This window comes from Bufo bufo, chromosome 6 (genome assembly GCF_905171765.1).
Source record: "Bufo bufo chromosome 6, aBufBuf1.1, whole genome shotgun sequence".
Classification (NCBI taxonomy): Eukaryota; Metazoa; Chordata; class Amphibia; order Anura; family Bufonidae; genus Bufo; species Bufo bufo.
In genome coordinates this window covers 213,812,268-213,956,446 of record NC_053394.1, presented here as the reverse complement: position 1 = coordinate 213,956,446, position 144,179 = coordinate 213,812,268, and positions in this window count along the sequence as shown.

Genomic DNA, 144,179 nt, shown 5'->3' with positions numbered 1-144,179 from the left:
AAATTGATTGGTCAAATAGTGTCACGAGGGTGTCAAGAGCCACGCCTGACTCCGTTATACCCGGGGTCAGGAAGTCGCAGCGGGTGGCTGCGCGCTCTATGTAGTAAGATTGTGCTGTTTCTTTATGGTAGCTTTCTGGGTTTGCCTTGCAACCCTTTTTGGCTCACTCAGGGATCCATAGCTCCTTCTCCTCAGCTGTTTCTTGTCCAGCACTCCCAACCTCCTTATATTCCCCTCTCACACTTCTCTGGTTGCCAGATATAGAGCTTCCTGCCTGGACTTCTATACTGACCCACTTGAGCTGTGTAACTGTGTTCCCTGGTTGTTGTTCCAGAACGTTACCCTCCGGATCCCTGTTGGGCCTTGGTGGTCTGCTGTTGTCGCCCACCTGGGATTATATGTTTGTCTGTATTGTCTGTCCTCTCCTTGGTGTTTTCCTCTTAGTGTCAGTGGTGCGGACTAGTGATCCCACCGCCCCGTTCACTACATAGGGCTCATCTTAGGGAAAGCCAGGGTTTAGGCACGTGATCGGCGTACGGGTGAGGAACCCGTCTAGGGATGTCAGGGCAGTCAGGTGCCAGCCGCAAGGTGAGTCAGGGGTCACCACCTTTCCCTCTCCCTTGGACAGGGCCTTCCCATTTCCCTCCCTTTGCGTGACGCCGGTCATTACATTATATCTGGCAACCAGAGAAGTGTGAGAGGGGAATATAAGGAGGTTGGGAGTGCTGGACAAGAAACAGCTGAGGAGAAGGAGCTACGGATCCCTGAGTGAGCCAAAAAGGGTTGCAAGGCAAACCCAGAAAGCTACCATAAAGAAACAGCACAATCTTACTACATAGAGCGCGCAGCCACCCGCTGCGACTTCCTGACCCCGGGTATAACAGAGTCAGGCGTGGCTCTTGACACCCTCGTGACAAATAGGCTTCCCAATGTATCCATCCCACTGTTTAGCCAGTTTTTAAGTAGAAGTGTAGGAATATGGTATTCAATGGCCGAGATAGGAAAATGTTTATGGTCTAGGGGGAAGGGTGTTTTAAGTCTGAACAATTGTGCCCAAGCAAAGCTGGTAGCTTGCATTGTACTTAAAGGCAGAGAGAAGGTAAGGGGTTTTAGTAGGTATGCTGCTAATAGTGTTTTTAGAGATCTCCTTTTGACGAAATGTTCTTCGATATGCAGGCACTGATGGGACGTGGATGGGGACCACCATTCCATGGCTTGGTCTAACAAATTGGCTAAGTAATATTTGTTTAGGTCTGGAACCCCCAAACCTCCTTTGCGTAATGGGGGGTATAATGTTTTCTTATTGACTCTAGGTTGGGTGTTGCCCCACATAAAACTTTGCATATCTTCCTGTAATTGCTTGATGAGTTTTTTCGGAATTTTAAGGGGGATACATCTGAACATATACAGGATTTTTGGGAGTATTAACATCTTGACTATGTTAATTTTTGCTATCCATGAAAGCTGTACTTTACTATATTTAGAGTAATCTTTCTGGAGTTCAGACCTTAGACTCTTGAAGTTAAGGGAAACCATTTCAGATATTGAGCCAGTTAAGTCTACCCCTAGATATTTAATTGACTTAGAAGCCCAATTAAAAGGGTGTCGCTCACTGATCTCATGCTTTAAACTATCCGCTACATTAATAGGTAGTACATTAGTTTTGTTAACATTCAGTTTGTAATAAGATACCAAGGAGTATTGGTGAAGTATCTCAGTTGCTGTATCTAGTGAGTTTAGAGGGTCTGATAGTGTTAGGATGACATCATTGGCGTATAATCCAATGCAATGTGAACGCTTTCCCACCAAAATCCCTGAAACCTGGTTACATGTGCGGATCTTTTCCGCCAATGGCTCCATAACCAATGCAAAGATCAAGGGTGATAATGGACACCCCTGTCTAGTGCCATTGGTGATTAAGAAGGATTCTGATAGAAACCTCGATGCCAACACGTTCGCGGATGGGGCTGAGTATAGTCCTAGAATAGCTTGCAAAATGTGTCCATGAAAGCCAAATTTTTTTAGGACCTGGTCCAGGAACCCCCAGTGCACTCTATCAAACACTTTTTCAGCGTCTAGGGAGACAAAGATCGAGGGGGTCCTGGACCATTCAGCAATTTGGATTAAGTTTAACATTTTTATAGTGCCGTCCCTACATTGCCTTCCTGGTACAAAGCCGACCGGATCAGGGCCAATCAGAGCAGGTAACACAGTATTAAGACGAGAGACTAAGATTTTAGCAAATAATTTGAGGTCTGTATTTAACAGGGAAATTGGTCTAAAATTTTCAGGGGCATTAGGTTTCCCAGGTTTGGGTAGAGTGACGACTGTGGCTGCTAACATTTCAGGAGGGATGTTTCCAAAAGTCAAAAAAACATTATACAGCTTAGTTAAGTAAGGGAGTAACATGGGATGAAAGGTTTTATAATATTCTACTGGAAAGCCGTCCAGCCCAGGTGTCTTATTAGATGAGGTGGCTTTGATAATAGTGAGAATTTCTTTAGTGGTAATTGGTCTATTTAGAATGCTTAAATCGTCTGAAGACACTTTGGGGAGGGAAAGGGGATCTAAAAAAGACGAGATGGCCTCTGTAGAGGGTTGAGTGGTGTTACTGTCCAGCCGCAAATTGCACAGGGAGGAGTAAAAAGGGTGTTTTATTAATAGAAGAATATAACCACAGTATCTAAAGGGTGTATCTGATCCAGACTAGGCCGGAATTTACGTTTTTTGCACAAAATGGCTGTTTTGCAAATATCTGAATAGAACCACAGTATCTAAAGGGTGTATCTCACAATGACATATGCAGCAAAGGCTGCAAAATTAAAGGGGTTATCCCACTTTGCGTTTTCATACTTACCTGCTGCCACCGCGCGTTCACTTCCTGGATTCTGGCTGGGGGCGGGCTTCATCTTGATTGAAGTCTTCTCCCGGCCGGGCCGCGCACTGGACTGAACGCGCACGCTGCCGCGCATGCGCAATGTGACTTATTTCTGGCCAGTATAGTACAGAGCCGGCGTGCGCGTTCGCAGCTCTGTACTATTCTGGCCGGGAAGAAGTCACCGTCGCGCATGCGCGGCAGCGTGCGCGTTCAGGACAGCGAGTGGCCCGTCCGGGAGAAAAGAAGAAGTCTTCTGGGCAAGCGCGACCATCGGGATTTTGCGGAAGAGCGGTGGTCGTAACCAGGGGAGACCGAGTCACAACAATAAGGTAAGTGGGGATGAATTTTCTCCTAATCGGTGGGAATTTGTTAATAAAGTATATTTACAAAAATGATCACTGTCAAATCATTAACAGATTTAACAGTGATCATTATGATGGGATAACCCCTTTAAGTTTTTGGCCCAAAATGGGTGTTTGTTTAATAACTGAAAATAAATTATTTTGCAAAAAAAGGGTGTTTTCAAAAACCCAGAAAATTATGGCTGAATTTCTAGCTTAAATTGCACACTGAATAATCCTGCAAAGGCACCAGATGTTGGATATTGCCAAAAATTGGTGTTTTTCCAAAGCCAGAAAATTATTTACATTTTTAAAACTTGTTTTTAACAATCACAGATGCAGCAAGGGCTGCAATATTAAGTATTTTGCAAAAAAAAGGTTGTTTTTTTAATAACAGAATATGAAAGCTGTATATAACGATTTAATTTCACACGTGCAGATGCAGCTAGGGCTGTAAAATAGTGTATTTTGCACAAAAAGGGTGTTTTTAAAAACCCAGAAAATTATGGCTGTATTTCTAGCTTAAATTGCACACTGACTAATCCAGATGTTGGATATTGCCAAAAAAGTGTGCTTTTTTTGTAACAGAATATGAAAGCTGTATATAATGCTTGAATTTCATACGTGCAGATGCATCAAGGGCTGTAAAATAGTGTATTTTGCAAAAAAAAGGGTGTTTGTAAAAACCCAGAAAATTATGGCTGTATTTCTAGCTTAAATTGAACACTGACTATTCCTGCAAATGCACCAGATGTTGTATATTGCCCAAAAAGTTTTTTTTTTTTAAACCAGATTATTAGTGCAGTATTTCAAGCTTGGATTTGAATGTTACAAAAGCTCAGATGCAGTGCTGGTGCACTGAGCTTGCATAAAATGGCTGACGCCCCCGCCCACCTAACTAACAGACGGATAAAAGTTATTTTTTTCTGTCACTGGGCTCAAGGCAGGGTAATTAGATTGTGTGCTGCACCCACGCAACTAAATGTATGCAGATCGCTGAGTTAGATTGGAGTTCTGATCACAGATTCTGTCCTATTCTCTCCCTGAAATTACCAGCAGCATCCTCTCCCTACACTAGTAACAGCAGAGTGACGTGCAGCGCTACGTGACTCCAGCTTATATAGAGGCTGGGTCACATGCTGCACTGGCCAATCACAGCCATGCCATTAGTAGGCAAAGCTGTGATGGCTTCTAAGGTCACACAGTTAAACGATTGTTGATTGGCTGCTCTGCAGCCTTTCAAAAAGCGCCAAGAAATCGCTGAACAATGAACCCAAACTTTTACTGAAATGTTCGGGTTCGGTTCCGGGGTTCAAAAATCATAAAGTTCGGTACGAACCCGAACTTTACAGATTTTTTTTTTCAGCAGTAACCTCCCTTGTGGGCCAATGAGAAGGCTTTGTCTGAGCTTAGCAACATCCCTAGCAACCAATAGAAAAGTTACCTACCCCTTACCGCGGTGATGGACCATGTGATTGGAGCATGTGATCTGACGTCACCAAAGGTCCTTTAGCCCATAGTTCATCTTTTAAAGAACTAAAGACCGGGAGAACTACGCGAACAAGAGGAGAAGGTGAGTTAATTATTATTATTATTTTTAACCCTTAATTGATCACCTACTAAGCATTCTGTTTTCAGAATGCTATTATTTTCCCTTATAACCATGTTATAAGGGAAAATAATATAGTGAATAGACTGTCACCTAGCAACCATGCGTGAAAATCGCACCGCATCCGCACTTGCTTGCGGATGCTTGCGATTTTCACGCAACCCCATTCACTTCTATGGGGCCAGCGTTGCGTGAAAAATGCAGAATATAGAGCATGCTGCGATTTTCACGCAACGCACAAGTGATGCGTGAAAATCACGGCTCATCTGAACAGCCCCATAGAAATGAATGGGTCAGGATTCAGTGCGGGTGCAATACGTTCACCTACCGCATTGCACCCGCGCGGAATACTCGCCCGTGTGAACGCAGCCTAATAGATTGACAAAATATCAAATTGATAAAAATAACATAACATCCGATATTTGTTTTAAAAATACAATTCAACCATACAATGGGCCAGTCTCTGGATAGTAGGTCTTTTCTTGTATCTGACAACTATATCCAAGGTCTGTGTTTAAACAAAAGGAATTCCAACTTTTTGTAAATAGGTGGTGGATTATATCAACTTTCCATGTATTTCTCCCAATGCTTTAGCGTATAGCTAGATTGCAGCGGAAAAAACTTTCGCTAAGGTAACCAGTGCGGTTAGTTTGTGTCACAGCAAAGGTAAGCCCACAACAGTGGGTACAACAATAAGAATTACCTTTTCAAACAACAACTGAATGAACTGTTTCGACTACTGAAGCATTATCCCGCACTGCGGCTACATACTAACACATTACAGGAGTCAGCAGTTGGATGCAATATAGTATCAGCCTGTGGCGGCTGAAGTGCTTTTTCTGATACAGACGCTGTGACACAAACTAACCGCACTGGTTACCTTAGCGAAAGTTTTTCCACTGCAATCTAGCTATACGCTAAAGCATTGGGAGAAATAGTAGATGGAAAGTTGATATAATCCACCACCTATTTACAAAAAGTTGGAATTCCTTTTGTTTAAACACAGACCTTGGATATATTTGTCAGATACAAGAAAAGACCTACTATCCAGAGACTGGCCCATTGTATGGTTGAATTGTATTTTTAAACCAAATATCGGTGGTTATGTTATTTTTATCAATTTGATATTTTGTCAATCTATTAGATGGATACTGTTTGTGCCAATTTGTCTCTCTAATAAAAACTGCCCTTTTTACATCTAAGACTGTATCAGTCTGGGTGGAGGCAGAGAGAGGCATCTGACACTATCAGTACTTATCTTAAAGCTGCTGCCTTTTCTATTTATGATAGTTGGACAGAGAACAGACATATGATATTGTGTTGAATAGTCTATAGAAATTTTTTTATGTATATTTTATTATCTTTTTATTCTTATCCATTTTAATATGTATACTAAATAAAACATCCTATATTTCCATATAAGAGTGACCAATCCATTCTTCTTATACATTTATCCGAAATTTTTGAGGGGGGACTCAAATTCCGGATTGGAGCACCTATCCTGAGGGAAATAGAGGCGAGCGGATCCCTTTTATTTTACAAATCAGCTTATATATATAACTTGTACAAAAAAAGAGCAAGGATTTAACAAGGTAAAAAAATCTCATTTTATTAATTATAAATCACATGAACATTACAGGTGAGACTCAAAAGGGACAGAACATGGAGACTGGGCCACAAAAGGGCTCTGCAATGTGGAGAATCACAATGGGGGATAATGTGACCATATACAGCAGGTAACAGACAATTAACAGAAGCTGAGATTTCGGCGCTCCAGCTCTGTGACGTCAGCCAGCAAGGAGGAGATTCGGAGGACGTGGGGCGGTGCTGGGCTCCTTTCCGCTTGACTCATCTCCGGATACAGGACTCATATCAGGTCATTTGCATATGGATCAAAACAGTTTTTTAACACAATAAAAGCGCAGAGAGCTGTGGGGACCGGGTATTGCAGATGTGCTAGTGGCCATCTAGCAGCCCATGTCCCCAGCTCTATGCACAAAATCCTGGTGACAGGTTCTCTTTAATCATGGTAATGCAAAAATATATATTCTTCTATGAGATGATCCTGTGATTATATTTGTATTCTATAAATTGATCTATGAGCTGATATGAAGATAATTGAGAGGTGTTTTGAGTTATAGATAATTAGCTTTAGCTGTATACAGGACCTGGGAGTATTTTAACTATGGTTGAAGGACCTGGGAGATGGTCACATGTCCATGACATCAGGACCAACGGACCAGGTAGCGATTATGTGATTGGCTGACATATGTGCTGTGTGATTGCCACCCGGAAGTGCTGGAATCAGGTCGCATTTTAATGACCAGGAAGCACTGAAGGAGGCTGTCTCACAACATGAACACCTTTGGTACAGATGATCATGGTTAGTGATAATTAATCCCTCCTCTTTAGCCTTTATTTGCCCAAATTTGTCTTAGTGTGTTTGTACCTCCTGACGAAGCCTACGTGGCGAAACACGTGTTGAGGTCGAAGCAGTGGGGGAACCGTGTCACCATTTTTCAGCAGCAACATGGGTAGGTAACATGGTATCTGGATTAGGGTGGGACTAGTGATTTACAGTTATTGTTATATGCCATCTTTATGAGTAGTATTGCACTGTCCAATTACACCCTACAGCATCCATTGCTTGGACGCTGTGAATAAGAGCTAGGTAATTGTTCAACACTAGGGGACAGCAATTGCACCCGCAACTTCTCCAATATTCATAGCTTCTGTTAATTGTCTGTTACCTGCTGTATATGGTCACATTATCCCCCATTATGATTCTCCACATTGCAGAGCCCTCTTGTGGCCCAGTCTCCATGTTCTGTCCCTTTTGAGTCTCACCTGTAATGTTCATGTGATTTATAATTAATAAAATTAGATTTTTTTTACCTTGTTAAATCCTTGCTCTTTTTTTGTACAAGTTGCAGTAAGTTGGGGAGTGAGGTTCGGTTTTTGGGTTATTGTAGGCTCTAGCTTATATATATAATACAGATAGTTAGTGGGAGATAGTCAGTGTATGTTATATCCTGATATAGTGTAGCTGTTGCAGTGCAGGGTGTTAGGTAGTGTGATAGTGTAACATCCCAGAGTATGTCACTAAAACTCTGTCACCCTGCTGTATGTTGTTAAAGTGTAAATGTGTTAATATCCTGTGTAACCTGACATTTCATTTGTATTTTATATATTTGCTGTAATTCTCAATGTACAGCAGCAGGTGGCAGCAGTATGTAACAGGTTAGAGTTAGCTTCTAGCCTGGAACAGACCATTCCAGGCTAGCTTCCCCCTTTCTGAGGAGGAGTGGAATGTTCCTACTTCCTACTTCAGGAGGAGGAAAGAAAGTTCTAGTGAGTGTATCAGCCACCCCTGTTGGGGTAGGTTGTGTGAGTAGGAACTCCCAGTTACAGGGATGCCAACCCTGGATCTAACCTCGGCTGAGGTTCCAGATCCATCTTCCCAGCCTGAGTCATCTACCTCAGCTGGATGACCAGAGAATCAGCATCCACAGAACAATAGACCTCCAGGAAGAAGACATCATACCCTGCGAGCTGTCCTGTGAGTACAAATCCCAAGTCCAGGAGAAGCCAAATACCTCCTCAGCTAGTCAGGTCCATACCAAGCACAATACAGACAGAGCAGAAGATGGATACCTGCCAGATCTATAGGCGTATGTACCAGATGCAGAATAGATATAAATTCCTGCCACATATTGCCAAAACCTGCTGGGACCCAAGACTAAAGCTGCATTGTAACTTGTATGGATTCAAATCTGCATTAAGTAAAGACGAATTGGATGATATTCCCTGTCTGGATCTTAATTATTCCATCAGAACTCCTATGAACAGCACTCAATTTGTTGCATGTGAGCCAGGATACAGGAGTCCAGCCATACCAAGGTAGGAGACACCGTTGACACTGCATAGAGACATTATTCCCCCTCTGGAATTCCTCACCTGGTATGAGCTATACCATCTTAAAGGGCCCTGCTATAGTACCTGCGCAAGCTGCAACTGGACGTCACAAATTTTTACTCATAAAAACTGACCCACTGCATAGAAGCCCCAACTGACCCAGTGTCCTGCTCATTGCAATAGGTTCTGCTGTCCATACATACATGCAGACCTGCTAAAATGTGAAGTTTCACGTATTGCGCCAAAATATTTGCATCATTAGTGTGTCACGACCATGGTTGTGGTCGTGACTCCTTGGTTCGCATGCAGTTGTCAGCGGTTGGTTTTATGTTGTCAACCACAGGTGTGAGCTCTGTATCTTGCCTCACGTGTGGTTGCCGTTGGCAACATAAGGTTGTTGGCAGTGGAGCGGCCTGAGCGGTTGCTAGGCGCTCGCTGTCACGGCATGCGGTTGCCTCTGGCAACGTGTGGTTTTAGTGTGCACTTTCTATGTTTGGTATGAGGGAGTTTGTGGTGTGTACACTTCCCCTTTAAGTGACACTTACCTTGTTTGGTGATGGAAGGGTTAACCCCTTTCCTAGTGTGTGTGTGTGTGTGTGTGTGTGTGTGGCCGCTTAGGCTATTTAGCTTCCTGCTGGAAGGCAGTTCCTGAGGTGTACTCCAGCCATGCGGTTTGCTGGAGTCATCCTCCTGGTTCATATACCATCTTTCCAGTAAGGGCCACCCTTGCGGTCATAAAAAGAATGTCTGATGTTAAGTTGATGTTTTTATGCTCTTGATATTTATTGCAGCTATGGATGTCCTGGTTACCTGTGTGTTTTGATGTGTGTGCTGTCTCCCTTGTGTTTGTGTGCCCAGCGTATTTGAGCACGCTTCCAGTCAGCAAGGCTGTGGCAGGTTAGTGTGGAACTGCTTGGTTCACCTGTCATATCCATATGTCTGTTTATGTTCCCCTTCTCTTTGCAGCTTGGCCAGTAAGACTCCTGTTCGTCCGTGCCTAGGAGGAACAGGTTGTCTTACCCTGCTCCTAGTTCAGGGCCACCCTGAGGGCTAGCAGGGACCCCAAGGTTCCGGAGTATGAGCCCTCCTACCATCAGGGTCGGCTCATACAGCTAGGAGTCAGGGTCAGAATTAGGGACGTGATAGGAGGTGACCTGCTCCCTAGTTCTGTCGTCCTTGCCGAGCAGCGACTACATCTTCTGGCATCGCACAGCTGAGGGTTTTCCCCATCCTCAGCCGTGACATAGTGCTGATTAGAGCAATCACAAATATATTGGAGCACTCTAACTGCATATAAAGCCATTTTTAATGTTCTGCCGTGACAACCATTTTCTCCAGTCTCAGGAAACTTCTAGCAGTTTTGAAAATGTAGCAAAAGTGACCCACGCCTGTATTTCGCACGCACATTTACGCAAATATTACATTGCCGATTTTTCGCAATCAAGAAAATAATCTCAAATTTGTGAATTCGTGAATATATGCCGAATATTCGGCCAAATATTCGTCAATTATCGCAAATTCGAATATAGCCCCTGACGCTCATCACTACTAGTTAAACCCAGCAGCAGCCTCCTAGAACAATCATCATGGCAATCATGACAATTCACATCTATTGGAGGCTCAATAGAGGCTGCAGAGCGCTGCTGCTTCTATTCTAAACACTGGGGGAGATTTATGAAAAAGACATCAAAAATGGTGTAAAGGAAAATCAATAGCTCATAGCAAGCAATCAGATTGCACCTTTGTTTTTTCAGAGCTACTTTGGAAAATAAAAGGTGGAATCCTTGCTATGGGAAACTAAGCCAGTTTTCCTTGACAACAGTTTTCATAAATCTTCCCCACAGTGCTCAATGAGAACTGCATATGTGAAAATAGTGAAGGAATGTGAAGGAAAGCAGATTCATTAGAGCTGTATGGGGGAGATGTAGATATTTATTTATGCCTGTTGTATGGTGGAAATATTTGTGTTCAGAATGAGCACTTGTTCCACTTCCTGGGCCTGTTCATACAGTGGAATTTGGCACCAAAATTTCAGCGGTGGCCGCCTGGTTTCTCCCTCCAATTGTATTCAATGGGAAGCAGCACTCCAGTTTGTGGGCCAGTGTCTTAAAGGGTTTCTGTCACCCCAATTTTCGCTATTAAACAGGCTGACATTATAGATGTGAAAATGTCACCTGAATTTAACTCGGCATTTCTTTTATTTAAGTATGCCCCCATTTCCGTGTAATTTCTAACTTTTATTATATGCAAATGAGCCTCTAGGAGCAGGGGGGACGTTGCACCTGCTCCTAGAGGCTCCGTTCGCCCACCTTCCACGCCCTTCTGTCTTGATTTACAGGGCAAGGCCAGCGTTGGTTCTCCTGCTGGCCCCGTCTGCCGTGTAACTCTCGCGCCTGCGCCGTCCCGTTCAGTATTCGGCGCAGGCGCAGTGAGAAAGCCGGCAGCGCCCTCCCTGCTCCTAGAGGCTCATTTGCATATAATAAAAGTTCAAATTACACGAAAACGGGGGCATATTTAATTAAAAGAAATGCAGTTAAATTCAGGTGACATTTTCACATCTATAATGTCAGCCTGTTTAATAGCGAAAATTGGGGTTACAGAAACCCTTTAAAGCCATAACTGCAATAAGGAGAAATAATGTACTTTATTGGCGCAGTGTCTGGACAACACCCCCTAAAGGTGTGGCAGGTGTCAACTCACGGTTTAGCTCTATTCAGTGGAGCTAAACTGCAAGTGGGTTCAGAGATTTCAAAGTGAACAACCGCAGCAGAAACAGTGTTTAAATCTGCTGTGTGAACATACCCTTTGAAATTGTATAAAGTAGGTAAGGTCAAGGGAAGCTTTTTTATTGCATTTTTTTAATAAAAATTTATTCTCTTTAATAAAATCCAAAATTAAATTAAGTAAATTTGTCAGAGATCTTGAGTGCTGTGCTTTTGATTCTGCATTGTCTTAGATAGTTTTACGCATGAATACTAGAAAAATGTTATGGGACCTATTTGATTTGTGTACGCCCCCGTGTTGGGGCATAAGAAGGTGCAGTTTAATCCTATATCCACTATGGTAAATCAATTAATTATACGTTATTATTTTAACTTTGTCCATAGAAATAAGCAAAATGGGGTTCAGCAGCAGTGAATTTCCGATTATGGAGCTGTATTTCCCCTTATATAAGCTTTAATATATATCACTATTTCAGCCTCTACTGGGGGAATATCATGACATCCAGCTCCTGGAGAGTACAGTATGCTGCTCACCCTTTTTGTGATAAAAAATGAGTTCTATACATCTCAATGGGGTTGTATGTACAGCCCATTTCAAAAGAATGAGTTACTTGCAGAAATGTCTGTAACAATTCTTGCTCATTTGAACTTACCCTAATAGGAAATTCGCACATAATCTCTATTCCCTAGTTTTGTGTCACTATCTTCACTTGCGTTTTTCAGACTTGTTTTCCGTTACCCTTTTACCCACCTAGGGCCTTGGAAATACACATTGGTGTTCATTATTAACAGACATGTTCCTCATATTGTGGTATATCATTATTTACCCTTTTCTGTTTCCTCTGTTGAGCGCTTTCAGTACAATCTCTCTCCACCTCTTTCTCTCCTCATTACCCCATTTTTCTATCATTCTTTCATTCTGTCTCCCTCCCTCCCTTTTCCTCTGTTGCTCTCTCATACCCAGCTTTGCTCTCATAATATTTACTGAGGCTGTCAGTTCTGGCTCAGCAGGGAATACTTTACATTGCCTAGCTGCCTTTAGGGTAAAGAATTTTTTCCTTGGAGAAGAGAGATGAAACCTATTTTCTGTAGTCTAGTTGCAGCTTCTGATTATAGTATTACCAGCGCCTTACTGCAGGTTTCATAGACCTGCAAAGGCCAAAAAAACAGCTTCTATTTAAAAAAATACCTACTGCTTTATAACACAAAATTGCTGATTACTTTGTCATGATAGGCTGAAAGGTTTCAATTACATAGTATGGAAATATAAATTTATTATGCAATATTAATCCTAAAGGAAATGTTAGGCCTCTTTCACACGAATGTAAGGGCTACATGCCCGTGCTGCGGAACCGCCGTATGCGTTCCGCAATACACGGGTCAAATCACCAAACGGTCTCAATGGAATGGTACACTCCCAATACATAAATGAATAACAACAGAAAGGAGTGCAAAAACACCATAAATGAATGATAAAATGTAATATTTATTAATAACAATGATAAAAATATTATCCACATTACAAACTTGTGAACAAGCAGGGACAATAACACAGTGGCACACGGGTCACCAGCCGTGTAAATTCCGCGTCACGGTTGTGGACCCATTCACGTGAAAGGGTCCCCAAATCTGGAGGTGTGGTGCAGAACGGAACGGAAGCATGGAACAGGACCACACAAAAGCACTAAGGAGTGCTTCTGTGGTGTTCCATTCCATGCTTACGTTCCGAACGGACGGATCGCGGACCCCATTCAAGTGAATGGGTCTGCATTCCGCATGCGGCTGCCCCATGGTCGGTGCCCATGCATTGCGGACCGCAATTTGCAGTTGGCAGCATGGACATGGAGGCCTTAAGTTCATGTGAACGAGCCCTAAAAGTCTGAAAATTAAAGCAGACCTGTCTGCTTATCCATGGATTATATTTTCTAGACTTTTATGTACTGTGCTTTTTGTACTGTAGAGAAAGTATTTAAAATGAGGGGATATATTGTACAAAGGGATTTTAGTCACCCTTTATCCACCCCATTTTCTGCTAATTCCCAGAAAGCTGGCCTTAGCCGATCTGCTATTACAAGATGAACTCAAGTATTCACAGCTACCCCAATCCAGACCAGACTATAGGTTCCTATTCTATGGAGTAGTCCATGCAATAAGACCCCAACTAAAGTAAAGCACTCCTCCACCACATACTGGGGACATTTAGTAGCACTAGTACACTGGCTCAGAGTATATCAGTTGGAATTTGCAATGCAGTATACAATAGATATAACATGTACATACCTACCTGCCTACCCATCCACACTGACCAGTTTGGATGCATTCAATTTCAACCTCCAGAGTAGAAATGAGTCTTGAGAAGATTTAAGGCTTAAAGTGCAGACCACTTGTGAGTGTTTGTCTGTTAGGGTGCAACAACTTCAGAGTAACTTTGTATGAGCTTCTGGAAGTAATTGGAGAAGCCAATCTCTGGAGGACTTTATGTCCAATAGGTTGTGGCAAGTTGCTGAGGATCCATCCTTAACCAACCAGTGGAATTACTTTATACCAAGAATGGCAACTTCTGTCACTCAAATAAGCATTTTTCCAATTTTGCATACAGGTGATTCTCACAGAGTCGAGGTAGAAGTGCATGGGCATGAAGGTGATGAGCGATCAAATCATAGGAATAGATCAGGATATCATCCAGATACATAAGATGGTATTCATTCAATATGTCCTAGAAGATTTTATTCACAAAATGCTGGAATACTGCTGGTACAGTGCATAGGCCAAAAGGTATGACCACATACAGTAGATACTCATAGTAGCCATCCCGCATGTTGAATGAAACCTTCATTTATTCCCCCTCCTTGATAAAATCAAATTGTAGGGCCTGCGCTGATCCAGTGTTGTGAAGACTCGGGCACCCTTTTTCCAGTGAAAGAGTTCCCAAATGAAAGGCAGCGGATAGTGATTTTTTACATTCATCTTGCTTAGACCTGAGTATTCGATGCATGGTCTTAGGGATCAATTCTTTTTTCACAAAGAACCCAGTGGGAGATGTAGACCCTCTCCAGGTTCTCCTTGGTGTAGACTGACATGAGCTCCGTGGTCTCAGGAAAGGAGAGGGAATACACTCTTCCTTGAGTTGGTTTCTTACCCAGAAGGAGATGTATGGCACAATTAAATGAACAATGAGAAGAGGGTGTCTCAGATTTTTGTTTTGAAAAGATGTAAAAGAAGTCCTGGTGGGGTGAAGACAGGGCCGGATTAAGAGCATCATGGGCATGGTGCTGAGGATTTTGCTGGGCCTTTTTATGGAACTGCACTATTTTATCGATACCATTAAAGTATTTTGTTCCTGCAACTACCCCTTCATTTGGCGTCTATCTTGGCAACATGGAGGGGGACCACGGGAGGGGGGCACTATAGTGTCAGGAAAACCGCTTTGTTTTCCTGACACTATAGTGATCATTTAACATGACTATGAAGATTACTGTTTTCTAGCTGCTGTGGACTGTGGACAACAGCAGCTAGAAACAGTAATTTTCATAGAGCTGTGTTATGATTTATGGACACAGCACTCAGCATGCTTAGCCAGTCAGATAGAAGGCTGGCTAAGCATGCTGAGAGCTGTGTCTAAATAACATAACACATTAAAGGGATTCTGTCACCAGGTTTCACCCCTGTCAGCTAAAAATATGCTGATGTTCAGGGCATCTTCACGATTCCTAATGTGGGCTTATAAATGTCATCTGTGGGCTTATTTAGCTAAAAAACAGCTTTTACTAACCTGTCAGTCAAACAAATAAGGTGCCCAAGGGGATGTTAATGGATGCAAGGTGCCGGCCGCACCCGCCGCCGTTCGTGCCCAGCGCCGCCTTTCCAGACTTCTGCGCCGCCTCCTAATCCTCTGTGGCCTCTTGCTCTCCCTCCCCCTCCTCCTGCTGTAAGATCTCGCGCATACAGGGGTTGAGCGAAGTGCCGGCGCATGCGCACTTCGCTGTAAGAAGCCAAATGGAGAAGTCCGCACGGGCGCATCAGGCAGAGCCCTGTGCGCAAGCGCGAGATCTTACAGCAGAAGGAGGGGGGAGGGAGGGAGAGCGAGAGGCGGCACAGAGGATTAGGAGGCGGCGCAGAAGTCCGGAAAGGCGGCGCTGGGCTCGAACGGCGGTGGGTGCAGCCGGCACCTTGCATCCATTAACATCCCCTTGGGCACCTTATTTGTTTGACTGACAGGTTAGTAATAGCTGTTTTTTAGCTAAATAAGCCCACAGATGACATTTATAAGCCCACATTAGGAATCGTGAAGACGCCCTGAACATCAGCATATTTTTAGCTGACAGGGGTGAAACCTGGTGACAGAATCCCTTTAAAGAAATTACTGTTTCTAGCTGCTGTGGACTAGCAGCTAGAAACAGTAATTTCTTTATGTGTTATGTTATTTAGACTGAGCTCTCAGCATGCTTAGCCAGTCAGTAATTTTCATAGTGCTGTTATGATTTATGGACACAGCTCTCAGCATGCTTAGCCAGCCTTCTATCTGGCTGTGCTTCTTGAGAGTCACAGTCCACAGGCTCAGAAACAGCCTGTGGACTGTGACTCTCAAGATGCAAAGCCAGATAGAAGACTGCTGAGAGCTGTGTCCATAAATCATAACAGCACTATGATTGCCCTCCCTTCCAACTGGATGAGTTTATCTGATACCTTCCCTGCTCCAGAAGCTCCTGCTGTCTCGCGGGCTGGTGTGGCTGAGCGCTGTGGGCCGTGTGCTGGTTGAAACTGCTGAGCAGGTTGTACACAGCGCAGCGTGCAGGAGGGATAAATGCGGGCGCACTGAGGTCATATCCGGTGGGCCGGCATTACAGGAACCGCACCAGCTGCTCTGACGTCCTGCCGCCGGATATCCTGTGACGTATATCCGGCGGCAGGACGTCAGAGAAGCTGGTGCTGTTCCTGTAATGCCGCGGCCCGCCGGATATGACCTCAGTAGTGATGGGAAGTTCAGATCTTTCAGATGAATCGGATCTTCGGTTCACTTGCTGAGTCACTGACTGCTGAGCTGACTCGCAAGTGAACCGAAGACTCTAGGTGCCGGTGCGCATGCGCAGATGCTATCCATTCGATTCACTTGCTGCTGCTGACTCAGTCGGCTCTTCAGCTCTCTAATGAGTGAGTCAGGATCAGGAAGAGTGATTGATGATAGTGATAGTGAAGGGAAGCTGAGGCTGACGCCGGACAGGAAGACTCAGGACAGGAGTCAGGAGCTGTCACTGTGGTGTGCATTGTTGTCTGTTGTGCATTGTTACCCACAGTGACAACAGTCTGACACTGACAGTAGTACAACGAACCAAGTGAAGTGAAATGTGAATGCACGTACAGGGAAAACTATGTGCTGAATTACAGTCACTGGCTGATAATAAAATAGTCCCCACAGACCCCACTTAACGGAATCCATAAAGGAGATGTGAACCCACCCTTAGTTATATATCTACTGAACGAGATGCCTTTAACATATATATCTCCTGAGAAGCCAATTTGATCCTAAAGGGTTAATTCAACCTGTAATCTAAACTCTGTGTCATCTGTCACTTCTCTCATCTCTCTGCTCCTGTCCCTTAATCTTATCACTGATGCAACAAAAGCATCAGCCGACAGCCTCAGTGTAACCTGTTCTAGAGTCTGACTCACGGCTCTTTTAACTCAAAGAATCGAATGAGTGTCTAACTAATCGGATCTTTCGATTCTTTTAACCTGAGACTCATTCGATTCATTTCTATTCTAACTCCCTGTACTACTCAGTGACTCAGAGCTGCTAGTGCTTGCCTTGCCTCAGCTCTGATTGGTTGGTGGGTGGGGAGGGGAGGGGCTGGCAGAAGCAGCTTCCACTCTAGGATCATATTACGCTCCTCCCGAGTCCCTCCCTCAGGCTCCCTGCTGCCAGCGTGAGGTGAGCGTCTCTGCATTGTCTGTGTGCTGTGTGACGCTGCGCTGTGTACAACAGAGGACTTTTAGCGCGGGCCGCTCCCGACGGCCTTTTGGCTGGCGGATGGGCCTATTTTATAGTAGGGGCCTGGAGCTGCAGCTCCATCAGCCCCTACGTTATTCCGGCCCTGGGTGAAGAAATGTTGAAGTTAACAGAGTCAAAGTTAAATGACATAGATTTAGCCATAAAATACCAGGAGCACCAAAGTGCTAAAAAGAGGAGTAACTTAAAAAGAAATGTCATCAAAATGAGGAACTCTGACTTTGTCAACAGTGCAATAATGGATAAGGTAATGTGGAATTACGGAGTTATTCACAGAGGTCACTCTTAATAGTCTCTGTAGGGGTAGCACCATAATATTCAGAATCCACAAATGCTTTGAGATGACTTGAAGAATAGAGAAAGCAGTATTAAAGAGGAACTTTCATGGGTCCAGACATTATCAAATAAGTAGGGGGTTGTGTAGGGCATATTGCAGGGATGTAAGATCACTTACTAGCTTATCTGTCCGGCCCTCCGTTCCCCCGCTGTGCCCCCCTTTTACTTTTTCCGTCTGGTATGTAAATTAATATCATCGGTACAGGGAGGAGGAGACTGCCCTGTTTCTCAATGGGCGTCTCCTTCTCCCTGGCTGTAGCGAGGTCAAATCGCAGTGGAGAGCATCACAGCCAGGGAGAAGGTGAGCTTTTTTTACTCCCTGGCTGTGACGCTCTCCGCTGTGATTGGACCTCGCTACAACCAGGGACAAGGAGACACCCATTGAGAAACAGGGCCATCTCCTCCTCCCTGTACCAATGATATTCATTTACATACCAGGCAGGAAAAGTAAAAGGGGTGCACAGCGGGGGAATGGAGCCCCGGACAGATAAACGAGTAAGTGATCTTACATCCCTACAATATGCCCTACACAACCCCCTACTTATTTGATAATGTCTGGACTCATGAAAGTGTAGTGTACGGGAGCTGTAATGCCCGTCACTACAGAAGGGTCACTTGTGTGCTGTCGTTTCCCCTTATTTATGGGGAGGTTGGTACAAGTCATCTTCATAATGTAATGCTATGTATTTCCCTGTTACTGTGAATTGTGCATGTACAGGCCTGCTAGGGGTGTCATTCCAGCTCTGAGTCACTAGAGGGAGCTAGGGAGCCCTAGGTTATATAAGGCCCAGTCAGGGAGAGGTTGTGGAGAATTTAGTCTGTGTTAGAGATCAGACTATGTCTGAGTTAAGTCCAGGCCTGGAGCTTGCAGACCAGGAGAGGGTATTGCAGTCCCTGTAACCGGGTTCCAGATCCAAGGAGAAGGTTCCCCTCCTGAGTTCATATATGCAGAAGCAGGAACACCACAGTTAATCAGCCTGAGGAAACTGGGAGAGACAGAGGCAAGTCCAGAAAAGCAAGAGGTACTAAAGATAACAGAGGAGGTACTTGATCATTATAAAACCAAGGATATAAGCCAGAGCTAGGGCATTGGGCCTTGGAGAAAAGTTTCTATGTTCCAGGATCAGTCAGGAATAGAGTGCAAGCCGCCTGTACTGCAAGTCCTGTGTTTAACACTCTGAAGTCACCTTGCTATATATTGCCTGCATCAAATGTATTGAAACCCACTGTCTTCAAAGGAACTGCGCTTCCATCTGCATCCATGTATGATGACTACTAAAGTTTGAGTTCTGTTTTAACATCACGTGGTTCCTCAGTTATTCCTGCTATCAGCAAACGGCGTGCCACCGTTTAATTGGCACTGGCGTCACGAACATTACCTATCATTACCTGCCCTTGCAGAGAGTCAGCTGTCTCAGGTTAGTGGTCACAATTGCACTACAACACCCAGGAACACTATTACCCTAACTTGAGTACGCTGCATTTCTCTTTTGGCGTCACGAACAGGATACGCACGCTTTCCAGTGCAAGAAGCGTGAACTTTGTGCCTTATACAGTTGCCCTGTGACCAAAGTGACAAATTGCCTGTTTTATTAAAGTGGACTTTGTGGACTGAAAAACATACCAAAAGTGTCCCTAAAACCTCCAAAAAGCACTGTGCAGTGTTGTGCTATCAAGAGGAAGGAAATCGCCACATCGGAGTGTGGTTTTATGGACTTTTTACCATCCTGCTTGCTGTCAGTGAATAGACAGCGTTGCTTGCTAAAAGATGGCCGCTTAGCTTGCTGAATTTACTGCTGCGTCATCTTCATCCCGAAAAGGCGGGAAAAGTTGGCGGCTTTTTACTGAAAAAGCGGGAAAAGGTTCAAGGTCAGGCGCCACCGCCTGTCTGGACATTTGCATGTCTACCAGCATGGACTCCGCCTTCCACATTCTGGAATACCTGGGGGGCGGCCTCCCAGTGCAATGGGAGGATCTGGCTGAACTTATTGGCGCCACCCTGTCGCTCTCCGTAGAAGGATCGAGCATGTTGGAGAGTAAAGACTGCTCTGCTGAGATGTCTGCGCCTGAGCTATTGAAGACGGATGTCGTTGGTGTAGAGCCAGAGGAGGCTCCACCGGCCTACTCTCCGGGACCGGAGAGACCCGCCTGCCCGCCACTGGGGAAAGAACCGGAGCATTGCTATGGCTCTTGGAGAGATTTCTTTCAGCCCTCTTTCAAGTGGTCCGCATTAATGGCAGAGATCCGGGAGGCCGCTATAAAGAGGAATACTAAAACCAAAATATATTATGAAGAACTGACCAAGTCCATTTATGACCGTCATTCCAATACCCAACCCCGCCTGGAAAGGAGAAGGGGGTTGGTACTGTCCTTTGACAAAACCCGTGGCTACGGGTTCATACAGGACTGTGTGACTGGCAGAGACTTATACGTCAACCGGAGGTCTGTCAAGAGAGGTTACCTCCCTGAGCATCTGCATAACCTCCGCGAGGGAGAGGAGGTAGAATTCACCCCTGCCGAGAGCCTGCGAGGCCCATATGCGACTGCCGTGACCCGTCCCAAGAAGGAACCGGAGGACTGGGAGGCAGAAGAGGACTATTCTGGCTGCGAGCGGGAACCTGTACGCTCTCCAGAACCGGTCCATCACGCATTCCAAGAGCGGGGCTCTTTCATTGGTCCTAATGTGTTTTGGCAGCCAACCGTGTTGGAGAAATGGGTGAGTCCCTATCCATCCCCCGAGCTGCCACGCCGGGAGAAGACAATCCAGGACTTGGAGAATCTCAAAGGACTCTGCGTTACCCTGGAGAATATCCGGAAGGGTCGGAGACCCGATGCGCCACCGGAGCCTGCAGCGGCCACGTTCGACGCATCCTACGCTATACCTGCGCCGGCGGCGCCAGCAGAGGACAGCGATTCGGAGACTGAAAGTATAAGTGACCAGATCGTCCGGCTGGAGGAAAAGTTGCGGGAGCTGCGCAAGATTGCCACCGCCAGGATCCAGACGCCGCCTAAGGAGGACGAGTTAAGGGTGCCTGTCACCACCCGTAAACCACCTTCTGCTAACATTGCTCCGTCAAGGCCCCAAAGAAGTCCCGCTAATCCTGTGACTTGCTGCACAGAGCCCACCGGACCGCTTGCGGCGGCGGTATCAAGTCCACCGCAGCCTACAATAATTATGCCTGGACCGGTGCGGTCCACAAGAGTCTATACCCCTAGGCCTATGGGGCCAATACCTATTAGGGGTCCCTTCACTTTGCAGCTGCCCCCTGACACTGTAATGTGGGCACATCCACCTGTAGAGAACTACTACAGCCCTTATTTGCCAGCAGAGCGGGACAAGTATGATGCGCCCTTGTGAATTAGCCTGCTAGGCCTTTGATTTATTTTGCCAAGGGATGATTTTGAAAATTTAACCCTTCCAGGACAGGAGTCCTATGTTTCTGGTCCTTTGTTGCTGCTGCCAGTTTACCCACGGCTCAGCGGTAGTGGTCACCCACTGAAATAATAAAGTCAACAAAGCCAAGTTTGTTTCCAGGACCTCCTGCCTGCTTCTGCTATCACACACCAAGTTGTGCCTGTTCCATTGTTGCACCTTTTACCCTTAACCCCCTTTTCAGGTTGATCAGGGGTATTACAGCACTTGTTTTTAGCTGTCATTGTTATTGTGCAACGGAACTCCAAGGAAATGTGCCCAGTGATAGACTCAAAAGTACCTGAGCCTCTGAGATCTTTGTTTTTAAGAAATGTGCCCAGTGATAGACTCAAAAGTACCTGAGCCTCTGAGATCTTTGTTTTTAAGGAAATGTGCCCAGAGATGGACTCCACCGCACGAGAGCCTCTGTGATTTATAAGAAAGGAACCTGGGTACGGACTCATATTTGTTCTTTGAGCCTCCAAGAACTTTTATATTGTTTTATCTTTTCTGCTGTTCTATTAAGGATAATTTGCACATATTGACTATCCTGGTCATAATGTTACGCTGTGCCAGGTCAGCGCCCCAGTTCCACTCACTATCCTGAGAGAAGAGAACGACGCCCCTTGTCACTACCCTTCACCTTTGCCAGTTGAACCTGATATGAATGTATATGCAGATGAATTATGGATATGTATGCCTGCATGTGTCTTTTTCTATTTCAGGTGAAAATTCCAGTTGGGCGGGCCCTGATGGAGTACGAAAGTCGTACTCAGCTTAAAGCAGCGGGGTATGTAGTGTACGGGAGCTGTAATGCCCGTCACTACAGAAGGGTCACTTGTGTGCTGTCGTTTCCCCTTATTTATGGGGAGGTTGGTACAAGTCATCTTCATAATGTAATGCTATGTATTTCCCTGTTACTGTGAAATGTGCATGTACAGGCCTGCTAGGGATGTCATTCCAGCTCTGAGTCACTAGAGGGAGCTAGGGAGCCCTAGGTTATATAAGGCCCAGTCAGGGAGAGGTTGTGGAGAATTTAGTCTGTGTTAGAGATCAGACTATGTCTGAGTTAAGTCCAGGCCTGGAGCTTGCAGACCAGGAGAGGGTATTGCAGTCCCTGTAACCGGGTTCCAGATCCAAGGAGAAGGTTCCCCTCCTGAGTTCATATATGCAGAAGCAGGAACACCACAGTTAATCAGCCTGAGGAAACTGGGAGAGACAGAGGCAAGTCCAGAAAAGCAAGAGGTACTAAAGATAACAGAGGAGGTACTTGATCATTATAAAACCAAGGATATAAGCCAGAGCTAGGGCCTTGGGCCTTGGAGAAGAGTTTCTATGTTCCAGGATCAGTCAGGAATAGAGTGCAAGCCGCCTGTACTGCAAGTCCTGTGTTTAACACTCTGAAGTCACCTTGCTATATATTGCCTGCATCAAATGTATTGAAACCCACTGTCTTCAAAGGAACTGCGCTTCCATCTGCGTCCATGTATGATGACTACTAAAGTTTGAGTTCTGTTTTAACATCACGTGGTTCCTCAGTTATTCCTGCTATCAGCAAACGGCGTGCCACCGTTTAATTGGCACTGGCGTCACGAACATTACCTATCATTACCTGCCCTTGCAGAGAGTCAGCTGTCTCAGGTTAGTGGTCACAATTGCACTACAACACCCAGGAACACTATTACCCTAACTTGAGTACGCTGCAAAAGGTCCTCTTTAAGAGCCTTTTTTGGGACGCGTTAGACCCAGGGTGATTTGCTTTACCTTCAGTCTGAAACAGTCCATACAGAAGGGACTATCCTTCCCACAATATAGACAGAGCCCTTCAGACACACAGCAAGCCCTTTCTGAGGGAGATAGGGTTGTATGCCCTAGTTGCATGAGTTACACTGCCCTCTCCCTGAGTGATAACTTGGAAGGAGTATGGACTTATGCTACCTGGCAACCCTGAAACACAAATCCACTCTAGCTGCCAGAGAGACCAGTTTACCAACGGATGTAGCTAATGTGTCTTTAATACAGCTCTCTATTCTCTCTAGTCTAGTATAAAAAGTTGCCAGCAGGGCATTGTTGTTCCATGCAAACTCGGATGAACTGGTGCAGAACTGGATGACATGTTGTCCCACTAAATTGGAAAAAAATAATGAAGAAAGAGCACCACCCATCCCAATCCGGAAATAAACGTACCGATCAGTGAAGAGTAGTTTATGGTGCACGCGGGTAGAGATCCAGGCTAGGGGTCCCATTCAAATGCCCAAAGTAAAAGAATCCGCAGAACTCGCCAATGAGGTGAAAAAAATCTGGTTGTTTTATTCAAACAGCAGCATAATCACAGCGACGTTTCGACCATGACTGGACTTTCTCAAGCAGTGCGAACATAGTATAATATTGTGCTTTAAATAGTGTGTGTTGTAGGAATTCCTATCACCCAAAGTGGGAGTATAACATCAAAAGTATCCTATGAAATGGACAGTATTCTCATATAAACAAATCACATAAATTCATACACTTATGTTAAATGTGCAGCATTCCTGTGAGGTCCTGCGCTGTACATGGAGAATGCGGGCGCCAAATCCCGGCGTGTCCCTTCTGCGACAGCGCATGCGCCGTGCGCTCTCATGTGTCGCACATCAGCCACTGAAAAAAAAAGGAGGTCACGAGTATTGCCGTCGTCAGCTGTTGTCAGGGGGAGGAAGCAATCTCCCAGGAAATGGAGACACTCCCCACCCAAGGCATCCAGCCAAGGGGAGCTCCACCCACAGACTTCACATACTATAGAGACATAAATGAACCAGACCGCTCCCTAATTCCAGTGGCTCAATAATATTGGAATATTTATATTAGAATATTTATATTAATGAATACGGCTTACTGGACACCCCATATGGGCAACTACATCGGGAGAGAGAACATTAACTGTTTATGTATAGGTAAATGGCACAAGGTTGCTTGTATACACACAAGGGGAACACAATCGGCTAGTGTTGGCGTTGAGGCGGCTACTAGTCATGTCATGAGTCCCCCCACGGCCTCGGTCTCCACAGGATCATGGTCAGCATTTGGTTGACCATCAGTCCTTTATAGGAGTATCGAGGTGACCATTCACACTTCCCCTTTTCATATAGTGTGGACAGCCCATTGGACTAGGCACGGCCACACTACATCCAAGCACGGGATAAAAAAGGTCACGTGTATATAAACCCCCCAAATGGGTCATAGAAATGACTATTCAGTTCCCAGGGTTAAGAACCATGGACCCCAATCATGTAAACCAGCCCCCTAGGCCAACTTAAAGAAAAGACTTACCCCGAGTGTGTCCTTAACGAGTGCAGGCCATTGAAAATAGGAATAATTGAGGGATCGGTGCATGGTAGTCCTGGTGGGCGCATATTGAGGAGTGGACAAGCCAGGAAGAAAGTTAAAAAATGGGCCTCACAGTGGATGCTGCCTGTGGAAAAAAAGGGGGTGAATCCGTGATGTGCTAAACTTAAAAACAATCAAAACAAACCAGTTGTTGGGCGCTATACTTATGTTATAAAACTATGTAGTTTATCTAAACAATAAGGGTTCAGCAAAAAACAGAGTTGGGGAATAAATCACATTAGATGAAAATGCTCAAATTGAAGTCCCTATTGAGTCCTTTTGGTTCATGGGTGTTCAGTCTATGAATCCATTTCAATTCAAGTTTCTTGAGGAGGGTCTCCCGATCACCTCCTCTCCGGGGTAATGAAACCCCATCAATTACCTGAAATCTTAGTTGAGAAATGTTATGTCCAAATTTGGAAAAATGTTCAGAGACAGGGAGTTCCATAACAGATTTGCGGATCTTCGATTTGTGTTGCGTAAGTCTCTTTTTAATTTCTTGTGTGGTCTCACCCACATATAAGAGTCCACAGGGGCATTGTAGGATGCAAATAACGTATGTTGAAGTACATGTGTAGAAATCTTTGATGTGATACATGGTGCCTGTATGAGGGTGTATGAGGGTACAAATGAGTTGCCCCTAATCATACTGCTACAGTGGCAGCAGCACAAACATGGAAAGCAACACTTTTTTTTAGGGGGCGACCGTAGTCGGGGGGTGGAGTCTGCATGAACCAATTTGTCTCTTATGTTCGCACCCCTCCTATATGAAAGAAGTAGGGGATTTTGAAACTCCGGTATGCCACTAAATTGGAGCCTCATCTTAGTGGAAGGAGGGCATCAGATGAGTAAACATGATACAGTTTTCCAAACACTTTGAAGAAATCTAAAAGGAATGGTGACCGGGAGTACATAATATGATCATCATGGTCCCAAAAAAGGTACATTGACATTGCTTCTCCAGAGAGCAGCAACAATATGTATGTCATCTTAGCTTGATCAAAGTAGAACTGCAAGAAACACAATTTAAAACACACTGGTTTATAGAGCCCTAGTATGTTTTTGGGTTTCTATCAAACCAGGCATATGTTGGTAGATGGGGCAAGGGTCCCAAAAACTTTACTGAGTTGAGTTGCCATTCTACCCAATTCATCAGCCTGGGCTATATCTAGTTGACTCGTGAATCCACCTAATTTATCAAGGTCAAGCAGCAATAGTATAGATGCCACTTCACCTTTGGGATGCATGGCTTGATAAAACTATTATGTTCTCATCTGGTGATGCAGATCATTTAAGCCACTTGTCCTGAAGAGCAGGTCTTAAACCTTACCACTATGCAGCACTGGTACAGCAGAGTGCAGACACAAATGCAGCAGAGCCAGAGAACTGGTGTGGAGGAATGTGAAGCTGATGCAGTGGGATTAAAGTAAAGAGGCACAGTTGCAACTGTAAAGTCCCCAAATTGATGTTGTGAAAAGGCAGTATCGAGGCAGTGATGCACCACAGTTTATGCACGTAGCAAAAGTGATATCATGGTGTAACAGTTGATGTTGAGGCTGTGAAAAGGCAGATTTGTGAGTGTAGTTAAACAACCGAGGTAGCGTTGAAGAGTAGTAAAGTTGAAAATTAGTTGGCAGAGTTGGGGGGTAGTTAACCAAACCATGTAGAAGAGTTGATGGTATAGAGGAACAAACAATGTAGCAGAGTTAAATGTGCTAGACGGATGGTAGCCAAGGAATAAATGTTCAATGGACAAAGGGCAGAGACACTGAGGACTACACTGAATTATCAGATGGTGTTCAAATTATCTGTTGATGCAATAGACAGTCCGCAGCGCTGGCCAGAGAGGAGGAGTGATATAGTGCTCACTGCTGTATCTGGGGCAGGTGAGTAACACGTGTGAGTATCATGTCACCTCACTCTGTTATGTACCTGTAGTGTCCCACTACGTAAAGGTGGGCACTATTAAGGGTTATGTTGCTCCCACCTCCTGTGGGAGAATGGTGTTTTGTATTGCATTGTAATGCCATGTTAATTCCTGTGTACCAGGCCTGTTAGGGGTGTAGTTTCTCCTCCCAAGCTGTAGAGGGAGCTAGGGCACCCCCTAGTATAAATAGTTAGGCCCAGACAGGAAGGAGTTAGTGCAGTATATTCCAGGAGGTTGGTGAGTACATTCTAGCCTGCCTGAGGTTCCTGAGCAAAAGAAGCTCAGAAGTTGCACCAGGAGAAGAGTCTGCCTCCTGAGAAACTAAGTTCATATAAAAGTACAGTGCAGAGCCAATTTTATTCCAGCTAAACAGAGAGCTGAAGGGCAGAAGGATATATTTAAAGCACGGAGTCATATACGAGAGGAAGTTTTCCCTAACCAAGGATAAAGCCAGCAATAGGGCATACGGGCCTTGGAGAAAGACAGACAGGATCCTGAGGAAAAGTGCAGCCTGATCTGTAAGTGTTTAACCCTCTGAGTATCTTGCAAAGAACATTGCCTGCCATTTGATGTAAAGCCTGCCTGTCACCACCTTTTACATGTGGAACTGACCAAAGCTGGAAATAGTTAATCGTTTCAGTAAAAGGAAGTTTTGGTTCACTGCAACGTGTGTTCCTCAATTATTACTTCAACAAATCGGTGTGCCACCATTACCGGCACTGGCGTCACAAACTTTAAGGGATCTTGCCACAGGCACACTAAACCTACAACACCCAGGGCACCTCACCTACCACCTGGCCTGGTCCCTTATACACAGAGAGTGCCCCAGAGGATTCATGTGCCAGCCTCTCCATCACTGCTGTACGCCTGCCCAGGGTATATAAAAACTGTGAGTACCAAGAGCAACCCTCGTTTTGCCTAGTAACCGTGACCTCACATTTGCTCACCCTGCAGGGCTGCGTACTGCATATTTTGGCGTCACGAACAGGATACGGAATATTCCTACGCCATAGTGGAATTTGAACTGTGTGCCATTATTGCCTATAAAGTGATAAATGCCCTATACGTTTATTTGAAAAAGTTGGGCCAAAGTACTGTGAAAAGTTGCGGTGTGAAAACTGTATTTTTGTGGACAGTTTGCCGCTTCCTAAGTCACCGCTTGCTGTCAGTGAATTGACAGGCCTGTGTTTAAAGATGGCCGTATAAGCTGACCGGAATAATTGTTGCGCCATCGCTGTGTCCCTCTGGTGCGAAAAAGAGGGAAAGGAGATACCGCCTACCTTGAATCCCGGAGCTCAGAGAGGCCGCGCCTATCTCCTGACGCTGCGCGTGGGACCTCCACACGACGTAACCACGTACCTCGCGAGACTTGGACTGCGCATCACCGGAGTGAGTAAAAACGTTGGTATTTACCGGCCCCTTTGTATACAAGTACCAGGAAGATTCTGATCCTTACTGGGGGACTGGGGGAGGCCCCTCGTTAGTAACAAAGGAATTAATCCGGGAGAAAGTACATCCGATTCAGATTTGGCCTGCTCCATCGCCACTTAAAGGGTCATACCCACTCCGTGGTCACCCATAGCAACACTTAAGCAAGTGAAGCCCAACGTGAGTCTGCTTCCAGAACTTGCCCCCAGAGACTACGCCATGTCCGCACCTGAAGAAGCGGGGCAGGTGGCCCCCGATGAACCTTCTGTAGTGTACGCAGCTGACAACAGGGCGCCCACCGCTGCGGCAGCATCCAGCCTGATGCCGCTGACCATGCCATATTATTTTGGGGCCCCCTGGTTCCCGCGATACTCCGGGGAAGCCCACAAATTGAAAGACTTTAGAGACCAGATCCTGGCCTTATTCCGGCTCTATCCCATCTCCGCTGAGCAACAAATGGAGATCCTCTTAGCACAGTTAGAAGGGGCCGCCCGCAGGGAAGTCATGTCATGGCCCAGTTCCGAGAAGAGTAGCCTGGAACAGATCTTTGATCGCCTCAGCACCACGTTTGAGGCCAGGACGGTGTCAGAAGTTAAGATGCGATTTTTCAGCAGGAAGCAACAGCCTGGTGAGTCCCTCGGTGATTTTGCTTTGTCCCTGCAAGAGACCCTGAGGGCTGTGGTCTAGGTGGACCCCCGGGAGGCTGAGGACCAGGACCGAACTTTGAGAAAGCAGTTCATTGCGGGTGTAAACACTGAGAACTTAAAGGGCCAGCTGAGGATGCTGTCGGCCCAACACCCCAATTGTGCGTTTTTGGACTTTAACCACTTAAGGACCTCAGGTTTATACCCCCCTAGTTACCAGGCCCTTTTTTACAAATCGGCACTTCACAATTTTAACGGTTTATTGCTCAGTCATGCAACTTGGCACCCAAATGAATTTTACCTCCTTTTCTTCTCACAAATACAGCTTTCTTTTGGTGGTATTTGATTGCTGCTAAGATTTTTTGTTTTTTCGATATTAATCAAAATAGGCCACAAAAAAGTGTATTTTTAACTTTCTCTGGTTAAATAGTTCAAATATAATTACATTTCTATACAAGTTTGTGTCAGAATTTATTGTGCTACATGTCTTTGATAAAAAAAAATCCAATAAGTGTATATTTATTGGTTTGCGCAAAAGTTATAGCGTTTAAAAACTATGGTACAAAAATGGGAATTTCTGCATTTTGAAGCAGCTCTGACTTTCTGAGCACCTGTCATGTTTCTTGAGGTGCTACAATGCCAGGATAGTATAAATACCCCCCAAATGACCCCATTTTAGAAAGAAGACACCCCAAAGTATTCGCGGAGGGGCATGGTGAGTTCATGCATGATTTAATTTTTTTTCACAAGTTAGCGGAAAATGACACTTTCTGAGAAAAAAATAAAATAAATAAAGTTGCCATTTCTGCTAACTTCTGGCAAAAAAATAAAAAATCTCCCACGGACTCACTATGCCCCTCAGTGAATACCTTGGGGTGTCTACTTTCCGAAATGGGTTCATTTGTGGAGTGTGTTTACTGTTCTGGCATTTTGGGCGGGGCTAAATTGTGAGCAACCCTGTAAAGCCTAAAGGTACTCGTTGGACTTTCGACCCCTTTACGCACCTAGGCTGCAAAAAAGTGTCACACATGTGGTATCGCTGTACTCAGGAGAAGTAGGGCAATGTGTTTTGGGGTGTATTTTTACATATACCCATGCTGGGTGAGAGAAATATCTCTGTAAATTGACAACTTTGTATAATGTTTTTTTTTAAAGTTGTCATTTACAGAGATATTTCTCACACACAGTATGGGTATATGTAAAAATACACCCCAAAACACATTGCCCTACTTCTCCTGAGTACGGCGATACCACATGTGTGACACTTTTTTGAAGCCTAGGTGCACAAAGGGGCCCAAATTCCAATGAGTACTTTTAGGATTTTACAGGACATTTTTAACGCATTTGGATTCCAAACTACTTCTCACGCTTTAGGGTCCCTAAAATACCAGGGCAGTATAAATACCCCACAAGTGACCCCATTTTGGAAAGAAGACACCCCAAGGTGTTCCGTGAGGGGCATGGCGAGTTACTAGAATATTTTTTTTTTTTTGGCACAAGTTAGCGAAAAATTATTATTTTAATTTTTTTTCTCTTACAAAGTCTCATATTCCACTAACTTGTGACAAAAAATTAAATTTTACATGAACTCGCCATGCCGCTCACGAAATACCCTGGGGTGTCTTCTTTCCAAAATGGGGTCACTTGTGGGGTATTTATACTGCCTTGGCATTTTAGGGGCCCTAAAGCGTGAGAAGTAGTTTGGAATCCAAATGCGTAAAAAATGCCCTGTGAAATCCTAAAAGTACTCATTGGAATTTGGGCGCCTTTGCGTAACTAGGCTGCAAAAACGTGTCACACATGTGGTATCGCCGTACTCAGAAGAAGTAGGGCAATGTGTTTTGGGGTGTATTTTTACATATACCCATGCTGGGTGAGAGAAATATCTTTGTAAATGACAACTTTTCCCATTTTTTTTATACAAAGTTGTCAATTTACAGAGATATTTCTCTCACCCAGCATGGGTATATGTAAAAAGACACCGCAAAACACATTGCCCTACTTTTCCTGAGTACGGCAATGCCACATGTGTGACACTTTTTTGCAGCCTAGGTGCGCAAAGGGGCCCAAATTCCAATGAGTACCTTTTAGGAGGGCATTTTTAGACATTTGGATTCCAGACTTCTTCTCACACTTTAGGGCCCCTAAAATGCCAGGGCAGTATAAATACCCCACATGTGACCCCATTTTGGAAAGAAGACACCCCAAGGTATTCCGGCACAAGTTAGCGGAAATTGATTCTTTTTTTGTTTTTTCTCACAAAGTCTCCCTTTCCGCTAACTTGGGACAAAAAGTTCAATCTTTCATGGACTCAATATGCCCCTCAGCTAATACCTTGGGGTGTCTTCTTTCCAAAATGGGGTCATTTGTGGGGTGTTTGTACTGCCCTGGCATTTAAGGGTCTCCACAATCATTACATGTATGGCCAGCATTAGGAGTTTCTGCTATTCTCCTTATATTGAGCATAAACGGCACAGATTTCTTCATTCGCATTGATCCATGTGGATGAAAAAATCTCTGCCAAAAAATGTGCAAAAAAAAAAAAGAAGGGGAAAGGCGTCTGCCAGGACATAGGAGCTCCGCCCAACATCCAAACCCACTCAGCTCGTATGCCCTGGCAAACCCGATTTCTCCATTCACATCAATCGATGTGGATGAATAAATAATTGCCAGAATGTATTTTTTATTTTATTTTTTATACAAAGTGTTTGCCAAAGCATATGAACACCGCCCCTCAGCTCATAAGCCTCGGCAAACGTATCTTTTTTACTGCAGAGGAGAAATCTTGTCTTGCAGCGCCGCATACACCGACTTTTGTGTAATCTGACAGCAGAGCAATGCTTCTGTCAGAATGCACATCAGTGCTGCAGCTGGTTGATCGCTTGGTCCACCTAGAAGGTAAAAAAAAAAAAAAACAGGTCGCAACGCAATGAATTTATTAACATTAACTTTATATAAAATTTGAACAGAACATTAACTTATTTTTTTTTACCTTTAGAGGATAAACCTCTCCTTCCCCATGGGACAATGTGCAAAGCGCAAATCGCCCAGAGATGTGGCGAAGTACATTATGCACTTTGTCCCAGGTGAAAGGAGAGGTTTGTGGCAGCTCTGTGTGAAAGGGCCCTAAGACCCCTGTGTGCCTGTCCTGTGTCACGCAATCCCTACACTAATAGTGTACCTGTGTGTGGTACTTGCGGAAACACTCCCCTATGCATAGGGCAGGCTGGTCAGGACAGTCAGGACAAAAACTGTGGTGTCACGCCTTATTCCATCCCTGCTACAGACACGACATCTTTTTCTTGGGGAACGTTGAGTTGGAGTACCAGAATAGACACTCTGGAAGTGTCTGCCATGTAGTCGGCTAACTACATCAGGGACTTGGGGCACGGACCCTCCTGGATACAGGATTTCCGAAATGATCTCTTCCTGGAATTTTAGGAAGGATCCTGTTCTCCCAGCCTTACTGTAGAGAACAAAACTATTATATACAGCCAATTGAATTAAATAAACAGACACCTTCTTATACCAGCGTCTGGTGTGGCAGGACACTAAATAGGGAGCCAACATCTGGTCATTGAAGTCCACCCCTCCCATGTGAAGGTTATAGTCGTGGACAGAGAGGGGTTTCTCAATGACTCCAGTTGCCCTTTCAATTTGCACTGCCGTGGACAGAAGGTAAACGTCCCTCTTGTCCCTCCACTTCACCGCAAGCAGTTCTTGGTCACACAAGGCAGCCCTCTCCCCCCGTGCAAGTCGGGTATTAACGAGCCGTTGGGGGAAGCCCCGGCGACTAGATCGCGAGGTGCCACAGCATTGAATTCCGACTAGATGTAAGTGCCGAAAGAGGGCCACGCTTGAGTAAAAATTGTCCACGCATAAGTGGTACCCCTTGTGGAGTAAGGGTGACACCAAGTCCCAGACAATCTTGCCACTGCTCCCCAGGTAGTCAGGACATCCGACCGGCTCCACTTTTGAGTCTTTTCCCTCATAGACCCTAAGTATAGGCTATGATCCTAAATGAGGCTATGGCCCTTTCACAGAGCTTATACAGTTTGACCCCATACCGGGCGCGCTTGCTGGGGATGTACTGTTTGATGCCAAGGCGCCCGGTAAAATGTACTAGGGACTCGTCTATGCAGATGTTCTGATTGGGGGTATACGCATCTGCAAATCTGGATGACAAATGGTCTATGAGGGGCCGAATTTTGTGGAGCCGGTCATAAGCAAGGTGGCCTCTTGGATGACTGGTTTTATTGTCAGCGAAATGCATAAAGCAAATGATGACCTCAAAACGTGCCCTGGACATTGCAGCACAGAACATGGGCATGTAATGTATTGGGTCTTTAGACCAATAGGACCGCAATACATTTTTTTTTAGTTAGACCCATGCTGAGGAGAAGGCCCAAAAAATTTTTATTTCTGAAACTGTGACTGGTTTCCACCGGTAAGGCTGGGCATAGAAGCTTTCCAGATTGGCGGTTATGTACTGTGTGGCGTAGCGGTTGGTTTCTGCCACAACTAAGTCATAGAGATCCGCGGTGAAGAACAGCTCAAAAAACTCGAGGGCTGATCCTAAATGAGATGTCTCCACGCAAACTCCAGACTGGGCGGTGAAAGGGGGCAATACGGGTGCAGCGGAAGCAGGGGAGTGCCAATTAGGGTTTCCCAAACTAAGGGCTCTACGGGCCTGTGAAAGTGGTGGCTGCGACGGGGGAGTTACTGCACGTGCCACCGTACCAGCTTGAACTACCCTTCTGGTGCTCGCCACTTCACCAGGGAATACGGCAGTGCTGGTAGAAGGTCCAGCATGTGCTGCGCTGCTGGTGTATGTCGCACCATAAAAAAGATCAGCGCTAGCACCACTCTGCTGCAAATGAGGCTCATCATGCAGGGTATGCAGAACACTGACATGGGATCGGGTACGCCTGACCGTGGCAGGGACCTCAACCTCATCATCTTCGCTAGCGGTTAGAGTGCCACTGCTGTCTACAGGTTCATATTCTGAACCACTGGATTCAGCGGGTGAGGCGTCCCCATCGCTTTCATCCATCACAGCCAGAATCCTGTAGGCCTCTTCAGCGGAATACCCCTTGTTTGACATTTTGGGTTCACTAAATTTAGGGGATATTCCTCTGAGACTACCCAGGAAAAAGAGCAAACCTACCTAGTAAAAAGGAGTGCTTGCGAAGTAAAGCTGCGATCACTAATAAAGATCCAAAAAGCTCAAAAGTGATCTTTATATCGGCGCAGCGATTTTACGGTGTTTTTGCAGTAATCAGAAAAAAAAAATTCTGCCACTGCGGTGGGGCAGACTTAACGCAAGTGTACGCACAAGATCAGGCCTGATCGGGCGAACACTGCGTTTTTTGTAGAGCCTAAGGTGACCCTAATGTACTTATATAGATCTGATTGTGATCAGTCTTGATCACTTACAGATTCTATATAGTACTAGTGCTTATTAGCGACAGCGATGACGCTAATCAGCGACTAATCAGTGACTGCGGTGCGGTGGGCTGGGCGCTAACTACCTAGCAAGTAGCTAACTACCTGCCGGTGATGAGGGATTCTTACAGGGGGGTGATCAATGAAAAGGGGGTGACAGGGGGGTAATCAGGGAGTCTAATATGGGTGATCAGGGGTTAATAAGGGGTTAATAAGTGACAGGGGGGGTGTAGTGTATGTGTGGTGATTGGTGCTACTTACAGAGCTGCCTGTGTCCTCTGGTGGTCGATCCAAGCAAAAGGGACCACCAGAGGACCAGGTAGCAGGTATATCAAACGCTATTTACAAAATAGCATCTGACATACCTCTTTGATTGGATCTTTTAAAAATCTACAGCCTGCCAGCCAATGATCGCTGCTGGCAGGCTGTAGATGAACTTCTGAACTGCGCGATCCTGTGAACGCGTGCTCCTGTGAGCGCGCGTTCACAGGAAATCTCGGGTCTCACGAGATGACGCCTTTCGGCATTAGTGTGACCTGAGAGAGCCGCCGCACTCACGCCTTTCGGCGTTAGTGTGACGGCAAGCGGTTAAAGAGCTGGCCATCAGTATCCTGGGTCAAAACCCGCTCTCAGGGCCGGCGAACTCCCTTGAACCTCAAGCCTGCCAGTCAAAAACTAATAATGTGAGACCGTCCGGAGCCAATCAAGCCACCCAGGCTCCAGTAACCGATGTGGTGGTGGCTTTAATGGAACAAGTTAACCATCTCACTAAGAGCCTAGAAAAGGTGTGCAGAAAAATAGAGGAATGGGAAAGACCATTGTTATTGGAAGACAAAAGCCCCCTACCTCAAAGGCTCCTCCCGCCTGCATATAAAGAGGTCTATCCCAAATAACCTGATGGACGACCGAGTTACTGGTCTAAGAATCGTAAGCAGCCTGTCTGCCACAATTGTAAAAAATATGGACATACTGAATCAACGTGTTGGCAGTTAAACGGGCCACCCCCGAGGCCGAGGACCGCCCCTCGGGAGGTAGAACAGTAGGTTCAAAGGATACAAGTTGGATGCCCAGATATGTAGGATCTCGTCCAAAAATTGACATATGCGTCAACAGGATACCTCTTGAAGCCCTGCTGGATACGGGGTCTCAGGTCACCACCATTCAACGACCCACCTTTGACAAATTCTGGGATTCAAGTCTCCTCACCCAGCCACCGGAATCCTGGCTGGATATCATTGTGAGCAACGGCAAGCCGGTGAAAGTCCATGGGTACTGGGAACCTACCCTTCAGGTGGGATAAGCCACCTTACCACAGCAAGGTGTGATTGTGGTGCAAGCCGGAGATAAAGGGGGACACCCCATGATCTTAGGGACTAATGTCTTTAAAAATTGTTACTCAGAGGTGCTTGAGGCATTGAACCAATCCATACCTTCAGCTTCATCTGCTTCTAAAAGAGTCATTCAGAAGACTATCAGTTTGCTGTGTGCTCAGCAAAAATTTGCAACTGGAAAAGAAGAGATCTGTACTGCCCAGATCCGGGAAAACCGGCCGGTAATCCTGCCACCGAATTCCCAGATCATCCTGTGGTGCCGTGCCGTGCTGGGTATCCAGGGCCAAGACTATCCTAGTGGAGCCCATCCAAATTGAGAATCATCCCTTCGTACGAGCAGCCAAGAGCCTGGTGACTGTATCTCAAGGTAAAGTGCCTGTCCGTTTGATTAATTTCGGTGATCACCCTGTTGCTCTCTCTAAGCACTGCCCTATTGCTCAGCTTTTCCAGGTATCCTTCCAGGATGTTATCCGTCTGCCTGCCACGGAGACGTTCCAAACAGCACAGAGCAGCAGCGCTCCTGCCAGCGCCTCTTCAGTATCCTGGTGGGAAGAACTTCATGTGGGGAACAAATCTACCCCAAAGGACCAAATAGAGGGAATCCTGAATTTGGTGAAAGAGCAACACAAGGCTTTTAGCAAGCACTCCACGGACTACGGAGAGGTCAGTGTAATCAAACACACCATACCCACTGGCTCTCATCCTCCTATCAAGGAGAGATACAGACCCATACCACCTACTACCTATCAGTCCGTAAAAGAGATGATACAGGAAATGAAGGACTCTAATATAATCCAGGACAGTCATAGTCCCTGGGCTGCGCCCCTAGTTCTTGTTTGTAAAAAAGATGGCAGCATTAGGTTCTGCGTGGACTATAGAAAAATCTATCAAATCACCCACAAAGACGCTTATCCTTTGCCATGCATTGAAGAGTCCTTGACTGCCCTGGGGTTATTAGCCTACTTCTCCACCCTGGACTTAACCAGTGGATACTGGCAGGTACCTATGGCCCCGGAAGACCGGGAAAAGACCGCTTTCACTATGCCTATGGGCCTGTTTAAATTTAACTACATGCCTTTCGGACTGTGTAATGCTCCAGGGACATTCCAGCGGTTGATGGAGCGTTGTTTAGGCCATAAGAACTTTGAGACTGTCTTGCTATACTTGGATGACGTCATTATCTACTCCAAGACATACGAGGATCATTTAAAACATCTGGCTGAAGTGTTTCAAGTCCTCATTAAATATGGCCTTAAAATCAAGCCGTCCAAGTGCCATCTGCTGAAACCAGCTGTGAAGTACCTGGGCCATGTTATTAGTGCATAAGGAGTCCAGCCTGATCCTGATAAACTTGCTGCTGTCCGTAATTGGCCTACTCCTACCACCGTGAAGGAGGTGAGAAGTTTCCTCAGCTTTGCAGGATATTACAGACGCTTCATCCCGCATTTTGCACAGATTGCGGATCCCATCCAGGAACTCCTAAGGGGGCATCGCAAAAAGAGTCCAAAGACTCCTATGCCTGTTGAATGGAATGAAGAACGGGAGATTGCCTTCCAGCTCCTAAAGAAGAAGCTGACTGAACCCCCTGTCCTGGGTTACCCGGATTATCAGAAGCCGTTTCACCTCTATACGGATGCCAGTAAAAGAGGCCTAAGAGCCGTGTTGGCTCAGGTGCAAGACAACAAAAAGAGGGTGATTGCTTACGCCAGCAGATCCCTGAAGGGAGCTGAGAAAAACGATCAGAATTATAGTTCCTTCAAGCTGGAGTTCCTTGCTTTAGTGTGGGCTGTGACTGAAAAGTTCAAGGACTACCTTGCTGCCACTCTGTTTGTCAATGGACTGATCCCCTGGGTGGGACCAAAGGGAATAAAACGTAACATTTAATTAAAGATGCTTTAGAATAAGTGGCACAAAAAAGGACAATCACAAAATACATAAATAGACAAGCCCGGGTGGGCCAAAAGACAAGAGCACGGAAAAGAAAACCTGTGTAGAAGAGGAATGTTCTCACCCAAGATGAACTTGATGGATGGATGGATGGATGGGTCTTTTCAGACGGTGCCAAGGCAAGAGAACATCATGGGAGTTTTCCAATTCTTGGAGGTGGTGATCACTGGAGACCATGCATAGAAGATGACGTACAATAGATTGCTGGGTAGTAGGCAACGTCAGGAACAGAGTCCCTAGTAAATCCCTGAGGGGAGGGAGGGGGCTAGTAGACCCTGCCTACCTATAAGCAGGGTCGTTAAGGCCAGAGTGGCTCAAGAACGACAAAAAATGGACCAGTGGGACCAGTTAAAGCTCAAGATACGGTGGCCAGGCCAGTGAAACCTGACAACACGCTTGTCTTCACAGAAAGACCTCAGGTGCTGGAATGCCAGTGGGCTGCCGTAGCACAATGGAGCGCTGTACAGAAGCAAAATATAGTCACTGTGGGGCCCTACACGTAGGGTCTGTAGTATGGGGCTGTCGGCAACTGCTTACCTTCTAAGTGCCGCTTTTAAAGGCAAACACAGCGCGCCATCCACCAGGGTAAGCCCTCCAGGGTCACGTGGGGCCAGGTCAGCTTGACCACATGATCGGCGGTCCTGCGTGCCAGGGAGCTGCAGGGATGGAGGTGTGCTAAGCGTCAGGTGCGGAGGGACGTGGAACGCAACGCCCGCCGCCGCCGGAATGACACGCAGGATGGAGGGAGGGGCCAAAAGTGAAACAACCTGGGGGCGGGCTGGTTACCTAGCAACCGGGACGCCGTGAATGGTGTCACGGGAAAACAACGGTTGCATAAGAGACCAGCGTATCAGCAGTCTCCAAAATACAGCAAAACAAGATTTGCTGACCTCAAGAGCTACATATGTGCGGGTAACACAGACATACAGGCCCAGTTACAGAGACAATATGACTGATGGTGGGGCTCAAAAAGGGTAAACAAAAGGTAAACGGTAAATGGGGAGGGGCGAGAGCCATGATCCAGTGAGGGGGGGGGGGGGGCACAGCTGAGATCAGGAGATCACAAGAAACAGCTAAAATTAAGCTGTTCATTGAGGCCCAATGGAGTCATGGATTTTAAGTAATAGATCTAGCGGGTTTCGCGCTGCAGGTTCGCCCCATCCCAGTCTCCCCCCCCCCCCCCCCCGACGTGGAGGGAAGACTCTGTCAATGTCCATGATGGACACATGGGCAATGCCGTTATGATGATTCTGGATGTGGTTGCCTACTGGTGTATCCTTGCCCTTGGATATGTCGTTAAGGTGCTCGCCCACCCGCCTGCGAAACTCGCGGATGGTTTTACCGACATACTCTTTGCCGCATTCACAGGCGAGGCGGTAGATCACCCCACGTGTCCTGCAATTGATGAAGTGGTTAATGGTATAGAGCTTCCCAGTGTTGTTACTGCGGAAATTCTTACCGGTTTGCAGGTGGCTGCAGGCAATGCAGCCACTGCATCTGTAACAGCCTTTGATGTTAGACTGTAACCATGCAGAACCTGAGGGTACTGCGGTATGAACTCACTCGAGACCAATCTATCGTGAAGATTACGTTCTCTGCGATAAGTAATGCTAGGGTATTGCCCCAAAACCTCTCTGAGATCTGGATCTATCAGAAGGACACCCCAGTTGTTGCATATGATGTTGCGAACCTCAGGTGCTGCACGATCAAAAGTGCTGACCAGGCGAATTAGATTCCCTGTCTGTGCCTGGTTAGACTTAGGAATTAAAAGATTTGTGCGGTCTACCTGCAGTGCTGCTCTAAAGGCTTGTCGCAACACCTTGTCAGGGTATCCTCGCTGAATGAATCTCAGTCGCAAGTCAGCGACCTGTTTGATATACTCTTTTTTAGAGGAGCAATTTCTCCTAAGACGGAGGAGATACCTTTCTTAAGTGGGAGAGGATGACTACTCTCCCACTTAAGTAGATTATTTGTCGAGGTAGGTTTCCTGTAAACTGTTGTGGTCAGCTCACCCTCCTCTGTTTTAGAAATTAGACCTCCTGAAGCGGTTGGAGGGGATCTATACTGAGGCAAATAGTTTACTTGCCAGTATAGATGTGGAGGCACTGTACTCGAGTATCCCCCACTCCTTGGGTCTTAAGGCTGTGGAACATTTTCTGAACAGCCGAGGTCGTCAGTATCGCGCCGTGTCCGTCATGGGCATTGACAGAGTCTTCCCTCCACGTTGGGGGGGAGACTGGGATCGGGTGATCCTGCAGCGCGAAACCCGCTAGATCTATTACTTAAAATCCATGACTCCATTGGGCCTCAATGAACAGCTTAATTTTAGCTGTTTCTTGTGATCCCCTGATCTCAGCTGTGCCCCCCCCCCCTCTCTCTGGATCATGGCTCTCGCCACTCCCCATTTACCATTTACCTTTTGTTTACCCTTTTTGAGCCCCACCATCAGTCATATTGTCTCTGTAACTGGGCCTGTATGTCTGTGTTACCAGCACATATGTAGCTCTTGAGCTCAGCAAATCTTGTTTTGCTGTATTTTGGAGACCGCTGATACGCTGGTCTCTTATGCAACCGTTGTTTTCCCGTGACACCATTCACAGCGTCCCGGTTGCTAGGTAACCAGCCCGCCCCCAGGTTGTTTTACTTTTGGCCCCTCCCTCCATCCTGCGTGTCATTCCGGCGGCAGCGGCGGGCGTTGCGATCCACGTCCCTCCGCCTCTGACGCTTAGCACACCTCCATCCCTGCAGCTCCCTGGGCCTGACCTGGAGCGCACACGCTGCCGTGCGCTGCGTTCCATGGCACGCAGGACCGCCGATCACGTGGTCAAGCTGACCTGGCCCCACGTGATCCTGGAGGGCTTAGCCTGGTGGATGGCGCGCTGTGTTTGCCTTTAAAAGCGGCACTTAGAAGGTAAGCAGTTGCCGACAGCCCCATACTACAGACCCTACGTGTAGGGCCCCACAGTGACCATATTGTGCTTCTGTACAGCGCTCCATTGTGCTACGGCAGCCCACTGGCATGCCAGCACCTGAGGTCTTTCTGTGAAGACAAGCATGTTGTCAGGTTCCACTGGCCTGGCCACCGTACCTTGAGCTTTAACTGGTCCCACTGGTCCATTTTTTGTCATTCTTGAGCCACTCTGGCCTTAACGACCCTGCTCATAGCCTGTACCCTGTTTGGCTTTAAATGTAACAATTTGTAGCCCACCTGGCTACCAGTTTTGCTATTTCTACAGGCGCCTCTTTGCCTGTTACCCTGTAATTTTTACTTCCCCTGATGAGTTTTTTCAACTGAAACGTGACACGTCGGGATATCTTTAGGGTACACTAGGGATACCGCCCCCCACCAGGGTATCCGGACGGGGTCGCTCCTTGCGGGGCAAGTACTCCGTATAGGTAGGCAGGGTCTACTAGCCCCCTCCCTCCCCTCAGGGATTTACTAGGGACTCTGTTCCTGACCTTGCCTACTACCCAGCAATCTATTGTGCGTCATCTTCTATGCATGGTCTCCAGTGATCACCACCTCCAAGAATTAGAAAATTCCCATGATGTTCTTTTGCCTTGGCACCGTCTGAAAAGACCCATCCATCCATCCATCCATCCATCAAGTTCATCTTGGGTGAGAACGTTCCTCTTCTACACTGGTTTTCTTTTCCGTGCTCTTGTCTTTTGGCCCACCCCTGCTTGTCTATTTATGTATTTTGTGATTGTCCTTTTTTGTGCCACTTATTCTAAAGCATCTTTGATTAAATGTTACGTTTTATTCCCTTTGGTCCCACCCAGGGGATCAGTCCATTTGCATTTTGAAATTTGGGAGTTTATTGGTCAAGGCTTTAAGCTAGACCTTTGTGCACAATTTTTCTTAGTCCACTCTGTTTGTCGCCTTCACGGACAACAATCCCCTGGCGCACCTGAATACAGCCAAGTTAGGGGCTCTGGAGCAAAGATGAGCCTCTCGTCTTGCCAACTATGACTTCACTGTGAAATACCGGGCAGGCAGCTCAAATGATAATGCTGATGCCCTGTCTCGGCTTCCCACTACAGAAGCACCAGATGAATCAAAGGATGCCTGGGAAGAAGTGGAGATGCCGGCGTTTTACAACAAATTTGCTCAACAAGATAATGTTCGCACTGAAAATCACTCAGCTGCTGATCTCTCTCCACCGAATAATCCTAAGTCTAGGGGCGAACAAGAAAGGTGGATTAAGCTCCAGTCAGAAAGTAGAGTCCTCGGTGAACTGCTTGACTTCCTTACTAGTGGAAGAACTCCTGTAAGAGTCCGCAGGAAGAGCGCAGACCCAGAACTACTGAAATTGTGGAGACATCGCCACCAACTCTTCATTCAAAAAGCCCTGTTGCTAAGAAGGAGCCTGGATCCAGTGTCCTGCGATAGGGTGTACTAGATCCTCATACCACGTCGAGATGCCAGTCTGGTGTTAGGGATGTATCATAATCAGTCCGGACACTTTGGCGTGCAGAAAACTGAGGCCACCATTCGCAGAAGGTTCTATTGGATTGGGATGAGAGAAGACATTGAAAAATGGTGCCGGGAATGTACTGCCTGTACCGTCGGGAGAAGTGAGCGCCATGACCAGAAAGCGCCTCTCCATCCTATTGTGAGTAAAACTCCCTTAGAACTTGTTGCCATTGATCATGTGAAGTTGGAGCCAAGTCGCTCAGGTTATACTTTTGCCATGATCATTATTGATCACTTCACTAAGTTTGTTGTAGCAGTGCTTGTGAAGGACCTGACAGCCAAGACTGCGGTGGAGGCGTTCTGGAAGCATTTCCTCCTACCCTACGGCTGCCCAGAGAGGATCCTCATCGACCAGGGGGTCTGCGTTTGAATCACAGTTGTTCCAGGAGATGTGCCTGCTACATAATTGCCAGAAGGTCCGGACCACAGCCTATCATCCGCAAGGTAACGGACTCTGTGAAAAGATGAACCAAACTCTCATTGAAATGTTGAGAGTAGAGTTGAGCGAACACCTGGATGTTCGGGTTCGAGAAGTTCGGGAAGTTGTTCGGGTTCGGGATCCGAACTTGACCCGAACTTCACCTCCGAACCCCATTGAAGTCAATGGGGACCAGAACTTTCCAGCACTAAAAAGGCTGTAAAATAGCCCAGGAAAGGGCTAGAGGGCTGCAAAAGGCAGCAAAATGTAGGTAAATCCCCTGCAAACAAAGGTGGATAGGGAAATTAATTAAAATAAAATAAATTAAAATTAACCAATATCAATTGGAGAGTGGTCTCATGGCAGAGAATCAGGCTTCATGTCATAGCAGAGAATCAGGCTTCACATCACCCACCACTGGAACAGGTCATTTTCAGATATTTAGGCCCCGGCACCCAGACAGAGGAGAGAGGTCCCATAGCAGAGAATCAGGCTTCATGTCATAGCAGAGAATCAGGCTTCAAGTCATAGCAGAGAATCAGGCTTCATGTCATAGCAGAGAATCAGGCTTCACGTCACCCACCACTGGAACAGGCCATTGTCAGATATTTAGGGCCCGGCACCCAGACAGAGGAGAGAGGTCCCATTGCAGAGAATCAGGCTTCACGTCACCCACCACTGGAACAGGCCATTGTCAGATATTTAGGCCCCGGCACCCAGTCAGAGTAGAGAGGTCCCATTGCAGAGAATCAGGCTTCATGTCATAGCAGAGAATCAGGCTTCATGTCACCCAACACTGGAACAGGCCACTGTCAGATATTTTTAGGCCCCGGCACCCAGACAGAGGAGAGGTTCATTCAACTTTGGGTTGCCCCGCAATATAATGGTAAAATGAAAATAAAAAAAGGATTGAATGAGGAAGTGCCCTGGAGTACAATAATATATGGTTAAGGGGAGGTAGTTATAAATGTCTAATCTGCACAAGGGATGGACAGGTCCTGTGGGATCCATGCTTGGTTCATTTTTATGAACGTCAGCTTGTCCACATTGGCTGTAGACAGGCGGCTGCGTTTGTCTGTAATGATGCCCCCTGCCGTGCTGAATACACGTTCAGACAAAACGCTGGCCGCCGGGTAGGCCAGCACCTCCAAGGCATAAAAGGTGTCAGGATTCGAACCAGCTCTAGCCACTAGACTACCAACCCTTCTGGACATTTCCTTCTACTGAACTCTTTGATCTACCTTGTTCCAGCCTTGCCTTGTTAATCTCTGTGATTCCTTGCACCTGCTACTTCCTCTTTATAAGCCCAGCCTCTTGCACCAGATCCCTGCTGGTTATTGTTCTTCTGGACTTGATCCTGCTGCATCTACCGCTGTTCCTCTGTTGCTACTGCTACCAACTTGACTGCTGCCGACCTCAAAATTGTCCCCGACTACTCTTCTGCTTGTCCCTACCAACTGAACTGCTACCACCGTTCCCGATCCGTATTGTCTGACCACGCTCAATGCCGCCTGCCCTGACCCACCGCCTGCCAAGCGATTACGCCTCTGCCTGACTTCCTGCAACTACAACCTGCCTGCGGTCCTTGCCACTGGGCTCCCACCTCCAGCCAGCTGTCCTCTGACTCAGGTGAGCCTGTAGGATTGCAACAGAATAACCAGCAAAAAAAAGTCCGCGATGGCCACCCTGCGCAAACAAGTCTCCGAACTTCAGGGGTTTGGCGCCTTCCGAACCCGCTACGGTCACTTTGAGTATCTGGTCATGCCTTTCGGCCTCTGCAATGCCCCTGCTACCTTCCAACATTTTATCAACGACGTCCTCAGCAACATGCTTGACCAATTTGTGGTAGCATATCTGGACGATATTTTGATTTTCTCAGAAGACCCTGAACAACATCGTGGGCATGTCCGCAGGGTGCTACAGAAACTCAGTGAACAGTCTCTCTATATTAAACTGGAGAAGTGCGAATTTGAACAGACTTCCACCCAATTCCTCGGCTATATTATTTCCCCGGAGGGCTTAAGTATGGATCCCCGGAAGATCCAGGCCGTGACTGAGTGGCCCGCCCCGAAGAACGAAAAGGAGGTCCAGAGGTTTGTAGGTTTTGCAAACTTTTATCGGAAGTTCATCAGGAACATTTCGAAAATCATCGCCCCAATCACTCAACTAACAAAAAAGACTGTCCCTTTCGTGTGGACTCCGGAGGCACAGGAGGCCTTTGCTAAACTGAAGTCCCTCTTCACCTCTGCCCCGATCCTGGCCCACCCAAACCCTCAATTACCATTTACGGTCGAGGTGGACGCCTCCGACGCTGCGGTTGGCACAATTCGGTCTCAACGTTCAGGGGAAAAGATGCTCCTACACCCTTGCGCTTTCTTCTCCCGCCAGATGTCCCCCGCTGACCGGAATTACGACATCGGGAATAAGGAACTGCTGGCAATCAAGGACGCTTTCACTGAGTGGAGACACTTGCTGGAGGGGGCCCACAATCCCATCTCTGTATACACCGACCACCGGAACCTAGAGTTTATCCGCAGCGCCAAGAGACTCACCGCCAGACAGGCCAGGTGGAGTCTGTTTTTCTTCAGATTCAATTTTGTTATCTCCTATCGCCCTGGGTCGAAGAACGGCAAAGTGGATGCTCTCTCAAGGATGTTCTCTGAACCCTCTCAGATCAATGAGGCTCCGGCCGGTATCCTTCCCGACAGAAGCATCCTAGGAGCCACCTACTTGAGGGAACTCCTGGGTTCCCTCAAGGAAGGGTATGAGAACGATCACCTCCTCACCTACCCACCTGGAGCTTTAAACCTTACTCTCAAGGGTGGCTACTGGTTGTACCGGGATCAGCAGTTGTACGTACCAGAATCTGCACGACTTGACGTACTTAAACTCAACCACGATTCCAAACCGGCCGGCCATCTGGGTATCAGAAGGACCCAGGAGCTCCTCTCCCGTTTCTTCTGGTGGCCAACTTACAGAAAAGATACCGAGAGGTTTGTCTCCTCATGCACGGCGTGCGCCCGCAACAAGACCCCCTCGCTCCTCCCCGTGGGCTTGCTATGTCCACTCCCAGTTCCCTCCCGCCCCTGGGGTTCAATCTCCATGGACTTTATTGTGGACCTTCCTCCCTCCAAGGGCATGAACACCGTTCTGGTCATCGTCGACCGTCTCACCAAAATGGCCCACTTCATCCCCTGCAAGGGCTTACCTACCGCCAAACAGACGGACAATCTCGTACTCCGAGAGGTTTTTAGGCTACATGGGGCCCCGGACGATGTTGTTTCGGATCGGGGAGTACAGTTCACTTCCAGGTTCTGGAGAAACTTCTGTCAAGCCCTTGGGATCAAGGTGAACCTGTCTTCTGCGTTCCACCCCCAATCCAATGGGCAGACCGAGAGAACGAATCAAATCCTCGAGCAGTATTTGCGCTGTTTCGTCACCCATCTGCAGGACGACTGGCTGGACCACCTCTCTACGGCCGAGTTCGCCTATAACAATGCGGAGCACAGTTCTACCCAATACAGCCCGTTCTACGATAACACTGGCCTACACCCAACCTTCATCCCTCACTTGCCCATTTCCACCACAGTCCCAGCTGTGGCCGAACGTCTTGCAAGTCTACAACAGGCACAGGAAAATATTTGGCACAATCTACATCGAGCCCAGAGCCGCTTCAAGCAGGCAGCGGATAAACACCGCAAACCCGCTCCGGAACTCCAGGTAGGAGACAAGGTGTGGCTCTCCACCAGAAACCTAAGCCCAAAGGTTCCCTCCCGGAAGTTGGGCCAAAAATACATGGGTCCTTTCCGGATCACGGCTCGAATCAACGAAGTCATCTTCCGACTCGACCTTCCCGACTCCATCCGAGTGCACCCGGTTTTCCACTGCTCTCTCCTGAAACCTCATGTTGAGAACACTTTCTCAGATTTGGAGACCTAGAAGTTGAATGGGGCCGAACCATCAGTCAGTACGTGGAGGGGTGTGCACACATACTGTTCCACCATGTTAGTGAAATGTTGCCTCCTGCTAACACGTTCCGTATCAGGTGGTGGTGCACTTAGCTGTGGCGCCAGCCCTCAGAGGAGCTGGCCGTGACACAGCTGCGTTGGCGACCTCTTGCTCCTCCTCTGCCTTCGCCTTGGGCTTCCACTTGTTCCCCTGTGACATTTGGGAATTCTCTCAGTAGCGCGTCTACCAATGTGCGCTTGTACTCGCGCATCTTCCTATCACGCTCCAGTGCAGGAAGTAAGGTGGGCACATTGTCTTTGTACCGGGGATCCAGCAGGGTGGCAACCCAGTAGTCCGCACACGTTAAAATGTGGGCAACTCTGCTGTCGTTGCGCAGGCACTGCAGCATGTAGTCGCTCATGTGTGCCAGGCTGCCCAGAGGTAAGGACAAGCTGTCCTCTGTGGGAGGCGTATCGTCATCATCCTGCGTTTCCCCCCAGCCACGCACCAGTGATGGGCTCGAGCTGCGTTGGGTGCCACCCCGCTGTGAACATGCTTCATCCTCATCCTCCTCCACCTCCTCCTCATCCTCGTCCTCCTCGTCCTCCAGTAGTGGGCCCTGTCTGGCCACATTTGTACCTGGCCTCTGCTGTTGCAAAAAAACTCCCTCTGAGTCACTTCGAAGAGACTGGCCTGAAAGTGCTAAAAATGACCCCTCTTCCTCCTCCTCCTCCTGGGCCACCTCCTCTTCCATCATCGTCCTAAGTGTTTTCTCAAGGAGACATAGAAGTGGTATTGTAACGCTGATAACGGCGTCATCGCCACTGGCCATGTTGGTGGAGTACTCGAAACAGCGCAACAGGGCACACAGGTCTCGAATGGAGGCCCAGTCATTGGTGGTGAAGTGGTGCTGTTCCGCAGTGCGACTGACCCGTGCGTGCTGCAGCTGAAACTCCACTATGGCCTGCTGCTGCTCGCACAGTCTGTCCAGCATGTGCAAGGTGGAGTTCCACCTGGTGGGCACGTCACATATGAGGCGGTGAGCGGGAAGGCCGAAGTTACGCTGTAGCGCAGACAGGCGAGCAGCGGCAGGATGTGAACGCCGGAAGCGCGCACAGACGGCCTGCACTTTATGCAGCAGCTCTGACATGTCGGGGTAGTTGTGAATGAACTTCTGCACCACCAAATTCAGCACATGCGCCAGGCAAGGGATGTGCGTCAAACCGGCTAGTCCCAGAGCTGCAACGAGATTTCGCCCATTATCGCACACCACCAGGCTGGGCTTGAGGCTCACCGGCAGCAACCACTGGCCCACGTATCTGTGGTTAGGTGGACCTTGCCACAGATGGCGTTGCGCAGTGCACACTTGATTTTATCGGATACTTGGTTGTGCAGGGAAGGCACGGCTCTCTTGGAGAACTAGTGGCGGCTGGGAAAAACATACTGTGGGCAGCAAGCGACATGAGCTGTTTGAAGCTGTCTGTGTCCACCAGCCTGAATGACAGCATTTCATAGGCCAGTAGTTTAGAAATGCTGGCATTCAGGGCCAGGGATCGAGGGTGGCTAGGTGGGAATTTATGCTTTCTCTCAAATGTTTATGAGATGGAGAGCTGAACGCTGCCGTGTGACATGGTTGAGATGCTTGGTGACGGAGGTGGTGGTGTTGGTGGTACATCCTCTGTTTGCTGGGTGGCAGGTGCCAACGTTCCTCCAGAGGCGGAGGAAGAGGCCGAGGCGGCCGCAGCAGAAGAGGTAGCAGGGGGAGCCTGAGTGAGTTCCTTGTTTTTAAGGTGTTTACTCCACTGCAGTTCATGCTTTGCATGCAGGTGCCTGGTCATGCAGGTTGTGCTAAGGTTCAGAACGTTAATGCCTCGCTTCAGACTCTGATGGCACAGCGTGCAAACCACTCGGGTCTTGTCGTCAGCACATTGTTTGAAGAACTGCCACGCCAGGGAACTCCTTGAAGCTGCCTTTGGGGTGCTCGGTCCCAGGTGGCGGTGGCCAGTAGCAGACGGACTCTCTTGGCGGCGGGTGTTCTGCTTTTGCCCACTGCTCCCTCTTTTGCTACGCTGTTGGCTCGGTCTCACCACTGCCTCTTCCTCCGAATTCTGAAAGTCAGTGGCACGACCTTCATTCCATGTGGGGTCTAGGACCTCATCGTCCCCTGCATCGTCTTCCACCCAGTCTTCCTCCCTGACCTCCTGTTCAGTCTGCACACTGCAGAAAGATGCAGCAGTTGGCACCTGTGTTTCGTCATCATCAGAGACGTGCTGAGGTGGTATTCCCATGTCCTCATCATTTGGAAACATAAGTGGTTGTGCGTCAGTGCTTTCTATGTCTTCCACTGCTGGGGAAGGGCTAGGTGGATGCTCTTGGGAAACCCTGCCAGCAGAGTCTTCAAACAGCATAAGAGACTGCTGCAAAACTTGAGGCTCAGACAGTTTCCCTGATATGAATGGGGGTGATGTGACAGACTGATGGGCTTGGTTTTCAGGCGCCATCTGTGCGCTTTCTGCAGAAGACTGGATGTGAACGTACTGGATCCACTGTCGGCCACCCAATTGACTAATGCCTGTACCTGCTCAGGCCTTACCATCCTTAGAACGGCATTGGGCCCCACCAAATATCGCTGTAAATTCTGGCGGCTACTGGTACCTGAGGTAGTTGGTTCACTAGGACGTGTGGCTGTGGCAGAACGTCCACGTCCTCTCCCAGCACCACTAACACCACCACGACCATGTCCGTGTCCGCGTCCCTTACTAGATGTTTTCCTCATTGTTACCGTTCACCACAATAAGAAAAAAATTATTTGGCCCAATGTATTGAATTTAAATTCAGGCCTTTTTTTTTTACAGGCACCTAACACTATCTGGCTATCTATTTAGGTACCGTATTACACTAATACAGGCACAGAAGTAACGACAGATTTAGCTGAATATAAATTGTAGGCCTAGTATTTAGGCCCTGGATGACAGGTATCCCTTTTACGGACAGAATTAGACTTGGAAATGCACGGTAGCGTGTGAAGTTATTGAGGATGACCCTATCAGCACCTTCAATCTAATATACCCTTTTATGGATAGATTTAAACTTGGCCTGATACAAACAATTATTTAGGGAATTGCTAAGTTGGGAATTGTATTCAACCCAGAACAAAAACTGTGCTTCGACTTCCGGTTCCGGCGCTCGCATGTGAGGCAGCAGGAGAAGAGAGCTCCGTGCCAGTGAACCGATCACAAGACCGCAAGGCTTTGCAAAGGGGTGTAATCCCCGCTCACCTACCGGGTATCTCCTCCGGAGTGGATGGAGAAGTATTTGACCAGGAGCGGCACAAGTGTGGGAAGTCCGGCACTTCGCAGACACGCAAAGACTGCAGCTGAGGGAGACAAGATGGCGGGCGCTGCAGATCGCCTCATGCGCTCAGCCAGATCCTCATCCCAGCCCCCTCCCGCCACCCTGAGGGTCGCCAAATCGGTAACCGATCTGGAAATGCTCGACCAGGAGCCTGAGGTACTACAAGGGTTAGGGGTTGGATGCAAAGCCCTAGCAGTGGAAGTCGCTAAACTTTTGGCCCCAGACATTAAAGCCGCGCTTGAGGCCGCGGTTGAATCCACGCTAACACAGCTACAGGCTGTAGTCTCCAAGCATTCGTCCCAGATTTCTGAACTGGAAGACAAAGTCAGCGCACTGGAAAGTGACCTAAACCAGGCGCAGATGCAACTACAGGCAGTGCTGAGATCCACTACAGGTATCCGAGATAAGCTAGAAGACCTGGAAAACCGATCCCGGCGTAGTAACGTTAGGATTATAGGACTACCAGAATCAGTACCGGCTAGCCAGCTGGCTTCGATCTGTTCGGTGGACATACCTAAAGCCTTAGGGATACGCAGCCCCTGTGTTGTGGAGCGGGCACATCGGGTGGGCCCAGTGAGACCAGATCAAAATGGTGAACACAGCGGTAATGATCAACTTGCAAGGCCCCGTCCCACCATTGTTAAATACCTAAATTACGCTGAAAAAGCAGATATCTTAGGACACTTCAAGAAAAGAGGGAAACCAATTGATGTTAGAGGCTATAAGGTTCTGCTATTTGGAGACTATAGCGCTGAAGTCTCGAGAAGGAGAAGGGCTTTCTCAATAATATGTTCAAATCTTGTGAAAAAGAAACGAAAGTTTGCCCTAATATATCCGGCGGTACTGAAAGTATTTAAAGATGATGGCTCAACGGAGACTTTTGAAACACCAGAGGAGGCAGAGAAAAATATAAATATGTCGACCTTAGAAGGCACAACAGAGCGGTCCCCAGAAAGGATTACTCCATCGTCACAGAGAGACAGGCCAGCCTCACAAAGGCCGCGTTCACCACGCCGGCGAGGAAATGGGAGCCGGAATTATGAGGACCGACGTTCCAGAAGGGACTAAAATGATAAATACCGGTTATGAGGAACTTTCTGATTCTACATGATGTGGTAGATATGTTAAAAAGTTATAATGTATGATGCAACGGGTCTATGTGATGTTTAACAGATTGACTACGTTATCTTAAACTTCCATGTCTCTCATGGGCGTAAACTAGTAAGCTATAAGGCTGAATCGTCTTAAATGACTGACTTGGAACTTTAACCAGAATGTCTGCCTAAGTTATGTGTGAAGGGCTTCTTTATTTTTACTATGCAAAGGTTTTACAGGTTAACGGATTGAGTTAATATATAATCTGTTGGATTGGAATACAGGAGGTGGAGAGATAGCGAAATCTCTAAAAAGGCGAGAAAAAAGCGAAGTCAGAAATTTATAAGTTCGTAATCACCTTTGGTGATAAAGAGGTTATTTTGTTTTTTAGTTGGGAAGGGAGGGAGTTAGGTACTTATAGCACTGCAGACAATCTACCCTCACCTTGTAAGAGGAACGAGTGAGGTATCAAAATGGTCAACTTAGTTACCTGGAATATCAAGGGTCTACGCTCTCCACATAAGAGAATGATGGTTCTACGCCATTTGAAAAGATTACACGCGGATATCGCTTTGTTGCAAGAGACGCATCTAGAGGCAGCAGATTTTAAGAGAATGCAGAAACTATGGGTGGGAGAAGTGATAGGATCCCCATCTGATGGGAAGAAGGCAGGAGTACTTATACTGCTGCATAAAAAACTACAATATAAAATACTGACAACGGAGGCAGATGACAGTGGGAGACTGGCCACCCTAACACTTGAAACCCCTGCAGGGACATTATCAATTTATAATGTTTATGCCCCTAATGCGCAAGCAGGCCCTTTTATTGGGAACTTAGAAAGGAGGATTCTACAAGACCCCAATAACTTGGTATTAATAGGAGGGGATCTCAACATGGTACATTCGACCCTGGAAGATAGGAAGAGAACAAAGATAGGCATAAAAGATAAACAGAACATACTTCCAAATATGTTGAAAGTCACTAAATTAACGGATATCTGGCGGAACTCTAACCCTATGGAACGGGAGTATACCCACTTCTCTCACTCTCAATCTGCTTGGTCCCGGATAGACTATTTCTTAGGATCCAGTTTATTGACCTCCAAAGTGAGTGAGGTGAAGATTGAGGAGATGGTGATTTCTGACCACTCACCAGTATCATTAAGACTGAGAGAAGTCATTCCAAAAGGTCAGGATATTTTATGGAGGTTATCGGGTTACTTGGCCATGGACGAAACTTTTAAGTCCAAACTATTAGGATGGTGGTGGGAATATAAAGACACGAATGGACAACACCAGGATAATCCCCCCCTTTTTTGGGATACGGCTAAGGCTGTATTAAGAGGAAAGATCATTTCTTACACTACAGCCCAAAAGAGGGATATACGCTCTAAATTATTAGAGGCCACAAATAATTTAAGAACTCTCTATACAGATTTTCAACAAAATCCCACAGAAGCAAACAAAACTAAATGGGTTACGGCTAAACATAATTACGACCATTACGCAGAAAGGGTAGAAAGGATCCACGGTGACCACTCTTCGGCTTATTTTTTCAAGTTTGGTAACAAGTCAGGTAGATTACTGGCCAGGCTTGCACAAGGGAGAAGAACACAGATGCCACCTCCCAAACTTCAAACAGAGAAGGGAGATATATCTAGTGACCCAAAAATCACCCTGGAAATTTTTAAAAACTATTATGAGAAGTTATATGCCCAAGATCCATGTGATATTGAGGAAGGTTGTGCCTTCCTAGGCTCTGTCTCTTTGCCGTCTGTTGAGGAGCCGGATCTATTAATGTTGAATGGTCCCATCACGGAACAAGAAATCAGCTTGGTGATAAAATCATTACATAATGGGAAGGCCCCGGGACCCGACGGTTTCCCAGCGGAATTTTATAAATCTATGGGCCCAGAAATAGTTCCTAGCCTGTTAAGATTATTTGAGTCTATTATTCAAACTCACAAGGTGATGCCATCAGGAAACTTGGCACATATTAAATTGATACCCAAACAAGACAAAGACCCAACTCTTCCGGGGTCATATAGACCCATCTCCTTGATAAATCAGGATTTGAAGATCCTAGCAAAAATAATGGCTAACAGACTAGCTAACATTATGCCCAAGCTCATTGGTGCACACCAAGTCGGATTTGTAAAAGGCCGGTCAGCCACAATTAACATACGTACTGTTCTGGTAGTGCAGGACTGGCTCCTCAGGAGGCGGCAGACGGACGAGATGGGAAGAGAGGCTCTCTTGGCTTTAGATGCCGAAAAGGCCTTCGACAATGTAAATTGGCAATGGTTGGATCTAGTTTTAGATAAAATAGGAATTCAGGGCCCTTTCCGGGATTTTATCCATGCAATTTATACCGCACCGGAGGCAAGGATTTGTCTTCCCGGTTGGTTGTCGGATCGGTTTCATCTCTGGAAAGGAACGAGACAGGGATGCCCACTTTCCCCACTTTTGTTCAACATTGCTCTTGAGCCACTTGCTAAATACTTGCTGAGTTCGAGGGTTTATGAAGGAATAAAAGTGGGGAATAGAGAGATTAAACTGACATGCTTTGCGGATGACATGCTATTATTCTTACATGATCCCACTAAAGATCTGCCAAAAGTCCTAGAGACCTTAAATAAAATGCAAACTTTTATGGGATACAAGATCAATGTGGCTAAGTGTCAGCTGCTACATATAGGGAAAGGAATAGGAGTGAGGTATGATGATGGTCTGATTACTGTGGCCCGAGACCATATAAAATATCTGGGTATTAAAATAGGCAAGTCCCCAACTAATATGTACAAATTAAATTATGACCCCTTGATAGCTAAAATTATTCGAGAGCTACAGAAATGGCAGGAACTCCCACTGACATTATTGGGAAGAGCGAGCCTTATTAAAATGACAAGTTTTGCCAGGCTCTTATATCCGTTACAGACGATACCGCTTTTATTGAAACACACAGATGTTAATAAACTACAATCCGCGTTTATAGCTTTCCTATGGAAAGGAAAAAGACCCCGTATTGCATATAAGAAACTTTGCCTTCTAAAATGGGAGGGGGGTTTGCAATTACCTGATATTTGGGGCTATAACTTGGCAGCACTTTGGCGGTATATACGAGATTGGGTGGGAGGAACCTCACATTACACTGATAGGGCTTTAGAACAGGAACTTGTAACGCCACATGAACTACATGCTCTATTGCACACAAAAACTCCACTACTTCCAGAGGGAGCCAAACAGGCTCTGATACTTAGAGATACAATAACGACGTGGAAACATATCAGAAAATTTTATAAATTGCCAATTTATGTCTCATCTTACATGCCGCTGTTGTCCCTTCCAGCATTTCCGCAGGGGGGTTCCAATAGATTGTTCCAGGAGTGGCGTAGGAAAAATGTGAGGAACCTGGGAGATCTTCTGACGGTAAACGGTCTAAAGATGCTTTCATGGGAAGAAGTGCAATCCAAACACTCGATACTCCCAAATCAATATTTACAATATTTACAGATAAAGGCATTCTGCGCAGCCCAATCGAAAACATTAGGTACTGAGACAACCATTATTAGGTTCGCCAGTTTAATGAATCAAGGGAACAATATGGACTCTATTTCTATAATATATAGGAAACTGATGAATATCAAACTCGAAGGGGTTTGCGCAGACAGTCTTCAAGGAATGGGAGAAACAGGTAGCTGATGATAAACTTACCTTTAAGATAAGAGAAGGGATGGATAAAATAAGATATGCTATCAGTAGTGAACACTGGAGAGAAACCCAATTCAGGATAATTCATAGGGCAACATATGCCTATAACTTGTCTTACGATAATGCACCAGCGCATTACTTGAGACACTGCCCCAAATGTGATTTGCATAAAGCTGACCTTCTACATGGAATTTGGGGATGTAGTTCACTTAGACCGTATTGGGAGCAAATTTGTGGATATGTCAGTGACACCTGGAAAGTCGAAGTTAAGGATGTACCCCAACAATGTGTATTCCAATTTATTCCCAGGGACCAGGAAGACGCTGATGCATCCATAGTGAGCACCAGGGGACCTCATGTGATATTACTTGCGGCAAAAAAATGCATATTGAGGAAATGGCTTCAACCCCAGCTGCCCACTCTGGATGAGGTCATCGGCATGGTGAAAGTGCTCATGTATATGGACAGACTAGATGCGGAACGCAACAAGGAACTATCCATACGATCTTTTATTCATAAATGGAGACCGTTCATTGAAAATTCGCTTACAGTGTATGAAAAAAAAGAAGTTATTAAACCATTTATTGATACTACATGGTACATGAAAGCGAAGCTGGCAGGTAGCTTGGGAGACCTCTTGATATAGTTCAGGATGTTTTAGATTGTCTGTGGTGCTATTCTACGCTGTAGAGGATTGTATAGAGAGAAGGGAATGAGGAGGTCGAGACCATTAAATCTAATTCTACTTCTAGTTATAACTGAAACATGTCAGAACGTCATGTAATGAAAATCTAATATCAAAATGATACTTTAGGTCTTGATTGACTTTTTGTGCGGGGGAGGGGAGGGAGGGTTGGGGGGGTTAAAAATAAAAAATGAGATCTAGGCCGACTTTTCTGTGGTATGCTCTGACTATTGTTAAACTTACATCTTGTAGCTTGTAACTGTCATATTTCCTTGTATGGAGTATGCCATTGAATGTACTGTAATACTTTCTGTACAATTTTACCAAGTGCCTGATTGAAATAAAAAATTTTATTACAAAAAAAAAAAAACTGTGCTTCGGCAGACAGCAGACAGTATTACAATTGGCTAGCCACAGCTGAAACACCAGATTTAGGGTACTGCTATTTTGGCAATTGTATTTTACCCCTCAATAAAATAGCAAGCACAGCCAAGCCCCTGATGTAGGATATAGCAAAAAAACAACAACACACTATTGATGGTTAAAAATGGACTTGGTGGCAGCTTGTGCTGGCGCACCACAAGACACAAAATGGACGCCGATCACCCCAGAAAAAAGTGACTGAAAAACGCTCTGGGCAGCCTTAAAACAGTGAGCAATTGAATAGCAGATGTTGTATGATACACAGCTGTATATCGATCACTTCAGTAAATAAATCACTGCCTAATCTCGCCCTAATAGCATCAGCTGCATCCTATCCCTTCACTGATCAGAGCAGAGTGACGTGCGGCGCTACGTGACTCCAGCTTAAATAGAGGCTGGGTCACATGCTTCACTGGCCAATCACAGCCATGCCAATAGTAGGCATGGCTGTGATGTCCTCTTGGGGCAAGTAGTATGACGCTTGTTGATTGGCTGCTTTGCAGCCTTTCAAAAAGCGCCAAGAAAACACCGAACCCGAACCCGGACTTTTGCGAAAATGTTCGGGTCCGTGTCACGGACACCCCAAAATTCGGTACGAACCCGAACTATACAGTTCGGGTTCGCTCATCCCTAGTTGAGAGCAGTACCCCCTGAGACAAGGGGTAATTGGCCTGCTCTGCTGCCACAACTCATGTATACATATAACAATACCATTCACTGTTCCACCGGGTACACGCCCTTCTATTTGATGTTCGGCCGTCAAGGGAGACTGCCTGCCGACCACTCCCTGGATGTACAAGTGCCTGATGTCATCAACCCACTACCAAAGACTGATTGGGTGGTGGAGCATCAAAGACGTCTCCTTAATGCTAAGGAGATTGTTCAGGAACGCATGGAAAGTGCCTGAGAGCGACAGCAGAGAGACTATGACCTGGCTGCTCATGCAGAACCTCTAGCTCTAGGGGACATGGTGTGGATGAAGAATAGCCACCGAACCAGCAAGCTGGACAGTAAGTGGGAGAGGACTCCCTACATCATAACTGATATTCCTAATGCTGAGACCCATGTTTACCAAATTTCCAGGGAAGGTAAAGGCTCCCAAATCGTACACAGGAACCGTTTAAAGCACTGCATAGAAGGAGAAACTGCAACAGAGGACATTGAGCTAGAGTCTCCTGAACCAGAGTCATCAGCCCAACCTGTTGACCCTATGCAGGCTGTTGAGAACCTGATACATGACAAAGAGCCACTTCATTGGTTCCTCACACCCTGGTTGAACTTGGTGGTGCCGGCTCCAGTTCCTGTTAGTCCTCAACCCCAGGATGACCTGTCCCAGGATATACCTGAAAGGGCTCCAGAGCCTGTGGATTCCTCTGGCCCCCTTGAACCAAGACAGGAAGAGCCTCTGCCAGTAAGAAGGTCCACGCGGCCTACTAAGGGGCACCCACCTGTGAGATTTGGAGACTACATTGTTGACCAGAGTAACTCTTCCCGAGAAACCCCTGTTTAACTGTCCACAAGACCCAGGTACGGACTCATTTTGTTCTTTTGAGCCTCCAAGAACTTATGTTATATTTGCATTTTCTATCATTATCATTATGGACTATCCTGGTTGTTCCTGATACGCTGTACCAGGTCAGCGCCCCTGTTCCCTATACTATCCTGCTTGAAGAGAACGACGCCCCTTTTCACCACACTTGTTCCTTTGCCAGCAGAGCTGCCTGATATTTTCATTGCAAATGTAGATGTATGTGCCTGCTTTGCATTTTTGTCTTTCAGGTTACAGTTTCCAGCTGGGCGGGCCCCTTGTGTTGCGCCGAGGACGGGCAACCTCAAAGCAACGGCGTATGTAGTGTCCCACTACGTGAAGGTGGGCACTACTAAGGGTTATGTTGCTCCCACCTCTTGTGGGAGAAATGTGTTTTGTATTGCATTGTAATGCCATGTTAATTACTGTGTACCAGGCCTGTTAGGGGTGTAGTTTCTCCTCCCAAGCTGTAGAGGGAGCTAGGGCACCCCCTAGTATAAATAGGTAGGCCCAGACAGGTAGGAGTTAGTGCAGTATATTCCAGGAGGTTAGTGAGTACAGTCTAGCCTGCCTGGGGTTCCTGAGCAAAAGAAGCTCAGAAGTTGCACCAGGAGAAGAGTCTGCCTCCTGAGAAACTAAGTTCATATAAAAGTACAGTGCAGAGCCAAGTTTATTTCAGCTAAACAGAGAGCTGAAGGGCAGAAGGATATATTTAAAGCAAGGAGACATATACGAGAGGACGTTTTCCCTAACCAAGGATAAAGCCAGCAATAAGGCATACGGGCCTTGGAGAAAGACAGACAGGATCCTGAGGAAAAGTGCAGCCTGATCTGTAAGTGTTTAACCCTCTGAGTATCTTGCAAAAAACATTGCTTGCCATTTGATGTAAAGCCTGCCTGTCACCACCTTTTACATGTGGAACTGACCAAAGACTGTAAATAGTTAATCTGTTCAGTAAAAGGAAGTTTTCACTGCAACGTGTGTTCCTCCATTATTACTTCAACAAATCGGTGTGCCACCGTTACCGGCACTGGCATCACGAACTTTAAGGGATCTTGCCACACTAAACCTACAACACCCAGGGCACCTCACCTACCACCTGGCCTGGTCCCTTATACACAGAGAGTGCCCCAGAGGATTCATGTGCCAGCCTCTCCATCACTGCTGTACGCCTGCCCAGGGTATATTAAAACTGTGAGTACCAAGAGCAACACTAGTTTTGCCTAGTAACAGTGACCTGACATTCGCTCACCCTGCAGGGCTACTTACTGCATACCCTTCCTGATAACAAATTCAAATCAGTTGCAAAATGAGATAAACATTTTATAAAATTTTGCACATGTACGGTATTCCGGAGAAGTTGTGACTTAAAACTCAAATAATTTGCATGGACAACACTTATGTGCCTAATTGTAACAATTAGAAATCTGTTGTCACAGTAACTAACATGATTCTTTTTGACCTGCTGTAATTGTTGTCTAAATGTTGCGTAATGTGCATTTAAGAAAGCAGCAATAAAAGTAGTATATAGTGATGAGCGGTGGATGTTCGTGTTCAAGTGGTTTGGCCGAACTTTGTTTCAAAGTTCGGTTCGTTCCCGAACTTGATCCCAAACACTGAACCCCATTGAAGTCAATGGGGACCTGAACTTTGGGGCTGCAAAATGACTGTAAAAAAGTCATAGAAAGGGCTAGAGGGCTACACAAGGAATCCAATGGGGGTAAGAGCAGTACAAGTGCTCTGAAAACAAATGTGGATAGGGAAATGACTTAAAATAACATAAAATACATAAAAATTAAAAATAACAATCTTGAACCAGGCGGGGGAGGTCCAAGTGGAGTAGTAAATTGAGGAGGCTATGGATGTGGCAGTGTAGGTGAAAGAAGCGGAGGAGGAAGCCAACACTGTTTTTGTGTTTTTGTTTTATTTTTTTGTCTGTTAATTCTGTGCGTGACCTATAGCCATTTTTTGGGGTTTGGCCGGTATACTTCTCTACTCTGACAATATAACAAATAATAATCTTCAGCTAGGAGGTGGAGGTCCGAGTAGAGGAGGAGGAGGTGGATGTGGCGGAGGAGGTAGCCAACATTTTTTACATTTATTTATTTTTTTATTTATTTTTTTGGAAACGGCATTATTAACATTGGGTAATAGCAACGAGAACACACAAACTGCGCTGGAGTGTAACAATGGATTGGTGCGGCCAGTATACTTCTCTACTCTGCCAATATAAGACATAATAATCTTGAGCCAGGAGGCGGAGGTCCGAGTGGAGAAGGAGGCAAACGTGGTGATGCAGGCGAAGGAGGTAGCCAACATATTTTTTTCTCGAAATTTTTTCTCAAATTTTTCTTCCTTTTTTTTCTTTGTGGAGGCCTCAAAACATTGGGAAATAGCAAAGAGAATGCAAAAATTGAGCTGGAGTATTACAATGGCTGGATACAGCCAGTATACTTCTCTACTTTGCCAATATTGCTAATCTTGAGCTAGGAGGTGGAGGTCCAAGTGGAGGAGGAGGCTGACATGGTGGTGCTGGCATAAGAGTCAGAGGAGGTAGCCAAAAATGTATTTATTTTTTATTTTGTTTTTTATTTATTTATTTTTTCTTACATATTTCGTTTTTTTGTTTGTGGAGGCCCCAAAACATTGGGAAATAGCAAAGAGAACACACAAACTGTGCTGGAGTATAACAATGGCTGGGTGCGGCCAGTATACTTCTTTACTCTGTCCAAGGTACAGACATGTCCTGTGGCATATATGCCTAATTCATTTTAATGAATGTGAACTTGTCCACGTTGGCTGTGGGCAGGCGGATGTGTCCGTCCATGATCACTCCCCCTGCTGTGCTAAACACAAGTTCGGACAATACACTTGCCTCAGGGCAGGCTAGCACCTCCAAGATGTAAAGGGCAAGCTCAGGCCATGTGCCCAATTTGAAGACCCAGAAGTTAAATGGGGGGGGGGGCAGACCCATCAGTCAGTACGTGCAGACGTGTGCACATGTACTGTTCCTCCATGTTGCTAAATCGCTGCCTCATGCTAAGACGGTCCGTATCAGATGGTGGTGCTGGATGTTGTGGCATGCTGACAAAGCTTTTCCACATTGCGGCAATGCTAATCCTGCCTTCTGAGGTGCTGGTGGCGACTTCCACCTCCTCCATCGCCTCATCAGGTGGGAATGCCATCAGTAGCGCGTCTACCAGCATGCGCTTGTACTCGCACATCTTCCAATCACGCTTCAGTGAGGGAAGTGAGGACAGCATATTGTCCTTGTAGTGGGGATCCAGCAGGTTGGCCACCCAGTAATTAGACTGGTAAGAATGAGGGCAACTCAGCAGTCATTACGCAGGCATTGCAGCATGTAGTCGCTCATGTGTGCCAGGCTGCCCAGAGGCAACGACAAGCTGTCCTCAGTGGGAGGTGTATTGTCTCTGTCCTCTGTATCTTCCCCAGTCATGCTCCAGTGATGTCCGTGAGATGATTTGAAAGCCACCCTGCTGTGAATGCGGATGTTCCTCAACATCATCCTTCTCATCTTCAAAAACTGTGCCCTGGCTGGACAGTTGTGTATCTGGCCACTGTTGGTTAAGGAACCCACTCGCTGAGTCACCTGTGGACAACTGGCCTGATAACCGTGAGAATGATCCCTGTTCCTCCTCCTCTCCCTCCTGTGCCACATCCTCATCCTTCATCGTCCGAAGCGTTTTGTCAAGGGGACATAGTGTAACGGGGCGTCGAAGGCACACTCGGTCTCCCATCAGCCGCAGACCTGCTGCTTAGCTTCGGGAGCGAGGATCTGTGTTTGGCCTCGTTCCCAGGGCGGCCTTGCTAGCTGGGAGGCTCCCTGCTCCTAGGTCTGCCTTGAGTGCCGAGCTGATCACTCGGTGCTCTACTTGTTTGTCTGTCGGTCATGTGACGCTGGCCACGTCACATGACCCTCACTCCCCACTATAAATACAGGCGGCCTGCTGGCTACAGGTTGCCTGTGATTTTCGTCCTATAGGCTGTGTACTTCATTCTTATTAAGCTACCTCTGGAATTGAACCTCGATCCGCCTCTTGACACCTCTTCTGCCTGCTCCCTGTACCTTGACGCTACCTCTTGGATTTTGACCTCGGCTTGTTTACGGATTTGTCTTTGCCTCTTCCCATGTTCTGACGTGACCTCCTGGTTGACCTCGGCTAGTTGAGCCGCGGCTAGTTGAGCCGCCTCGCCTTCCGTTTCTGTTCTACCTCTTGTCCGGTTATTGTAACTTCTCAGTAACTGTCCTCTTCGCTGCTGTCTCTTTCTCTCTTGCACTTAATAGGTTAGGGACTGTCGCCCAGTTGCACTCCGTCACATAGGGCGGTTGGTGCAAGTAGGCAGGGACAGGGGACCGGGTGGCAGCTCAGGGGGTGCACCTCCGCTCTATCTTGATTCCAGTGACTCTACCCGTGACAGAATCACAGGCCCAAAATCAGCATGGACCCTATACAGAGCCTCACCGAACATGTGCAGGGTCTTGCTCAAATAGTACAGGAACTTGGGGAGAGATTACAAGTTCAGGAGACCTTCCGAACTCCCCCTATTCTTGCTCCCGCCACCGTTCAGGTGGAACCTCACATTAAATTGCCCGATCGGTTTTTGGGTGACCGCCGAAGTTTTTTAGCTTTCAAGGAAAGCTGTAAACTTTATTTTCGACTACGACCCCACTCCTCCGGCCCTGACCCACAGAGGGTTGGTATTATCATTTCCTTGCTTCAAGGGGACCCCCAGGAATGGGCCTTTTCTTTACCACCAGATTCGCCTTGTCTTAGCTCTTTGGACCTCTTTTTCCAGGCGCTAGGGGTTCTTTATGATGAACCTCACCGAGCATCTGTGGCAGAATCCAATCTCAAGGCCCTCACTCAGGGATTTCGCAAGTGGTGCGTTCCTTCGGGCTGGAACGAACCAGCGCTCAAATGTCAATTTAGGGCAGGCTTGACTGAAAAGTTAAAGGATATGTTGGTTTGTTATCCCTGTCCTGACTCTTTAGAGCAGACCATGACGCTAGCTATCAGACTAGATAGACGGATCAGAGAGAGACAGCGGGAGCATTTGTTTTCTCCTCACACCCTTCTTCAACCTGAGACTCCCCCCTTGAACCCAGGATGGAAGCCCACTCGGACGAGCCAATGCAACTCGGGATGACGCTAAGAGAACTAAGTCGTCGTCGCGGCTCTTGTTTTTATTGTGGGGATCCCGAACACTGGATCCGTCAGTGTCCTAAAGCTCCGCCTTCTGCAAAATCATCCAAGTCTGAGGGATTCAAGGACAAGGTACTCCCGGAGGTGGTAAGAAGTAAACTATTGCTGCCGGTTTCTATTGCCTTTGGGGTCTTAAAGGGGTCAGGAAATGCCTTTGTGGATTCAGGGTCAGCTTTTAGTTTTATTGATTGCAAATTCATTGATCAGATGGGAATTCCTATACTAGAATTACCCACCCCGATCCAGGTTCTCGCCATCGATTCTACCCCCCTGCTAGGGGGCACAGTAAAACTCAGTACTCCTGAGGTTACCCTATCTGTAGGGATCTGCCACTCTGAGAAATGTTCATTCTTTGTTTTAGAGAATCTTCCAGTTCAGGTAGTCCTTGGTATGCCCTGGCTTCAGCAACACAATCCAGTTATTAACTGGAGTTCGGGCGAGTTAGAGAGATGGGGGCCTAACTGTAATTCTTGCTTAACCGTAGTTCAAGCTGGGGTCTCATCAGATATTCCTCATTTTATTGCTGATTATTCAGATGTTTTTTCCACCTCTGAGACAGATACTCTCCCTCCCCATAGGTCTTATGACTGTGTTATTGACTTGATACCTGAGTCTAAATTTTCTAAAGGACGGATTTATAATCTGTCTGGTCCTGAGCGCAAGTCCGTGAAAGACTACATCCAGGAGAGTCTCAAGAAGGGACATATTAGGCCCTCCACCTCTCCCCTGGGAGCAGGATTCTTTTTCGTTAAAAAGAAAGACAGTGGTCTCAGGCCCTGCATTGACTACAGAAATTTGAATAAAATTACTATTAGAAATCAGTATTCCATCCTGTTGATTCCTGATTTGTTTAACCAGATTTTGGGTGCTTCTTGGTTTTCTAAATTTGATTTGAGAGGAGCTTATAACCTAGTTCATATTAAGGAGGGAGATGAGTGGAAAACTGCTTTTAATACTCCAGAGGGACACTTTGAGTATCTGGTTATGCCATTCGGTCTTTGCAATGCCCCAGCTGTGTTTCAGAATTTCATGAATGATATTTTTAGAGAACTTATTGGCAAAGTTTTGATTGTTTATCTCGATGATATTCTTGTCTTTTCACCTGACTGGGATTCTCATGTGTCTCACATCAGACTGGTTCTTAAAATCCTCAGGGAGAACCATTTGTCTGTTAAATTAGAGAAATGTGTATTTGGAGTTCAAGAGATCCCCTATCTTGGCTATATTCTTACTCCTCATTCATTTAAAATGGATCCCAGTAAGGTTCAGGCTATCCAAGACTGGGTAAGACCATCCTCCTTAAAGGCACTCCAAAGTTTTTTAGGATTCGCCAATTTTTACCGTAAATTCATAAAGAATTTTTCAGATATTGCCAAACCCCTCACGGATCTAACTAAGAAAGGTTCGGATCTGGTTAACTGGTCGTTGGAGGCCTGTCGAGCCTTTGATACCCTATAAAATTGTTTCCAAATGGCTCCAGTCTTGGTTCAGCCCGATACCGAGGAACCTTTTGTGGTGGAGGTCGATGCCTCAGAGGATGGTGTGGGGGCCGTCCTTTCACAGGGGTCCTCTAACCTCTAAATTTAAGGCCATGCGCCTTCTTCTCTCGCAAGTTCTCTGCTTCGGAGAGAAATTACGATATTGGAAACTGCGAGTTACTGGCCATTAAATGGGCATTTGAGGAGTGGAGGCATTTTTTAGAAGGGGCTAGACACCGTATTACTGTTCTCACTGATCATAAGAACTTAGTGTTTCTTGAGGCGGCCAAACGCCTTAATCCTAGACAAGCCAGATGGGCCCTGTTTTTTACTCGTTTTAACTTTTCTGTTACAGATGTGTCATCGCTACCGTTCCCTTATTTCGCAATTCGTTACTAACTAAACGCGATTTTATCTCCTCCAGTCTAACAATACACACCAATGCCAGTAGATGGCGGTGTTGAGTTAAAGTTAATATCGCTATCCGGCTTCTGATACAGCCCGTAGTCATCCCGACACTATACAGGAGCCGGGCGATGGCACCTCAACATTAAATCATAAAAAAAAAATGGTCCTGTACCGCACTGCAACCGACTGTACTGTCCTGTGCCCCACTGCACCCGACTGTACTGTCCTGTGCCCCACTGCACCAGACTGTAATGTCCTGTACCCCACTGCATCTTCTACAGTGCAGCAACGCTTCAGCCAGTAAGCCAATAAAATAGTAACAGAGGACAGTGGTGCGTTCTCACAAAAACCTTTGTTCAATTCTATTTAATAAATATCAAAAAATCGCAGCATACCGGTATGATAACTCATAAGAAAATTTGCTCCATTCAATGAATATGGAAGATTCAGCCAATGATATGAGAGTTCCCACGGTCATGTGAACCAATTACCGTTAAGTTCCCACGCTATTAAGGTTAATTGGTTATGGCAGGTCGTCAAAATATGCGATTTTTTTATATTTATTAAATAGAACTGAACCAAGGTTTTTGGGAGAACACACTCCGATATCGCCGCTGTTAACAAGCCGGTATCAGAAAAATGTGGGCTGGATCGGGTCACATCTCATGTCCATAGCAAAACCTGTGTCTGTATATACAGTACATGCATTTATGTATATATATGTTTGTGCGTGTATATAAATATATATATATATATATATATATTTATATAAATATATATATATATATATATATACATATTATAATTATATTATTATTTATACTATAATATATCTTGTAATATATTTTTATATTTGCAAAAAATGCATTGCTAGTTATCAATAATATCAGTTTTTACATTTCTATGAAGTCATGCATTGCGATTGGTATATACACAATATACTGCTGCACTGGATATAAATATAACATAAAACACTTCTGAGGACTTAAGCTTATATTAGCAAATCGAATGTTAGTCAGTTCCTGTAAAGAGCCTTTGTTCTGCTAAAGAAAGTACTGTATGCACTACTCCCTTTTTTTTCTTGGAGAGCAATAGAAACCTGAATATATACATGTAATTACAAACATATTATATATATATATGTATATATATATATAGATACATGTATACACAGACACACACACATATATACACATATATGCATACATGTATATCAAATGAACTTTACTGGGGCTCTGAATAGTGATGCATCCTCCTCCCCCCTACAGGGATCTTGCTGTCTGTGAATTAGATCGCACACTATCTCTCTACACACTGATGCCCTGCCCTCCAATTCACTGAAAGCCCGGAGACAAAAGGAACTCCCTGTTTGGGGGAAGGGGGGGGGTATTGTCTGCAGATGGCTGAAAGTGCAGGTTATTTTCCTGCTGGAGACCCTTTCACTGCTGGTGCCTTTCACTGAGCTTCTGGTTGTTTTAATTATTTATAAATGAATCCTTAAAATGGGGCAAATTTGGACTGGTGATCAGTTTACAGTACTATAGAGCATCTGCAGTATAGTACAGGTGCCGACATTTCCTTTAAATTATTTATTTTCCCAATGAATTAGATGTACAGTATTTTTATGAATAAAAATGAATAATTAGATTTTTAATTATGAACTAGAATGTAATTGGCTGAATATTCTGTATTGAGCGCTCCAGCTATAAAAAGACCTGGCAGTGAAGAAAATGGCAGATTACTGTTATTAGGATACAGAGATGCTGCCATTTTTTTTTATATTAATTAAATACAATGACATTAGTTGTTGAGTAGCGCCCCACTGGCCTCCTGTCGATTAACCTTTTAATCCCCTTTCTACTAGCATTCAATTATTTGCTCAGGGGATGAAGTGGTGAGATCGGTTATTTACAGTTTATTTCAGAGCCCCAGTAAAGTAAATTTTTCAGTAGTAAAATTTAATATATATATGTGTATATACATGTACAGACCAACAGTTTGGCCACACCTTCTCATTCAAAGAGTTTTCATTATTTTCATGACTATGAAGGCATCAAAACTATGAATTAACACATGTGGAATTATATACATTACAAACAAGTGTGAAACAACTGAAAATATGTCATATTCTAGGTTCTTCAAAGTAGCCACCTTTTGCTTTGATTACTGCTTTGCACACTCTTGGCATTCTCTTGATGCACTTCAAGAGGAAGTCACCTGAAATGGTCTTCCAAAAGTCTTGAAGAAGTTCCCAGAGATGCTTAGCACTTGTTGACCCTTTTGCCTTCACTCTGCGGTCCAGCTCACCCCAAACCATCTCGATTGGGTTCAGGTCCGGTGACTGTGGAGGCCAGGTCATTTGGCGCAGCACCCCATCACTCTCCTTCATGGTCAAATAGCCCTTACTTTCAAAGTTTTCCCAATTTTTCGGCTGACTGACTGACCTTCATTTCTTAAAGTAATGATGGCCACTCGTTTTTCTTTACTTAGCTGCTTTTTTCTTGCCATAATACAAATTCTAACAGTCTATTCAGTAGGACTATCAGCTGTGTATCCACCTGACTTCTCCTCAACGCAACTGATGGTCCCAACCCCATTTATAAGGCAAGAAATCCCACTTATTAAACCTGACAGGGCACACCTGTGAAGTGAAAACCATTTCAGGGGACTACCTCTTGAAGCTCATGAAGAGAATGCCAAGAGTGTGCAAAGCAGTAATCAAAGCAAAAGGTGGCTACTTTGAAGAACCTAGAATATGACATATTTTTAGTGGTTTCACACTTGTTTGTTATGTATATAATTCCACATGTGTTAATTCATAGTTTTGATGCCTTCAGTGTGAATCTACAATTTTCATAGTCATGAAAATAAAGAAAACTCTTTGAATGAGAAGGTGTTTCCAAACTTTTGGTCTGTACTGTATATGTGTATATATGTGTGTGTGTCTGTGTATACATGCATGTATGTATATATATATATGTTTGTGTGTGTGTATATATATATATATTATAATTATATTATTATTTATATTACAATATAACTTGTAATATATTTTTATATTTGAAAAAAATGCATTGCTAGTTATCAATAATATCAGTTTTTACATTTCTATGAAGTCATACATTGCGATTGGTAGTGGAACTATGTATATACACAATATACTGCTGCACTGGATATAAATATAACATAAAACACTTCTGAGGACTTAAGCTTATATTAGCAAATCGAATGTTAGTCAGTTCCTGTAAAGAGCCTTTGTTCTGCTAAAGAAAGTACTGTATGCACTACTCCCTTTTTTTTTTTTGGAGAGCAATAGATACCTGAATATATACATGTAATTACAAACATATAATATATATATATATATATATATATATATAGATACATGTATACACAGACACACACACATATATATATACACATACACTCACCTAAAAAATTATTAGGAACACCATACTAATACGGTGTTGGACCCCCTTTTGCCTTCAGAACTGCCTTAATTCTATGTGGCATTGATTCAACAAGGTGCTGATAGCATTCTTAAGAAATGTTGGCCCATATTGATAGGATAGCATCTTGCAGTTGATGGAGATTTGACGGATGCACATCCAGGGCACGAAGCTCCCATTCCACTACATCCCAAAGATGCTCTATTGGGTTGAGATCTGGTGACTGTGGGGGCCATTTTAGTACAGTGAACTCATTGTCATGTTCAAGAAACCAATTTGAAATTATTCGAGCTTTGTGACATGGTGCATTATCCTGCTGGAAGTAGCCATCAGAGGATGGATACATGTTCTCATTCTGTTTACGCCAAATTCGGACTCTACCATTTGAATGTCTCACCAGAAATCGAGACTCATCAGACCAGGCAACATTTTTCCAGTCTTCAACAGTCCAATTTTGGTGAGCTCGTGCAAATTGTAGCCTCTTTTTCCTATTTGTAGTGGAGATGAGTGGTACCCGGTGGGGTCTTCTGCTGTTGTAGCCCATCCGCCTCAAGGTTGTGCGTGTTGTGGCTTCACAAATGCTTTGCTGCATACCTCGGTCGTAACGAATGGTTATTTCAGTCAACGTTACTCTTCTATCAGCTTGAATCAGTCAGCCCATTCTCCTCTGACCTCTAGCATCCACAAGGCATTTTTTCCCACAGGACTGCCGCATACTGGATGTTTTTCCTTTTTCACACCATTCTTTGTAAACCCTAGAACTGGTTGTGTGTGAAAATCCCAGTAACTGAGCAGATTGTGAAATACTCAGACCGGCCCGTCTGGCACCAACAACCATGCCACGCTCAAAATTGCTTAAAGAGAACCTTTCACCTGGAAAAACATTGTGAACTAAGTATCCTGACATATACAGCGGCGCCCAGGGATCTCACTGCACTTACTATTATGCCTGGGCGCCGCTCCGTTCTCCCGTTATGTCCTCCGGTATCTTCGCTCAGTAAGTTATAGTAGGTGGAGATTGCCCTTGTTCTGCTGGGCGTCTCCTCCTCCTAGGCTGTAGCGCTGGCCAATCGCAGCGCACAGCTCACAGCCTGGGAGAAAAAAACTCCCAGGCTGTGAGCTCTGCACTGCGATTGGCCAGCGCTACAGCCTAGGAGAAGGAGACGCCCACAGAACAAGGGCAGACACCGCCTACTATAACTTACTGAGCGAAGATACCGGAGGACATAACGGGAGAACGGAGCGGCGCCCAGGTATAATGGTAAGTGCAGTGAGATCCCTGGGCACCGCTGTATATGTCAGGATACTTAGTTCACAATGTTTTTCCAGTTGAAAGGTCCTCTTTAAATCACCTTTCTTTCCCATTCTGACATTCAGTTTGGAGTTCAGGGGATTGTCTTGACCAGGACCACACCCCTAAATGCATTGAAGCAACTGCCATGTGATTGGTTGACTAGATAATTGCATTAATGAGAAATAGAATAGGTGTTCCTAATAATTCTTTAGGTGAGTGTAGATATATATATATATATATATATATGTATATTTATATACACGCACAAACATATATATACATACATGCATGTATACACAGACACACACATATATACACATATATGCACATGTATATACACATATATATAAAATTTTACTACTGAAAATGTATTTTACTGGGGCTCTGAAATAAACTGTAAATAACCGATCTCACCACTTCATCCCCTGAGCAAATAATTGAATGCTAGTAGAAAGGGGATTAAAAGGTTAATCGACAGGAGGCCAGTTGGGCGCTGCTCAACACCTAATGTCATTGTATTTAATTAATATTAAAAAAAATGGCAGCATCTCTGTATCCTAATAACACATTCTAGTTCCCACGGTCATGGGAACCAATCACAGGCCGGTTCTCACGGAAATTAAGGTTAAATACCTTGTTATGCACTAGAACACCTTCCCAATTAAAATATACCTTTTATTAATAATGAACTAAAATCTGGCCTACAGCCGGACTAAATACCTTGTTAACCAATATGACATAATTGTTTTGACAAGCTGTCATCACCAATTAAGCTGGATTGCCAGAGAACCGGCTTCTGATTGGTTCCCATGACCGTGGGAACTAGAATGTGATTGGCTGAATATTCTGTATTGCGCGATCCAGCTATAAAAAGACCTGGCAGTGAAGAAAATGGCAGATTACTGTTATTAGGATACAGAGATGCTGCCATTTTTTATTAATTAAATACAATGACATTAGGTGTTGAGCAGCGCCAAACTGTCCTCCTGTCGATTAACCTTTTAATCCCCTTTCTACTAGCAATCAATTATTTGCTCAGGGGATGAAGTGGTGAGATCGGTTCAGACCCGAACTTGACCCCGAACCCAAACCCTATTGAAGTCAATAGGGACCCGAACTTCTGAGCACTAAAATGGCTCTAAAAATGTCATGCAAATGCAAGTAAAATGTGGTTAAGAGCATGGCAAGTGCTCTGCAAACAAATGTGGATAGGGAAATGACTTCAAATAACATAAAATACATTAAAAAAAAAAATAATAATCTTGATCTAGGAGGACAAGGTCCATATGGAGAAGGAGGTTGGGGAGGCAGTGGATGTGGGTGGAAGCGGCGGTGGAGGAGGAGGAGGTAGCCTACACTGTTTTTTGGTTTAAATTTTTTATTTTTTTTATTAGGGTACACCCCAAAACATTGGAAAATATAACCTGTGATAACCCCCTCCAGTCGTGCTAAACAAACGTTCAGACAATACACTGGCTGCAGGGCAGGCCAGCACCTCCAAGGCATAAAGGGCAAGCTCACACCCAAAAATTGGTGAATTTCACCAGAATATGTAGCAGACAAATTAGTGATTTTTTTTTACCTGTCTACTAGGTATAGCAGTGGTATATCACACAAAAAAATTGGTGAATTTCACCCGAAAATGTAACAGACAAATTAGTGAAATGACATAAAATAAAATCCGTACAAATTAAAAAAAATAATCTTGATTTTTGAGGTGGAGGTCCATATGGAGTAGGAGTTTGAGGAGGCGGTGGACATAGTGGTGTAGGTGGAAGCGGCGGTAGAGGAGGACGAGGTAGCCAACACAGTTTTTTTCTTTAAATTTTTTTTATTTATTTTTATTGGGTTACACTCCAAAAGAATGGGAAATATCCAATGAGTAATTGCGCTGTAGTATAACAATGGCTGGGTAAGGCTGGTATACATGTCTATTGTGCACAAGGTACGGACAAGTCCTGTGGGATCCATGCCTGGTTCATTTTAATGAACATGAGCTTGTCCACATTGGCTGTGGACAGGCGGCTGCGCTTGTCTGTGATAACGCCCCCTGCCTTGCTAAACACACGTTCAGACAATACACTGGCTGCAGGGCAGGCCAGCACCTCCAAGGCGTAAAGGGCAAGCTCAAGCGATGTGCCCTATTTGGAGACCCAGAAGTTGAAGGGGGCAGACCCGTCATTCAGTACGTGTAGGCGTGTGCACACATACTGCTCCACCATGTTACTGAATTGCTGCCTTCTGCTAAGACGTTCTACATCAGCTGTGGTGGGTGCTGGTTGTTGTGGCGTGCTGACAAAGCTTTTCCACATTTTGGCCATGCAAACTCTGCCTTCTGAGGGGCTGGTGGTACCCCAGCTGCGTTGGCGACCTCTTCCCCGTCCTCTACCTTCGCCTTGTGCTTCCACTGTGCCCCTGCTGTCAGGTGGGAATGCCACCAGCAGCGTGTCTACCAGCGTGCGCTTGTACTCACAAATTAAAAACGGTACGTTGTCCTTGTAACGGGGATCCAGCAGCGTGACCACCCAGTAATCAGCACAAGTTAGAATGTGGGGAACTCGGCAGTCGTTGTGGAGTCACTGCAGCATGTTATCGCTCTTATGTGCCAGACTGCCCAGAGGCAACGACAAGCTGTCCTCTGTGGGAGGAGTATCGCCTGTGTCCTCTGTATCCCTCCAGCCACGCACCAGTGATGGCCATGAGCTTTTTTGGGTGCCACCCTGCTGTGAACACGGTTCCTCCTCCTCCACCTTGTCATCCTCCAGAACTGTGCCCTGGATGGACATTTGTGTACTTGGCGTTTGTGGGTGCAGGAACCTACCCTCTGAGCCACTTATGAATGACTGGTCGGAAATCCTATGAAATTATCCTTCTTTCTCCTCCTCCTCCTGTGCCACATCCTCTTCCATCATCGCCAGAAACGTTTTTTTTTAAGGAGGCATAGAAGTGCGATAGTAATGCTGAGAACGGCATTATCGGCACTGGCCATGTTGGTGGAGTACTTGAAACAGCGCAACAAGGAACACAGGTCTCGCATGGAGACCCAGTCATTGGTGGTAAAGTGGTGCTGTTCCACAGAGCGATTCAACCATGCGTGCTGCAGCTAAAACTCCACTATAGCCTGCTGCTGCTCGCACAGTCTGGCCAGCATTTGTAAGGTGGAGTTCCACCTTGTGGCCACGTCGCATATGAGGCGGTGAGCTGGAAGGCCGAGACTGCCGGTAGGCCAAGCAACCACACACACACCTTCCCATCCTCCCGCTGAATAAAACCTTCTTACCCAATAAAGACACAAACGCCACTGGGTTGGGTGGTGATCGGCCACAGCTTTTCTTTATTTGTTATTGAACATAACCAAACCACGAGCTTAAGAACTGCTCCAGAAACCGTTACAGGGAGCGGTATGCCAGCCGCTGCCCTCGCAGCGGGCAAGTCTGCCCTTTACATTTCACACCGGGTATTCCGATTGCCTCCAAACCGCCAGCTGTGACTTGAGAATACGATGTAACCTATACTAAGAAATAGAAAAATGTATGAACATTCCAATAGCCAATGGGAGCCGAACGGCCAACCATAAAACACAACATCCAGGGAAGGGAGGGAGGGAGACGTTCCAGCAGCCAAGAGACCGGCCGGAAGAGGGAGGGGAATTATATAGCCTCATTCAGGGAGGGGCGTCAGTGCCCCTTACAAGGGATCATGGGAAAGTCTTAACCCATGAATCCCTGGAGGAAAGGAGGATAGGAAGGGAGGGAAAAACGACCATATGGGGGCCACCCTCAGTCCCACAGCACCAACCCTAATCGGACTGGCGCTGTACAGACTGCCGGTAGGCCAAGCAACCACACACACACCTTCCCATCCTCCCGCTGAATAAAACCTTCTTACCCAATAAAGACACAAACGCCACTGGGTTGGGTGGTGATCGGCCACAGCTTTTCTTTATTTGTTATTGAACATAACCAAACCACGAGCTTAAGAACTGCTCCAGAAACCGTTAGAGGGAGCGGTATGCCAGCCGCTGCCCTCGCAGCGGGCAAGTCTGCCCTTTACATTTCACACCGGGTATTCCGATTGCCTCCAAACCGCCACGGAGGAGCCCACTACCTACACCGGGCTCCGACCACCACCCAACAAGAACATGGCCTGTTCCACTCCGTCCTGAAGCCCCGAGAGGAAAATGTCCAACCCAATGTCGGAAAGGTGGACACCATCGGACCTCAACAATGCTCTGTTGTCGCCCTCCAGCTGCCGGTGGCGAACGGCTACACCGCCCCGGGATCTAATAAACCTAGAAATACGTGAATTTATGGTCCTACGACTTTTCTCCATTGCGTCTGGGTCTCTAGCCCCTTGCCACACCGCCCGGGGGATGATCTCCGACCAAACCAGGACTAAATCAGGAAAAAAAAAGAAGAAAAACGTTCCATGTCGGAACGCATTAAGGTCATTAGCTCCGCAATCCGTAAGGAACAGAGATCATTCCCCCCGGCGTGGACAACAAGAATCACTGGGCCGGAGTTGGACCGGCTGATTCCCACAACCTCTGAAAGAACCTGAGGCCAGCGAAGGCCCCTAATACCCCTCCAGAAAACATCGACCTCACGAAAGCCCAGGGTTCGGCCTCCCGGCCTGCATTCCGCCCTTCGCGCCGCCCAAAAGACGTAGGAGTGACCGAGGATCCATACGGCCGGACGGGGAAACCCTGAAAAGACACCATATAAATATAAAACATGGAATTAAGCAACAACAGAACATCGGGATACCACTAATTATTATGGTATCATATAAAAATGTTTTATTATTGTTATTAAACTATATGGAGGAGAGGGGCACACCTCATATGATGATCAAATGGAACTGCAGCCAATGCGTTTGAACTATTTATTAGTTACAATAAAATAATATACGGTACCTGAATAGCATAAAATACATTCACTAAAATACAATTAATACATAAATAACTATCTGTGTAAATTGAGAAAGCCAGTATGAGTGTCACTGATATCCAATGAGATTGGAAAATTTGATGGTATTCAAGTTCAAATGCGCAATGGTATATGCGCTATATCTCTCCTATTGTCGGGAAATAACTAGCAGCTATGGCTAGTATGTTGCAATGTGATACAAAGTCTCGTATATTGCTTGCTGTTTGTTACAGCATATCAATTAATGCGATATAATGGCTGGGTGTGTATGAACACACTACTCACTGTTTGAAGCGGTATAATGTCCGGTCACTCGTGCTTGGCGTGGCGTCCCACGTGTTGCAGCACAAGAAGCCTCAGTTCCGGTCCGCTCTCGATATATGTGAGTAAGGTACTGTAGCAGGCAAAGAAACTGTCCGTTTTAGACGCCGGGGTATAATTGTTTTGACCCACTTGATTATCGGCGTTACTTTGGTGTCTGTTAGTTTAGACACAGATGGACTTGCATTTCTTCCTGATTGATATGTGGAAAGCGCTCCAGAAAAAACTTCAAATGTTGCGCAGATAATACGCTGCGGTTTCTTTCTTGCTTTACTTGAGACTTGTGCACCAGACGCGTTTCGGAGTTGGCAGTGACTCCTTCCTCAGTGGTCAAGTCTCATCTGTTATCCAAAGGTTTATATAGGGCTGAAGCCATCTGTTCATTATAATTTATTTCATTTTCATGGGGTGGAACAGAAAATCTGGATTTAGGATTCCCGGCTGTTTGACATTTAGTTATTTTATTGTTTGCACATAAATATATATCTATAGACGTACTCTACATGTCTAAAATCCATAAGAATACATATATATGTATGTATACATGTATGCAATAAAAATAAAAATAAATAAAATTAAACGCATTGGTTGATAGTGTGATGTTTAAATGCGGTTTTTCATGTGAACAAAGTCCTACAGACATCATAGTCAGATTGAATATAAGTTTAGTTTAAAATTACTTATTCATACTGGATGGTTTGCATATAACATGTGGTTGATCTTTAATCGTCATATATTTTTAATAAAAATTTAATATTATTTGTTTCTCAATCTGATGCGGTTTTTGTGCGTTTTGTCCCTATAACCATGAATCTGATCTTTTTTTGGGTGCATATAAAAATACAAAAATACAGACAAGATCAGATATTTAACAATACCGCTCTTCAAGATTTTGACATGATAAAAAATGATAAAAGGTTAAAAATACATTAAAAATGTGACCTACATATATGATGTATAATAAAATTTGTAGAATTATCTAGTGAGTCATTCATTGATCAAACTGAATGTCTATTCTATATCAATAATGTGAAATTCCACTATTTGTTCAGCGTCATATGTCCCATCTCTTACTGTTTAACCGTGTATACATCCTTATTCATTATAACTCATAGGGGTTGATCTCCATATGTAGGCGTCTCCGGATACACCGCATCATATATATGTATATATATTGGTTGTAGAAATATATGTTGCAATATAGAGTATAATTAATATGGGATTAAAATGGCGCTGAACAATACGTATGGAACTGATAAATACGGTATGGTAAAAGTGATAAAATGGGTTTATATAAAATATATATATGCTTAAATACAATAATACATAATTTAATAAGATATTAATATAATCATTAATTAGTGTATCGATTTTATAATTGGCATTAATTTAAAATGTATAAATTGTTTATATATATGTCTAATGAGCAATAGTGCATGCAAGGTCAATACTCTACAAAAAACCAAAAACTTCCATTTCCGCGTTTAGTCCTAGAGGGAGGATAGAATTGAACTCAAAAATTTTTTTGGATTCAATTCTAGACATGCGACTTATATGATCTCCTCCTCTCCAGTGAATATTCACTTTTTCCAAGGCTGCAAAAGTCATTCCATGTGGATTTTGGTTATGTACCATTTTAAAATGGAGGGATAAGGTGTGTTTATCATAACCTTTTTTGATGTTGGAGATATGTTCAGCAATACGTTTTTTCAGTGTTCTTTTCGTTCTGCCCACATATTGTTTTTTACATGGGCATTGAATAATGTATATGACACTTTCTGTATTGCATGTCAAGAACTCTCTGATTTTATGAATGTGAGTGTTGCTGGTGGATTGGACTTCAGTGGTTTTTTTAGGGAATGAGGTGGATCTGCATCCCATACATGCCCCACATCTATAAAAGCCTGTTAACCCTATCCATTTTTGGATTGATGATATATTTGGGGATTTATTAATGATTGTAGGTGCTACCAATAAGCCCAAATTGGGAGCCTTAGTGAAGGTGATTTGGGGTTTATTTGGTAGAATATGGCCTATTGTTTTATCTTTGACAATATGGTGCCAATGTTTATTGATTATATATCTAATCTTTTTATATTGGGAGTTAAAAGGCAGTATTAGTCTTACATTATCATCAGTCTTTGGGGTTTCTATTTTATCTGAAAAAAAGGAATTACGATCAAGTTTGCGCACTGTTTCCAGAGAGGATTCCAATACTTGCAGTGGATATTTTTTCTGCAAAAATTGGTCCTTTAGTTTTATTGCTTCTGATTCAAAAATTTCTTCTTTTGAGCAATTTCTTTTGATCCGTCTAAATTGGCCTCAAAAGAAATTGCTCAAAAGAAGAAATTTTTGAATCAGAAGCAATAAAACTAAAGGACCAATTTTTGCAGAAAAAATATCCACTGCAAGTATTGGAATCCTCTCTGGAAACAGTGCGCAAACTTGATCGTAATTCCTTTTTTTCAGATAAAATAGAAACCCCAAAGACTGATGATAATGTAAGACTAATACTGCCTTTTAACTCCCAATATAAAAAGATTAGATATATAATCAATAAACATTGGCACCATATTGTCAAAGATAAAACAATAGGCCATATTCTACCAAATAAACCCCAAATCACCTTCACTAAGGCTCCCAATTTGGGCTTATTGGTAGCACCTACAATCATTAATAAATCCCCAAATATATCATCAATCCAAAAATGGATAGGGTTAACAGGCTTTTATAGATGTGGGGCATGTATGGGATGCAGATCCACCTCATTCCCTAAAAAAACCACTGAAGTCCAATCCACCAGCAACACTCACATTCATAAAATCAGAGAGTTCTTGACATGCAATACAGAAAGTGTCATATACATTATTCAATGCCCATGTAAAAAACAATATGTGGGCAGAACGAAAAGAACACTGAAAAAACGTATTGCTGAACATATCTCCAACATCAAAAAAGGTTATGATAAACACACCTTATCCCTCCATTTTAAAATGGTACATAACCAAAATCCACATGGAATGACTTTTGCAGCCTTGGAAAAAGTGAATATTCACTGGAGAGGAGGAGATCATATAAGTCGCATGTCTAGAATTGAATCCCAAAAAATTTTTGAGTTCAATTCTATCCTCCCTCTAGGACTAAACGCGGAAATGGAAGTTTTTGGTTTTTTGTAGAGTATTGACCTTGCATGCACTATTGCTCATTAGACATATATATAAACAATTTATACATTTTAAATTAATGCCAATTATAAAATCGATACACTAATTAATGATTATATTAATATCTTATTAAATTATGTATTATTGTATTTAAGCATATATATATTTTATATAAACCCATTTTATCACTTTTACCATACCGTATTTATCAGTTCCATACGTATTGTTCAGCGCCATTTTAATCCCATATTAATTATACTCTATATTGCAACATATATTTCTACAACCAATATATATACATATATATGATGCGGTGTATCCGGAGACGCCTACATATGGAGATCAACCCCTATGAGTTATAATGAATAAGGATGTATACACGGTTAAACAGTAAGAGATGGGACATATGACGCTGAACAAATAGTGGAATTTCACATTATTGATATAGAATAGACATTCAGTTTGATCAATGAATGACTCACTAGATAATTCTACAAATTTTATTATACATCATATATGTAGGTCACATTTTTAATGTATTTTTAACCTTTTATCATTTTTTATCATGTCAAAATCTTGAAGAGCGGTATTGTTAAATATCTGATCTTGTCTGTATTTTTGTATTTTTATATGCACCCAAAAAAAGATCAGATTCATGGTTATAGGGACAAAACGCACAAAAACCGCATCAGATTGAGAAACAAATAATATTAAATTTTTATTAAAAATATATGACGATTAAAGATCAACCACATGTTATATGCAAACCATCCAGTATGAATAAGTAATTTTAAACTAAACTTATATTCAATCTGACTATGATGTCTGTAGGACTTTGTTCACATGAAAAACCGCATTTAAACATCACACTATCAACCAATGCGTTTAATTTTATTTATTTTTATTTTTATTTTTATTGCATACATGTATACATACATATATATGTATTCTTATGGATTTTAGACATGTAGAGTACGTCTATAGATATATATTTATGTGCAAACAATAAAATAACTAAATGTCAAACAGCCGGGAATCCTAAATCCAGATTTTCTGTTCCACCCCATGAAAATGAAATAAATTATAATGAACAGATGGCTTCAGCCCTATATAAACCTTTGGATAACAGATGAGACTTGACCACTGAGGAAGGAGTCACTGCCAACTCCGAAACGCGTCTGGTGCACAAGTCTCAAGTAAAGCAAGAAAGAAACCGCAGCGTATTATCTGCGCAACATTTGAAGTTTTTTCTGGAGCGCTTTCCACATATCAATCAGGAAGAAATGCAAGTCCATCTGTGTCTAAACTAACAGACACCAAAGTAACGCCGATAATCAAGTGGGTCAAAACAATTATACCCCGGCGTCTAAAACGGACAGTTTCTTTGCCTGCTACAGTACCTTACTCACATATATCGAGAGCGGACCGGAACTGAGGCTTCTTGTGCTGCAACACGTGGGACGCCACGCCAAGCACGAGTGACCGGACATTATACCGCTTCAAACAGTGAGTAGTGTGTTCATACACACCCAGCCATTATATCGCATTAATTGATATGCTGTAACAAACAGCAAGCAATATACGAGACTTTGTATCACATTGCAACATACTAGCCATAGCTGCTAGTTATTTCCCGACAATAGGAGAGATATAGCGCATATACCATTGCGCATTTGAACTTGAATACCATCAAATTTTCCAATCTCATTGGATATCAGTGACACTCATACTGGCTTTCTCAATTTACACAGATAGTTATTTATGTATTAATTGTATTTTAGTGAATGTATTTTATGCTATTCAGGTACCGTATATTATTTTATTGTAACTAATAAATAGTTCAAACGCATTGGCTGCAGTTCCATTTGATCATCATATGAGGTGTGCCCCTCTCCTCCATATAGTTTATCTACCTACCTAGAAGATTGGGGATATCTTTCTTTTAGGGGGAGCACCCATTCCGTATAAATTGGAGGGTGAGCCAATCCAATCCTACTTCTATTATTATTGTTATTATTATTTTTATTTTTATTTTTTTTTTATTTTTTTTATTATTATATATTTTTTTTTATTCTATCAATGGCAACAGGTCAGGGCGAATATAGCTGGCAAAGCAACGGGAGCGCCAGCGACCAATGCGCATAACATCATCCTCAGAAAGGCCGGCCCTGGCCGCCTCCGTGGCCGCCCCAATACGGAACGAATGGGTACCAAAGTCACGTGGATTACAACCTACTGACACTAAGCAGCGCTGAAAAAGTGAAGAAAACTGGTACCTGGTAAGCGGGGAGCAATCCTGGTGTACCAGGAAATGATCGCCTCCAGGACTAACCGCTAGGTAGGAAGCGACCAAATGAACTGGGCAAACGGGTCCCGGTATGGTGTGAATAGGGATCCACGCTCCGTGACCAAACGTGTCGGTTTTGGAACGGCGAATATTTACCCTAACCGACCCATTGCCAAACACCACATCCCGAAAAAGGAGTCCTCCAGGCTTAAGGCGAGAAGGAGGTACCAGTTCGCAAATGCGAAGGGCAGCAAAAAAGGCAAGGCCGAACGCAACCGATAACAGGAGGGCCTCAAAAGGGCAACCACAAGTTACCGAGCATTCCGCAATCAACCTAACGAGTAATGAGTAAGAAACAGGGCGGCGGCATTCCCGCCGAATGGATTCTTTACGCCAACCCCGCAATGCCTGAGTGACTAAAAAATGCTTGGTGACATCGGGACATCCCATCAGGCGAAAGTAAAAGGCCACGCCAGAGAGGCGTCGCTGCGCAACCACCGCCGAGGAACCCAGTGAACGCAGGCGCAGCAATAGCTCAACCGTTACCTCCAGTTTTACGTCATCGGGAGATACATCCCGTGATCCAGCTAATTCAAGCCACTCCCCCCACGCCTTACCATGAGCTCTCCATGTCGCCGGGGTCACTGAAGAGGAAATCAAGGACATCAATTCCCGTCCACCAGCCGCCAAAGGTGAGTTGGGCACTGCACCCCAATCTGCTCCGCTCCAGGAAGGAGGGCCCGGAATTCCTGCCAATTAAAACGAGAAAGAGATACAGCAATAAGATTACATGCACCGGGGACATGACGGGCCCTGAAATAGATGTTCAATTCCAGGCAACGCAACACCAAATGGCGGAGAAGGCTTAGAACCGGCAGGGATGACGAAGATAAGCTGTTAATGCAATGAACCACACTTAAGTTATCAGTCCAGAAACAAATATGACGATTAGAAAACTGTGAACCCCAGATCTCAACGGCTACTATTATAGGGAATAATTCAAGCAAAGTTAAGTTCCTGCAAAGGCCAGCCGCAGCCCAAGGTTCAGGCCACCGAGAGGCACACCATGAATTATTGAAAATGGAACCAAAACCACAGGAACCAGAAGCATCTGTAAACAAAGAGAGCTCCGAGTTGGTCAATACAGGGGGCAAAAAACATGTGTGGCCATTGTAAGATGCTAAAAATTGTCGCCATACAAGCAAATCAGACTTCATGGATTTAGTTACCCGGACATGATGGCGTGGTGACTTCAAACCCCGAGTAGCAATCGACAGGCATCGGGAAAAAACTCTGCCCATAGGCATGACCCTGCAGGCAAAGACTAATAAACCTAACAGGGACTGAAGCTGCCGTAGAGTGACCTTAGTCATTGACCTGAAACCTTCTATTAGGGAAAACAATTTGTCCAACTTATCCCTGGGGAGCCTAAAGACCATGTCAACCGTGTCAATTTCAATCCCCAGGAAAGACAGACAAGTGCAAGGACCCTCAGTCTTCTCCGGGGAGAGTGGAACACCAAAACGTCTCATCAACTGGATAAAGGTATTTAGTAGGTAAAGGCAAGAGTCATCAGAATCAGGGGCCACAAACAAAAAATCGTCCAAATAGTGAATAATGGACCGGGAACCAGTTTAGTACCTAACCACCCATTCCAAAAAGGTGCTAAACATCTCAAAGTAGTGACAAGAGATAGAGCAACCCATGGGCAAACATGTATCATAAAAATAAAAACCATCAACATAACATCCCAGTAGGTGATAACAGTCCGGGTGAACCGGAAGCAAACGGAAGGCGGATTCTATGTCCTACTTTGCCAATAGGGCCCCCCTGCCAGCTTGCCTGACTAACTCCACAGCCCTGTCAAAAGAAACATAGGACACCGAGGAGTCCTCATCGGGGATGGCATCATTTACAGAGGAACCTTTGGGGTGAGAAAGGTGATGAATTAAACAGAACTTACCCGGGTCCTTCTTTGGAACCACCCCCAGAGGTGACACTCGCAGATTAGGGAAAGGAGGGGACAAAAAAGGGGCCCTCAATCCTGCCTAAAGACACCTCCTTAGTTATTTTCTCATGTAGGGCCGTTGGATGTTCCTGGGCAGACTGCAAGTTATTAGAAAAAACCGGAAGCCTGCTCAGGACAAATGGTATAAAGAACCCGTACGTAAAACCAAAATGCAACTGTGCCGCATCAGGCTTATTGGGGTAGAGATCTAACCAGGGGGACATCTCGGAGACGGTCACCGGAGTCTTTTGGGTCAGGAGGGATGGTGGATTTTTGGGGCCTAGTGGGTTGCCGAGCGCAACGAATGGCCGCATGGGAGGCACCACAGGAAGAGCATTCATGCTTAAACCTGCAGAGGCCTGCGAATCGGCAATGGCCCTCATTGAATAACCAGCAGGTTCCTGGACGGCGAACATGGTCACCGACCCAACGGTTGAGGAACCAGGGCCGGCAGCCGCTCCGGGAAAGGGCCTCTGAGCCATCATCAGCCGAAGCCAGACATCAGTGGCTTTAACACCCCACCCCAGTTCGGGTTGCAGCGCTAAACGGCGACGAAATTCTTCGTCGTATCTCCACCATGCCGAACCTCCATGTGCCTTATAAGCGCTATATATCACATCCTGATAAATAAATAGCTCCGAACAACGCTCAGGAAAGCGTTGCCCCATCACACAACCTAACACTGAAAAGGCCTGAAGCCAGTTATTCATGGTTTTAGCGACTCGCGGCCGCCTCTCGTACGACTTGTCAGAAGGACGTCGCTCTTTATCCACTGATTGTTGATCAATGGTGACTAGGGACCAGATATCCACATACTGATTTTCCCATATTTTCTCCCTGATCTCCTCCGCCAAGTGAGCCCCTAATGGGCTAACCCCCGCAAAAGAAAGAGTCCTTGTGTATAGACACTAAAACCGGGGGAGGTTTTTGCGACGCAAGAGGAGGAGAAGGATTTACAGATTGAAATTTCTCCAATACCGCCTTAAGGGCTGAGACAACCTCCGAACTCTGACCGCCCGCCTCCCAAGCCCCCGTATACTGAAACTCACCAGTTGAAGACGGACCCGGGAGCACGGGAGGAAAAACCGCGGTACTTGTAGATGGAACCGGATCTGGAACCGACGATGGACCAACCGGAGGAGGGGCCAGGCTAGGAGTCCTGGAAGCAGCGACAGGCTCCCGCCTCTTGCGAATGGTGTGTGACACCGAACCAGACTCCCCAGATTCACTCGTCGAAACATCCGAAGATGACGGTGAGCGCCATCTTGAGGATCTGGAGCGCCTTCTTCTCCCGGAATCCCTGTGATGGTGTCGGGACTGGCGCCTACCAGAAGCATGGCGGGACCGATGCCTGTACTCCCCAGGTGAGGAGGAAGGCGAACGGCGACGACGTCTCCGGACAGGTGCGGTGGGAGGAAGAGGAGGTGCTGGGAAAACAGGAGGCTGAGATGAAGGGGCAGAGGGGGTAGCAGCTATATAAGAGTACCCAGGAGCGCTCACAGCTTCAACCTGGGAAAGGGTATGAGAAGGGGTAGTAACCCCTCCCCCTGCTGCAGCTGTGATGTGTGGCAAACAGACCCCACCACCATTATCTACTGGTGGCAGGGGTTCATTACTGGTGGGGATATTGATCGTTGGTGGAGGAGTGGGAGGCTGCTCTGACAGAGAAGAGGAGCTTGCTTGCGCTCCCATGTTCGCGGCTGCCGCATGTAACAGCGCGCGAACCCGATGGGCGGAAGTGACAGCTGCCGGGACCGGAAGGGGAGGAGCTTGCGACGAAGAGCGCACCGAACGCTCTCTTCCCTGTACAGGACCGCCGGCAGCTTTGTTACCTGCGCCCTGGAGGTGAGTCAGAGGGGGGCTATGGCCTAAACGAGCGGGGGGGCGGGTGCCGACCGCCGACTTTGTGGTAGCGCAGGGGGATCGGGTGCCACAGACTGCAGGTGCAGGGAAGGAGCCGAGGGTTGAGGGGAAGGAAGGGACAAGCCGGCCACAAATGCCGTTAACCAACCTTCTCCCTCAGCAGAAAAACGCGCCAGAAGCGCCTCCCTAAGGGCATTATCCGCGGACATCTTGGCCAGGAGTGCTGAGGGCAGACGTTCCAGCAGCCAAGAGACCGGCCGGAAGAGGGAGGGGAATTATATAGCCTCATTCAGGGAGGGGCGTCAGTGCCCCTTACAAGGGATCATGGGAAAGTCTTAACCCATGAATCCCTGGAGGAAAGGAGGATAGGAAGGGAGGGAAAAACGACCATATGGGGGCCACCCTCAGTCCCACAGCACCAACCCTAATCGGACTGGCGCTGTACAAGTTACGCTGCAGCGCTGACAGGCGAGTAGCAGCAGGGTGAGAACGCCGAAAGCGCGCACAGACGGCCCGCACTTTATGCAGCAGCTCTGACATATCGGGGTAATTTTTAAGGAACCTCTGCACCACCAAATTCAGCACATGGGCCAGGCAATGGATGTGTGTTAAACCGGCTAGTCCCAGAGCTGCTACGAGATTTCACCCATTATCGCACACCACCAGGCCGGGCTTGAGGCTCACTGGCACCAACCAGACTGTTGGTAATAACAAAGGATAAAGGGGGGGTGGGGTGACCCCTACCCACACTGGCCCATACTTAACAACCATCCCAAATAAGGACACTGACCACGTTCTTTCTTTTAACTTTTCTTTATTGCTGGGTGGTAGTCGGCCACAGCTATATTTTTATTCATTAAAAACGGCAACAGTATAAAAACCGTGCGATCCGCCAGCCGCTGGACTTCCAACGGGCAGATTTCGCCAAACCCATCATTAATAACTTTTTAGTTACAGTAACTTGCCGCCAGCTGTGACTTTTAAAATTCTTCAAGCCTGCATACAGCCTCCTTGAGGACATAACACACAGACAAACAGAAATATAAATTAACATGAAAACTTTCAAATACAGGAAACAAAAGGGAGGGAGGGAGGGGGCACCGCGCTTCCGATAAAGAGGAAGAGGATAGGCGGGGACAGCACCTAAGTACCCTCCCGCTACCCGCCTCCTCTTCCTGCCGTGCAATAAATTAACCCTTCATACTCCCACCAACTTAAACTCTAAATCTAGGGCCATACAAGTGCCCTAAGGATAGAAAAAAGGGGGGGGGGGGGGGACCCACAGTCCCTGTCTACCCTCCCTAAACAGTCGGGCAGCCACCAGACTGTTGGTAATAACAAAGGATGAAGGGGGGGTGACCCCTACCCACACTGGCCCATACTTAACAACCATCCCAAATAAGGACACTGACCACGTTCTTTCTTTTAACCTTTCTTTATTGCTGGGTGGTAGTCGGCCACTGCTATATTTTTATTCATCAAAAACGGAAACAGTATAAAAACCGTGCGATCCGCCAGCCGCTGGACTCCCAACAGGCAGATTTTGCCAAACCCATCATTAATAACTTTTTAGTTACAGTAACTTGCCGCCACGGAGGAGACCTGTCCTCAAACAGGGCTCCGACCACCACCCAACAAGAACAGGGCCTGCTCAATCCTATCCTGAAGTCCAGAAAGGAAGATATCTAGTCTAATGTCAGTCAAATGGACACCGTCAGGCCTCATTAAAGAACGATTGTCCCCTTCCAACTGGCGGTGCCGAACAACCACACACCCCCGGGACCTGACAAAACGGGAAACACGCAAATTCAACGTCCACCTGCATCTTTCTATAGCCTCCCCGTCCCTGTCACCGTGCCAAACCACCCGCGGAACAATCTCAGACCATACCAACACTACCTCCCTAAAGAAGGACGGGAACCTCTCCAAATCTGACCGCATCAGGGTCAACAGCTCCAGCAAGGGCACGGAACCAATGTCATTGCCCCCAGCGTGAACAACCAGGACCACCGGGCCCACGGCCTGAAAGCCAATCTCCACCACCTGCGAGAGGAGATGCGACCACCGGAGGCCACGAATACCTCACCATGATACTTCCACCTCTCAAAAACCGAGCGATCTTCCGCCAGGCCTACAGTCGGCTCGCTGCGCTGCCCAAAAAACATAGGAATAGCCAATCAACCACACCGCCGGCCTGCCCGAACCTGCAAGAAAAAACTGTTAGAACGAAGCATAGCACTAGAAATATCGACAAATAAAACACACTTCTTTTTTTTTTTTTTACAACAAAAAGGTCCGGTCTGATGTACTGTGCAAAACAGGCCGATTTCCATCTACCTATCCTCATAATCTCCGATTCAGGTAAACCCGCCCTGGCAGCCTCAGTAGCAGCCCCAATACGAAACAAGTGAGTCCCAAATTCCTTGGGATCAACACCACTTAAAGCCAAACAACTATACTGTGATATCAGATGAACCGGGCATGAAACACCAGGAACCGAGTGGAGGGGAATCCAGGCGCCCCTACCAAATTGGTCCGTCTTTGAACGCCGGACCCGGATCCTAAGCGAATCATTACCCAGGACAACGTCATCACTAGAAAGCCCCCCCGGTTTACGACAGGAAGGGGCAACCAACTCGCTGACCCTAAGGGCCGCAAAAAAGACCAAACTAAAACTGCCTGAAAACAGGGCCACCTCAAAGGGAGATGAGCAAACCTCGGGATGCAGGGAAATAAGCTTGCCGAGTAAGCCAAATGAGACCGGCCGTCGACTCTCTCGGGAAACATACTCCTTCCTCCAACCCTTTAAAGCCTGCCGAATAACGAATTGCTTGGTAACATCCGGCCATCCCCGCAGCTTAAGGTGAAACGCAATGCCCGATAGACGACGCTGCGCAACCGCTGCAGAAACCCACAATGATCGCAAATACAACAGCCATTCCACAGTCACCTCCAGCCGCAGATCATCCCTAGCGCCAACATCTCGTGCACCCACCATCCCCCACCATTGAACCCATGAATTACCGTGAGCCTGCCAGGTAGCAGGAGAAACCGAGGATCTGACAAGCGACATCAGTTGCTGTCCACCAAATCCCACAGGTGCGGGGGGCATTCCCGGCCCTCCCGATCCGCTTCCGGGAGAAAGGATCGGAATTCCTGCCAACGAAAACCGGAAAGAGCATCAGCAACCTTATTTTCAACACCTGGAACATGACGAGCCCTAAAATAAACATTTAATGCAAGACACCGATGAACCAAGTAACGCAGTAGGGACAAGACAGGAAGAGAAGAGGAGGATAAGCTGTTGACACAATACACCACTCCCAGATTGTCCGTCCAAAACGACACATGCTTGTTGGACAACCTGTCCCCCCACAGCTCCACCGCCACGATAATGGGGAACAACTCGAGCAGAGTAAGGTTCTTACACAACCCAGATGTCCGCCACGACTCAGGCCACTCAGCAGCGCACCAGTCCTTCCCCAGAATGGTCCCGAAACCACAAGACCCCGACGCATCAGAAAACAAAGACAACTCAGCGTTAGATATTTCCTTGGACATGTAACACGTGTGACCATTGTAAGACAACAAAAAGGACCTCCAGACCCCCAAGTCATCTTTCAGGGACTTGGAGAGCCGGATGCGGTGCCGCAGAGATTTAACACCCCATGTGGCCAACGACAGGCGACGGGCAAAAACCCGGCCCATGAGCATAACTCGGCATGCAAAACACAACAGACCTAACAGGGACTGAAGCTGCAACAAGGTAACCTTCCTAACCGACAGGAAACCATCAATCAACCCCATAAGCTTCTGCAACTTCTCCGGCGGCAACCTGAAAACCATATCCAACGTGTCAATCTCAATGCCCAAAAACGACAGCCGCGTAACCGGGCCCTCAGTCTTCTCACTCGAAATGGGAACCCCAAATTGCGCCATCCTTTCCAGAAAAACTGTTAACAGGGATAGGCAACCACCACCACTACCAGGGGAAACAAAGAGAAAATCGTCTAAATAATGCAAAACTGACGTAGAACCAGACTCATAACGAACAACCTACCCCCATGGGACTTGTAGGCGCTATAAATAATGTCCTGATAAACAAACAACTCAGAACAGCGCTCGGGGTGACGCTGACCCATAATGCAACCCAACACCGAAAAAGCCTGTAACCAATTGTTCATGGTTCTGGCAACGTTGGGCCTACGCTCATACGGCTTGTCCGAAAAACGCCTCTCCTTGTCAACAGTATGTTGATCAACTGATATGAGAGACCAAATATCCACATAATGGTTAGCCCAAACATTCTCCCGGACGGCCTCGTCCAAATGGGCACCCAAAAAACTAACCCCCACAAAAACACGACTCTTTATGCACCCCCGCTAACACCAGAGCTGGCTTAGCAGGAGGAGGCGGATGGGACTGGTCAGTAGTCGGCTGCAAATGATCCACTAACAGTTTTAACAGTGTAGCCATATCAGAACCCCCACCACCCGCCCCCCACGCACCCGCCCCCCACGCACCCGCCCCCCACGCACCCGTAAATTGGTACTCACCGGATGGAGGCGGTATTGGCGCTACCACGGGACCAGGAATGGGAACCTCAGGCTGTAGAGAAGCTGCCAGAACCAGGCTCTGAGCCCTGGAAGACCGACCAGACGTCCGCCTATTGCGCTGGACCCACACACGCCACACAGACTCCCCCGACGCGGCAACGGACCCCTCCGAGGATGACGGGGACCGCCACCTGGAGGATCTGGATCGGCTGCTCCAGGCTGAGTCACCTGACCTGCGACGCGACCGGCGCCTGCGGGATCCATGGCGCCTCCGGCTCTCATGAGAGGAGGATGAAGAGCTGGACCTTCCTCTGCGGGCACGTGACCGTTCGGGGGCAGGAGGGGGAGGGGGTAGAGTGGCTGAGACAGAGCAGTGATAGGGGGAAAAGGCACCTCAGCACCACCAGGGGTCACTGCAGGCAGCATGGCCAGGGAAGGAGCTACAGAACTAAATCCCAGCTGCTGCTCAGTAATGGCAGAGGGCTCAGTGATCTGAGTGGAAGGGGGGGTAGGGGGGAGACTCTGGGAAGAATGGCTGCTAACCTGTGACCCCATCCTGCTGCTTGCGTGTGCACCTAAACTTCCACTGACCTCATGTGAGGAGGGAAGCGCCGGAGGCCGAGAGGGGGGAGGAATGGGCGGAGCTACTGCCCTCAGCACAGAGCCGGCAGCCTGCATCTCCAACGATCCTGCAGCAGCATAGACATGGGAGCCCAAGGTAAGTGGGGAAGGAGGGGGGCTATGGCCAAGACGCACGGGGGGGGGGGGGGGGGCGGATAAGCCAGGAGAACCGCCTGACCCCCACAGGAGCAATCGCGACATCACATGGCTGCACTGGGACCTCAGCAGCCGGCGCACTGACAGAAGGAGGTGAGGGATCAGGGGAACCCAGACTACACAAAAATTAGCGCAGCCACCCCTCACCCCCCTCCGCCATGCGCACCAACAAAACCTCCCTCAGACGGGCATCACCCGCGGCCATCGCAATCTCTTATCCAGACAGAGCGCAGGTGCGACTCACCACGGCACCGCGCTTCCGATAAAGAGGAAGAGGATAGGCGGGGACAGCACCTAAGTACCCTCCCGCTACCCGCCTACTCTTCCTGCCGTGCAATAAATTAACCCTTCATACTCCCACCAACTTAAACTCTAAATCTAGGGCCATACAAGTGCCCTAAGGATAGAAAAAAGGGGGAAGGGGGAGACCCACAGTCCCTGTCTACCCTCCCTAAACAGTCGGGCAGCCACCACTCATTGATCTGTTGTTCAAGGCGCGTCCACAGCTCCTGCGCGGTGTGGGGTTTCTCCCCCAAACAGATAAGTTTTAAAACTGCCTGCTATTGTTTACCCCTGGCTGTGCTGAAGTTGGTGGTGAAGGTGTTACGCTGACTGGATGAGGAGCCGGCAGAGGATGAGGAAGCGGAGTAGGAAGAGGAAGCAGCAGGAGGCAAACTGAAGCGCCCTGCAATCCTTGGTGGTGGAAGGACATGTGCCAAACTGCTATCCGCCTCAGGCCCAGCTGCCACTGCATTTACCCAGTGTGCTGTTAGGGAGATATAACATCCCTGACCGTGCTTACTGGTCCACGTATCCGTAGTTAAGTGGAACTTGTCACAGATGGCGATTTTGTCCCACACTTAGTTGTGCAGGGAAGGGATGGCTCACCTGGAAAAGTAGTGGCGGCTGGGAACGACGTACTGTGGGACTGCCACCGCCATAAGGCTTTTAAAACTCTCCGTCTCCACCAGACGGAATGACAGCATTTCAAAGGCCACTAATTTTGAAATGCTGGCATTCAGGGCCAGGGATCGCGGGTGGGTAGGGGGGTACTTCCTCTTCCGCTCCAGTTTTTGGGAGATATCCTAGACAGTTGAACGCTTCCATGGGACACTGTGGAGAAGCTTGGTGACCCAGGTGGTGGCGTTTCTGGCACATCCTCTGTTTGCGGGGTGTCAGGTGCCACTGTCACTCCAGAGGGGGATGAAGAGGCCAAGACTGCATCAGAAGAGGAAGCAGATGGAGCCAGAGACCTTTCTTGGTTTTTGAGGTGTCTACTCCACTGCAGCTTGTGCTTTGCACTTAGCTGCCTTGTCATGCAGATTGTGCTAAGGTTGAGAACGTTTATGCCTCGCTTCAGGCTCTGATTACACAGCGTGCAAACCACTCGTGTCTTGTCGTCAGCACATTGTCTGAACAACTGCCACGCCAGGGAACTCCTTGGAGCTGGCTTTGGTGTGCTCGGTCCCTTGCTGCGGTGGGCAGTAGCAGGCGTACTGTCTAGAGGACGGCCGCTCCGCTTTTGCAGCCTGCTCCCTCTTCTGCTGTGCTGGTGGCTCTGTGCGACCTCTTCCTCCGAACTACATAGGTCACTCGCATGACCTTGATTCCATGTGGGGTCGAGGACCTCATCGTCCTCCACATCATCTTCCACCCAGTCTTCACCCCTGCCTTCCTTGTCAGTCTGCACACTTTCGAAAGCCCCAGCAGTTGGCACCTGTGTTTCGTCATCATCCGAGACGTGCTGCGATGGTCCTCCCATGTACTCATCTTGAAAGATAAGTGGTTGGGCATCGGTGCACTCAATCTCTTCCACTTCTGAGGCAGGGCTAGGTGGATGGCCCTGGGAAACCCTGCTAACAGTGTCATCAAAAAGCAGAAGAGACTGCTGCATGACTTGGGGCTCAGACTGCTTGGCTGATTTGCAAGGGGGTGAGGTGAAAGACTGATGGACATCGGCTGCAGGTGCCAACCGTGGTCTTTCAGCAGGAGACTGGGTGGGAGACAATGTGAAGGAACTGGATCCATTGTCAGCAACCCAATCTACTATCGCCTGTACTTGTTCAGGCATCACTATTCGTAGAGCCGCATTAGGCCCGACCAAATACCGCTGCAGGTTCTGTCACCTACTCGCACCTGAGGAAGGTGTTTCACTTGTGCATGTTACTGGCACAGATCGACCATGTCCTCTCCCTGCAACAGGAGCTCCACCAGCAGCACCACGACCTGGGCCACGTCCCTTATTTGACACTCTCCTCATATTTCTCGAATTTAGGATCTTGCCCTAAATGGGTGTTTAATTAATAGTAGAATAGAACGACAGTATGTAAAGGGTGTATCTCACATGGCCTTAACCAGACTAGGCCTCAATTAAAGATTTGTTTGCCCAAAATGGCTGCATTTCAAATACCTGAATCAAACCCCTATATTTAAAGGGTGTATCTCACACGGCCTGACCCACAGTAGGCCTCAATTAAAGATTTCTTTGCCCAAAATGGCTGCATTTCAAATACCTGAATCAAACCCCTGTATTTAAAGGGTGTATCTCACACGGCCTTACCCACAGTAGGCCTCAATTAAAGATTTATTTGCCCAAAATGGCTGTATTTCAAATACCTGAATCAAACCCCTGTATTTAAAGGGTGTATCTCACATGGCCTGACCCACAGTAGGCCTCAATTATTTCTTTGCCCAAAATGGCTGTATTTCAAATACCTGAATCAAACCCCTGTATTTAAAGGGTGTATCTCACATGGCCTGACCCACAGTAGGCCTCAATTATTTCTTTGCCCAAAATGGCTGTATTTCAAATACCTGAATCAAACCCCTGTATTTAAAGGGTGTATCTCACACGGCCTGACCCACAGTAGGCCTCAATTAAAGATTTCTTTGCCCAAAATGGGTGTATTTCAAATACCTGAATCAAACCCCTGTATTTAAAGGGTGTATCTCACACGGCCTGACCCACAGTAGGCCTCAATTAAAGATTTCTTTGCCCAAAATGGGTGTATTTCAAATACCTGAATCAAACCCCTGTATTTAAAGGGTGTATCTCACACGGCCTGACCCACAGTAGACCTCAATTAAAGATTTGTGCACCAAATGGCGGTATTTCAAATATCTGACTATAACCCAAATGTATAAAGGGTGTATCTCACAATAACATCTGCAACAAAGGCTGCCAACTCAATTTTTTTTGCCCAAATGGGTGTTTGTTTAATAACTGAATTTGACAGCAGTATATAACCCAGGAATTGCAAACATCAAGATGCTGCAAGGCCTGAAATATTGTGTATTTTGCCCCAAAAAGGGTGTTTTATTAATGAAAGAATATAAGCCCTGTATATACAGGGTGTATCCGACACGGCCTGACCCACAGTAGGCCTCAATTAAAGATTTGTGCACCGAATGGCGGTATTTCAAATATCTGAATATAACCCAAATGATAAAAGGGTATATCTCACAATGACATCTGCAGCAAAGGCTGCCAACAATTTTTTTTTGCCCAAATGGGTGTTTGCTTAATAACTGAATTTGACAGCAGTATATAACCCTGTAATTTCACACGTGCTGATGCTGCAAGGCCTGAAAATAGTGTTTTTTGGCCAAAAAAAGTGTGTTGTTAAAACCCCAGAAAATGATGGCTGTATTTCTAGCTTAAATTGCACACTGACTAAGCCTGCAAATGCACCAGATGTAGATGTAAATTGCCCAAAAAAAGTGGGATTTTTAATGTCCCAAAAGCTCAGATGCAGTGCTAGTGCACTGAGCTTGCATAAAATGGCTGCCACCACCGCCCACCTAACTGACTTATTAAAGTTATTTTTTTTTTCGGTCACTGGGCTCTGGGCAGGATAAAAAAGTTGTGCCCTGAACCCACAAAACACAATGTATGTAGATTGCTGAGTTAGATTCAGATTTTGAGAAAAGATTCAGTCCTATTCTCTACCTGAAATCACCAGCAGCATCCTCTCCCTACACTAAGCACAGCAGAGTGACGTGCAGCGCTACGTGACTCCAGCTTATATAGAGGCTGGGTCACATGCTACACTGGCCAATCACAGCCATGCCATTAGTAGGCAGTTAACCGCTTGTTGATTGGCTGCTCTGCAGCCTTTCAAAAAGCGCCAAGAAAGTGCCGAACAGCGAACCCGAACCTTTACTGAAATGTTCGGGTCCGGGGTCCAAAAATCCTAAAGTTCGGGTTCGCTCAACCCTACTTGTGAATCCAAATGAATGGGAGAGTCCTGTTCAGCAGCCGTGGAAAGTAACCGGAGCAACCTGGAAATGAAGTCCCTGTCTTGGGGCATTACTCTCGTGGCAAAGTTTAACATGCCTAATAAGGACTGCAAATCTGCCTTGGTGAGGGTATTATATGTTACTGATTTAGATATGGTGTCTTTAATTTTTGCCAACTTTTCTTCTGGATGCCTTGCTTCCATCTTGACGGAATCCAGAACGATGCCCAGGAATGTGACTGTCGTGGAAGGACCCTCTGTTTTTTAATCTGCGACTGGAACGTTGAGTTTTGAAAAAAGTTGCAGTAGGGACGCTAGCCTGTCGGGCTCATGACCTGGTTCTTCTATCAAAAGAAAGTCATCTAGATAATCAACAACCATTGGGCAGTGGCAATGGTTAACCAAAATTCAGTGCAGTGCTTGCGCGAACTGGTAGAACAACCATGGACTACTTTTGGATCAGAAAGTCAACCTGTTCGCGAAGTAATATTTATCCATCCATTTGATACCATAAAATTTCCAAAGCTGTGCCTGGACAGGCAGCAGCTTGAAGGCATCGGCGATGTCTACTTTTGTTAACCATGCACCTCTTCCCGCCAGCAGGATCAACTGGGTAGCTTCATCTACTGAGGAATAGTGCATGGAAAACTCTTTGGATGGAATCAAAGAGTTAAGACTGGGTATGTGAGAACGGTGAGGAGCTGAAAGGTCATAAATTAACCGTTTTTTATTTGAAAATTTCTTTGTAATAATTCCCATAGGGCTAACCCTCCAGTAGTCGAAAGGAACAGTAGAAAAAGGACCGATGAGAAAACCCTTTTGGAGCTTGGACTGGAGCAGGGTACTTACAGAATCAGGATCCCTAAATGCAGACAGAAGATTATTTCCCTCCCAGGTGGACTGAGGCAGGGTTACGAGCCCTGTGTGAAAACCCCCTGTGAAGCCGGAAACCAAAAATTGGACAAAGTAAGGATCGTGGTGATTCAGCAGAAGTGATGCTAACAGCTCTACATTGACCCCAACTAGTCAGGAATGCTTTGAAGATCTATGAGGGCAGGTGGTTTGGGGGTGGGCCCTGAAGCAAACTGAGCAGACATGAAAAGCTCGACACTCGTTATAATTGCAAACTGCGAGATTATAGTTATTACAGATTTGACTTTTGCCTAGCAAAACTATGGGTCTGTATAAATACAAGAAACAGAACTGGATCGCACATCCTCAATATTATGCTTTTATCTAACTGCTTCTCAGCATAATAAACATTGCTTCTCAGCGTAATTTATCGTATACCTACCCCTATGCTGCATGCTAGACATGAGGCATTAGTAAACAATTTGATCAAAAAGCATAGGCCCACTCACCACGACAAGGTTGCCTCTTTGAATGGGACCCTATTCTAGATTTGACGCAGTACTGCCCGGCGACCGCCGACGCTGCAGCACCACCCCAGCAGGCAGCGGGACCCAGCAGTCAAACAGCACCCCCGCTGTATTACAAAGTCACCTATGGGTCTACCAAATTTATCCACTGCTGGAGCCTGCCTTTGGAGGCTGGATGGACCGGGGACATGACTATCTTGAGAAGCGGAGGCTAAATTGGGGCACCAATCGGACGAATGGAGAATGGACTGGCAAGATGCGCAGGAAGGATCCTTGAGACTTGCGAAGTGCCGGCAGAAAAGCTCCATATCTAATACGGCCCAGTTGGTGATGTGCGTAAACTGACCTAAGGCGGCGGCAGCTTTGGCTGGGAAGGAGCGGTGGTAGTCATAGAAAGCGAAACCACCATACTTATGCCCCAGGTTGGTGACCCTGTAGAGATAAATGTCCAGTTCCTCCCGTCTCTCTGGCTGGGCAGAGCAAACCATGTACCTGACTAGACTGAAAGCCAGAACGAATTCTGGTATAGACAGCTTCTTAGTTAGACAGGCGTCTGTATACTTGAGGATTATGGACACATCGCTGCAGGCGATTGTCTTATTCTCTATGGTATCTTGGGTGGCGATAAGTATGGAGGCTAGATTGACATCCTTCCCTGCAAAATATCCTTCCTAATATTCTCGAGAACGAAATGGGAAGGTGCTATGGCAGGGGTACTGGGAACCCTACCTGGAGAGAGGCAGCGGGAAGTGGAGGGGACTGAAACAGGTGGGATTGAAGTATTGGCCGTGGAGGTGCGGGACTCGACAGCAAGCAGCCGAGACTGCATATCTGATACCGCGCTGGAGATGCTGTTAATGGATGCGTGCAACTGTTGCAGGGAGAGTTGGATAGTGGACATGGACACTTGATCCTCAGCAGGAGCTGATGTGCTGGTAACCAAAAGTCTATATAGTTCAGCCTTCCGAGTGGAAGCCGGATGGCGATTGCCTCAATGGTTTAGTTCCACAATTAACCTAGGTACGGTCCAGCTTCGCAGGGACATGCAGCTAGCATGATCGGAGGGTTGAGATTCCGGAACTGAGACAGTGTTCTTTATATCATTTACGTGCGACATGACTGCAATTGTGAAGCAAGAAAAAAATTAAGCCTAGGCGTGACCTCGAATGAACGAGAGCAACCCCGAAATGTGCAATAGAATAGAAGATGAATTGGTTGATAGCTGAGAGCAGACGGTAGCGAACCCACAAGACTCCGGGAGAGCGACTCGGAAGGACGTGGAAGTAAGAAAATTAAGGCGAAGAGAGGGAAGTGACCGGCTATTGGGTGCACTGTTACCTGGGTTGAGATTAGCTGAGACCTGGAGAAAAAGCACGAATGCAAATAACTATAGAAGGAATTGAATGAAGGGACCTTGCGATGACATGTAAACACGAGTACAGGCAGCAACGTAATAGACAATGGAACTTGAATAAATGACCTGCCGGGCGGAGGCCCGGTTGTGAGATGAACTATGTGGCCTGGGTGATAAACCAGGCTAATGACCTGGCGGTATGACAGGTTAGCCCTGAGCAAATTTGTACTACGTGGCCTAACATGATAGGCGGTTAACATTAACAAACGTGACCTGGCCGACGTGGCAGGTTGACCCTGATCGATTTGAGCTAGATGGCCTGGGACAGGCAGTGGATATTAACAAACGTAACCTAGCCGACGTGGCAGATTGACCCTAAACGAATTGTACTATGTGGCCTGAGTAAATGTAATAGGAGGTTAGTTTTTAAAAACGTGACCTGAGCGACGTGGCGGGTTGGCCCTGATCAATTTGAGCTACGTGGCCTGAGTAACGTGACAGGCGGTAGAAAATTAACAAACGTAAACCTGGCCGACGTGATAGGTTGACCCTAAGACGAATTGTACTACGTGGCCTGGGTAACGTGGCAGGCGGTTAAACATTAACAAACGTAACATGGCTGACGTGGCAGGTTGACCCTGAGCAATTTGAACTACATGACCTGAGTAACGTAACAGGCGGTAGATATTAACAAACGTAAACCTGACCAACGTGGCAGATTGACCCGAAACGAATCGTACTACGTGGCCTGAGTGGAGTGGCAGGCAGTTAACATTAGACAAACAAAAACCTGGGCAACGTGGCAGGCTGACCCTAAGAAAAATGAACTATGTGGCCTGAGAACGTGCCAGGCAGCTGGAATTTAAAACGTAACCTGGCCAACGTGGAGGTGACCCTAGAAGCATGAAGACCATACCTTTGACCTAGACAGAAAACAAGGAGGCAAAAGAGGGGTTCGCTGAACCTGGTGAAACGACTGTGAAGGCCGCAACAGCTGAAAGCAACAGGCAAGGCACAGGAAAAATATATTAGAACGTGCTAGGCTAAAAACACGTGAAAAACTTTGAATAAATAATGCCAGCACTGCTGTCTAATATACTATATATATATATATATATATATATATATATACACACACTACTCAAAAAAAATAAAGGGAACACAAACACATCCTAGATCTGAGTTAATTAAATATTGAATGTGCTGACAACAAAATCACAGAAGTACTGACTTCTTCCTCAGTGGGGAAGAAGTCAGTATCTTTTCGGACTTCGAAACGCGTCTGGGAGGAATCTGGACCCCACATTACCACCATTCTGGTGTACGCAAGGACACTTACAGCTCTACCTCCGTTTTAACCTCTCAAGTGACTGATTCGTCCTACATAAAGACTTATGCCTGATAGCTTCTTGGAATGACACAGTTCCACCCTTCACCTAAATTTAAGCTAAGGAGAAGCTGAACACGTGGGACGCTGAAGGAACGGCGACCAAAAGGAAAAAGCCGCACTCAGAGGTTGGAGGTAAGGGAATAAGGCAGCTCGATAATAGGTGGGACGCCACCCAGAGCTAATAATTCCCGAATTTCTACAATTTGACAAATTTAAGAACTGTGTTATAAGAATAATATGACTCTTTCATAAAGTCTAACATTGCGTTATAACATCAAGAATCGCTTATTATTTTACTAACTGAAGAATTGGTGACTATCGAAAATCTCAGAGAATTACTAACAAACAGCCTATATAGTGCTGATAACCAATTTTTCTGTGGTGGACTAATCAGAAATTCAGAAAGCACCTATAAGCTGTCTGACATACACATTTATACCTCAAGTGATTTTTTACCTTACCGTCATTTGTGATGTTTTATCCTTTTGTTATTTAATTTCTGTACAACTTACGTATCTTGTATGATATTTTAAATCTTTTAATAATTGAGAACTGTTATAGTAGTAGTAATAAAGTAATTTGCTTTGAGCAGTCCTCCAGATATTGAGTGCCATATCTTTATTTATTTCATGCAAATTGTAGCCTCTTTTTCCTATTTGTAGTGGAGATGAGTGGTACCCGGTGGGGTCTTCTGCTGTTGTAGCCCATCCGCCTCAAGGTTGTGCGTGTTGTGGCTTCACAAATGCTTTGCTGCATACCTCGGTTGTAACGAGTGGTTATTTCAGTCAACGTTGCTCTTCTATCAGCTTGAATCAGTCGGCCCATTCTCCTCTGACCTCTAGCATCCACAAGGCATTTTTGCCCCCAGGACTGCCGCATACTGGATGTTTTTCCCTTTTCACACCATTCTTTGTAAACCCTAGAAATGGTTGTGTGTGAAAATCCCAGTAACTGAGCAGATTGTGAAATACTCAGACCGGCTCGTCTGGCACCAACAACCATGCCACGCTCAAAATTGCTTAAATCACCTTTCTTTCCCATTCTGACATTCAGTTTGGAGTTCAGGAGATTGTCTTGACCAGGACCACCCCCCTAAATGCATTGAAGAAACTGCCATGTGATTGGTTGACTAGATAATTGCATTCATGAGAAATAGAACAGGTGTTCCTAATAATTCTTTAGGTGAGTGTATATGATTGGACTATACCAGTGGTCAGCAACCCGCGGCTCTGGAGCCGCATGCGGCTCTTTTGAACCTTAGCCGCGGCTCCGGCATGGGCATGAGCAGTGTGTGTGCGGCATGAGCAGTGTGTGTGCGGCGGCGGCGGCGGGGCAGGCACTGTGCGGCGGCGGCTGGGCAGGCACTGAGATGAGCGCTTCCATTGTGGAAGCGAAGCGCTCATCTCCATAGTGATCTGTTTGCATCGCCGTCCTCAGGACAGCGATACAAACAGAAGGCTGTGCGGATGAGCAGGGCAGGGAGGTGTGTCCCTTTCCTGTTCCTCTGATAGGCTGCCGGCACTACTAGGGCGGCAGCCTATCAGAGGCCGGCGTAGGCGGCGCGATGACTTCATTGCGCCACCTGAGCCGTACAGCGCTGGAGTCGGGACACAGGCCGGAAGAGGCCTGCATCGCATCGCTCCAAAGAGGTAAGTATAAGTGTTAATTATTTATTTTTTTAACTGGCAGTCTGGCACATAATGGTATTATACTGGCACATGATTGGGGAATTTGGGGGGGGCCCTGGAATTACTGGCACATGATTGGGGGGGGGGTCTGGTATTACTACTGGCAGGTGTGTGCGGCGGGGGGGGGTCTGGTATTACTACTGGCACATGATTGGGGGGGGGTCTGGTATTACTACTGGCACATGATTGGGGGGGGTCTGGTACTACTAATGGCACATGATTGGGGGGGGTCTGGTATTACTACTGGCACATGATTGGGGGGGGTCTGGTATTACTACTGGCACATGATTGGAGGGGGATCTGGTATTACTGGCACATGATTGGAGGGGGGTCTGGTATTACTGGCACATGATTGGAGGGGGGTCTGGTATTACTGGCACATGATTGGAGGGGGTCTGGTATTACTGCCACATGATTGGAGGGGGGTCTGGTATTACTGGCACATGATTGGGGGGGTCTGGTATTACTGGCACATGATTGGAGGGGGGTCTGGTATTACTGGCACATGATTGGAGGGGGATCTGGTATTACTGGCACATGATTGGGGGGGTCTGGTATTACTGGCACATGATTGGAGGGGGGTCTGGTATTACTGGCACATGATTGGGGGGTCTTGTATTACTGGCACATGATTGGGGGGGTCTGGTATTACTGGCACATGATTGGAGGGGGGTCTGGTATTACTGGCACATGATTGGAGGGGGGTCTGGTATTACTGGCACATGATTGGGGGGGGGTCTGGTATTACTGGCACATGATTAGGGGTGGTCTGCTAAAGGTAAATTAAATATTTTAATTAGCTATTAATTTGCAAAAATATATTTTACATTGTTAAGTGAAAAAGTCTTTTTTTTCTTCAGATTGACAGCTGACTGCACGATCCTGTATATAGCATTAAGGTAAGAAACAATATATGCAGTGTTATATTTGTTTTAAATGTCGCAATGGTTTTGCGGCTCCCAGTTTTTTTTTTCCTTCGGAAACGGGTCGAAGTGGCTCTTTATGTCTTAAAGGTTGCAGACCCCTGCACTATACTGATGTCTAACTAATGTCTAAATTGAAGATGGGTGGTGACCATGGCGGCCATTTTGAAGTCGGACATTTTGAATCCAACTTTTGTTTTTTCAATAGGAAGAGGGTCATGTGACACATCAAACTTATTGGGAATTTCACAAGAAAAACAATGGTGTGCTTGGTTTTAACATAACTTTATTCTTTCATGAGTTATTTACAAGTTTCTGACCACTTATAAAATGTGTTCAATGTGCTGCCCATTGTGTTGGATTGTTAATGCAACCCTCTTCTCCCACTCTTCACACACTGATAGCAACACCGCAAGAGAAATGCTAGCACAGGCTTCCAGTATCCGTAGTTTCAGGTGCTGCACATCTCGTATCTTCACAGCATAGACAATTGCTTTCAGATGACCCCAAAGATAAAAGTCTAAGGGGGTCAGATCGGCAGACCATGGGGGCCATTCAACTGGCCCAAGACGACCAATCCACTTTCCAGGAAACTGTTCATCTAGGAATGCTCGGACCTGACACCCATAATGTGGTGGTGCACCATCTTGCTGGAAAAAACTCAGGGAACATGCCAGCTGCAGTGCATAAAGAGGGAAACACATCATCATGTAGCAATTTCGCATATCCAGTGGCCTTGAGGTTTCCATTGATGAAGAATGTCCCCACTATCTTTGTACCTCATATACCACACCATACCATCAATTTTTTTTGTTCCAACAGTCTTGGAGGGATCTATCCAATGTGGGTTAGTGTCAGACCAATAGCGGTGGTTTTGTTTGTTAACTTCACCATTCACATAAAAGTTTGCCTCATCACTGAACAAAATCTTCTGCGTAAACTGAGGGTCCTATTCCAACTTTTGTTTTGCCCATTCTGCAAATTCAGTGCGCCGATCTGGGTCATCCTCGTTGAGATGCTGCAGTAGCTGGAGTTTGTAAGGGTGCCATTTGTGAGTAGCTAATATCCGCTGAAGGGATGTTCGACTAATGCCACTCTCCAGTGACATGCGGCGAGTGCTACGCTGTGGGCTCTTGCTGAATGAAGCTAGGACAGCCACTGATGTTTCTTCATTAGAGACAGATTTCATGCGTCCACATTTTGGCAAATCCAACACTGAACCAGTTTCACAAAACTTAGCAAGCAGTTTGCCAACTGTAGCATAGGAGATGGGTGGTCTCGTAGGGTGTCTTGCATTGAAATCTGCTGCAATGACCCGGTTACTGCGTTCACCAGACATCAACACAATTTCTATCCGCTCCTCACGTGTTAACCTCGGCGACCTGTCAATGGCTGTAAACAAAGAGAAACTTGTAAATAACTCATGAAAGAATAAAGTTACGTTAAAACCAAGCACACCATTGTTTTTCGTGTGAAATTCCCAATAAGGCTACTTTCACACTTGATTTCGGGGTTCCGCTTGTGAGCTCCGTTTGAAGGCTCTCACAAGCGGCCCCGAACGCATCCGTCCAGCCCCAATGCATTCTGAGTGGATGCGGATCCGCTCAGAATGCCTCAGTCTGTCTCCACTTGGCCTCCGTTCTGCTCGGCAGGCGGACACCCGAACGCAGCTTGCAGCGTTCGGGTGTCCGCCTGGCCGTGCGGAGCCAAACGGATCCGTCCAGACTTACAATGTAAGTCAATGGGGACGGATCCGTTTGAAGTTGACACAATATGGTGCAATTTCAAACGGATCCGTCCCCCATTGACTTTAATGTAAAGTCTGGACGGATCCGTCTGACTAACTGTTACACTTAGATTTTTTTCTGAAATACAATGCAGACGGATCCGTTCTGAACAGATACCATCGCTTGCATTATAGGAGCGGATCCGTCTGTGCAGACACCAGACGGATCCGTTCCGAACGCAAGTGTGAAAGTAGCCTAAGTTTGATGTGCCACATGACCCTCTTCCTATTGAAAAAGCAAAAGTTGGATTCAAAATGGCTGACTTCAAAAATGGCCGCCATGGTGACCACCCATCTTGAAAAGTTTCCCCCCTCACATATACTAATGTGCCACAAACAGGAAGTTAATATCCCCAACCATTCCCATTTTATTAAGGTGTATCCATATAAATGGCCCACCCTGTATAATATATTACACTAAGGGACGCCTAGGCACATAATATAGTATAAAGGACATATTACTATAAGTAAAGTCAGGTCCATAAATATTGGGACATCGACACAATTCAAACTTTTTTGGCTCTATACACCACCCCAATGGATTTGAAATGAAACGGACAAGATGTGCTTTAACTGCAGACTGTCAGCTTTAATTTGAGGGTATTTACATCCAAATCAGGTGAACGGTGTAGGAATTACAACAGTTTGCATATGTGCCTCCCACTTGTTAAGGGACCAAAAGTAATGGGACAGAATAATAATCATAAATCAAACTTTCACTTTTTAATAATTGGTTTTAAATCCTTTGTAGTCAATTACAGCCTGAAGTCTGGAACGCATAGACATCACCAGACGCTGGGTTTCATCCCTGGTGATGCTCTGCCAGGACTCTACTGCAACTGTCTTCCGTTCCTGCTTGTTCTTGGGGCATTTTCCCTTCAGTTTTGATTTCAGCAAGTCAAATGCATGCTCAATCGGATTCAGGTCAGGTGATTGACTTGGCCATTGCATAACATTCCACTTCTTTCCCTTAAAAAAATCTTTGGTTGCTTTTGCAGTATGCTTTGGGTCATTGTCCATCTGCACTGTGAAGCGCCGTCCAATGAGTTCTGAAGCATTTGGCTGAATATGAGCAGATAATATTGCCCGAAACACTTCAGAATTCATCCTGATGCTTTTGTCAGCAGTCACATCATCAATAAATACAGGAGAACCAGTTCCATTGGCAGCCATACATGCCAACGCCATGACACTACCACCACCATGTTTCACTGATGAGGTGGTATGCTTAAGATCATGAGCAGTTCCTTTCCGTCTCCATACTCTTCTCTTCCCATCACTCTGGTACAAGTTGATCTTGGTCTCATCTGTCCATAGGATGTTGTTCCAGAACTTCCAGCCTTTTTTAGATGTCATTTGGCAAACTCTAATCTGGCCTTCCTGTTTTTAAGGCTCACCAATGGTTTACATCTTGTGGTGAACCCTCTGTATTCACTCTGGTGAAGTCTTCTCTTGATTGTTGACTTTGACACACATACACCTACCTCCTGGAGAGTGTTCTTGATCTGGCCAACAGTTGTCAAAGGTGTTTTCTGCACCAGGGAAAGAATTCTTCGGTCATCCACCACAGTTGTTTTCCGTGGTCTTCCGGGTCTTTTAGTGTTGCTCAGCTCACCGGTGCGTTTCTTCTTTTTAAGAATGTTCCAAACGGTTGTTTTGGCCACGCCTAATGTTTTTGCTATCTCTCTGATGGGTTTGTTTTGTTTTTTCAGCCTAATGATATCTTGCTTCACTGATAGTGACAACTCTTTGGATCTCATCTTGAGAGTTGACAGCAACAGATTCCAAATGCAAATAGCACACTGGAAATGTACTCTGGACCTTTTTTCTGCTCATTGAAATTGGGATAATGAGGGAATAACACACACCTGGCCATGGAACAGCTGAGAAGCCAATTGTCTCATTACTTCTGGTGCCTTAACAAGTGGGAGGCACATATGCAAACTGTTGTAATTCCTACACCGTTCACCTGATTTGGATTTAAATACCATCAAACTAAAGCTGGCAGTCTGCAGGTAAAGCACATCTTGTCCGTTTCATTTCAAATCAGTTGTGGTGGTGTATAGAGCCAAAAATGTTAAAATTGTGTTGATGTCCCAATATTTATGGACCTGACTGTATATGTATAAACACGGGGGAACTGCTATATTGGGTCTGATTGCTGGGACATGGCCATCCCAAAACAGAGGAACTCCAAGTCCACCTCCCTAAATGCAGCAGTAATGTGCATGTTGGTACACTGTTCCATTCCCTACTAGGCGCTTGGTTGAAAGCCTAGTCAGCGCCGGGGTCACGTGGCCGCAGTCCGGGGACGCGAGCTACATTGCCGGTGAAACAGAAGTCCAAGCGGCGAGACTCAGAGCTCGCGGCCCACAGGACCCCTCAGCGTCGGCAGGCAGGAGATATGAGCGCAGCGGAGCCGGCCCAGCAGCGTACGGCGGTTGGCCAAGATGAGAAACACGGAGGCTGTAGGGTAGGCAGCAAAATAGAAGCAGGGGAGGGGCGGACTTACCCGGGATGCCGAATGAGACTTGCGCTGCCCGAGACAAACCCCGTCGGGCCCTGCTTACCTGTGAAGGCGCGCCGTGAGAGAGGACATGCCGCTTGAGGTGAGGAGGCACCGGAAGCGCACGCGAGCAGCATGCACCCCCTGGGGATATATATATATCTACACCCCTCCCACAAACGCAGGCTGAGAAAACTCAGCCTTCTAATATATATATATGTACACTGCTCAAAAAAATAAAGGGAACACTTAAACAACACAATGTAACTCCAAGTCAATCACACTTCTGTGAAATCAAACTGTCCACTTAGGAAGCAACACTGAGTGACAATCAATTTCACATGCTGTTGTGCAAATGGGATAGACAACAGGTGAAAATTATAGGCAATTAGCAAGACACCCCCAATAAAGGAGTGGTTCTGCAGGTGGTGACCACAGACCAATTCTCAGTTCCTATGCTTCCTGGCTGATGTTTTGGTCACTTTTGAACACTGGCGGTGCTTTCACTCTAGTGGTAGCATGAGATGGAGTCGACAACCCACACAAGTGGCTCAGGTAGTGCAGCCTATCCAGGATGGCACATCAATGCGAGCTGTGGCAAGAAGGTTTGCTGTGTCTGTCAGCGTAGTGTCCAGAGCATGGAGGCGCTACCAGGAGACAGGCCAGTACATCAGGAGACGTGGAGGAGGCCGTAGGAGGGCAACAACCCAGCAGCAGGACCGCTACCTCCGCCTTTGTGCAAGGAGGAACAGGGGGAGCACTGCCAGAGCCCTTCAAAATGACCTCCAGCAGGCCACAAATGTGCATGTGTCTGCTCAAACGGTCAGAAACAGACTCCATGAGGGTGATATGAGGGCCCGACGTCCACAGGTGGGGGTTGTGCTTACAGCCCAACACCGTGCAGGACGTTTGGCATTTGCCAGAGAACACCAAGATTGGCAAATTCGCCACTGGCGCCCTGTGCTCTTCACAGATGAAAGCAGGTTCACGCTGAGCACGTGACAGACGTGACAGAGTCTTGAGACGCCGTGGAGAACGTTCTGCTGCCTGCAACATCCTCCAGCATGACCGGTTTGGCATTGGGTCAGTAATGGTGTGGGGTGGCATTTCTTTGGAGGGCCGCACAGCCCCCCATGTGCTCGCCAGAGGTAGCCTGACTGCCATTAGGTACCGAGATGAGATCCTCAGACCCCTTGTGAGACCATATGCTGGTGCGGTTGGCCCTGGGTTCCTGCTAATGCAAGACAATGCTAGACCTCATGTGGCTGGAGTGTGTCAGCAGTTCCTGCAAGACGAAGGCATTGATGCTATGGACTGGCCCGCCCGTTCCTCAGACCTGAATACAATTGAGCACATCTGGGACATCATGTCTCGCTCTATCCACCAACGTCACGTTGCACCACAGACTGTCTAGGAGTTGGCAGATGCTTTATTCTAGGTCTGGGAGGAGATCCCTCAGGAGACCGTCCACCACCTCATCAGGAGCATGCACAGGCGTTGTAGGGAGGTCATACAGGCACGTGGAGGCCACACACACTAATGAGCCTCATTTTGACTTGTTTTAAGGACATTACATCAAAGTTGGATCAGCCTGTAGTGTGTTTTTCCACTTTAATTTTGAGTGTGACTCCAAATCCAGACCTCCATGGGTTGAAAAATTTGATTTCCATTTTTTTATTTTTGTGTGATTTTGTTGTCAGCACATTCAACTATGTAAAGAACAAAGTATTTCAGAAGAATATTTAATTAATTCAGATCTAGGATGTGTTATTATTGTGTTCCCTTTATTTTTTTGAGCAGTGTATATACAGTCAGGTCCATAAATATTGGGACATCGACACAATTCTAACATTTTTGGCTCTATACACCACCACAATGGATTTGAAATGAAACGAACAAGATGTGCTTTAACTGCAGACTGTCAGATTTAATTTGAGGGTATTTACATCCAAATCAGGAGAACGGTGTAGGAATTACAACAGTTTGCATAAGTGCCTCACACTTCTTAAGGAACCAAAAGTAATGAGACAATTGGCTTCTCAGCTGTTCCATGGCCAGGTCTGTGTTATTCCCTCATTATCCCAATTACAATGAGCAGATAAAAGGTCCAGAGTTCATTTCAAGTGTGCTATTTGCATTTGGAATCTGTTGCTGTCAACTCTAAAGATGAGATCCAAAGAGCTATCACTATCAGTGAAGCAAGCCATTATTAGGCTGAAAAAACAAAACAAACCCATCAGAGAGATAGCAAAAACATTAGATGCGACCAAAAAAACTGTTTGGAACATTCTTGAAAAGAAGGAACGCATCGGTGAGCTCAGCAACACCAAAAGACCCGGGAGACCACGGAAAATAACTGTGGTGGATGACCGAAGAATTCTTTCCCTGGTGAAGAAAACACCCTTCACAACAGTTGGCCAGATCAAGAACACTCTCCAGGAGGTAGGTGTATGTGTGTCAAAGTCAACAATCAAGAGAAGACTTCACCAGAGTGAATACAGAGGGTTCACCAAAAGATGTAAACCATTGGTGAGCCTCAAAAACAGGAAGGCCAGAATAGAGTTTGTCAAACGACATCTAAAAAAGGCTTCACAGTTCTGGAACGACATCCTATGGACAGATGAGACCAAGATCAACTTGTACCAGAGTGATGGGAAGAAAAGAGTATGGAAAAGGAAAGGAACTGCTCATGATCCTAAGCATACCACCTCATCAGTGAAGCATGGTGGTGGTAGTGTCATGGCGTGGGCATGTATGGCTGCCAATGGAACTTGGTTCTCTTGTATTTATTGATGATGTGACTGCTGACAAAAGCAGCAGGATGAATTATGAAGTGTTTCGGGCAATATTATCTGCTCATATTCAACCAAATGCTTCAGAACTCATTGGGCGGCACTTCACAGTACAGATGGACAATGACCCAAAGCATACTGCAAAAGCAACCAAAGAGTTTTTTAAGGGAAAGAGGTAGAATGTTATGCAATGGCCAAGTCAATCACCTGACCTGAATACGATTGAGCATGCATTTCACTTGGTGAAGACAAAACTGAAGGGAAAATGCCCCAAGAACAAGCAGGAACTGAAGACAGTTGCAGTAGAGGCCTGGCAGAGCATCACCAAGGATGAAAGCCAGCGTCTGGTGATTTCTATGCGTTCCAGAGTTCAGGCTGTAATTGACTGCAAAGGATTTGCAACCAAGTATTAAAAAGTAAAAGTTTGATTTATGATTATTATTTTGTCCCATAACTTTTGGTCCCTTAACAAGTGGGAGGCACATATGCAAACTGTTGTAATTCCTACACCGTTCACCTGATTTGGATGTAAATACCCTCAAATTAAAGCTGACAGTCTGCAGTTAAAGCGCATCTTGTTCATTTCATTTCAAATCCATTGTGGTGGTGTATAGGGCCAAAAATTTTAGAATTGTGTCAATGTCCCAATATTTATGGACCTGACTGTGTATGTGTATATATATATATATATATATATATATATATATACACAGTGGATATAAAAAGTCTACACACCCTTGTTAAATGTCAGGTTTCTGTGCTGTAAAAAAATGAGACAAAGGTAAATAATTTCAGAACTTTTTTCACCTTTAATGTGACCTATAAACTGTACCACTCAATTGAAAAACAAACTGAAATCTTTTAGGTGGAGGGAAGAAAGCAAAAAAAAACAAAAATAATCTGGTTGCATAAGTGTGCACACCCTCTTATAACTGGCGATGTAGCTGTGTTCAGAATTAAACAATCACATTCAAAATCATGTTAAATAGGAGTTATCCTACACCTGCCATCATTTAAAGTGCCTCTGATTAACCCCAAATAAAATTTAGCTGCTCTAGTTGGTCTTTCCTGAAATTTTCTTAGTCGCATCCCACAGCAAAAGCCATGGTCCACAGAGAGCTTCCAAAGCATCAGAGGCATCTCATTGTTAAAAGGTATCAGTCAGGAGAAGGGTACAAAAGAATTTCCAAGGCATTAGATATACCATGGAACACAGTGAAGACAGTCATCATCAAGTGGAGAAAATATGGCACAACAGTGACATTACCAAGAACTGGACGTCCCTCCAAAATTGATGAAAAGACGAGAAGAAAACTGGTCTGGGAGGCTACCTCAAAAGGCCGACAGCAACATTAAAGGAGTTGCAGGAATATCTGGCAAGTACTGGCTGTGTGGTACGTGTGACAACAATCTCCCGTATTCTTCATATGTCTGGGCTATTGGGTAGAGTGGCCAGGCGAAAGCCTTTTCTTACGAAGAAAAACATCCAAGCCACGCTACATTTTGCAAAAACACATCTGAAGTCTCCAAAAAGTATGTGGGAAAAGGTGTTATGTTTAGGGTTGAGCGAACCCGAACTGTAAAGTTCGGGTTCATACCGAACTTTAGGATTTTTGGACCCCTGACCCGAACCCGAACATTTCAGTAAAAGTTTGGGTTCGATGTTCGGCGATTTCTCGGCGCTTTTTGAAAGGCTGCAGAGCAGCCAGTCAACAAGCGTTTAACTGTCTGACCTTAGAACTTGGAGTATTGTGCGCAGTACTGGAGGCCATATCTCCAGAAGGATATAGATACTCTAGAGAGAGTTCAGAGAAGAGCTACTAAACTAGTACATGGATTGCAGGATAAAACTTACCAGGAAAGGTTAAAGGACCTTAACATGTATAGCTTGGAAGAAAGAAGAGACAGAGGGGATATGATAGAAACTTTTAAATACATAAAGGGAATCAACTCGGTAAAGGAGGAGAGCATATTTAAAAGAAGAAAAACTACCACAAGAGGACACAGTTTTAAATTAGAGGGGCAAAGGTTTAAAAGTAATATAAGGAAGTATTACTTTACTGAGAGAGTAGTGGATGCATGGAATAGCCTTCCTGCAGAAGTGTTAGCTGTAAATACAGTGAAGGGGTTTAAGCATGCATGGGATAGGCATAAGGCTATCCTTTATATAAGATAGGGCCAGGGACTATTCATAGGATTCAGATATATTGGGCAGACTAGATAGGCCAAATGGTTCTTATCTGCCGACACATTCTATGTTTCTATGTTTCTGTGTAGAAGCCATCACAGCCATGCCTACTAATGGCATGGCCGTGATTGGCCAGAGCAGCATGTGACCCAGGCTCTATATAAGCTTGAGTCACGTAGCGCTGTTACTAGTGTAGGGAGAGGATGCTTCTGGATTGGTGATTTCAGTTAGAGAATAGGAGAGAATCTAACTCAAGGATCTACATACAAATAGTTGTGTGGGTGCAGGGCACAATCTTTTTACCCTGCCCTGAGCCCATTGACCAAAAAAAAATAACTTTTATCCATCTGTTAGTTAGGTGGGTGGCGGCGGCCATTTTATGCAAGCTCAGTGCACCATCTGAGCTTTTGGACCATTGAAAATCAAATTTTTTTGGGCAGTATACAACATCTGGTTAAGTCAGTGTGCAATTTAAGCTAGAAATACAGCCATCATTTTCTGGGGTTTTAAAAACATGCTTTTTTGCCCAAAAACACTATTTTCAGGCCTTGCAGCATCAGCACGTTTGAAATTACAGGCTTATATACTGCTGTCAAATTCAGTTGTTAAACAAACACTCGTTTGGGCAAAAAAAAATTAGTTGTCAGCCTTTGATGCAGATGTCATTATGAGAAACACCCTTAATACATTTGGGTTAGATTCAGAGATTTGAAATACCGCCATTTGGTGCACCAATATTTAATTCAGGCCTACAGTGGTTCAGACCGTGTGAGATTCATCCTTTACATACAGTGGTTTGATTCAGGCATTTGAAATACAGCCATTTTGGGCAAAGAAATCTTTAATTGAGGCCTACTGTGGGTCAGGCCGTGTGAGATACACCCTTTACATACTGTTGTTCTAATCTGCTATTAATTAAACACCCATTTAGGGCAAGATCCTAAATTCGAGAAATATGAGGAGAGCGTCAAATAAGGGACGTGGCCCAGTCGTGGTGCTACTCGTGGAGCTACTGTTGCAGGGAGAGGACGTGGTCGTTCTGTGCCAGCTACACGCACAAGTGAAAACCCTTCCTCAGGTGCGAGTAGAATCTGCAGCATTATTTGGTCGGGCCTAATGCGGCTCTACGAATGGTGAGGCCTGAACAAGTACAGGCGATAGTAGATTGGGTTGCTGACAGTGGATCCAGTTCATTCACATTGTCTCCCACCCAGTCTCCTGCTGAAAGACCACAGTTGGCACCTGCAGCCGATGTCCATCAGTCTTTCACCTGACCTCCTTGCAAATCAACTAAGCAGTCTGAGCCCCAAGTCATGCAGCAGTCTCTTTTGCTTTTTGATGACTGTTAGCAGGGTTTCCCAGGGCTATCCCCCTAGCCCTGCCCCAGAAGTTGAAGATATTGAGTGCACCGATGCCCAACCACTTATCTTTCAAGATGAGATGAGTACATGGGAGGACCATCGCAGCACGTCTCGGATGATGACGAAACACAGGTGCCAACTGCTGGGGCTTTCGAAAGTGTGCAGACCGACAAGGAAGGCAGGGGTGAAGACTGGGTGGAAGATGATGTGGAGGACGATGAGGTCCTCGACCCCACATTAAATCAAGGTCATGAGAGTGACCTATGTAGTTCGGAGGAAGAGGCGGTGGTCGCACAAAGCCACCAGCACAGCAGAAGAGGGAGCAAGGTGAAAAAGCGGAGAGGCCGTCCTCTAGACAGTACGCCTGCTACTGCCTACCGCAGCAAGGGACCGAGCACACCAAAGCCAGCTCCAAGGAGTTCCCTGGCGTGGCAGTTCTTCAGACAATGTGCCGACGGCAAGACACGAGTGGTTTGCATGCTGTGCAATCAGAGCCTGAAGCGAGGCATAAACGTTCTCAACCTGAGCATAACCTGCATCACCAGGCATTTAAGTGCAAAGCACGAGCTGCAGTGGAGTAGACACCTCAAAAACCAAAAAAGGTCTCTGGCTCCTCCTGCTTCCTCTTCTGCTGCAGTCTCGGCCTCTTCATCCACCTCTGGAGTGACAGTGCCACCTGCCACCCCGCAAATAGAGGATCTGCCAGCAACACCAACACCTGGGTCACCAAGCATAACCACAATGTCCCAAGGAAGCGTTCAGCTCTCCATCTCCCAAACGCTGGAGAGGAAGTGGAAGTACCCCCCTACCCACCCGCGATCCCTAGCACTGAATGCCAGCATTTCTAAATTACTGGCCTTCGAAATGCTGTCATTCCGTCTGGTGGAGACAGATAGTTTTAAAGGCCTTATGGCTGTGGCTGTCCCACAGTACGTTGTGCCCAGCCGCCACTACTTCTCCAGGAGAGAAATCCCTTCCTTGCACAACCAAGTAGGGGACAAAATCAGGTGTGCACTGCGCAACGCCATCTGTGGCAAGGTGCCCCTGACTACGGATACGTGGACCAGTAAGCGAGGTCAGGGACGTTATATCACCATAACAGCACACTGGGTAAATGCAGTGGCGGCTGGGCCTGAGGCGGATAGCAGTCTGCTTCCTCACCCTCTACCAGCTCATCATCCGGTCAGCGTAACACCTTCACCACCAACTTCAGCACAGCCAGGGGTAAACGACAGGGACAAACCCCACACCGCGCAGGAGCTGTGGACGGGCCTTGAACAACAGGCCTATGAGTAGTTTGTGCCAGTCAGCCTCAAGGCCGGCCTGGTGGTGTGCAATAATGGGCGAAATCTCGTAGCAGCTCTGGGACTAGCCGGTTTGACACACATCCCTTGCCTGGTGCATGTGCTGAATTTGGTGGTGCAGAGATTCCTTAAAAATTACCCCGATATGTCAGAGCTGCTGCATAAAGTGCGGGCCGTCTGTGCGCGCTTTCGGCGTTCTCATCCTGCTGCTGCTCGCCTGTCAGCGCTGCAGCGTAACTTCGGCCTTCCCACTCACTGCCTCATATGCGACGTGCCCACAAGGTGGAACTCCACCTTACACATGCTGGCCAGACTGTGCGAGCAGCAGCAGGCGATAGTGGAGTTTCAGCTGAAGCACGCACGGGTTAGTCGCTCGGCGGAACAGCACCACTTCACCACCAATGACTGGGCCTCCATGCGAAACCTGTGTTCCTTTTTGCGCTGTTTAGAGTACTCCACCAACATGGCCAGTGCCGATAACGCCGTTCTCAGCGTTATTATCCCACTTCTATGCCACCTTGAAAAAACGCTCCTGGCGATGATGGAAGAGGATGTGGCACAGGAGGAGGAGGAAGAGGGATAATTTCGTAGGGTTTCCGGCCAGTCATTCCCAAGTGGCTTCGAGGATGGGTTCCTGCACCCACAAACCCAAGGTACACAATTGTCCAGCCAGGGCACAGTTCTGGAGGATGACGAGGTGGAGGATGAGGAGGAGGAGATGGAGGATGAGGAACCATGTTCACAGCAGGGTGGCACCCAGATCAGCTCATGGTTATTACTGGTGCATGGCTGGGAGGATACAGAGGACACAGACGATACACCTCCCACAGAGGACAGCTTTTTGTTGCCTCTGGGCAGCCTGGCACACATGAGCGATTACATGCTGCAGTGTCTCCGCAACGACCGCCGAGTTGCCCATATTCTAACTTGTGCTGATTACTGGGTGGCCACGCTGCTGGATCCCCGTTACAAGGACAACATACCGTCCTTAATTTCGTCACCGGAGCGTGATCGTAAGATGCGCGAGTACAAGCGCACGCTGGTAGATGCGCTGCTGGCGGCATTCCCACCTGACAGCGTGGGCACAGTGGAAGCACAAGGCGAAGGCAGAGGATGAGGAAGAGGTCGCCAACGCAGCTGGGGCACCGCCAGCACCTCAGAAGGCAGGGTTAGCATGGCCGAAATGTGGAAAAGCTTTGTCAGCATGCCACAACAACCAGCACCACCAGCTGATATGGAACGTCTTAGCAGGAGGCAGCATTTCACCAACATGGTGGAGCAGTATGTGTGCACACGCCTACACGTACTGAATGACGGGTATGCCCCCTTCAACTTCTGGGTCTCCAAATTGGGTACATGGCCTGAGCTTGCCCTTTACGCCTTGGAGGTTCTGGCCTGCCCTGCAGCCAGTGTATTATCTAAACGTGTGTTTAGCACGGCAGGGGGCGTCATCACAGACAAGCGCAGCCGCCTGTCCACAGCCAATGTGAACAAGCTCACGTTCATTAAAATGAACCAGGCATGGATCCCTCAGGAGACTTGTCCGTACCTTGTGCAGAATAGACATGTATACCGGCACTAACCAGCCATTGTTATACTGCAGCGCAATTGCTCATTCTTGTATTTTGGATATTTCACACTCTTTTAGAGTGTGCCCTAATTAAAAAATAATAAAACCAAAAACCTGTGTTGGCTACCTCGTCCTCCTCCACCGCCGCTTCCACCTACACCGCTACGTCCACCGCCTCCTCGAACTCCTACTCCATATGGAACTCATACATAAATCCAATTTTTTTATTTTATTTGTACGCATTTTATATCATTTCACTACTTTGTCATTTAAATTTTCGGGTGAAATTCACCAATTTTTGGGTGTATAGTACCACTGCTATACCTAGTAGGCCGGTTAAAAAAAAAATTGGCAGTTACATTTTTTGGTGAAATTCACCGATTTTTGGGTGTAATATACCCCTCCTCTGCCTAGTTGACAGCTTAATAAATTTCAATAATTTTTCTGTTACATTCTTGGGTTGACATTATACAATTTTAGACGTGAATAAACACCTGCTATGTATAGGTGACAGGGAATAAAATTTTATAAATTATTCAGTAATTAATGCGCGCCACATCCTTTCATTCAATGCTTAAACTTTGAAAAGTTGTTAAACTTTTATGCTTTAATAATTTCTCCCATATTTCAACTCTATAATTTTAAATTTGAAAAAATGTATCCTCCCTTGTATGTGGTCTCTCTTTCTCACGCTCCCTCTCTGGCCTGGAACCCTGATTCCCCGCCACCCGTGATCACCATGGTAGGCGCATAAAAGAACATCAAATGTTGATAGAGCAGATATCAAATTGGATCGTGAACATCACGGGGATGTGCGACATGGTGGGACAGTAAGTGTGCACACGCCTACACGAACTGACTGACAGGGGTCAGGCCATGCAACTTCTGGGTCTCCAATTTGGGCAAATGGCGTGAGCTTGCCTTTTACCCCTTGGAGGTGCTGGCCTGCTCTTCAGCCAGTATATTGTCTGAACGTGTGTTTAGCATGTCTGAAGGGGGTTATCACAGGTTATTTTTCCTAATGTTTTGGGGTGTACCCTAATTTTAAAAATTAAATTTAAAACAAAAAAGCAGTGTAGGCTACCTCCTCCTTCACTGCCGCTTCCATCTACACCGCCACATCCACCGCCTCCTCAACCTCCTACTCCATATGGACCTCATCCTCCTAGATCAAGATTATTATTTTTTATTTTTACCTATTTTATGTTATTTATAGTCATTTCCCTATCCACATTTGTTTGCAGAGCACTTGTTATGCTCTTAACCACATTTTGATGCCATTTGCAGGCCTCTAGCCCTTTCCATGACATTTTTACAGCCATTTTAGTGCTCAAAAGACCCATTGACTTCAGTGGGGTTCGGGGTCAAGTTCGGGTCCCGATATCGAACTTTTTTCTCAAGTTCGGCCGAACCCGTCGAACCCGAACATCCAGGTGTCCGCTCAACTCTAGTTATGGTCTGATAAAACCAAGGTTGAACTTTTTGGCCATAATTCCAAAAAGATATGTTTGGCGCCAAAACAACACTGCACATACCCACAGTGAAGCATGGTGGTGGCAGCATCATGCTTTGCGGCTGTTTTTCTTCAGCTGAAACTGGGGCCTTAGTTAGACTAGACGGAATTATGAACAGTTCCAAATACCAGTCAATATTGGCACAAAACCTTCAGGCTTCTGCTAGAAAGCTGAACATGAAGAGGAACTTCATCTTTCAGCATGACAACGACCCAAAGCATACATCCAAATCAACAAAGGAATGGCTTCACCAGAAGATGATTAACCCCTTAAGGACTCAGCCCTATTTCACCTTAAGGACTTGGCCATTTTTTGCAAATCTGACCAGTGTCACTTTAAGTGCTGATAACTTTAAAACGCTTTGACTTATCCAGGCCATTCTGAGATTGTTTTTTTTTGTCACATATTGTACTTCATGACACTGGTAAAATGGAGTAAAGAAAAATAAAAAATTATTTATAAAAAAATACCAAATTTACCAAAAATTTGTAATAAATTGCAAATTTCCAAGTTTCAATTTCTCTACTTCTATAATACACAGTAATACCTCCAAAAATAGTTATTACTTTACATTCCCCATATGTCTACTTCATGTTTGGATCATTTTGGGAATGATATTTTATTTTTTGGGGATGTTACAAGGCTTAGAAGTTTAGAAGAAAATCTTGAAATTTTTCAGAAATTTTCAAAAACCCAATTTTTAGGGACCAGTTCAGGTCTGAAGTCACTTTGTGAGGCTTACATAATAGAAACCACCCAAAAATGACCCCATTCTACAGTCGTGGCCAAAAGTTTTGAGAATGACACAAATATTAGTTTTCACAAGGTTTGCTGCTAAACTGCTTTTAGATCTTTGTTTCAGTTGTTTTTGTGATGTAGTGAAATATAATTACACGCACTTCATACGTTTCAAAGGCTTTTATCGACAATTACATGACATTTATGCAAAGAGTCAGTATTTGCAGTGTTGGCCCTTCTTTTTCCGGACCTCTGCAATTCGACTGGGCATGCTCTCAATCAACTTCTGGGCCAATTCCTGACTGATAGCAACCCATTCTTTCATAATCACTTCTTGGAGTTTGTCAGAATTAGTGGGTTTTTGTTTGTCCACCCGCCTCTTGAGGATTGACCACAAGTTCTCAATGGGAATAAGATCTGGGGAGTTTCCAGGCCATGGACCCAAAATGTCAACTTTTTGGTCCCCGAGCCACTTAGTTATCACTTTTGCCTTATGGCTTATCGTGCCATAAGGCAAAACTGTTGTTGGATTGTTGGAAGAAGTTGCTGTTGGAGGGTGTTTTGGTACCATTCTTTATTCATGGCTGTGATTTTGGGCAAAATTGTGAGTGAGCCCACTCCCTTGGATGAGAAGCAACCCCACAAATGAATGGTCTCAGGATGCTTTACTGTTGGCATGACACAGGACTGATGGTAGCGCTCACCTTTTCTTCTCCGGACAAGCCTTTTTCCAGATGCCCCAAACAGTTGGAAAGAGGCTTCATCGGAGAATATGACTTTGCCCCAGTCCTCAGCAGTCCATTCACCATACTTTCTGCAGAAGATCAATCTGTCCCTGATGTTTTTTTGGGAGAGAAGTGGCTTCTTTGCTGCCATTCTTGACACCAGGCCATCTTCCAAAAGTCTTCGCCTCACTGTGCGTGCAGATGCGCTCACACCTGCCTGCTGCCATTCCTGAGCAAGCTCTGCACTGGTGGCACTCCGATCCCACAGCTGAATCCTCTTTAGGAGACGATCCTGGCGCTTGCTGGACTTTCTTGGACGCCCTGAAGCCTTCTTAACAAGCATTGAACCTCTTTCCTTGAAGTTCTTGATGATCCTATAAATTGTTGATTGAGGTGCAATCTTAGTAGCCACAATATCCTTGCCTGTGAAGCCATTTTTATGCAACGCAATGATGGCTTCACGCGTTTCTTTGCAGGTCACCATGGTTAACAATGGAAGAACAATGATTTCAAGCATCACCCTCCTTTTAACATGTCAAGTCTGGCATTTTAACCTGATCAGCCTGACATAATGATGACCAGCCTTGTGCTCGTCAACATTCTCACCTGAGTTAACAAGACGATTACTGAAATGATCTCAGCAGGTCCTTTAATGACAGCAATGAAATGCAGTGGAAAGGTTATTTTGGGATTAAGTTAATTTTCATGGCAAAGAAGAGCTATTCAATTCATCTGATCACTCTTCATAACATTCTGGAGTATATGCAAATTGCTATTATAAAAACTTAAGCAGCAACTGTTCCAATTTCCAATATTTATGTAATTCTCAAAACTTTTGGCCACGACTGTATAAACTACACCCCTAAAGGTATTCAAAACTGATTTTCCAAACGTCGTTAACCCTTTAGGTGTTCCACGAGAATTAATGGAAAATAGAGATACAATTTCTAAATTTCAATTTTTTGGCAAATTTTCCATTTTAATCCATTTTTCCCAGTAACAAAGCAAGGGTTAACAGCCAAACAAAATTCTGATTCTGTAGTTTACACCGCATATGTGGTTGTAAACAGCTGTACGGGCACACGGCAGGGCGCCGAAGGAAAGAAATGCCATACGGTTTTTAGAAGGCAGATTTTGCTGGACTGGCTTTTTTGACACCATGTCCCATTTAACTCCCCCCCCCCCTCCCCCCGATGCACCCCTAGTGTGGTAGACACCTGACCATATCGGGAGGGTGTACAGGGACTGTGGGTCCCCCTTCCCCTTTTCCTAGGTCCCCTATCCTTGTTATAGGGCCCCATTCGTTTGGATTAAGGTTCTAATACGTTGGGGGTTAATGGTTGCATCCTGCTGGCAGGAAGGGGCATGCTGCTGAGTGCCCCTTTATAAGGCTCTGCGTCCCCTCCCTCTTCCTCTTTGCAGAAGCGCTGTGTCCCTCCCTCCCTCCCTATTGTTTGGATACAAGGTTTATGTTGGTGGGTTTTTGGTCATGTAGGTCTTGTTAATTGGGGCATCCTATTAAGTCACAGCTGGCGGCTGGTAAAGAGAAGTTGGTTACTGAGCAGGTGAACTGGCGTCATCCGCCCGCTGGGAGGCCAGCGGCTGGCGGATCGCATGGGCTCAGCTATGGTTATGCCGTTTAAAGAATTAGCTGTGGCCGACTACCACCCAACAAAATTGTTAAATAAAAGTTATAAACGTGACAAGGTTGTCTGTGTCATTTGTGGTGGGAGGGCATGTTGGGGCCAAGGGTTAGATGGTTCCCTCACCCCCTCTCCTTTCCTGAAAGTGACTACCAACAGTCTAGAAACTCCAAAAAGTGGCCCCATTTTAGAAACTACGGGATAGGGTGGCAGTATTGTTGGTACTAGTTTAGGGTACATATGATTTTTGGTTGCTCTATATTACACTTTTTGTGAGGCAAGATAACAAGAAATAGCTGTTTTGGCACCGTTTTTATTTTTTGTTATTTACAACATTCATCTGACAGGTTAGATCATGTGATATTTTTATAGACCAGGTTGTCTTGGATGTGGCGATACCTAATATGTATACTTTTTTTTATTTATGTAAGTTTTACACAATGATTTCATTTTTGAAGCAAAAAAAAATCATGTTTTTGTGTTTCCATAGTCTGAGAGCCATCATTTTTTCAGTTTTTTGGCGATTACCTTGGGTAGGGTATGATTTTTGTGGGAGGAGATGACGGTTTTATTGGCACTATTTTGGGGTGTGTGTGACTTTTTGATCGCTTGCGATTACACTTTTTGTGATGTAAGGTGACAAAAAATTGTTTATTTAGCACAATTTTTATTTTTTACGGTGTTCATCTGAGGGGTTAGGTCATGTGATATGTTTATAGAGCCGATCGATACGGACGCGGCGATACCTAATATGTATACTTTTTTTATCCCCTATTTTTTACCAATTTTTTTTTAACTTTATTTGGGGAAAATTAAGTTTTTGTTTATTTTTACTTGAAACTTTTAATTTTTGGGGGGGGAAACTAAATTTTTTCAACTTTTTTTTTCACTTTATTTTTTGTCCCACTTTGGGACTTGAACTTTTGGGGGTCTAATCCTTTACAATGCATTCCAATACTTCTGTATTGTAATGCATTGGCTGTATGAGTAATACTGTGTGTATTACTCATACAGCTTCCGGCCTGTGAGATCCAGTGGGCTGGATCTCAAAGGCTCTTAACCGGAAGGCAGCGCGATGCCTTCCTTAGACATCGCGCTGCCTTCCATGCCATCGGGTCCCCCCTACAGCCGCATGGGGACCCGATGGCACCGCCGCACAGCCGCTGCAACCGCAGGTAAAAGCTGCAAACCGCAGGTCTGAATTGACCTGCGGTTTGCGGCGATCACATGACACCCCCCCCCCCCCGGCGTTGTGACAGGATGCCCGCTGAATGATTTCAGCGGGCATCCTGTTCCTATTAACACCCGCTGCGCCACAATGTCTGTTTAAAGTTAGGACGTACCGGTACGCCCTGAGTTTCGCATTTGTGTTTTTGCGTTTGTATGCCCTGGAGGCTGGTTTTAAAGTCAGTATAAAACTGAGTCTGCTTTTACAGCGCCTACCAGTAGCCATTTGGCTCCAGGAGAAGTATATAGTGGGCTCAGCATGCATGTTGGTACTTGCATCCCTGGATCCGATGAAAGCTGTCACGGCACCGGACAGGGTTAAAAGCAGAGTGTGCCTGGCGTGCATGCTGTACCTGCACTCCCTGGACTTTGTGTGGCTATCATGGCCCATAACAGGTAGGAACTAGTGTTAGGGACCACTCATAGAGGCGACCTTGACGTGGTGAGTGGCTTATTACGCTTTGGCCAAAATGTACAGGGAGTGCAGAATTATTAGGCAAGTTGTATTTTTGAGGATTAATTTTATTATTAAACAACAACCATGTTCTCAATGAACCCAAAAAACTCATTAATATCAAAGCTGAATATTTTTGGAAGTAGTTTTCAGTTTGTTTTTAGTTTTAGCTATTTTAGGGGGATATCTGTGTGTGCAGGTGACTATTACTGTGCATAATTATTAGGCAACTTAACAAAAAACAAATATATACCCATTTCAATTATTTATTTTTACCAGTGAAACCAATATAACATCTCAACATTCACAAATATACATTTCTGACATTCAAAAACAAAACAAAAACAAATCAGTGACCAATATAGCCACCTTTCTTTGCAAGGACACTCAAAAGCCTGCCATCCATGGATTCTGTCAGTGTTTTGATCTGTTCACCATCAACATTGCGTGCAGCAGCAACCACAGCCTCCCAGACACTGTTCAGAGAGGTGTACTGTTTTCCCTCCTTGTAAATCTCACATTTGATGATGGACCACAGGTTCTCAATGGGGTTCAGATCAGGTGAACAAGGAGGCCATGTCATTAGATTTTCTTCTTTTATACCCTTTCTTGCCAGCCACGCTGTGGAGTACTTGGACGCGTGTGATGGAGCATTGTCCTGCATGAAAATCATGTTTTTCCTGAAGGATGCAGACTTCTTCCTGTACCATTGCTTGAAGAAGGTGTCTTCCAGAAACTGGCAGTAGGACTGGGAGTTGAGCTTGACTCCATCCTCAACCCGAAAAGGCCCCACAAGCTCATCTTTGATGATACCAGCCCAAACCAGTACTCCACCTCCACCTTGCTGGCGTCTGAGTCGGACTGGAGCTCTCTGCCCTTTACCAATCCAGCCACGGGCCCATCCATCTGGCCCATCAAGACTCACTCTCATTTCATCAGTCCATAAAACCTTTGAAAAATCAGTCTTGAGATATTTCTTGGCCCAGTCTTGACGTTTCAGCTTGTGTGTCTTGTTCAGTGGTGGTCGTCTTTCAGCCTTTCTTACCTTGGCCATGTCTCTGAGTATTGCACACCTTGTGCTTTTGGGCACTCCAGTGATGTTGCAGCTCTGAAATATGGCCAAACTGGTGGCAAGTGGCATCTTGGCAGCTGCACGCTTGACTTTTCTCAGTTCATGGGCAGTTATTTTGCGCCTTGGTTTTTCCACACGCTTCTTGCGACCCTGTTGACTATTTTGAATGAAACGCTTGATTGTTCGATGATCACGCTTCAGAAGCTTTGCAATTTTAAGAGTGCTGCATCCCTCTGCAAGATATCTCACTATTTTTGACTTTTCTGAGCCTGTCAAGTCCTTCTTTTGACCCATTTTGCCAAAGGAAAGGAAGTTGCCTAATAATTATGCACACCTAATATAGGGTGTTGATGTCATTAGACCACACCCCTTCTCATTACAGAGATGCACATCACCTAATATGCTTAATTGGTAGTAGGCTTTCGAGCCTATACAGCTTGGAGTAAGACAACATGCATAAAGAGGATGATGTGGTCAAAATACTCATTTGCCTAATAATTCTGCACGCAGTGTACACTAATGCCTCATTCAACATCCAGTATAGAGGCAGGGCAGAGTGCTGGTTGCAGAGTGCTATTGCATTTGTGTTTTTGCGTTGGTATGTGTATTTCGCCATAACGATGTGCACCTGCATACAGGGTTGTGCTGACTGAACCCCCCACAGACTATCACATATAGTCAGTTAAATAAGGATGTATAAAAAGAAAATGGAGATTTGACTCTATCAATAGTATTTTTCTGCTATATTGTTCCTTGTACGAAACAGGATTGTTTGTTTTCTGCAGAAGTGGCGTTCTTTAATACTCTTGTTTTGCTCTTCATGCACACACCACATTTATCCTTGTTCTACATATGGCATTAACTGTATCCACTGTCACATCAACCCCCTCCTGCACTCTTACGTGGTAGAAGCTAGGGGCATCTTCCCAACAGGGGAGCTAATTAGCAACAAAACTAAGCAATGTGTCCAAACTCATCAGTCTCAAAGCCAGGAATCACAAGCAGCCTCCAGAGAAAGAACTGAAATTGAACACATTTTCTGCATTTGTTAAATTTAGAGCTGACATTAAAACAAGACTGCAGTCATTTCTGCTTTTCAAAGCTCACAATTAAATTAATTCCTTCCCACAGTTGAAAATGTACATTAAAATAAACTATTATATCGGGTAAGGAAGTGTAGGCATCATATTGCCTGTTTACTCCAACTAGTCTAAAAGAAAAACTGTACAAAATGCACCTGTACCTTAAGATGAATTAACATTAACAAAAAAATCACATACCACTTAGATTTTGCCCTGCTCTGTATAGTACCACTTTTTTGATGTTGCTAGGGTTTATTGTTGGTGGGATTAACAAGTAAAGGAACATACTTTCCATGATTGTTTTCTCCTCTCACAAGCATTGGTGTAAGCAGTGGTGCACCTCCAATAGAGGCATACTACACAGTTGCTATGGGGCCCGTGTGGGAAGGGGGCCCAGCCATGGACAAAAGGCCCCACCTCTTTATTACAATTAGTACAACAGCTCCTGACCCCACCTTCCAGATCCCCTTACTGCTTCTCGATGCAGGTTGTGCTTGGGCTTTCCCCCCCTACCCCCATTAAGGGCCCGATTTTACCATGAGGCAATGCCTCTAGCCTCAGGCAGCAGCCTGCAACATGTCGATAGAGACTGCACTGCTCCCGTCCCCCACTGTGCTCCTCCTACCTGTTCTGGCACATTGCATCTTCCTACTCGGTAATGTGGTCCAGTTCAATAGTCGGGACAGAAGGAGAGAAGAGCGCATGCACTGCCCAGCTGATGAGAAGATCATTAGCATCTCTTTGGAGTATTTACCCCGAGAACTGCAAAGCATGAAAAGTTCCATCTAGTCTGCACAGAAGGTAAGTGCATTCGATTGTAATACGTGTTGTTAATATATGTATATATGCATGTGTGTAATAAATATGTATAAATGTGTAATGTATCTATATGTATGTGTGCCAAAACAGCTATTTTTTTGTTACCTTGCCTCACAAAAAGTGTAATATAGGGCAACCAAAAATCATATGTACCCAAAAATAGTACCAACAAAACTGCCACCTTATCCTGTAGTTTCCAAAATGGGGTCTTTTTTTGGAGTTTCTACTCTAGGGGTGCATCAGGGGGTCTTCAAATGTGACATGGCAACTTAAAATTATCACAGTGAAATCTGCCCTCCAAAAACCATATGGCGCTCCTTTCCTTCTGCGCCCTGCCGTGTGCCTATACAGCAGTTTACGACCACATATGGAGTGTTTATGTAAACGACAGAATCAGGGTAATAAATATTGAGTTTTGTTTGGCTGTTAACCCTTGCTTTGTTACTGTAAAAAATTGATTAAAATGGAAAATCTGCCAAAAAAGTGATATTCTGAAATTTCATCTACATTTTCCTTTAATTTGGGCGTTGTTTCTAAAATGGGGTAATTTCTGGGTGGTTTCTATTATGTAAGCCTTACAAAGTGACTTCCGACCTGAACCGGTCCTTAAAAAGTGGGTTTTGAAAATTTTCTGAAAAATTTCAAGATTTGCTTCTAAACTTCTAAGCCTTCTAACATTCCCAAAAAATTCAATGGCATTCACAAAATTATCCAAACATAAAGTAGACATATGGGAAATGTAAAGTAATAACTATTATATGAGGTATCACTAACTGTTTTAAAAGCAGAGAAATTTATATTTGGAAAGTTTAGCATTTTTTTGGGAAATTTGGTATTTAACCACTTAAGGACCACAGGTTTATACCCCCCTAGTGACCAGGCCCTTTTTTACAAATCGGCACTCCACAACTTTAACGGTTTATTGCTCGGTCATGCAACTTACCACCCAAATGAATTTTACCTCCTTTTCTTCTCACTAATAGAGCTTTCATTTGCTGGTATTTCATTGCTGCTGACATTTTAACTTTTTTTGTTATTAATCGAAATTTACCGAAATTTTAGCAAAAAAATGTCATTTTTCAATTTCAGTTGTAAATTTTTTAAAAAAAAAAATACATTTCTATATAAATTTTTTTCTACATGTCTTTGATAAAAAAAAATGGTACAAAAATGTGATTTTCCGCTTTTTGAAGCAGCTCTAACTTTCTGAACATCTGTCATGTTTCCTGAGGTTCTCCAATGCCCAGACAGAAGAAAAACCCCACAAATGACCCCATTTCGGAAAGTAGACACCCCAAGGTATTAGCTGATGTGCATAGTGAGTTCATAGAACTTTTTATTTTTTGTCACAAGTTAGCGGAAAATTATGATTTTTTTCTTTTATTTTTTTCTTACAAAGTCTCATATTCCACTAACTTGTGACAAAAAATAAAAAAACTCACTATGAACTCACTATGCCCTTCACGAAATACCTTGGGGTGTCTTCTTTCCAAAATGGGGTCACTTGTGGGGTAGTTATACTGCCCTGGCATTTTAGGGGCCCTAATGCGTGAGAAGTAGTTTGAAATCAAAATGTGTAAAAAATGCCCTGTGAAATCCTAAAGGTGCTCTTTGGAATGTGGGCCCCTTTGCCCACCTAGGCTGCAAAAAAGTGTCACACATGTGGTATCGCCGTACTCAGGAGAAGTTGGGCAATGTGTTTTGGGGTGTCTTTTTACATATACCCATACTGGGTGAGAGAAATATCTCTCTAAAAGACAACTTTTCCCATTTTTTTATACAAAGTTGGCATTTGACCGAGATATTTATCTCACCCAGCATGGGTATATGTAAAATGACACCCCAAATCACATTGCCCGACTTCTCCTGAGTACGGCGATACCACATGTGTGACACTTTTTTGCAGCCTAGGTGGGCAAAGGGGCCCACATTCCAAAGAGCACATATAGGATTTCACAGGGCATTTTTTACACATTTTGATTTCAAACTACTTCTCACGCATTAGGGCCCCTAAAATGCCAGGGCAGTATAAATACCCTACAAGTGACCCCATTTTGGAAAGAAGACACCCCAAGGTATTCCGTGAGGGGCATGGCGAGTTCATAGAACATTTTATTTTTTGTCACAAGTTAGTGGAATATGAGACTTTGTAAGGAAAAAATAAATAAATAATAATAATCATCATTTTCCTCTAACGTGTGACAAAAAATAAAAAATTCTAGGAACTCACCATGCCCCTCACGGAATACCTTGGGGTGTCTTCTTTCCAAAATGGGGTCACTTGTGGGGTATTTATACTGCCCTGGCATTTTAGAGGCCCTAATGCGTGAAAAGTAGTTTGAAATCAAAATGTGTAAAAAATGCCCTGTGAAATCTTAAAGGTGCTCTTTAGAATATGGGCCCCTTTGCCCACCTAAGCTGCAAAAAAGTGTCACACATGTGGTATCGCCGTGCTCGGAAGAAGTAGGGCAATGTGTTTTGGGGTGTATTTTTACATATACCCATGCTGGGTGAGAGAAATATCTCTCTAAAAGGCAACTTTTCCCATTTTTTTATACAAAGTTGTCATTATAGAGAGATATTTCTCTCACCCAGCATGGGTATATGTAAAAAGACTCCCCAAAACACATTGCCCAACTTCTCCTGAGTACGGCAATACCACATGTGTGACACTTTTTTGCAGCCTAGATGCGCAAAGGGGCCCAAATTCCTTTTAGGAGGGCATTTTTAGACATTTGGATCCCAAACTTCTTCTCACGCTTTAGGGCCCCTAAAATGCCAGGGCAGTATAAATACCCCACATGTGACCCCAATTTGGAAAGAAGACACCCCAAGGTATTCAATGAGGGGCCGCATACACCGACTTTTGTGTAATCTGACAGCAGCGCAATGCCTCTGTCAGAATGCACATCAGTGCTGCAGCTGCTTGATCGCTTGGTCCACCTAGAAGGTAAAAAAAAAAAAAAAAAACAGGCCGCAACACAATAAATTTATTAACATTAACTTTAGATAACATTTGAACTGAACATTAACTTTTATAAACAGAACAATAACTTTTTTGCTTACCAGTGATTTTTATTTAATTTTATTTTTTTACCTTTTTTATAGGACAAACCTCTCCTTCCCCATGGGACAATGTGCAAAGCGCAAATCACCCAGAGATGTGGCGAAGTACATTATGCACTTTGTCCCAGGTGAAAGGAGAGGTTTGTGGCAGCTCTGTGTGAAAGGGCCCTAAGACCCCTGTGTGCCTGTCCTGTGTCACGCAATCCCTATGCTAATAGTGTACCTGAGTGTGGAACTTGCGGAAACACTCCCCTATGCATAGGGCAGGCTGGTCAGGACAAAAAAAGGTGGTGTCACGCCTTATTCCACCCCTGCTACAGACACGACTTATTTTTCTTGGGGAACGTTGAGTTGGGGTACCAGGATAGACAGACGGGAAGTGTCTGCCATGTAGCCGGCTAACTACATCAGGGACTTGGGGCACGGACCCTCCTGGATACAGGATTTCCGAAATGATCTCTTCCTGGAATTTTAGGAAGGATCCTGTTCTCCCAGCCTTATTGTAGAGAACAAAACTATTATATACAGCCAATTGAATCAAATATACAGACACCTTCTTATACCAGCGTCTGGTGTGTCGGGAAACTAAATAGGGAGCCAACATCTGGTCATTGAAGTCCACCCCTCCCATGTGAAGGTTATAGTCGTGGACAGAGAGGGGTTTCACAATGACTCCAGTTGCCCGTTAAATTTGGACAGTCATGTCTGCGTGAATGGTGGATAGAAGGTAAACGTCCCTCTTGTCCCTCCACTTCACCGCGAGCAGTTCTTGGTCACACAAGGCAGCCCTCTCCCCCCGTGCAAGTCGGGTACTAACGAGCCGTTGGGGAAGCCCCGGCGACTAGGTCGCGCGGTGCCACAGCATTGAATTCCGACTAGATGTAAGTGCCGAAAGAGGGCCACGCTTGAGTAAAAATTGTCCCCGTATAAGTGGTACCCCTTGTAGAGTAAGGGTGACACCAAGTCCCAGACAATCTTGCCACTGCTCACCAGGTAGTCAGGACATCCGACCGGCTCCAGTTTTGAGTCTTTTCCCTCATAGACCCTAAAACGATATGTATAGCCTGTAGCCCTTTCACAGAGCTTATACAGTTTGACCCCATACCGGGCGCGCTTGCTGGGGATGTACTGTTTTATGCCAAGGTGCCCGGTAAAATGTACTAGGGACTCGTCTATGCAGATGTTTTGATTAGGGGTATACGCATCTGCAAATCTGGATGACAAATGGTCTATGAGGGGCCGAATTTTGTGGAGCCGGTCATAAGCAGGGTGGCCTCTTGGATGACAGGTGTTATTGTCAGCGAAATGCATAAAGCACATGATGACCTCAAAACGTGCCCTGGACATTGCAGCAGAGAACATGGGCATGTAATGTATTGGGTCTTTAGACCAATATGACCGCAATACATTTTTTTTAGTTAGACGCTTGCTGAGGATAAGGCCCAAAAATTTTTTTAACTCGGAAACTGACTGGTTTCCACCGGAAAGGCTGGGCATAGAAGCTTTCCGGATTGGCGGTAATAAACTGTGTGGCGTAGCGGTTGGTTTCTGCCACAACTAGGTCATAGAGATCCGCGGTGAAGAACAGCTCAAAAAACTGAAGGGCCGATCCTAAATGAGCCGTCTCCACGCGAACTCCAGACTGGGCGGTGAAAGGGGGCAATACGGGTGCGGCGGAAGCAGGGGAGTGCCAATTAGGATTTGCCAGCACCTCTGGGAGACTAAGGGTTCTACGGGCCTGTGAACTCGGTGGCTGCGACGGGGGAGTTATTGCACGTGCCACCGTACCAACTGGAACTGCCCTTCTGGTGCTCGCCACTTCACCAAGGAATACGGCAGTGCTGGTAGAAGGTCCAGCATGTGCTGCGCTGCTGGTGTATGCCGCACCATAAACAAGATCAGCGCTAGCACCACTCTGCTGCAAATGAGGCTCATCATGCGGGGTATGCAGAACCCTGACATGGGATCGGGTAGCAGGGACCTCTACCTCGTCATCTTCGCTAGCGGTTAGAGTGCCACTGCTGTCTACAGGTTCATATTCTGAACCACTGGATTCAGCGGGTGAGGCGTCCCCATCGCTTTCATCCATCACGGCCAGAATCCTGTAGGCCTCTTCAGCGGAATACCCCTTGTTTGATATTTTGGGTTCACTAAATTTAGGGGGTATTCCTCTGAGACTACCCAGGAAAAAGAGCAAACCTATCTAGTAAAAAGGAGTGCTTGCGAAGTAAAGCTGCGATCGCTAATAAAGATCCAAAAAGCTCAAAAGTGATCTTTATAGCGGCGCATCGATTTTACTTTTTTTTTTGCAGTGATCAGAAGAAAAAAAAATTCTGTCACTGCGGTCGGGCGGACTGAACGCAAGTGTGCGCACAAGATCAGGCCTGATTGGGCGAACACTGCGTTTTGTAGAGCCTAAGGTGACCCTAATGTACTTATATAGATCTGATTGCGATCAGTCTTGATCACTTACAGATACTATATAGTACTAGTGCTGATTATCGACAGCGATGACGCTAATCAGCGACTAATCAGTGACTGCGGTGCGGTGGGCTGGGCGCTAAACTACCTAGCAAGTAGCTAACTACCTGGCGGTGATGAGGGACCCTCACAGGGGGGTGATCAATGACAGGGGGGTGGACAAGGGGGTGATCAGGGAGTCTAATATGGGTGATCAGGTGCTAAATAAGGGGTTAATAAATGACAGGGTAATGTCTAATGTGTAGTGTGGTGATTTGGTGCTACTTACAGAGCTGCCTGTGTCCTCTGGTGGTCGATCTAAGCAAAAGGGACCACCAGAGGAGCAGTTAGCAGTTATATCAGACGCTATTTTCAAAATAGCGTCTGACATACCGATTTCATTGGTCATTTCAAAAATCCACAGCCTGCCAGCCAATGATCGCGGCCGGCAGGCTGTAGATGAACTTGTGAACTGCGCGTTCCTGTGAGCGCGCGTTCACAGGAAATCTCGGCTCGCGCGAGATGACGCCTATTGGCGTTAGTGTGACCTGGCAGCGCTGCAGCAATCACGCCTATCGTTAGCGATACGGGAGGTGGTTAAAAAAGAAAAGAAAAATATTGACTGAAATATACCACTATCATGAAGTACAATGTGTCACAAGAAAACAATCTCAGAATGGCTTAGATAAGTAAAAGCGTTACAAAGTTATTACCCTGTAAAGTGATACATGTCAGATTTGCGAAAATCGGCCTGGGATTTAAGGTGAAAAGTGGTTCGGTACTGAAGTGGTTAAATACACCATATGTATGTTATTTGTTTATTTTTCTGATGGATTAGAAAAATGGAAGACTAAGATGTGATCCCTGTCTTATATGGAAGTGCTATATAGTACATTTTACCTACTAATGTCACCCTACATATGTACATGTTGTTTCATAACCACCCCCCAGGATATCACAAACAGTAATAATGTATAATGTAGCACCAGCATTTCTACTTAGTGCACAGTTCATGGGTGGGGCAGGGGAGAGGCTAGGGGTACATGGTGGGAGGGATCAAGAATGGGTAGTCAGAGGGGCTAGGGAAGGACCATGGGGGCCAAATTCAGATTCCTGCTTTGGGTTTAATGAATGTAAAGGAAAACTGGCTTAGTTGCCCATAGCAAACAATCCACCTTTCATTTTGCAAAGGAGCTCTGAAAAATGAAAGGTGCAATCTGACTGGTTGCTATGAGCAACTAAGTCACTTTTCCTTTACTTCAGTTTTGAAAATCTACCCCAATGTGTTACAGATCAGTAAGTGTGGACCCACTGTGTAAACTTACTGATTTGGCTTTGGGCCAAACCCTAAGGGCATTATTTTGGCGCTCCCCTGATATTCACCCTTTAACACCTGTACAGGGATCTGGACATTGCTGCAGGGGAAGAGCCAGGCCACAACCTCCTGGGATAGTCCCAGTATAGTTGGCAAAGGACCAACTGGGGTAAGGAACTTGATTGGTGGCTTTGAGTTCCAAGAAGCACACTAGAAGTGTGGATAAATACAAACAGAGGAAAGACTGGTTGGCAGGGTGGTAGTGCAGAAACAGGCAGGGCAGGCTGGGGGTTCTCAGGAATACAGACAAGGGCTGATGACCTGGGTTAGCTCAAAATACAAAAAAAAGTGTAGGATCATACATGCAGGGCAAGTCAGGACTGGAGACACACTGGATACACAGACAGGAGATAACACAGACAAATTGCTGAGATACTAGACTTCAATACTAGACTTGAAACATCCCAAGTCGATTTGCATAAAAGTAAGAATTAGTCTTACCTGTAATGATGTTTCCAGGAGTCCGACATGACAGCACTACATGAAGGTTGTCCCCTCGCCCACTATTGGGACAGGAAACAGAGAGAGGTTAAAAGCTCCCGCCCCCCCCCCACCCACTTCCACCAGTGTTTTATAGATTATCACACAATAATGGGTATTGTAATACAACTTAAAGAAAAAATATTTCAAACATTAGGGAGGGAACTACCAGTGCTGTCATGTCGGACTCCTTGAAACATCATTACCGGTAAGACTAATTCTTACTTGCCAGGACGTCTTCCATGACAGCACTACATGGAGTAGGAATACCAAATGAATCTGATAACTAGGGAGGGACCGCAGCCTGAAGAACTTTACGTCCGAACATCTGGTCTTCATTCCCTGACACATTTAATCTGTAATGCTTACAAAAGGTATGGGAACTTGCCCAGGTGGCTGCCTTACATATCTGGTCAATAGAAGCATTTGCGTGTTCGGCCCATGAAGCCGAGACTGCTCTAGTTGAATGAGCCCTAATATCTTGAGGACAGGGGAGTCCTTGGACCTGATAGGCCTCTTTAATCACTGTTTTAATCCATCTGGCTAATGTCGTCTTAGAAGCTTTTTTGCCTTTATTGCGGCCTGAGAACTGAATAAACTGATTAGAATCTAATCTGAAAGTACTAGTAACGTCTAGGTAGGTAAGGAGAGAACGTCTAACGTCTAGAAGATGGAACTCCTCCTTTTCGGTTTTCGGATCTGTGTAAAAGGTTGGTAGTACTATTTCCTGATTAAGGTGAAAGGAAGAAACCACTTTAGGTATAAAAGATGGGTCTAGTCTTAGTATGACTATCTTCACAGATTGTAAGGTATGGCTCACGGATGGTAAGAGCTTGGATTTCCCCTAGTCTACGAGCTGATCTGATAGCTACTAGAAACACAATTTTCAAGGTTAAGTTTCTTAAACTGCTTTCATGTAAAGGTTCAAAGGGTGGCTTTATTAAGGCACTGAGAACTAGCGACAGATCCCAAGGTGGAACCGGGGACTTTATTAGTGTTGGTCTAATCCGTGTCGTTGCCTTTAAAAACCTGTTTACCCATCGATTTTCTGAAAGAGAGTAATTTAGGAACCAGCTTAAGGCTGCTATCTGAACCTTAAGGGTACTGGGTTTAAGACCCATATTGAACCCTTCTTGGAGAAAATCTAGAACGTCTCCTAGACTCGGGAGTAGAGAATTTTTTTCCCTCAGTGTCATCCAGAAGCAGAATTTTTTCAAAATTTTATTATAAATAGCAGATGTAACCTGTTTATGGCCCTTCTGAATGGTGGATATTACTTCATCTGAGAATCCCTGTAATTTCAATAAGTCCCTTTCAGAAGCCATGCCGTTCATATTAGTTTGGTTATTTCTGGATTCCAGATCAGACCCTGATGCAGCAGGTCTGGTCTGAGGGGGAGAGGAATCGGATTTTCCTGGCTTAGTGAGGACAGAACCGGGAACCAGGCTTGTTTTGGCCAAGAGGGGGCTATGAAGATCACTTTGGATCATTCCCTGCTGATCTTCCTTAGGGCTACTGAAATTAAGGGGAAAGGAGGAAACGCATAAGCTACCTTCATGTTCTAGGGCTGGGATAAAGCGTCCACTGCTGTAGGACGGTCGGCTGGATTTCGGGAGAAGAAGGAAGTTGTTTGTGCATTTTCCCTTGATGCGAAGAGATCTATTTCGGGATATCCCCATGTTGATGTCAGCTCCAGAAACACTTGTCTGTTTAGAGTCCATTCGTTCAGATCTACAAAATGTCTGCTGAGGAAATCTGCCGACTGTTTTTTTGAGCCCTATAGGTGTACCGCTGAAATTGACAGCACATTCTCTTCTGCCCAGGAAAAAAATTTGTTTGCCAGATTCTGAAGGAGGGGATATTTTGTTCCCCCCTGATGTTTAAGAAAGGACACCGCTGTCATATTGTCCGATAAAATTCTTATATTTTAACCGCTCAGGAGATCCTGACTCTGTTTGAGCATCTCCCAAACGGCTTGAAGCTCTCTGAAATTTGAAGATCAGTTTTTTAAGGTCTGGTTCCAGGCTCCCTGGAAGTAGTAGATTTCAACCTTTGCACCCCATCCTTGTTGGCTGGCATCCGTTGTCACTACAATATGCGGACTTAGATTCCAGGAGACTCCTTTTGATAGGTTGTCTGTTATTTTCCACCAATCCAGAGATCTCCGAGCATCTTCTTTTATATGGATTTTCCGGTCTATAGATCGATGGTCTCCGTCCCAGACCGCTAGGATCATTTTCTGTAAGACTCTTGTGTGGTGTTGACTCCACGGTACCGTGAAGATACAAGCTGTCATTAGGCCCAGAATGCTCATGGCCTCTCTGATGGTGCACACTGATTTCTTCTGAAATGCATTTAATCTCCTGACAAGGTTCTGTTGTTTTTGAACTGGAAGGAAAGATCTCTGTAAATTCGAATCTAGCATCGTCCCTAGGAAAACAATTCTGGTTTCTGGTACTAGAAATTTTCCCAATTCAGGATCCAGCCTAGGTCCTGTAAGAGGGATATTGTCGTCAGCGTTTGCTCCATTAGTACTTAGAAGATCGTCTAAGTAAGGCACAATCTTTATCCCCTTCAATCTGAGAAAAGCCACCATCTCTATTACCTGTTTCGTAAACACCCGAGGGGCCGATGATATTCCAAAGGGCAGACATTGAAATTGATAGTGATTTACTTTCCCTGCTTTTCTTATCGCAAATCTTAGACATTTTTGGTGGTCCAGATGTATTGGTACATGGTAATAAGCATCCTTTAAGTCCAAAGTGCACATTACCGCTCCCTGAGAGATAAGGGGTGTAGTTGATTTTACGGACTCCATCTTGAAGCAACAATACTTTATGAAGACGTTTAGGGGTTTTAAGTTGATTATAGTTCTGAATGAACCATCTGGTTTTTTGACTAGGAATAGTCTTGAATAGTAACCCCTGCCTTCCTGATCTGAGGGGACGCGAGTCACCGCGCCTAGATTCCTCAATTTCGCGACGTCTTTTAATAGATTTGCTTGTGATGTACCTTCTCCGTACCCTGTCAGCACAAATTTTTGTTGAGGTTCTATCTTGTATCCTTCTTGAATAATTTGGAGCACCCACGGATTTTGAGTTATTTGGCTCCATGCTGGGAGAAATCTCCCCCCGACTGGCCTGGCGTCATTGTTTGTCCTGGGAAGTGTTGGGGTTAAGCAAAAATCCTCTACCTTTACCCCCTTTTGGATAGGACCATCTTCCCGATTTCCCTTTATCCTTATATGTTTGGTTTTTAGGCTGGAATTTTCTACGAAAAAAAAATGTGTTTTCTTAGTTTTTGTTTCTGGAAACCCTATTTTTTTATCTGAGGCTTTCTCAAGAATTTTATCTGAAGTAGGCCCAAAAACATATGATCCTGAAAACGGAATTGCACACAATTTATTTTTTGAGGTAAGATCGCCAGACCAGTTTTTTAACTACAGAGCTCTTCTTGCCGTATTCAGAAGGGCTCCGTTTTTTGCTGCGAACCTGACCGATTCAGCCGAAGCGTCCGCTGTAAAGGCAGTCGCCATCTTTAGGAGCGGGATAGTCGCCAGAATGTCTTCCCTGGGAGTTCCCATTGACAAATTATTCTCCAACTGAGATAGCCACACCAACATAGATCTAGCAACTGAAGTAGCTGCGACGTTGGTTGATATTAGGGCTGCAGAAGCCTCCCAAGATTTTCTCAGGAGACCATCAGCTTTGCGGTCCATGTGGTCTTTCAGTTGGGAAGAGTCCTCAAATGGGATCGCTGTTTTTTTTAGCTACCCTGGCGACTGGGGCGTCTATTTTTGGGATTTCATTCCATAGTTTAGTATCCTCTTTGACAAAGGATAAGCGACTTTTGAATTCCCTGGGAATGAAAAGCCTCTTTTCTACGTCTTCCCACTCTTCAAGGATCATTTGTTTTAAACTAGAATTCAAGGGAAAAAACTTTCTCTTTTTTGTAATTAGGCCAGCAAACATTTCCTCCTGAATGGATCTTTTTGTCTGTTCGTCCGAGATATCCATAGTTTGTCTTACTGCGGACAGAAGAGAATCCATGTCTTCGGTTGAGAAACAGTATTTACGCTTCTCTTCATGGGAAGAAGAAGGCAAGGATTCTTCTTCCTATTCCTCATCCGAAAATTCTACCTCTATAACCTCTGGGTCTAAATCTAAGGCCTCTTTAGGTCTTTTTATCCCCGTGGTTTGTTCAGCCACCTTAGGCGTTATCAAGGAGGAAACAGACGCTTTAATTTCTTCTTTAATAATAGCTCTAAGGTCTGTTAGTAGGGACGGCTGTTCTTCTTTCATTATCTTGTTAATACATTCCACACAAAGTTTCTTTGCATATGTATCCTGAAGCCTTTTGCTGCAGATAGCGCATCTTTTGGGCTTCTTTTTACTTTCCACCTTAAGGGTAGGATCTTTTTCTCCCTAAGAGACATGATGATAGTATAAGAAAGGATTCCAGCGGAATCCATGAGCGAGGAACTCACACTAGCCCCAACAGAATTTAAAATGCCACTGGCACTTACCCCTCCTCATGTTGGTGCTCCTCCCATTCCTCCTTCCGGTACCCGTCCTCAGAGAGGCACCAGATGGGACGCAAGGCCAGAACCCCCGGCCTCCAGCGTCCCTCGCCGTGGAATCATTTGCAGGGCGCCGCCATATTGGATCCGGTGTCGGAGGTTACGCGCATGTGCACCTCTTCCCGGCGTCCTCACGTCACTTCCTGCTCCACGCGGAAGGCCAGAAGTGACAGAAGGATAAGGGACCTCCAGTTTAGGGGTATTAGCCAGGCGATACAAAGAAAAAGGAAAAAAAAAAGTGAAGATATAAAAGAGAGATCCTCTCTCTGCCCCATCCATTATTGGGACAGGAAAAAACACTGGTGGAAGTGGGTGGGGGGGAACTTTTAACCTCTCTCTGTTTCCTGTCCCAATAGTGGGTGGGGGGACAACCTCCATGTAGTGCTGTCATGGAGGAAGTCCTGGAAACTTTGTTTCAATACTGTATGGAGGGGTCCGTACAGTATTAGAATGTATTGGCAATAGAAATCAAATTATGAAGCTATTACGCGAAATCTCGCGAGACTTCGCAAAGTAATAACTTCGGCTCATCTGAGCCAGTACATTCTAATACAGTACAAAGCGCTCGCTCCGTATAGTATTTAAATTAAGTTTTATGCGAATCAACTTCGGATGTTTCATCCAAAGTCGATTCGCTCATCCTTACAAAGAACCTTGAAACTCAGGCACCCTCTACCTGAAGAGAATGCCTTGAATACCCAGGGACCCCCAGCCATTGGCTGGGGAAGGATTAGCAAGCCTGTGCACTGGACCTTTAAGAGGTCATAGGGGAGTGTGCGCACACCCAGGCCTAAGGAGAGATTGGAGCACTGGGCAGCAGCATGGAGGTGACAGCTTGCAGTGAATGCCTGAGGCCAGGACACCAGACAGCATGATGAGTAGCACGGTATCCACGGACACAATGTACAGCAGGACTGCGATGGACAGGGACTGTGGCTCTAACACAATGCAACTATTTACAGCTACCTGCATGCCCTGTTATTATAGTTAGGAATGAGCGAATCGACTTCGAAAGAAACATCCGAAGTCGATTCTCATAAAAATTTGTTTCAATACAGTACGGAGCAAGCGCTTCGTACAGTATTAGAATATATTGGCTCCGATGAGCCAAAGTTCTTACTATGCGAAGTCTTGCGAGACTTCACATAACAACTTCATAAATTGATATCTACTGTAAAAAAACTGAACTCGGGTTCTGTTACAAGTGGTACCGAACATGTAATAAGAGAATATATTTTGTACTCAGGGCTGGCATTCGGGGGGAAGGAGGGGGGAAACTGGGCAATTGCTTCAGTGCTGCTGTTCAGCTGAACATCCGTGGAAGCAAACGGGCAGACGGCTGAAAAGCTGCACTTTACAATACAGTGAATAGCCCCCTCCCTGTACACTTAACATAAATCATTACCAAAGTGCTGCTCTGCAAATTGACAACTCCAGACACCAGCAACACTCTTCTACTGGAGCTGTAGGACCTGCGATGATGTCACGTGCAGGAGGCGGAGCTCAGCAGAAAGGAGGGGGGTGAAGGACCTGTGATGACCTCACCATCATGTGACCAGAACAGGAGGAGCTAAGCAGTGCTGTAAAGTAATGAAGACAAAGACCAGTGATGCATGGGAAGAAGTGAAGGATTCAATGTAAGTGCCAGGGAAGTGCTGGGAGTTGTAGTCCTCTCCTCTTATACCTCCTCTTATAATGTAAAACAAAACATGCAATGCAACAGCTCTCTGCAAACAAAACAAAGTACAAAAATGCATAATAATTGCTATTGTTATACTTAGAAATTACAGATGCTTGGTAAATTATTTTGTACAAAATTATTTGAGCCCGTCTGCCGCACGTCTAGGCGATCTCTGTAAGACAGGTTCCTAACACTAAATTCTACCTGTTATGTGCCATGACGGCTACCATACAATTCAAGGAGTGTAGGTTCCACATGCATGCTGGGCCTGCTATAATTTTTGACATCTTTGGTGCCAAAATGGCCTCCATTATATCCAAGGAATGCAGGTACCAACATGCATGCCGAGCCCACTCCACACCACTCCTGGTGCCAAATGGCCACCAAAGAATGCAATGAGAGTCCACACTATACCTCTCCTGGTGCCAAATGGCTTCCAGTGAATGAGGGAGATGTAATAATGTACTCTGATATTAGATAATAACGGCTTGGAAATGTCTGAGTTGTAGTCCCATCCTCTTATACGTCCCCCTGTAATGTGTTCTGATATTAAATAATAATGGCTTAGACATGCTGGAAGCTATAGTTCTCTCCTGTTATACCTCCTGCGGTAATGTGCTCTGAATTAGGGTGTCATGGTGGGGAGTGGGGGAAACCCCCACCGTATAATGGGAACTGTTACTAAGCCCGAAAACAGGGATAGGGAGTGGGTCCCCTCCTACAGTCTCCCTAATCCGATCCCTGACCTCCTGACTGTATGAGCCACCCTCGATGGTATGAGCTACTCTCAAACCTGGGCCCTACTGACCCTATCGGTCCCTGCAATAAGGAAGTCAGGAATAAGAGACAGCTAGGGATGAGCGTACCCGAACTGTATAGTTCGGGTTCGTACCGAATTTTGGGGTGTCCGTGACACGGACCCGAACCCGAACATTATCGTAAAAGTCTGGGTTCGGGTTCGGTGTTCGGCGCTTTCTTGGCGCTTTTTGAAAGGCTGCAAAGCAGCCAATCAACAAGCGTCATACTACTTGGCCCAAGAGGCCATCACAGCCATGCCTACTATTGGCATGGCTGTGATTGGCCAGTGCACCATGTGACCCAGCCTCTATTTAAGCTGGAGTCACGTAGCGCCGCACGTCACTCTGCTATGATCAGTATAGGGAGAGGTTGCAGCTGCGACGTTAGGGCGAGATTAGGCAGATTAACTCCTCCAAAAGACTTCATTCTGTGATCGATCTGCAGCTGTGGATCATTGAAGTGCTATTATTGACTTGCTCACTTTTTTGAGGCTGCCCAGAGCGTTTTTAGATCACTTTTTTTCTGGGGTGATCGGCGGCCATTTTGTGACTTGTGGTGCGCCAGCACGAGCTATCACCAAGTGTATTTAACCATCGATAGTGTGGTTATTTTGTGCTATATCCTCCATCAGCTGCAGGCTGAGCCTGTGTCACCGAAGTGCATTTAACCATCAACAGTCTGGTTATTTTTTGGCCATATACTACATCAGCTGCAGGCTGAGCCTGTGTCACCCAAGTGCATTTAACCATCAACAGTCTGATTATTTTTTGGCCATATACTACATCAGCTGCAGGCTGAGCCTGTGTCACCCAAAGTGCATTTAACCATCAACAGTGTGGTTATTTTTTGGCCATATATTACATCAGGGGCAAGTTGAGCCTGTCACCCAGCGCCTAAAAAATAGACCTGACATTTCTATTCAACCAAATCTGCACAGTTTTAGCTGGTCAAGTTATTTGTAGTGACCGTAAAAGCAGACTTTTTGTTCTGGGTTGAAAAAGCATTCCCTAATTTGCCATTCTGAAAATAACTAGTTTGTGGTATTTGAGGCCTACTTGAAATCTATCCCAAAAAGAAAATATTACATTGAAGGTATTGATAGTGTCATTCAGAAAAACCTAAGACACACGCTAGCGTGCTGATAGAAGTGTCATTCTGTGATTAAACCTATAACTGTCACACAGCGCAAAAAAAAACAGGTCTCACATCTCTATTCAACCAAATCTGCACAGTTTTAGCTGGTCAAGTTATTTGTAGTGACCGTAAAAGCAGACTTTTTGTTCTGGGTTGAAAAAGAATTCCCAAATTTGCCATTCTGAAAATAACTAGTTTGTGGTATTTGAGGCCTACTTGAAATCTATCCCAAAAAGAAAATCTTACATTGAAGGTATTGATAGTGTCATTCAGAAAAACCTAAGACACACGCTAGCGTGCTGATAGAAGTGTCATTCTGTGATTAAACCTATAACTGTCACACAGCGCAAAAAAAAAACAGGTCTCACATCTCTATTCAACCAAATCTGCACAGTTTTAGCTGGTCAAGTTATTTGTAGTGACCGTAAAAGCAGACTTTTTGTTCTGGCTTGAAAAAGCATTCCCAAATTTGCCATTCTCAAAATTGTGGTGAACGGGAACAATGAGGAAAACATCTAATAAGGGACGCGGACGTGGACATGGTCGTGGTGGTGTTAGTGGACCCTCTGGTGCTGGGAGAGGACGTGGCCGTTCTGCCACAGCCACACGTCCTAGTGAACCAACTACCTCAGGTCCCAGTAGCCAGCAGAATTTACAGCGATATTTGGTGGGGCCCAATGCCGTTCTAAGGATGGTAAGGCCTGAGCAGGTACAGGCATTAGTCAATTGGGTGGCCGACAGTGGATCCAGCACGTTCACATTATCTCCCACCCAGTCTTCTGCAGAAAGCGCACAGATGGCGCATGAAAACCAAGCCCATCGGTCTGTCACATCACCCCCATGCATATCAGGGAAACTGTCTGAGCCTCAAGTTATGCAGCAGTCTCTTATGCTGTTTGAAGACTCTGCTGCCAGGGTTTCCCAAGGGCATCCACCTAGCCCTTCCCCAGGGGTGGAAGAGATAGAATGCACTAACGCACAACCACTTATTTTTCCTGATGATGAGGACATGGGAATACCACCTCAGCACGTCTCTGATGATGACGAAACACAGGTGCCAACTGCTGCGTCTTTCTGCAGTGTGCAGACTGAACAGGAGGTCAGGGATCAAGACTGGGTGGAAGACGATGCAGGGGACGATGAGGTCCTAGACCCCACATGGAATGAAGGTCGTGCCACTGACTTTCACAGTTCGGAGGAAGAGGCAGTGGTGAGACCGAGCCAACAGCGTAGCAAAAGAGGGAGCAGTGGGCAAAATCAGAACACCCGCCGCCAAGAGACTCCGCCTGCTACTGACCGCCGCCATCTGGGACCGAGCACCCCAAAGGCAGCTTCAAGGAGTTCCCTGGCATGGCACTTCTTTAAACAATGTGCTGACGACAAGACCCGAGTGGTTTGCACGCTGTGCCATCAGAGCCTGAAGCGAGGCATTAACGTTCTGAACCTTAGCACAACCTGCATGACCAGGCACCTGCATGCAAAGCATGAACTGCAGTGGAGTAAACACCATAAAAACAAGGAAGTCACTCAGGCTCCCCCTGCTACCTCTTCTGCTGCTGCCGCCTCGGCCTCTTCTGCTGCTGCTGCCGCCGCCTCGGCCTCTTCCTCCGCCTCTGGAGGAACGTTGGCACCTGCCGCCCAGCAAACATGGGATGTACCACCAACACCACCACCTGCGTCACCAAGCATCTCAACCATGTCACACGGCAGCATTCAGCTCTCCATCTCACAAACATTTGAGAGAAAGCGTAAATTCTCACCTAGCCACCCTCGATCCCTGGCCCTGAATGCCAGCATTTCGAAACTACTGGCCTATGAAATGCTGTCATTTAGGCTGGTGGACACACACAGCTTCAAACAGCTCATGTCACTTGCTGTCCCACAGTATGTTGTTCCCAGCCGCCACTACTTCTCCAAGAGAGCCGTGCCTTCCCTGCACAAACAAGTGTCCGATAAAATCAAGTGTGCACTGCGCAACGCCATCTGTGGCAAGGTCCACCTAACCACAGATACGTGGACCAGTAAGCACGGCCAGGGACGCTATATCTCCCTAACTGCACACTGGGTAAATGTAGTGGCGGCTGGGCCCCAGGCGGAGAGCTATTTGGCGCACGTCCTTCCGCCGCCAAGGATCGCAGGGCAACATTCTTTGCCTCCTGTCTCCTCCTCCTCCTACTCAGCTTCCTCCTCCTCTTCTTCCACCTGCTCATCCAGTCAGCCACACACCTTCACCACCAACTTCAGCACAGCACGGGGTAAACGTTAGCAGGCCATTCTGAAACTCATATGTTTGGGGGACAGGCTCCACACCGCACAGGAGTTGTGGCGGGGTATAGAACAACAGACCGACGAGTGGTTGCTGCCGGTGAGCCTCAAGCCCGGCCTGGTGGTGTGCGATAATGGGCGAAATCTCGTTGCAGCTCTGGGACTAGCCGGTTTGACGCACATCCCTTGCCTGGCGCATGTGCTGAATTTGGTGGTGCAGAAGTTCATTCGCAACTACCCCGACATGTCAGAGCTGCTGCATAAAGTGCGGGCCGTCTGTTCGCGCTTCCGACGTTCACACCCTGCCGCTGCTCGCCTGTCTGCGCTACAGCGTAACTTCGGCCTTCCCGCTCACCGCCTCATATGCGACGTGCCCACCAGGTGGAACTCCACCTTGCATATGCTGGACAGACTGTGCGAGCAGCAGCAGGCCATAGTGGAGTTTCAGCTGCAGCACGCACGGGTCAGTCGCACTGCAGATCAGACCCACTTCACCACCAATGACTGGGCCTCCATGCGAGACCTGTGTGCTCTGTTGCGCTGTTTCGAGTACTCCACCAACATGGCCAGTGGCGATGACGCCGTTATCAGCGTTACAATACCACTTCTATGTCTCCTTGAGAAAACACTTAGGGCGATGATGGAAGAGGAGGTTGCCCAGAAGGAAGAGGAGGAAGAGGGGTCATTTTTAGCACTTTCAGGCCAGTCTCTTCGAAGTGACTCAGAGGGAGGTTTTTTGCAACACCAGAGGCCAGGTACAAATGTGGCCAGACAGGGCCCACTACTGGAAGACGAGGAGGACGAGGATGAGGAGGAGGTGGAGGAGGATGAGGATGAAGCATGTTCACAGCGGGGTGGCACCCAAAGCAGCTCGGGCCCATCACTGGTGCGTGGCTGGGGGGAAACACAGGACGATGACGATACGCCTCCCACAGAGGACAGCTTGTCGTTACCTCTGGGCAGCCTGGCACACATGAGCGACTACATGCTGCAGTGCCTGCGCAACGACAGCAGAGTTGCCCACATTTTAACGTGTGCGGACTACTGGGTTGCCACCCTGCTGGATCCCCGGTACAAAGACAATGTGCCCACCTTACTTCCTACACTGGAGCGTGATAGGAAGATGCGCGAGTACAAGCGCACGTTGGTAGACGCGCTACTGAGAGCATTCCCAAATGTCACAGGGGAACCAGTGGAAGCCCAAGGCGAAGGCAGAGGAGGAGCAAGAGGTCGCCAACGCAGCTGTGTCACGCCCAGCTCCTCTGAGGGCAGGGTTAGCATGGCAGAGATGTGGAAAAGTTTTGTCAACACGCCACAGCTAAGTGCACCACCACCTGATACGGAACGTGTTAGCAGGAGGCAACATTTCACTAACATGGTGGAACAGTACCTGTGCACACCCCTCCACGTACTGACTGATGGTTCGGCCCCATTCAACTTTTGGGTCTCCAAATTGTCCACGTGGCCAGAGCTAGCCTTTTATGCCTTGGAGGTGCTGGCCTGCCCGGCGGCCAGCGTTTTGTCTGAACGTGTATTCAGCACGGCAGGGGGCGTCATTACAGACAAACGCAGCCGCCTGTCTACAGCCAATGTGGACAAGCTGACGTTCATAAAAATGAACCAGGCATGGATCCCACAGGACCTGTCCATCCCTTGTGCAGATTAGATATTAACTACCTCCCCTTAACAATATATTATTCTACTCCAGGGCACTTCCTCATTCAATGCTATTTTTAATTTCATTTTACCATTATATTGCGGGGCAACCCAAAGATGAATGGACCTCTCCTCTGTCTGGGTGCCGGGGCCTAAATGTGTGACAGTGGCCTGTTCCAGTGGTGGGTGACGTGAAGCCTGATTCTCTGCTATGACATGAATACAGATTCTGCGCTGACATAAGGCCAGATTCTCTGTTACGGGACCGCTCTCCTCTGCCTGGGTGCCTGGGCCTAAATGTGTGACAGTGGCCTGTTCCAGTGGTGGCTGACGTGAAGCCTGATTCTCTGCTATGACATGAAGACAGATTCTGCGCTGACATAAGGCCAGATTCTCTGTTACGGGACCGCTCTCCTCTGTCTGGGTGCCGGGGCCTAAATGTGTGACAGTGGCCTGTTCCAGTGGTGGTGCAGCGTACTCAAGTTAGGTGTAATAGTGTTCCTGGGTGTTGTAGTGCAATAGACACTAACCTGAGACGGCTGACTCTCTGCAAGGGCAGGTGATGATGAGAAATGTTCGTGACGCCAGTGCCAATTAAACGGTGGCACGCCGTTTGCTGATAGCAGAAATAATTGAGGAACCACGTGACGTTAAAGCAGAACTCAAACTTTAGTAGTCATCATATAGGGACATTAACGGAAACGCAGCTCCTTTGCAGACAGTAGATTTTCAATACAGTTGATGCAGGCAATATATGTATAGCAAGGTGACTTCAGAGTGTTAACCACCTCAGCCCCCAGTGCTTAAACACCCTGAAAGACCAGGCCACTTTTTACACTTCTGACCTACACTACTTTCACCGTTTATTGCTCGGTCATGCAACTTACCACCCAAATGAATTTTACCTCCTTTTCTTCTCACTAATAGAGCTTTCATTTGGTGGTATTTCATTGCTGCTGACATTTTTACTTTTTTTGTTATTAATCGAAATTTAACGATTTTTTTGCAAAAAAATGACATTTTTCACTTTCAGTTGTAAAATTTTGCAAAAAAAACGACATCCATATAGAAATTTTGCTCTAAATTTATAGTTCTACATGTCTTTGATAAAAAAAAAATGTTTGGGTAAAAAAAAAATGGTTTGGGTAAAAGTTATAGCGTTTACAAACTATGGTACAAAAATGTGAATTTCTGCTTTTTGAAGCAGCTCTGACTTTCTGAGCACCTGTCATGTTTCCTGAGGTTCTACAATGCCCAGACAGTACAAACACCCCACAAATGACCCCATTTCTGAAAGTACACACCCTAAGGTATTCGCTGATGGGCATAGTGAGTTCATAGAACTTTTTATTTTTTGTCACAAGTTAGCGGAAAATGATGATTTTTTATTTTTTTTTTTCTTACAAAGTCTCATATTCCACTAACTTGTGACAAAAAATAAAAAGTTCTATGAACTCACTATGCCCATCAGCGAATACCTTGGGGTCTCTTCTTTCCAAAATGGGGTCACTTGTGGGGTAGTTATACTGCCCTGGCATTCTAGGGGCCCAAATGTGTGGTAAAGAGTTTGAAATCAAATTCAGTAAAAAATGACCTGTGAAATCCGAAAGGTGCTCTTTGGAATATGGGCCCCTTTGCCCACCTAGGCTGCAAAAAAGTGTCACACATCTGGTATCCCCGTACTCAGGAGAAGTTGAGGAATGTGTTTTGGGGTGTCTTTTTACATATACCCATGCTGGGTGAGATAAATATCTTGGTCAAATGACAACTTTGTATAAAAAAATGGGAAAAGTTGTCTTTTGCCAAGATATTTCTCTCACCCAGCATGGGTATATATAAAATGACACCCCAAAACACATTCCCCACCTTCTCCTGAGTACGGAGATACCAGATGTGTGACACTTTTTTGCAGCCTAGGTGGGCAAAGGGGCCCATATTCCAAAGAGCACCTTTCGGATTTCACTCGTCATTTTTTACAGAATTTGATTTCAAACTCCTTACCACACATTTGGGCCCCTAGAATGCCAGGGCAGTATAACTACCCCACAAGTGACCCCATTGTGGAAAGAAGACACCCCAAGCTATTCCGTGAGGGGCATGGCGAGTTCCTCGAATTTTTTATTTTTTGTCACAAGTTAGTGGAAAATGATGATTTTTTTTTTTTTTTTTTTTTCATACAAAGTCTCATATTCCACTAACTTGTGACAAAAAATAAAAACTTCCATGA